This window comes from Gobio gobio (genome assembly GCF_949357685.1).
Source record: "Gobio gobio genome assembly, chromosome: 13".
Taxonomy (NCBI): domain Eukaryota; kingdom Metazoa; phylum Chordata; class Actinopteri; order Cypriniformes; family Gobionidae; genus Gobio; species Gobio gobio.
This window is the reverse complement of record NC_137106.1, coordinates 6,915,474-7,059,652: the sequence shown is the minus strand read 5'-3', so window position 1 is coordinate 7,059,652 and position 144,179 is coordinate 6,915,474. Positions and strand designations below refer to the sequence as shown.

Here is a 144,179-nt window from a genome sequence, read left to right as displayed (position 1 = left end):
TGCCGTTTTATTCAACGAATCTCTTAACTATATCACGTTTTCACTGTTAGTGAAGATGAAAGCATTCGTTAGTGTACAGAAACTGAGTTGCAATGATGAGATCACTGCTTTCATGAGCTCAACATGTGTGTGATCGGCTACAATGATCATCACTGCAAAATTTCATGCTACCATCTAAATATAATGCCATAGATCTAAATATAATGCCATAGATCTAAATGTAATGCAACACTTTTCACGATTAGTTACCCATGAGAGCTATAATAGTAAAAATGCGCTAAAAGAGAGAGTAAAACATAGCTATTTCGAATGAAAAGACGTTAGCCAATCACAGCAGTGGGCGTTTACACTGAACTCTCACAGACGACACGCCCCTTAAAACAGAGCGTTCAGAGCAGAGGGCTAAAATCAGGGTAGGAAAAATGTAATTTATTTATAAATTATGACAATTTTTGATGTAAAAAGCATTTTAACATTATAAGTGCACCCCAGGAAACTAAGCGCTAAGACGCCTCATGCGTCGCTTCAGTCGAGACCAATTGGATTGCCATGGTGAAACGGCCGCTTTTATAGCAGGAGTCTCACCATTGGGATCGCGTGCAGCACCATCATTGGTTCGTTTTCTTTAACTTTACGAACCAATCGACGTGCAGTATTCACTGCGTGATTGTATAAAGGCTTCAGAATCTGAGAAACGTCTTGTCTTATTTATATTAATAAGCTGAATGACGCAGTACTCGTTCTGTACCTAAGGTACCCGAGGTTAGTAACCGAGTACGTTTTTGTGCAGTTTGTCTACCTGTTACAACCTACCCCAGTAGAGAGAACTGGATACAATATGTGTTCTTTTAACAGAAAAGCTCTGATTGGGGGATTTAAATTTCTGATCTCGTCACGACACACAGACACACCATGCGTACTTGAGTTCCTGTTCCCTCGTCTTCTGTTCATGAACTGCCATCCTGGAAACCTGGTTACCTGTTTTACTCACCTGGGGTCCGTTCTTAGTCAGTCGCTTAATACAGTGGTTCCCAACCACGTTCCTGGAGGACCCCCAACAGTGCACATTTTGGATGTGTCCTTTGTCTGACACACCCACATCAGGTCTTGGAGTAGCTACTAATGAGCTGATGACCTGAATCAGGTGTGTTTGATTGAGGAGACATGCAAAATGTGCACTGTTGGGGGTCCTCCAGGAATGTGGTTGGGAACCACTGGCTTAATACATCTGAGATGATTTGACAGATCCCAGATATTTTAACCGTGATAACTGATCTCTGGCTAATTTGGTTCTTCTCCAATTTGCGGATTGGATAAAAATATCTGAATTAAGATTACTGTGCATTCCTGTGTTCCCTGAAGAGGGCAGATGTATCGATACTCAAAACCATGATCAACAATGCAGCGATTGGCTGGCGTCAAGACAGCAACGTAATGACATCATATAATTAAAAAACTTGACAATTAAAAAAAAATTATAAAATCCAACATTTCTGGACCAAACAACACAAAAGTTATAATAGATAAATGAAATGTGCACTTGTTTAAAAAACATGATTCCCATTTATTTATATTCACGATTTCATAGTATTTGTACAGCCTTTACATTTGTATTTCAATGTTGTAATTAGCAATTCATTTAATTTTTAATTCAATTTGAAGCTGATTTGTTTACGTGACAGCATTCATTAAAGTTTCTTAAGGGTCAAGATCAAGTTCTCTGCATCTCTGCTCTGCATCAAGCCTCTCCGTCAGCTAAACTGAGGATCATCCATTCTCAGTCTAGAGATGGGCGTATCGATATGAAGTATCGATATATCGATACCGATGTGATACAAATAAAAATATCGATATTAAGGTGTTTTTTTTCTTGGTAATGTTGTTTATTTAAAGAGATTGTTTTATGCATACAATACGAATAACCTGTGTTACTGAACAGTTGTGTAGTATAGGACTATTTTCCTGCTTATCTGAACCATGATCTGAACGCATGCAAATGCTGCAAGACAGAACCAGTCAATCACAGAGAGAGCGTTCACTCACGGCTTACACTGTATTCAAACAGAGCTGCGTTTCCCAAAACTATCATAAGAAACCATTGATGCTTTTGGAAACGCAGCCCAAAACAATGCTCATCAGAAGACAGAAAACATATGTTATTTCCCAATAAACAAATAGAAAATAGAAATTGTAGCCTACATAGTGCAATTACTCTTTAAATTGAATGTTAAAAGTTGATATTGATCATGTTCTATTCTGTAACTAATGTTAATGAAATCATGTCAGAATAAAAAGGTTGCATTTTATGGGTGCAATGTCCTGTCACCGGCAGTCCCTTATGAAAATGAAAAAAAATTTACTACAGTGACCATAGTTCAACTAGTATTTGTAAATGTCCATAGTTACCACAACAAGTAAACATACTTTAACCATGTGTAAACAAAAATAGGATCTAATAAGTTGCAATTAAGGCATATTGAATGTTAAAATACCTTTCAAATATGATGTTAAGTGGGTATCTTTTTGTAATTTTAATAATTTAATAATTAAACAGTTCAGTTTAGAAGTATCGTATCGGTATCGGTATCGGTGATACTGGCCTTGAAAGTATCGGTATCGTATCGAAAACAAAATAAGTGGTATCGCCCATCCCTACCCTGGTGAAAAAAAAGTATACTTTATTGTATTTCAAGAATTTTCTCTTTTTCAATAGTATATTGTAAATATACTTACAAAAACTTAAAATAACTTTAAAATAATTGTATTTTAGTATATTTTAGAAAAATATATTTTAGAAAAATATACTTAAAATGAAAGTTCTGTGTACTTTTTAAAGGTGTACTTATTTGAACATTACTTAAATATATTTTTTTGTATATTTTAAACTGTGCTAAAATTTGTCATTGTAACAATGCACTGAAAGCACATTTTAAAAATACATATTAAATATCCTTAATTTGTAGTATATTTAAAGTTAAATTTGAGTAATGTTTAAGGTTATTTATTCATGCTTAAGTGTTCAAATTAAGCATGAATAAATAAGTGTTAAAATATGACTAATGCATTAAAAGCCCATTTTTTATGCAGTGTACAAGTCCTACTGTAGTTGTGCTTTAAGTGTAAATATGTTTAATGAGTTTACACTGACAGAGAAGAATCGTGTTACAATCGCACACTAATGCTGCCTTCACGTGCTATCGGAAATTTGGTCATTCCGACTTCTGAAGTCGTGATTACGAGCTCATTGCATACAAGTTTCAAAATGTGAGGGCGTTCATGTGGAATTATTTCCTAGGAAACTCGTATTTACGATAATTCTGAGAGCACGTGAAGGCAGCATAAAATACAACGCAAGAAAATATGAGTCGACTATTATCGGAATTCAAATGTCTCTTCAACTTGTCTGTGACCAATCAGATTGTGTTGTTCACCGCCTGCAGCCAATCAGAGGCAGAGCTGCTGTTTGTCTGTCGGGAGGTTTGCAGCCTGACCTTGATGGCGACGATAAACTGGCTCGGAATAAAATGGCCTAACGTTACGCGATCCCGAAAAGAACAGGAGAAAAAGTCCTGCTGTTTGGAGGTAAGTAATAAGTAAGACTAATGTAACCGTGAATAAAAGTTGTATGAACGCTGTTTGACCTTATGTCTTGTATATTCTGTGTACAGATGTTGTTTCTTCACGAGTTTTTGCTGTCAACAGCCTCTGATGTGCAAGCGGCCATCAGACGCAAGTGTAAAATTGAGCAGCTCATCAGAAAAGTGAATATAATGTGTCATTTATATTTGTGTATAGAGGGTCAGTGGAGTTGGTCCAATAATATATGTTGTTTTTTTAATCTTCCAGTGTTGTTTTAATAAAAAACATAATAAGATGATTTTGTTTAGTTTTGCTGAAACCATAGCCGCGTTTCCACCGAAATTACCCGGAACTATTTGTACCAGGAACTTTTTTCCCAGGAACTTTTTCTCCCCCAGACCTGCTACTATCTGCGTTTCCACCGCGGTCTCTAAAGTACCGGGGAGATTAGGCAAATTAGTCCGGTGACGTGGGAATGCGCGCGACTGCTTCTCCCAGTCACCGACGGACAGTAATCACTTTTGCACGATACTGTCTGCAACAATAACAAGTGGAGGAGATGCAAGCAGCGCTGCTTTTGCTGATCATACACATTACCAACACTGCTTATTTAAACGTGCACTTTCACCTGGTTTGACCATTTTAATGCAAAATGGGATGATGGGCAATCCAAAATCTGAATGTGTTGTAATAGCTCAATTCCAAAACGTCTCGGTTACGTATGTAACCCTCGTTCCCTGAGGAGGGAACGGAGACGTACGTTAGTGACTAACGAATGGGGGTTTCGCTTAGAAGCCAATCATCTTCATCGTATTCAACAGCGCCCAATGGCAGTGCCAATGCCATGGGCATGCGGAATTTGCATGCGTAACTCCGCCCCACCTCGTGGGTATATAAGGAAGTACGCTGCGAACATCGCATTATGTTACTGCTGCAGGAGCCAAGACTGAACTCCGCGTTCCAGGCAGCACAGCTGACGTGGCAAAGGAAACGTACGTCTCCGTTCCCTCCTCAGGGAACGAGGGTTACATACGTAACCGAGACGTTCCCTTTCGTTCAGTCACTACGACGTACGTTAGTGACTAACGAATGGGGGATCCTATTCAACAACGCCACTCGGCTGTCATCCAGTGCCCTGCGTAAGTGTGAGACCTGCCACTTAAGGCCGTAGGACTCCCACTTAACACAGGATTACCAAGGTACACTGGGAAGCATATCCCAGTGAGGGAATGCCAAGATGCCTACCGTAGGGAGGACTTAGAGAATACACATATGACCCGCTGAGGGTTGCATATGGAAGATCTCTAGGGTACCAGCCGAAGGTGGATTTTTAACCCTAGGGGTGGCAGGGACTTGCCAAGGGAAAGACACCTGCTCACTGAGGAGGCTTACGGTGGGAATACTCGTGTGGGGGTCGCCGGAGGGGAACCATGCACACGGAGCACCTGGCCGGACATGAGGGTCTGGGCTCGAAAGGGCAGACTGAACTGATGTCGGCGTCGACAGTGCTGGAGGAGCTCAGGGCTCTCGGGGAGCTCACCTGAGGAAAATATCGCACGTATCCAGTCCTTGGAGTGGAATGGCGAGCAAGCGAAGACACCTGAGCCTGGCCCATTACCGGCCACCCGTAGGGGCGAGTACATAGTCGGACACTGGCTCCACTCGGAGATTGTAGAATCTGGCGAATGTGTTGGGTGTCGCCAAGCCTGCAGCTCTGCAGATGTCTGTTAGCGAGGCGCCATGCGCTAGAGCCCAAGAGGAGGCCACACTCCGGGTGGAGTGTGCCCTCACACCAAGGGGACATGGTCGGCCTTGCTGCTGGTATGCCAAAACAATGGTGTCCACTATCCAGTGAGACAACCTCTGCTTTGAGAGAGCGCTTCCCTTCCGCTCTCCACCATAACAGACAAAGAGCTGGTCTGAGGTCCTGAAACACTGCGTCATGTCTACGTAGGCGCGGAGAGCGCGTACTGGACAGAGCAATGCCAAGGCTGGGTCTGCCTCCTCCAAAGGCAGCGCTTGCAGGTTCACCACCTGATCTCGGAACGGAGTGGTAGGAACCTTGGGCACATATCCGGGCCGGGGTCTCAGGATCACGTGAGAGTTAGCCGGCCCGAACTCAAGGCACGCTTCGTCAACCGAAAATGCTTGCAGGTCCCCGACCCTCTTAAGCGAGGCCAATGCGGTCAGCAGAGCCGTCTTCATAGACAAGAACTTAATCTCGGCCGACCGCAAAGGCTCAAAGGGAGGCCTCTGCAGAGCACTTAAGACTACTGAGAGGTCCCAAGAGGGAACGAGAGGAGAGCGAGGAGGATTCAGTCTCCTCGTCCCCCTCAGGAACCTGATGATCAGGTCGTGCTGACTTACCTTTTTGTCTCCCAGGAGGTCGTGGTAGGCAGATATTGCGGCCACGTACACTTTAAGGGTGGAGGGAGACAGCCTTCGCTCCACCCCCTTCCTGGAGAAACGATAGCACGGACCCGATCGGGCATTTCCAGGGGTCTTCTTGGCGGGAAGAGCACCATGTGACGAAGAGGTTCCACTTCAACGCGTAGAGACGTCGTGTAGACTCAGCTCTAGCGGAAGTGATGGTAGCGACCACCGCAGGTGGAAGGCTACTCAAACCTACCGTGTCCCGTCCAGAAGCCACACGTGGAGCTTCCAGAACGCTGGACGCGGGTGCCAAAAGGTGCCCCGTCTCTGAGTAAGGAGCTCCGGTCTCAGAGGAATAGGCCAGGGAGGGGCTGTCGCAAGGAGTAAGAGTTCTGGGAACCAGGTCTGGCCGTGCCAAAGCGGGGCGACCAAGACGACCTGCTCCTTGTCCTCCCTGATCTTGCACAGTACCCGTGCAAGAAGGCTCACTGGGGGAAACGCATACTTGCGTAGCCCTGACGGCCAGCTGTGCGCCAGTGCATCCGTGCCGAGGGTGCCCTCGGTCAGGGAATAATACAGGGAGCAATGGGAAGAGTCCTGGGAGGCAAACAGATCTACCTGTGCGTCGCCGAACCGTTCCCATATCAGCTGGATCGTCTGGGGGTGGAGTCTCCACTCTCCGGGGAGAGGCTGAAACCGTGAGAGCTCGTCGGCTGCACAGTTCAGGTCTCCAGGGATGTGGACAGCACGAAGGGACCTCAGGCGCTTCTGACTCCACAAAACGAGATGGCGGGCGAGTTGAGACATACGGTGGGAGCGTAGACCGCCCTGGTGGTTGATGTACGCTACTACGGCCGTGTTGTCTGTCCTGACTAGCACATGTTGACCCTTCAGCAACGCTCGGAAGCGGTGCAGGGCGAACCGTACAGCCAGTAACTCGAGGCAATTGACATGCAGAAGGCGCTGGGGTCCTGTCCAGGAGCCCGCGGCTGCTTGTCCATTGCACATGGCACCCCAGCCCGTGGATGATGCATCTGTTGTCACAACAACATGCCGGGAAGCTCATTCTAAGGACACTCCGGTCCGTAGAAACTTGAGGTTCGACCACGGGGTGAGTGTCTGTAAGCAGGCCCGGGTCACTGGGACCCGGAGCGTGCCAGACCGCCATGCCCATCTCGGGACTCGATCGCGTAGCCAGTGCTGAAGCGGTCTCATATGAAGCAATCCGAGCGGCGTCACCGCGGCTGCAGATGCCATATGCCCCAGGAGCCTCTGAAAGTGTTTCAGTGGAACCGCACTCTTGCCCTCGAGTTGTCGAAGGGAAGTCAGCAGAGACTGTGCGCGCTCGCTCGAAAGCTGCGCGCACATGGCGACCGAGTTGATATCCATACCGAGAAAAGAGATCCTCTGCGCGGGGCAAAGTTTGCTCTTCTCCCAGTTGACCCGAAGGCCCAGACGGGCTAGGTGATGGAGCACCAGATCTCTGTGTCCGCAAACCTGCTCTCGAGAGGGACCCAGTATGAGCCAGTCGTCGAGGTACTTCAGGATGCGGACCCCGTGCTGCCGAAGGGGCGCAAGGGCTGCCTCGGCAATCTTCGTAAAGACGCGAGGGGACAGAGATAGCCCGAATGGTAGAACTGCGTACTGATATGCCCGCCCCTCGAAAGCAAACCGTAGGAACGGTCTGTGTCGAGGCAAAATGGAGACATGGAAGTAGGCGTCCTTCAGGTCGATCGCTGCAAACCAATCGTGTGGACGAACGCATTCGAAAAGGCGTTTTGCTGTCAACATCTTGAACGGAAACCGGTGAAGGTAACGGTTCAAGACGCGCAGGTCCAGGATTGGCCGTAGCCCACCGGTCTTTTTGGGTACAATGAAGTACGGGCTGTAAAACCCGCAATTCATCTCGGCTGGAGGGACAGGTTCGATCGCACCCTTCGCCAGTAGGGTGGCAATCTCCGCTCGCATGACGGGGGCGTTGGCCCCGATCATGGTGGAACGGACTCCCCGGAAGCAGGGAGGAACCTGCGCGAACTGAATCGCGTAGCCGCGCCTGACGGTCCGCTCGACCCAGCGGGACAGCCCTGGAAGCTGAAGCCAGACATCCAGAAACTGCACCAGCGGGGTCATACGGTGTACAGACGTACCCGGTGTGGGCTTGCAGCGATGCAGCGTCACCGGCCCGGACATGGGAGGCTGTGGGGCGTCCCGGTGCGGGGGCACGGTTGACAGCTGCGTCCTGACGGAGGAGACCAGGGAAGGACGAGCGTTCCACTGGGGTCTGCTCTGCCAGGAGGCTGGCGACAGAGTGGGATGCGAGTGGCGGGACCCCGTGGGTGGCGCGCACCGTCATCACCGGACTCTGTGGGCTCAGGGATGGGAGTGTTAATTCTTTCTTTGACCAACATAGGGTGCTGCTGACCCGGGGGCCAGCAGCTGAACAAAGGATTCTCCCCCGGCCCTCCACCGGGGGAAGGAGTGGTCCTGCTACCATCTCCTTGAAAGAATTTCCCATCCCTGAGCCGTCCGTCTCAGGAGCGCCGCTTGGCCTGGCGTTTAGCGGGGCGCGGGGCGGCCTGAGGGGACTTGGACGCCTTCCTACGGCTTCCTCCGCGACCCGGCCCGGGTGAAGGCTGCTGCTTGGACCGGGTGGGAGGGGCGGGAGCCTTAGGAGGGCGTCCTCGGCGTGGAGCAGACTGAGGCGACTGTGCCGGCGGCTGGGTGGAGGCAGCAGCTGGCCGCCGGGGCAGTACGTGTTTGATTGCCTCAGTCTGCTTCTGGACGATTGAGAACTGTTGGGCAAAGTCCTCAACCGCCCCGCCGAAGAGGCCGGCCTGGGATATGGGGGCATCGAGGAACCGGGTTCGCTCGGTGTCCCGCATATCGGCCAGGTTCAGCCACAGGTGACGCTCCTGGACCACATTTGTGGACATCACTTGACCCAGGGAGCGTGCGGTCACCTTCGTCGCCCGGAGAGCGAGGTCGGTGGCGGCACGCAGCTCATTTAAGAGCCCCGGATCAACTCCACCCTCGTGCATGTCCTTGAGGATCCTGGCCTGGTAGACCTGGAGGATCGCCATGGCATGCAGCGAAGCGGCAGCCTGCCCCGCGGCTCTGTGCGATTTCGACACCAAGGTTGATGTGAATCGACAGGCTTTGGAGGGGTGCTTAGGATCACCACGCCAGGTTGAAGCGCTCTGAGGACACAGTTGCATCGCAACAGAACGTTCAACTGGAGGGACCCCAGTGTACCCTTTAGCTGCCGCCCCATCGAGGACGGAGAAGGCGGAGGAAGTCAGTGAACGGTCACGGGAAGACAACGGGGACTTCCAGGACCGCGTGAGTTCCTCATGCAGCTCGGGAAAGAAAGGTATTGAGGGCAAGGACTGACGGGTGTCAGCGCGAGCCCCCAAAAACCAATCATCGAGCCTTGAGCGTTCGGGACAGGGTGGAGGGTTCCACTCGATCCCTAAACTCGCGGCTGCCCGAGACAACATGGCTGTCAGCTCTGGATCTGACTCGGGCAATGCTGGCACGCCCGAGGGCGGCAGCACAGCCGAGTCATCATCTCCAGAGGACTCGAGCCCACCTTGTGATGCGGTGATCGACATCGCATCCTCCTCCGGAGCGCCAAATGAGATGCGCGGGGGGGCCGGAGCCGGCCCCGCGATCTGCATCTGAACACTCGCAGGTTGCAATGTGCAAGACGGGGGTGTGGCCCGAGGCATGAGCGTCGGGGCTTTGTTCCACACCGTAACCGTCAAGTCACACTGACCACCAGCCGAAGTACTGGGCCTCTGGGACTCAGTAGATCGGGGTGTGGTAGAGGGGACTCTCACTTCAGTACGAAGGTCATGGAGTCTTGACCGCAACATTGCGATGGTCATGTTCCCGCAGTGAGAACATGACTCATCCGCGAACGCTGTCTGAGCATGCTGAAAGCCCAAACATACCAGACAGTGTTCGTGCCCATCAGAGGAGGAAAGCAACCGACCACACCCAGAAGTACACGGACGAGACATCCTGAAAAGGACGCGTCACGTGTAAGCTCTTTTATGAGAGGAAAGCCTCCAGGGACCACACACCAGCTGTCTAGCGGACCACTGCGCAGATCAGCAGGCAGGCAGTATGATGATCACTGGAACGCGCCGTAACACCAACGCCTCTGGAAAGCTGCTCGTCTCGAAAGCTGTCGATGACTCAGATCAGGCTTGTAGGAGTGAAGAGATCCTCTTGGCTCCAAAGCAGAAACATAATGCGATGTTCGCAGCGTACTTCCTTATATACCCACGAGGTGGGGCGGAGTTACGCATGCAAATTCCGCATGCCCATGGCATTGGCACTGCCATTGGGCGCTGTTGAATACGATGAAGATGATTGGCTTCTAAGCGAAACCCCCATTCGTTAGTCACTAACGTACGTCGTAGTGACTGAACGAAAGGGAACAAAATATTTTCTATAAAAGGATAATGAGGTTTCAGTCATTCATGACAGATGTGTGAAAAGTTAATTCAATGAAAACAATAGACTGAATTAAGCAGTCCCTCCAGAAAAACGCGATTATGCGATCGCGTGATTTAACGCATAATCAGCCAAAGTCCGCATATTCATGCGGGGGCCGCATTTTTTCAAATACGCCGCACTTTCGCCGCATAAATTGCCTATTTCCGCGTGCAAAATATGCGGGGCTATCATGATTTCATAATCCCCGCATTTTCGTTGCAAAAAAAGTCATATATATTAGCAGAAAGTTGAAAAATTTTCATTTACTTCACACAAGAGCCGCCATTTCCGCCGATTGCCATGGGAACGTTTTGAAGTGACGTGATTACCTGACGCGAACGTCATCGAAAAGCTTCAAACCCCGTGGAGAAACCATAGATACCGGTGAAACCATGATGAAGCACAAACTCCCATTGGCCAACAAAAATAACAGCAAAAGAGCAAAGCAGTTTCCCTGTGTGCTGACTGATTTCAAAACACAGCATCATGAAGCTTTGAAGCGTTATGAATCAATGAGTCGATTCAGCGTTTTGAAGCGTTATGAATCAATGAGTTGATTCAGCGGTTTGAAGCGTTATGAATCAATGAGTCGATTCAGCGGGTTGGATCGCCAAAGTCACGTATTTCAGCAGTTTGACACGCGATCCGAATCATGAATCGACTCGATGATTCATAGCATCATGATGCTGTGTTTTGAAATCAGTCATCACTATATAAGTCGTTATTTAGTTTTTTTTGCACACAATAACTATTATCGTCGCTTCATAAAGTTATTGTAGAACCACTGTAGTGAGATGGACTTTGTAACGACGTCTTTAGTAGGCTACCTTTTATGGGTCTTGAGAGTGTACATTGTGCCAATGGAGGCCTTTCTGAGCCATCGGAATTCAACTAAAATATCTTAATTTGTGTCCAACAACATAAAGGGAAGTCATTAATTACAGAATTTTCATTTTTAGGTGAACTAACCCTTTAAGAGATTGCACTTTGTGCATTGGAAGCACTCAAATGTCTGTTTTGTATAGCGACATCTGTAAAACAGGAAGTTATTTATAAAATTTTTCAGAAGTTGTAGCATATTCCTTTTGTAAAGCTACAGAACTTGATTGACTAAATGTTTTGTAAATTTGAGCCATTATTAAGGTCTTCAATAAAACAAGATGAGAACTTAAATATTCCAGCACTTTCTTTGATGTAGTGCTTTTTTTCTCTTTCTCATCAAACCGCAGTTTTTGCAAGTTCCCGCAATTTTATCGCATAAAATTGCATAAATATCCCGCATTTTTCATCGCATTTTTTAAGAAAATGTGCCGCATAATCAAGGATTTTTGCCCGCAACAATCACAAAAAAAAGCCGCATTTTTCTGGAAGGACTGATTAAGGGGTTGAAAGATTAGGTACTAGACTGCAAGTATTTTATTTATCACAATAATATCTCTTAGCATTCACAAAAAAAAAAAATCACATGACTAGTATTACAATATGCTTCATTAAATGCATAATTTTAGAGACTTCCTCAAATTTGAAATGAAGCAGGACCACACTTATGGCTTCACTTAAGTTGTGGTTATAAGTTGTTATACTACATTCACATAGTTATACATTTAAAAATATAATATTTGGGTTTTCTAGATATGTTTATGTGCATATTCAGAAAGACTTGCGAGCAGCAGCCCTTTTATTAGCTTCCAACACTATATGAATACAATTAGAAAGTGGTTATATAGTTAGAATGTGGAAATTAAAAAGACAGTGACATTTTACACATTTGACTTTATTTTAGACAGATTAGTTCTTACAAAATTAAAATAAAAGTGTGCAAAGACAAATAAATTACTAGAACAATAAAATGAAAATATAAAATGTGAAAACAACAATATCTCCTCGGCCTGGCTCTCAAGTAACAGCTGAATATATTGGTCACGCTGTTCTTGTCCATGCTGCAGGACGGCCTGGTTAGCATCCTCCGTGTCCCTCAGTGCGTCAAGAAAAGTCACAGTCCCTTTTCCTTTTCTCTAAGTAGAAAAATTGCACAGAAACGCATGGAAATTAATACACAAGGCAACCATGAAACAATAGAAACCATCAATTAATTATTTAAAGTGTTTTCACTACAAAAAATTAACAATTGTTTGCCCAGCTTGAACAATGCCCAGTGTGCAATTTTTATCATGGGCAATTTAAGTTTACAATTAAAAACAACAAAACTACTCAAAACCATTAAGGATTACACATCAGTTTTTAAATATATACACATTTTTGTCAGCATTATACCTCGGCGTGTGTGTTTCGGCAGGAGACGTACTGGTGACCGCGGGGGAAACACGCTGAAAAAAAAAAAAGTTACTGCAACGTGTTTAAACACTGCAACGAGTTTAATAGATGATACCAAGATGAGATATTTACCTTCAACCCACTCGGATTCCTGGATGGTTTCCAACAACGCACTAGCCGAGTCTTTCGTTACCGCTGCACCAGAAAAGGACGGTCTGTGTCCCAACAACGCGTCCAGGCGGTCAAACCACTTGTTGATACGCCGGTCGGAACCGCTCCGGTTGTTATGATCCTTTAATTTCTTGTAATCTTGTCTTAATTTCTTCAACTTCTCTCTGCACTGTTTTCCAGTGTGACTGGAACCGACTCGATATCTTCAGGTAACGTTATACCTTTTCATTGCGGGTCCATCGGTCGAATTTTTTGTTTAACTCCATTGCTGCAAAGAACATATTTACTGAACGCAGAACCCACGGAACCCACCTCGCAAAAGACTTGTAAATATGGCGGTGGAAAAAAAAATGCTGCGAGAGCTCAACCAATCAGCAGGTTCAGCGCCCAAGTCCCACCCCCGAAAGTTCGCGAACTTTTGAAAAGTACCACCTCGCAAGCAGGGCCGTTTGGAGGGGGAAATATTTACCCGGAACTTCATTTAGACCCTGGTTCCTGCGGTCGAAACACACAGAGTTCCCCCCCAAAGTTCCTAGTTCCGGGGGAAAGTTCCTGCGGTGGAAACGCGGCTCATGTGAAGTTTTTGGGCTTGTTAACCCTCAGAGCCCGACGGCATCGCCCACGACGTCACACGGCACCTCCGATAAATATCTATATTATTTCATGAAACTTTTATCGATTTTCTTACCGTTTTTTCCAGCAGAAAGCTAACGAGCTAGCCATCACGGGGGTGTCTTTGGTGTCTTTGTAGCCTTTACAGAAGGTTTTCTATCCAGCCTGGAACATGTGCATCTTTTTGGAGTTGTTCAGCAATAAATCAAAACGCTTACATCCAAGATATATCCACTTGATGTCCATAATTTATAAATTTTCCGTCATTTTTGCCGCTAGCGCGATGCTAGCTGCCATTTTGGATGAGGGTTTGACCAATGACAGGCTGATCCGTCATCCACGTTGGTGTGCGTCATTACGCATTACCACAGCTCTGTTATTGTGGAGAGAGAGAGGCGCATGGCTAGTGTTGAGGAGAAAGAGAGAGAGACGCGCTGCAGTTTTGTGGAGAAAGTTTGAGGAAAAAGTTTGAGAAGAAAGTTTGTGGAGAAGTTCCTGATAGGAACTGTTTTGAGGCTTGGCACCAGTAAATATCCAAAATCCAAAGAGGCCAAAAGCGCCTGGACTTTTTTTGGAAAAATGTAAATAGTTTTGGTTCTGTATAAGTTATCATGTTTATTCCTGAGTTCCAGGACTCCAAAGACTTGAACAAACTGTTTTCCAGAGGAAATATGCTTAGCTTTTATTTATTTGTGTGTGTTTTCAATAAATATTTGAGTGATTCAATTTCCGTTTTATGTTTTCATTTGTCTTTATGGTCCCCTAAACTTATTTTACATTCAGGTGACATCAATGCAACACAAAAATACTGACAGTGCTACTTGTCTTGAAAAAAAAGAGGTGTGTCAATTGTCTGTGCTCAACAGGGTTGATGTTTTACAAGCTTTTTTAGTAAATAACACCAGGCGGAAAATTAATTGTAAAAATACCCTTAGGTCTTAAAGGGTTAATGGAATGTCTCTTCACAGCCTTGGTAGCATATTTAAACTACTGTATTGTGTGACATTATGTCATTCAAAGTATATTGTACAATGTATAGCCAAGTAATAATACATTATATTGTTATTGACTACAAAGTGTATATTTTTTGTATTTAGGGAAGGTAAAGTAAATAAATAAACCTGAAAAAATAATATATTCATAGTATATTGCTTGTGTGTTCTGAAGACGCTGGTTATTAATTTGTAATGTACTTATAACACAAATAAATATACTTATAATAAAAATAAAGTATACTTATAACACAAATAAAGTATACTTATAACACAAATAAATATACTTATAATAAAAATAAAGTATACTTATAACACAAATAAAATATACTTATAATACAAATAAAGCACATTTAATATCACTAATCAAGCATGTAATTAGTCTCTATACTTAAAGTGTACTAGTTGTTCCAATTTAGTACATCAAAGTACACTAAATACACTTCAAATAATGCTTTAATACAACTTATTTACAACTAAAATATACTTAGTACAAAATTAGTTGTTTCAAAATAGCACACTTCAAGTTAACTAATCATTAACACACTTCAAGTATACTGATAATTAGTCTTGCTGCAAGTATACTTAGCATACTTTTTTTTCACTAGGGTAGCTCTGTCAATAAACTTTTACATATTCACATTCACAGTCTGTTCTCTTCTGTTACATTAATGTCATTTCTATTGAAGCTTGTATGTCTTGTAATTACACATTTGTAGAGATAAAGCAGCAATTTAGTACATTTAAAACATTGGGCCCTAATTTGACGTTCTGAGTGCAGGTGCGTTTAGGGTGTCTGAATCCACGTTTGCTAGTTTAAAAATGAAAAAAACTTCCTTTTAAGTGGCGTTTCATTTAATTAATTTCTTATATTATTTACACTACAAGTCTTTTTTTCTCCAAAATGGATGTACAAATTAAATTAATAAAATAATGTTCAGTGCACCGCAGTACAAAAAGCAAGAGACAGGTCTGCTAACAGGCCAGAACTCTCTCACACTGGGCCCAGACGAGCAGGTCATCCTCATTACTGAGCCCTGACACCTAGCAATGCCCAAACCAGCCAGTACAATCTGGACACTACAGAGCCAACACACTTCTAACACCGCTAACACTTTAGCTCAAGGGTCCAGAACCATGCATTAGTTAAGCAGAAATACACTAGTGATACATGATTCATATCCACTGTTCTTTCAAATGTTTATTAAGCACACACACTTAGGGTGAGCTTTTAGGGTGTCCACAGGGTGACACAGGTTCTGGCTCAGGATCACACGAGGGCTCAGGCGGATCCAATGGGAAATACTTTTTGAAGAAAGCCCTAATTTTCTTCATCTTCTTCATTTTTTCAGGAGACGCATCCATGCCATCCTGATCATCCATGCCATCACTGACGTCAACCTCCTGACCTTCTGCGGACACAGGTTCAGTCTCAGGAACGCTTGCATCTGGGACACTCGAGGGCTCAGGCAGATCCAACTGGAAAAACTTTTTGAAGAAAGCCCTTATTTTCTTCATTTTTCCAGGAGAAGCATCCATGCCATCCTGATCATCCATCTCACCCTGATCCTCCATCTCACCCTGATCCTCCATCTCACCCTGATCCTCCATCTCACCCTGATCCTCCATCTCACCCTGATCCTCCATCTCACCCTGATCCTCCATCTCACCCTGATCCTCCATCTCACCCTGATCCTCCATCTCACCCTGATCCTCCATCTCACCCTGATCCTCCATCTCACCCTGATCCTCCATCTCACCCTGATCATCCATGCCATCACTGAGGTCAACCTCCTGACCTTCTGTGGACACAGGTTCAGTCTCAGGAACGCTTGGATCTGGGACACATGATTCGTTGGGTTCATCCAGATCCAATTCAGGTTCCTTCTCAGGATCACACAAGGGCTCAGCCGGATTGATCGGAAAATTATTTTGAGAGAAAGCACTCATTTTCTTCATCACTTTAGTAAAAAAAGAAGAAAATAATATGTTATTAGAAACATCACTAACTACAGATCAAAAATGAATTATAAGTCCAACTTTAAAGAAATTTCCGTTTGCATCTCATTTGTTCCGCACACACACAGTTCAGTCATTTATGGGAGTGATGATGACCGCATTTACAAAAATTATACGCAGTGTGTGCGGAACCGAACTGAACTAGTGCGACCCTAACCCTAACCTGTCACTCCTGAAGCTTTACAGTGTGTACTTGGCCATTGTAATGTTGCATCTCAAATGTTCTGTTGACATTCACCTCTTTTTGGGCTTTTCTTTTCGATCTCTGGCACTTCTGCTGGCCAGCAGACAGTAACCAGATTCACTTCAGGTTCAGGAACTCCATCCGTTTCAGGTGTTGGCTCTGGAACAGCCGGATCCATCCCAAAAAGCATTTGGATGAATCCACTCATTTTTCTCTTCATCCACTCTGTGGTACTTTCTGAAAACACACAATATGTTATTAGAAACATCTCAAAACACAGATTTCTCTATTGCGAGTTTGCATCCTACAATTCTGACTTTTTTTCCTCAGAACTGCGAGATTTAAACTCACAATTGCAAGTTATAAAGTCAGTGTGAGATAAAAAGTCGCAATTACCTTTTGATCGTTTTTTATTAGACAAAATTGGACATTATAACTCGCAATTGCGCGTTTATGTCTCACAATTCTCAGAAAAGTCAATATTATAGAATTGTTTTTATGATCCCATATCCCTCTTCTTTTGTTCAAATTAAAATGAAATTAATTAATGTAATTTTGCATATTCTGCAAGGGGTATGAAACTTATGAGCAGAACTGTATCTTAGGAAGCTTTCGCACTGTCAGAGTCTGAGAATCACCAATTGCTTATTAATAACCACTAACCGCCCATAGACCCTCCCCTCGAAGAAATCAAGACAGACGTGGTTGAAGTGGACAAAAGAGACGGATTAAAACACCAGGTGTAAACGGGAATGTGTCTCCCTCATTTTGCTTTCCCTATTTGCTCTTTCCCAGAAATTTATAATTATACAATTTGCTTTTTCCTTTACTTCCTTATAATTAAGCAATGAAATATTCAGTTTCCAATATGAGGTAGTTCTATGTAAATTCGTAATATCTGAAAAAGGAATGCTAATTGAGATGCATCTGTGATCGGAGAGAGACGATGGAATAATATCAGAAGATACAGTATTTACATATCGATACGAGACTGGTGTGAAAGAGAATTATTGCTCCATGTAAATATTTTTTGAGAAGGATGAGTTTCTCTCCAGCAGTCAACTAAAGAAAAACGTTGCATAAACATCTTTAAGTACAAATTTGAATTATCAGGTGACTTTGGAGGCCATCTGTCTAAGATGTTATCCAAAGCAACATTAAAATCCCCTCCAAAGACTAAAAAAGAATTTGGGTATTTAGTTAACAATTTCAACACAAGTTCTTCCACTTGATCAAGAAGTTTTTCATTTTCTTTTTGTTGATTAAACCGCACCGCTGTACTGGATAAACAAACCGCGTCAGTTACGTCATCATCATGTCTCGCGTGCCTCTACCAAAAATTCGAATGCACAGTTTTTGCATTCGAATGTGCTTTTTTTTGTACATTCCACGAATATTTGAAATTCGAAAAAAAATTTGACAGCCCTAAAACATAATATAAAATATTATGATACATTACTGATATTAAAATACATTACTGAATACTAAACGCACGTCTACACCGTTTTCAGACGACATTTAAGCACAAACACACATTCAGATGTTCTCAAACTATTCCACAATGGCGGAGCCCTCACTGCAAATCTCCTTTAGTTTTATATCTAGTTCTTGGGACATGCAAAGGCTTGTTAAAAGATGACCTCGGACATTCATAAGCTCTCAGGAGCTCAGTTAAATATACAGTGCCAAACCATTTAAAGCTTTATATGGCAACAATAAAACCTTAAATATACAGAACCAAGTCAATGCACATCAATACAAGAAGAAATAGTGAAATAGTGATTAAAATGATTAGTTATTGTAAGTTGTGCTCATCATAATGACTACAGTAAGTTATATGGAAGAGTTGTGAGTGGTGGATGTTGAGCACCTGTCGGGCTGTTCTCGGGGGTTGTGCAGGTACAGATTGTGCGCTTCACATCAATGTCGATCTGCAGATCCTCTCCATCTAAAGCGGCGTGACTGACTGACATGCACTCATCCGTTTCCACCTCCAGCTGTGCGGTGATGTCGCCCGGTGAGCACCCGAGAAGCTCGTAGATGCGATCGGTCACTATAAAATCCAACTGCACATTTTCCTCATCCGGGACCCAGCAGCTGTCAATGCAGTACAACTCGCCGTTCACGTACACCTCCAGACACACCTCTCTGCTGTCTGAGTCTGAAGCCATTGTGTTTTGTATGCTGATCAACGGAAACGGGTAATATCAGATGTACAAAACTGTGTGTGTGATGCACAAGCACACTGTGTGTGAGTGTATAGTTCGAGTCTATAATCTGTGAGTATGAACGCGCTGGATATAGACTCTGTATGAAATGATGGTGTTTATAAAGTTGTTTCTAAAGTTAGTGTCGGTAGGTTATTGCTGTAAAATATCGGTAGTCAGATGTGTCGCTCAAAATCGCTGTACTGGAGAAACTGCGGGTCAGAGTCTTTATAGTAAGTGCCTTGTGACGTAAGCGCTGTCTGTTTCGCGCGTTCCATGGTTGCCATAGTAACTGATTGATTGGCAGTAGCAGCGTTTCTCAACGGTTTATGTTATCGCTGACCTACTAATGATCTATATATTGTTATAAATATAGAATACATAATTTAACACAATTTCCTGTACTCAGATTACATTTATTGACTCGATTTCAATCGCCAACAATATATTTCAGTCAGTGTTTGCGATGCAGACTCTCTAGAGCCACAATATAAAAAAAACACACACACAAAAAACACCATACCAGATGTAATTTTGAAGGCTGAATTAATGTGGTGATAAAAACATCACGTTAACACTTCTGTTGAGTAGGGTTGGGTATCGTTCACATTTTAACCGGTATCGGTACACAGCAAATTCAGTTTTTTGGAATAAACTCCCTGTTAGTTAAAATCAACTCAATCTGAGTGTACATGCGTGACCATCAAATAAACTCCAGCACAGAGTTAAAATAACTCTGCTCTTGGAGTTGAATTTTTAACACTTTTTCAGAGTTAAAATGTAACTCTTTCTGGAGTTAAAATACTAATCCTACGGAGAGTAACTGTAACTCTGAAATGTAGTTAATTATAATATAAACTCCTTACCAGTGTTAAAAATTAACACTTAAAATATATTTTGTTTAACACTTCTTAGAGTTAAAGGTCCCGTTTTTTTGAAGCTTTGATTGTGTTTACAGTGTGCAATATAACATGCGTTCATGTTTCGCGTGTAAAAAAACACAGTATTTTTCACACAATTTACTTATCTGTATACTGCTGTTTTCACTGTCCTCAAAACGGCTTGAAAGATTTCCCTGTTCTATGAAGTCCCTCCTTCAGAAACACGTAACGAGTTCTGATTGTGCCAGCGGTTCCCGTGTTGTGATTCGACAGCAGCTTAGCGCACGTTACCGGAAAGGTCACGCCTCTCACCATAACGGGGATGCATGCGCTCAATGATCTCTAAGTACAGCGTCCCTGGGAAAGCCAAACAAAGGTGACTTGACTATACAAACGCAACCGAACGCAACACTTCCTCTTATCCACGCGGGAGCAACAAGACCACGCCCCCTTTTTCGCGTACTCTTGTGGGCGGAGGTTAGTCGACTTTTACGTAAGTTACCTCACGACGAAGCACATAAGTCCATTATTTGTGCTGCAGAACCAGGGTCGTGTCGTGACGCACTTCTCAAAATGTAACTCTAGATGTAGTGTTAAAACACGCTCCTGAACACCAATGAATGAACGCCAAAATACAACACAGCCAGGGAGTATCCAATAACACACGGTAGTCAAAATTTACAAAATAACTCCAAAAATGTAACTCATTCACACTTTTTGTCTATCTCATGATTTTTCAACTCCTGAAATTTGCTTTAGGGATTTACATCAATAACTATAAATAACCTGTAAGTCATTTATAGAAGTGTTATTGACATTATGCCAGAGCTGCCCTGGGGCCCGTTCTTCGTACCTCGCTAACTCAGTTAGCTGGATTTGATTGTTGATGATTTGGCATGATCTTGGATTGTTTGGTTCTTCGAAGCTCATCCTGGACTTGCTGTCATAGTAACAGGTCCGTAAGATTAAACCTGCTCGGGAGCAGGCTTATTTCATGTAAACAGGATTAGATTGCATCTTGAGGTGATACTTAAAATCTGTCCCAGCCACTGCTACTTTATTACAAGAGTTCATTACTGAACCAGGGGCAATAATAATAATTTTAAATAATAATATAAAAATGTTATATTGTATATGTATATGAGAATGTATAATGTTGTGTATAATACTATAGACACAGCCACTTGATTGAGCGATTTATTTGTGATGGAATAATTACTTTATATAATTTTGTTTTTATTGGTTTACACACATGTTGTACAGTTACTCTGAGCCGTGCATTAAGTGATCACGGATATTATGGGAGTGGCTTGATGCAGCGCAAGAGAGGATAATTTTATCTTGACCCATAAGAAACTGTCACGTTACAAATCTGCTTCAAATTAAATTAAAAATTAAATTACAACATTGAAATAAAAATGTAAAGGGTGTACAAATACTGTATAAAATCGTGAATATAAATAATTGGTAATCATGTTTAAAAAAAAAAAAACATTTATCATTTATCTATTATAACTTTTATGTTGGTTTGGTCGTTTGGCTGTTTCCTTATAAAGGTTCAGAAATTCGTGGGGGGGTTTTTTGTGTAATTTGTCAATTATTATTATTATTATTATTATTTTTTTTTTTTTATTGAACAGATATAAGAACAAATTTTGTCAAGTTTTTTGCCAGGTGGCTTTTTTAATTATATGATGTCATTACGTTGCTGTCTTGACGCCAGCCAATCGCTGCATTGCTGATCGTGGTTTCGAGTATCGATGCATCTGCCCTCTTCAGGGGAAAAATGAACGCTCAGTAATCTTAGATCATTTAATCCAGATATTTTAATCCAATCCGCAAATTCGTTTGAAGAACCAAATTAGCCAGAGATCAGTTATCACGTTTAAAAGATCTGGGATCTGTCAAATCATCTCAGATGTATTAAGCGAGGTACGAAGAACGGGCCCCTGGTCTCTGTCTGCCATTGTCTGTGATGTTTGTATACTGTAATATTTACTAGATAGTAGGCTACTAGGTACTTCAATTTAATTAATAAAAACGACCATATTATTATTTTTTTTTAAATTTTCATTTCTATTAAAAGATTTCCCACAAATTATGTGCTGTGTATTTTCTGGTATTCAAATGAAGACATAAGACATTAATTTAATTTATCTTTTAATTTAATTAAACTTTTTTGTCAAACAAAGTGCTGCACAACTGAGCTTTATATGGTTAAAATTAAAACATTAAAACAGAATTTTTTTTATTTATTACTTAAAAAAAAGTTTTGATTAATATTATTACATTTTTGTTAGTATTATTAATTAATTTAGACGTATCTAAATTCTATTGTACAACAGTGATGTATTTGTCAAGATAAACCGGACTTTTATTTTGACGGGTTGCCGTTCCTTTGAGTTTCTGTGTTTATGATATGACGGTAGTTATTCTCAAATGAAACGGTAAACTGCTCATAAAGTGACTCTCAGTGGCTCTGGAGATGACGTTCGTGCGTTCATGTCCTCATATGAGACGACAGAGATGGAAATATGCGACCTTCATAGTGATAGTGAGCGCGATAGTGAGTGAGTGATAGTGTGTGTGTGTGTGTGTGTGTGTGTGTGTGTGTGTGTGTGTGTGTGCGCGCGCGTGTTGGTAATGCGAGATGCTTTCTCAGGTAACGTAGACTAACCATGTTCCGTACACTTTTCGCCATTCACCGCACGCCTACGCCCACTCCTCCGTTGTTGAGAGCCAGACAAGCATGTTTGTGTGATCATTCCCTAGGTGAATACCCATTGGACAGTCCACACTTTGATTGATGTCTTTTGGACCAATAATATTTGAGAAAAGTGGGGAAAAGCACCTCCTCCGCTGGTGTACGGAAGATGATGAGCGTTAACGGTGTTCCGTACAGGTTACAATGATGTTCCGTACAGAGCGAATAACTTGATTTCAACTGCGAAAAGTGACATTTATCTGATAAATTGTGAGCTGTGTGTTTATTTTAACTAAAGAAAACATAATTTAAATGAATAATAAAGGTGAATACCTTTTTATTTGTTTAAAATGTAAGTTAATTGCAGGTTCAATAAGAGAACCATGCGAGCTACGCATGATTGTGTCGTGATATTAATTATGGCATGTGAGTTAAGCATGAACCATGTGAAACATTGGGGAATAATATTACCATATATTTCTGAAGACAAAGAAGGGCAAACAATTTGCATTGATTACTTTTTTTTAATGATTAACCAATGTGTAAACTTCAAAACTCTGCCTGTCTCAGCCTGAGTGGCGCCAAGCGGCCATCGCCTGCAATTTAACGTTTAAAAAATCCCATTTAAAAGCATTTATTCAACAAAAGGTCATATATTTAACAATTTGTGATAACATAATATTCATTTAATAAAGACTGTAATACTCTGAGAAGCATGAATTAAATCAAAATGTACATTTTTGCTGCTCTAGTCATCTCCCCACACAAGCTGCAGTCTGACGTGCAGCTTCCCCACCGTCCAATTTCAAGCGCAGTGGGCGCACCATGCAGATTTACTGAAATCTCACTGGAACAAACGGCGGTAGGGGCTCTGTCTTGATCGGATGTGAAAGAGGGAGAAATGACGATGACACAGATATATAGTTTATGTATGACCAGGAAGTATTTACCCAGCGATCAGCGGTAAAAGTTAATCTGTACGGAACATCGTTGTGTACGGAACATGGTTAGTCTACGTTACCGAAATTTGGTACCGATTGATTTAATGTGAATCGGTACTCGGTAGTACCGACGTAATTCGGTCGGTGCCCATAAAAGTACCGAGTTCGGTCCCAACCCTACTGTTGAGTTATCCTGTCCTCGCGAGCTGAATGGCAAATCAAACAACGCAGTCCGATTCATGAGCAAATGACTCCTTTGAGCAGATTATTGTTCCTTGGTCTTGGACATAGCAGTGATTAGCACACATCTGAACTATATAAAAAACTAAACATTTACACTTGCAACAAATACATGTGCAGAATACACATACTGTGTATTAACCTAACACTTAACAAACGCTTAAAATAAGCCTAAAAAATAAAAATGCAAAATAACAAGACCAATTTAAGATTATTTATTTTCAAGCACAAACGTAACAAAACATTTGAAGTAAAACAAAAAAAGTAATTTATACAGTATAAAAAAAAAGAACATGGGTACAACTTCCGGTGAGGCGGTGGAAGTAGTATACCAATGGTATTTTGTGTGCTAGTGAAGAGGCTAGAGCTGTGTCCGAAATCGAATACTTCTCTACTATATTAGTATGTGAAAAACAGTACGCCAACAGAGCAGTGTGTCCGAATTCATAGTATTCAAAAAACAGTGGGTGAAAAGTACCCGGATGACCTACTACTACGAGATTCTGAAGTGCGCATACGATGGACACTTTACTATCCCATGAGGCCACGGGAGACGATTTATGAATGGAGGTGAAGGGACGCAACTGACGCTGGTAGGTCACATGATCATGACAACATGGCGGTTGTAGTACGTCCGGATTACATTCATACTACATTCATTCATACTATATAGAACATACTTTTTTAACGGTCGTGAGGTTCGTTCAAATTCAAATGTAGTACCTACTCACATAGTACGTGATTTCGGACGCAGCCTAAGTGTTTTTGGGATCATTGGCAAGGTTTCAAAATGATCATTTTTACAATTATTTTTTATCAGATGGTGCCACAAGGGTTCTGTGAAGCAACATATGCAACATGAATGACACACACTAGACATTTCAGTTTAGTATAATTAATAATATCACAATACAATAAACAATACTACAATTTTCGTGTCCTTAATTGTCCTTACTTTACTGACCTTCCACAAAAGTGCTGCTGCATGACTACATCAGCGTCCTGGCCCTAATACATGAGCAACCCGCTGTCTGTACTTCACCTGTCACTGATGCACCCATGCCTTGTGATGGGATACGTGTAGGCTCAGGCTCGGCTCAATGTTCTCTTTTAGATCGTTTCCAACAGATACTGATACGCCTCTGAGCTTTTCAAATTGCTCATCGCCTTACCATCATAGGCTACTGAATATAGAAAACAGCTAAAAATGCTACTGTGCGTGATACAAGGCCACTTCTTCATGTCATCCTCCCAACCAACTACCGCGGAGGGTAAAGGTGCTGTTGTTTCACCCTTTTGAAAGTTTGTTGAGGTTGTGTTCCCACATCGTTAGCAAATTTGGATAGTTTGAATGAGTGTCAACTGTTGAATGTCAATATGCTATGTTTCCATCCACCTATTTTAATGCGCATTTTGGGATATCGCATCAAAAAATGCTGAATGGAAACGCCATGATGCGCATGAATTCTATAAATGCGCATAAAAAAATGTATGCGTTCGTTTGAGTCTGATAAATTTTGTATCCGATATGAAAACTTGCGCATAAACTACGATGGAAATGCATAAAGTCCCGCTTGTTTACTTCGAACCGGAAGACGCTCCCACTTTTGACGCAAGGCTTCTTGGGGCATAGGAAACTTGTGGATAAAACGCATGGCTCCCAGCATGCATTGCAGCATTAAGTTTGTCACCATTGTTGAGATTCATATGCTGATTCTTCATATCGTGCCTTAATCCCCCCCCACCCCCAGAACGTATTTAAACATCAGAATTCAGAATGTCTGATCTGTGGCAAAGAAAGTATTATTGGTGAATATTATTTAATGTTTTTAGTCAGTGATGAGTTTAGACAAACATTTTTCTTCATTATAATTTTGATTTGAAAAGATTATGTGTTTTGTTAACACTGTAACAAAAACCACAAACTCGCATAAAAGCCAAGAGTCAAAATGCCCAACTAAAGGAAACACTGATCACCATAATAGTGACCAAACATTTTCATGCTCACCAATGACTTACTATTGACATGAAACAAAGTCTCAGATTTCAAATTACGTCCATTTTATTTTACGAAATTCAAAAACATGAATACCCTGTGGCGTGAGATCGCTCTGGTGCAGCTCAACTTAAGAGAAGCGGCACATGAACGGATCTTCTCTTCCGCTTTAATACAGCGCAAAATAAACATGAATGAGCATCTGAAAGTGTTAAAGGGGTCATGAACTGAGAAATCAAATTTCCCTTGAGCTTTTGACATATAAGAGGTTTTTCAGAACTGAAAACTTCCTTGTTAGTCCAATAAAAGCTTTTATTGACACCAGGCCCAGCAAACGACAGGTTTTTCAAAGTAGGGATCTATGACGTCAAAGGGAGGCAAGCACCGCCTCTGCAGAAGAAGATCAACGCCTACTTCATCACTGCCTGTTTAGCCCCGCCCAGTAAACGTCAATTTGCGTTGTTTCTCTAAGTAGGATGAAGATAATCTGTTATTTAACGGGGATTCAATTCTATAAAGAAAGCGATCAAAGAAAGCTCCCTTGGCAATCGCTGGAGCAGCGCGCTGGAGCTGTCAATCAAACTGCGAGAGTTTTTCAGTGACTCCCGTTTTATTCAACGAATCTCTTAACTATATCACGTTTTCACTGTTAGTGAAGATGAAAGCATTCGTTAGTGTACAGAAACTGAGTTGCAATGAAGAGATCACTGCTTTCATGAGCTCAACATGTGTGTGATCGGCTACAATGATCATCACTGCAACCTTTCATGCCACGATCTAAATATAATGCCATAGATCTAAATATAATGCCATAGATCTAAATATAATGCCATAGATCTAAATATAATGCCATAGAACTAAATGTAATGCAACACTTTTCACGATTAGTTACCCATGAGAGCTATAATTCTAAAAACGCGCTAAAAGAGAGAGTAATACTTAGCTATTTCAAATGGAAAGACGTTAGCCAATCACAGCAGTGGGCGTTTACACTGAACTCTCACAGAAGACACGCCCCTAAAAACAGAGCGTTCAGAGCAGAGGGCTAAAATCAGGGTAGGAAAAATGCCTTTTATTTATAAATTATGACAATTTTTGATGTAAAAAGCATTTTAACATTATAAGTGTACCCCAGGAAACATCATAAAACAATAAAACAATACAGTTCATGACCCCTTTAAAACGGCTCTTAAATCTCATCTGTTCTCTCTGGCTTTTGATTAGATCGATATTGGTAGATTTGATATTATTTATTATTTTAGATTTTATCGGGTTGTTAATTCAGGTGTTTATATTGTGCATCTGCTTTATTTCTTTTTATGCATTCTTTAATATGCACTTTGTCTTATTGTAAAGCACTTTGGTGTAACTCTGTTGCTTTTAAATGTGCTATATAAAGAAAATTAGACTTTTCTTGACTTGACATTTTTTCTGTCATTAATCGCGATAAAATTTTTAAAATATTTTTATATTGTAATAATTTCACAGTTGCTCTCCAAAATTAACGTGGACAACTTAAATACAGTATATTTTAAATATCTGTTGTAATGGCGTCTTTTTATGAATGACAGCCAGTATCACTAATACTAATACTGATGATGAAGCGATCAACTTCAACATTTATTAGGCTTTAAAAAATAACAACTTTTCATTTAAAGGGTAACTCAACCCCAGGTCAGAGCCTAACTCCACCCACTTGCAATATTTGAAAAATGCTGGAAAAGTGGGCAGAGCCCAGCGGAGACGAACCGAGGGCGAACCTGCAGTGCAGGACCAATAAGTTCAAACCTAATAGCTTATTATAAACAGATTTCCTCAAATAAAAGTTACGAGTACTGCGTAATTTGCCGTGCTACGCACTAAGACGCCTCATGCGTCGCTTCAGTCAAGACCAATTGGATTGCCATGGTGAAACGGCCGCTTTTATAGCACGAGTCTCCGCCCCTTTCGGCGGACTCGCTCACCATTGGCTTGTGCGTGCCGCACCGTCATTGGTACGTTTTCTTTAACTTTACAAACTAATCGACGTGCAGTATTCACTGCGTGATTGTATTAAGGCTTCAGAATCGGAGAAACGTCTTGTCTTATTTATATTAATAAGCTGAATAACGCAGTACTCATTCTGTACCTAAGGGAACCGAGGTTACGTTAGTAACCGAGTACGTTTTTGTGCATTTTGTCTACCTGTTACAACTTACCCCAGTATGTGTTACAACCTACCCCAGTAGAGAAAACTGGATAAAATATGTGTTCTTTTAACAGAAAAGCTCTGATTGGGGGATTTAAATTTCTGATCTTGTCACGACACACAGACACATCATGCGTACTTGAGTTCCTGTTCCCTCGTCTTCTGTTCATGAACTGCCATCCTGGAAACCTGGTTACCTGTTTTACTCACCTGGGGTCCGTTCTTAGTCCTTCGCTTAACACATCTGAGATGATTTGACAGATCCCAGATCTTTTAATCTTGATAACTGATCTCTGGCTAATTTGGTTCTTCAAACGAATTTGCGGATTGGATTAAAATATCTGAATTAAGATTACTATGCGTTCCCTGAAGAGGGCAGATGTGTCGATAATCGAAACCACGATCAGCAATCCAGCGATTGGCTGGCGTCAAGACAGCAACGTAATGACATCATATAATTAGAAAACTTGACAAATTTAAAAAAAAAAATAAAATCCACACCTTTCTGGACCAATAAATGAAATGTGCACTTGTTTAAAAAACATGATTCCCATTTATTTATATTCATGATTTCATAGTATGTGTACACCCTTTACATTTTTATTTCAATGTTGTAATTAGCAATTCATTTAATTTTTAATTCAATTTGAAGCTGATTTGTTTACGTGACAGCATTCATTAAAGTTTCTTAAGGGTCAAGATCAAGTTCTCTGCATCTCTGCTCTGCATCAAGCCTCTCCGTCAGCTAAACTGAGGATCATCCATTCTCAGTCTATGGGCGTATCGATATGAAGTATCGACATATATCGATACCGATGTGATAAAAATAAAAATATCGATATTAAGGTGTTTTTTTTCTTGGTAATTTTGTTTATTTAAAGAGATTGTTTTATGCATACAATACGAATAACCTGTGTTACTGAACAGTTGTGTAGTATAGGACTATTTTCCTGCTCATCTGAACCATGATCTGAACGCACGCAAATGCTGCAAGACAGAACCAGTCAATCACAGAGAGAGCATTTGCTCACGGCTTACACTGTATTCAAACAGAGCTGCGTTTCCCAAAACTATCATAAGAAACCATTGATGCTTTTGGAAACGCAGCCCAGAACAATGCTCATCAGAAGACAGAAAACACATGTTATTTCCCAATAAACAAATTGAAAATAGAAATTGTAGCCTACATAGTGCAATTACTCTTTAAATTGAATGTTAAAAGTTGATATTGATCATGTTCTATTCTGTAACTAATGTTAATAAAAATTATGTCAGAATAAAAAGGTTGCATTTTATGGGTGCAATGTCCTGACTAACCAGTCCCTTATGAAAATGAAAATGTATTTTTTACTACAGTGACCATAGTTCAACTAGTATTTGTAAATGTCCATGGTTACCACAACAAGTAAACATACTTTAACCATGTGTAAACAAAAATAGGATCTAATAAGTTGCAATTAAGGCATATTGAATGTTAAAATACTTTTCAAATATGATGTTAAGTGGGTATCTTTTTGTAATTTTAATAATTTAATAAATGTAATAATTAAACAGTTCAGTTTAGAAGTATCGTATCGATATCGGTGATACTGGCCTTGAAAGTGTCGGTATCGTATCGAAAACAAAATAAGTGGTATCGCCCATCCCTAGCTCTGTCAATAAACTTTTACATATTCACATTCACAGTCTGTTCTCTTCTGTTACATTAATGTCATTTCTATTGAAGCTTGTATGTCTTGTAATTGCACATTTGTAGAGATAAAGCAGCAATTTAGTACATTTAAAACATTGGGCCCTAATTTGACGTTCTGAGTGCAGGTGCGTTTAGGGTGTCTGAATCCACGTTTGCTAGTTTAACAACGAAAAAAACTCCCTTTTAAGTGGCGTTTCATTTAATTAATTTCTTATATAATTTACACTACAAGTCTTTTTTTCTCCAAAATGGATGTACAAATTAAATTAATAAAATAATGTTCAGTGCACCGCAGTACAAAAAGCAAGAGACAGGTCTGCTAACAGGCCAGAACTCTCTCACACTGGGCCCAGACGAGCAGGTCATCCTCATTACTGAGCCCTGACACCTAGCAATGCCCAAACCAGCCAGTACAATCTGGACACTACAGAGCCAACACACTTCTAACACCGCTAACACTTTAGCTCAAGGGTCCAGAACCATGCATTAGTTAAGCAGAAATACACTAGTGAGACATGATTCATATCCAGTGTTCTTTCAAATGTTTATTAAGCACACACACTTAGGGTGAGCTTTTAGGGTGTCCACAGGGTGACACAGGTTCTGGCTCAGGATCACACGAGGGCTCAGGCGGATCCAATGGGAAATACTTTTTGAAGAAAGCCTTAATTTTCTTCATTTTCTTCATGTTTCCAGGAGACGCATCCATGCCATCACTGACGTCAACCTCCTGACCTTCTGCGGACACAGGTTCAGTCTCAGGAACGCTTGCATCTGGGACACTCGAGGGCTCAGGCGTATCCAACTGGAAAAACTTTTTGAAGAAAGCCCTTATTTTCTTCATATTTTTAGGAGAAGCATCCATGCCATCCTGATCATCCATGCCACCCTGATCCTCCATCTCACCCTGATCCTCCATCTCACCCTGATCATCCATCTCACCCTGATCCTCCATCTCACCCTGATCCTCCATCTCACCCTGATCCTCCATCTCACCCTGATCCTCCATCTCACCCTGATCCTCCATCTCATCACTGACGTCAACCTCCTGACCTTCTGTGGACACAGGTTCAGTCTCAGGAACGCTTGGATCTGGGACACATGATTCGTTGGGTTCATCCAGATCCAATTCAGGTTCCTTCTCAGGATCACACAAGGGCTCAGCCGGATTGATCGGAAAATTATTTTGAGAGAAAGCACTCATTTTCTTCATCACTTTAGTAAAAAAAGAAGAAAACAAATAATATGTTATTAGAAACATCACTAACCACAGATCAAAAATGAATTATTAGTCCAACTTTAAAGAAATTTCCGTTTGCATCTCATTTATTCCGCACACACACAGTTCAGTCATTTATGGGAGTGATGATGACCGCATTTACAAAAATGATACGCAGTGTGTGCGGGACCGAACTGAACTAGTGCGACCCTAACCCTAACCTGTCACTCCTGAAGCTTTACAGTGTGTACTTGGCCATTGTAATGTTGCATCTCAAATGTTCTGTTGACATTCACCTCTTTTTGGGCTGTTCTTTTCGATCTCTGGCTCTTCTGCTGGCCAGCAGACAGTAACCAGATTCACTTCAGGTTCAGGAACTCCATCCGTTTCAGGTGTTGGCTCTGGAACAGCCGGATCCATCCCAAAAAGCATTTGGATGAATCCACTCATTTTTCTCTTCATCCACTCTGTGGTACTTTCTGAAAACACACAATATGTTATTAGAAACATCTCAAAACACAGATTTCTCTATTGCGAGTTTGCATCCTACAATTCTGACTTTTTTTCCTCAGAACTGCGAGATTTAAACTCACAATTGCAAGTTATAAAGTCAGTGTGAGATAAAAAGTCGCAATTACCTTTTGATAATTTTTTTTGTCTCTTTCCCCTTCAAAATTGGACATTATAACTCGCAATTGCGCGTTTATGTCTCACAATTCTCAGAAAAGTCAATATTATGGAATTGTTTTTATGATCCCATATCCCTCTTCTTTTGTTCAAATTAAAATGAAATTAATTAATGTAATTTTGCATATTCTGCAAGGGGTATGAAACTTATGAGCAGAACTGTATCTTAGGAAGCTTTCGCACTGTCAGAGTCTGAGAATCACCAATTGCTTATTAATAACCACTAACCGCCCATAGACCCTCCCCTCGAAGAAATCAAGACAGACGTGGTTGAAGTGGACAAAAGAGACGGATTAAAACACCAGGTGTAAACGGGAATGTGTCTCCCTCATTTTGTTTTCCCTATTTGCTCTTTCCCAGTAATTTATAATAATACAATTGACTTTTTCCTTTACTTCCTTATAATTAAACAATGAAATATTCAGTTTCCAATATGAGGTAGTTCTATGTAAATTAGTAATATCTGAAAAAGGAATGCTAATTGAGATGCATCTGTGATCGGAGAGAGGCGATGGAATAATATCAGAAGATACAGTATTTACATATCGATACGAGACTGGTGTGAAAGAGAATTATTGCTCCATGTAAATATTTTTTGAGAAGGATGAGTTTCTCTCCAGCAGTCAACTAAAGAAAAACGTTGCATAAACATCTTTAAGTACAAATTTGAATTATCAGGTGACTTTGGAGGCCATCTGTCTAAGATGTTATCCAAAGCAACATTAAAATCCCCTCCAAAGACTAAAAAAGAATTTGGGTATTTAGTTAACAATTTCAACACAAGTTCTTCCACTTGATCAAGAAGTTTTTCATTTTCTTTTTGTTGATTAAACCGCACCGCTGTACTGGATAAACAAACCGCGTCAGTTACGTCATCATCATGTCTCGCGTGCCTCTACCAAAAATTCGAATGCACAGTTTTTGCATTCGAATGTGCTTTTTTTTTGTACATTCCACGAATATTTGAAATTCGAAAAAAAATTTGACAGCCCTAAAACATAATATAAAATATTATGATACATTACTGATATTAAAATACATTACTGAATACTAAACGCACGTCTACACCGTTTTCAGACAAGATTTAAGCACAAACACACATTCAGATGTTCTCAAACTATTCCACAATGGCGGAGCCCTCACTGCAAATCTCCTTTAGTTTTATATCTAGTTCTTGGGACATGCAAAGGCTTGTTAAAAGATGACCTCGGACATTCATAAGCTCTCAGGAGCTCAGTTAAATATTCAGTGCCAAACCATTTAAAGCTTTATATGGCAACAATAAAACCTTAAATATACAGAACCAAGTCAATGCACATCAATACAAGAAGAAATAGTGAAATAGTGATTAAAATGATTAGTTATTGTAAGTTGTGCTCATCATAATGACTACAGTAAGTTATATGGAAGAGTTGTGAGTGGTGGATGTTGAGCACCTGTCGGGCTGTTCTCGGGGGTTGTGCAGGTACAGATTGTGCGCTTCACATCAATGTCGATCTGCAGATCCTCTCCATCTAAAGCGGCGTGACTGACTGACATGCACTCATCCGTTTCCACCTCCAGCTGTGCGGTGATGTCGCCCGGTGAGCACCCGAGAAGCTCGTAGATGCGATCGGTCACTATAAAATCCAACTGCACATTTTCCTCATCCGGGACCCAGCAGCTGTCAATGCAGTACAACTCGCCGTTCACGTACACCTCCAGACACACCTCTCTGCTGGTTGAGTCTGAAGCCATTGTGTTTTGTAAGCTGATCAACGGAAACGGGTAATATCAGATGTACAAAACTGTGTGTGTGATGCACAAGCACACTGTGTGTGAGTGTATAGTTCGAGTCTATAATCTGTGAGTAAGAACGCGCTGGATATAGACTCTGTATGAAATTATGGTGTTTATAAAGTTGTTTCTAAAGTTAGTGTCGGTAGGTTATTGCTGTAAAATATCGGTAGTCAGATGTGTCGCTCAAAATCGCTGTACTGGAGAAACTGCGGGTCAGAGTCTTTATAGTAAGTGCCCTGTGACGTAAGCGCTGTCTGTGCCGCGCGTTCCATGGTTGCCATAGTAACTGATTGATTGGCAGTAGCAGCGTTTCTCAACGGTTTATGTTGTCGCTGACTCACTAATGATCTATATATTATTATTAATATAGAATACATAATTTAACACAATTTCCTGTACTCAGATTACATTTACTGACTCGATTTCAATCGCCTTAGGGTGGGCAACAATATATTTCAGTCAGTGTTTGCGATGCGACTCTCTAGAGCCACAATATAAAAAAAACACACACACAAAAAACACCATACCAGATGTAATTTTGAAGGCTGAATTAATGTGGTGATAAAAACATCACGTTAACACTTCTGTTGAGTAGGGTTGGGTATCGTTCACATTTTAACCGGTATCGGTACACAGCAAATTCAGTTTTTTGGAATAAACTCCCTGTTAGTTAAAATCAACTCAATCTGAGTGTACATGCGTGACCATCAAATAAACTCCAGCGCAGAGTTAAAATAACTGCTCTTGGAGTTGAATTTTTAACACTTTTTCAGAGTTAAAATGTAACTCTTTCTGGAGTTAAAATACTAATCCTACGGAGAGTAACTGTAACTCTGAAATGTAGTTAATTATAATATAAACTCCTTACCAGTGTTAAAAATTAACACTTAAAACATATTTTTTTTACACTTCTTAGAGTTAAAAGTCCCGTTTTTCGTGTTTTTTTGAAGCTTTGATTGTGTTTACAGTGTGCAATATAACATGCGTTCATGTTTCGCGTGTAAAAAAACACAGTATTTTTCACACAATTTACTTATCTGTATACTGCTGTTTTCACAGTCCTCAAAACGGCTTGAAAGATTTCCCTGTTCTATGAAGTCCCTCCTTCAGAAACACGTAACGAGTTCTGATTGTGCCAGCGGTTCCCGTGTTGTGATTCGACAGCAGCTTAGCGCACGTTACCGGAAAGGTCACGCCTCTCACCATAACGGGGATGCATGCGCTCAATGATCTCTAAGTACAGCGTCCCTGGGAAAGCCAAACAAAGGTGACTTGACTCCGGGATGAAAATAACAGCGTCTCGACGACATGGCGACAAACAAACTATACAAACGCAACCGAACGCAACACTTCCTCTTATCCACGCGGGAGCAACAAGACCACGCCCCCTTTTTCGCGTACTCTTGTGGGCGGAGGTTAGTCGACTTTTACCTAAGTTACCTCACGACGAAGCACATAAGTCCATTATTTGTGCTGCAGAACCAGGGTCGTGTCGTGACGCACTTCTCAAAATGTAACTCTAGATGTAGTGTTAAAACACGCTCCTGAACACCAATGAATGAACGCCAAAATACAACACAGCCAGGGAGTATCCAATAACACACACGGTAGTCAAAATTTACAAAATAACTCCAAAAATGTAACTCATTCACACTTTTTGTCTATCTCATGATTTTTCAACTCCTGAAATTTGCTGTGTACCGGTACCCAACGGCACCTTTTTTCGGTACTTTAGGGATTTACATCAATAACTATAAATAACCTGTAAGTAATTTATAGAAGTGTTATTGACATTATGCCAGAGCTGCCCTGGTCTCTGTCTGCCATTGTCTGTGATGTTTGTATACTGTAATATTTACTAGATAGTAGGCTACTAGGTACTTCAATTTAATTAATAAAAACGACCATATTATTTTTATTTTTTTATTTTCATTTCTATTAAAAGATTTCCCACAAATTATGTGCTGTGTATTTTCTGGTAATCAAATGAAGACATAAGACATTAATTTAATTTATCTTTTAATTTAATTAAACTTTTTTGTCAAACAAAGTGCTGCACAACTGAGCTTTATATGGTTAAAATTAAAACATTAAAACAGAATTTTTTTTATATATTACTTAAAAAAAAGTTTTGATTATTATTATTCCATTTTTGTTAGTATTATTAATTGAGACGTAACCAAATTCTATTGTACAACAGTGATGTATTTGTCAAGATAAACCGGACTTTTATTTTGACGGGTTGCCGTTCCTTTGAGTTTCTGTGTTTATGATATGACGGTAGTTATTCTCAAATGAAACGGTAAACTGCTCATAAAGTGACTCTCAGTGGCTCTGGAGATGACGTTCGTGCGTTCATGTCCTCATATGAGACGACAGAGATGGAAACATGCGACCTTCATAGTGATAGTGAGCGCGATAGTGAGTGAGTGATAGTGTGTGTGTGTGTGTGTGTGTGTGTGTGTGTGTGTGTGTTGGTAATGCGAGATGCGTTCTCAGGTACCGAAATTTGGTACCGATTGATTTAATGTGAATCGGTACTCGGTAGTACCGACGTAATTCGGTCGGTGCCCATAAAAGTACCGAGTTCGGTCCCAACCCTACTGTTGAGTTATCCTGTCCTCGCGAGCTGAATGGCAAATCAAACAACGCAGTCCGATTCATGAGCAAATGACTCCTTTGAGCAGATTATTGCTCCTTGGTCTTGGACATAGCAGTGATTAGCACACATCTGAACTATATAAAAAACTAAACATTTACACTTGCAACAAATACATGTGCAGAATACATATGCTTAATGTGTATTAACCTAACACTTAACAAACGCTTAAAATAAGCCTAAAAATGCAAAATAACAAGACCAATTTAAGATTAGTTATTTTCAAGCACAAACGTAACAAAACATTTGAAGTAAAACAAAAAAAGTAATTTATACAGTATAAAAAAAAAGAACATGGGTACAACTTCCGGTGAGGCGGTGGAAGTAGTATACCAATGGTATTTTGTGTGCTAGTGAAGAGGCTAGAGCTGTGTCCGAAATCGAATACTTCTCTACTATATTAGTATGTGAAAAACAGTACGCCAGCAGAGCAGTGTGTCCGAATTCATAGTATTCGAAAAACAGTGGGTGAAAAGTACCCGGATGACCTACTACTTCGGGCGAGATTCTGAAGTGCGCATACGATGGACACTTTACTATCCCATGAGGCCACGGGAGACGATTTATGAATGGAGGTGAAGGGACGCAACTGACGCTGGTAGGTCACATGATCATGACAACATGGCGGTTGTAGTACGTCCGGATTACATTCATACTACATTCATTCATACTATATAGAACATACTTTTTTAACGGTCGTGAGGTTCGTTCAAATTCAAATGTAGTACCTACTCACATAGTACGTGATTTCGGACGCAGCCTAAGTGTTTTTGGGATCATTGGCAAGGTTTCAAAATGATCATTTTTACTATTTTTTTTTATCAGATGGTGCCACAAGGGTTCTGTGAAGCAACATTTGCAACATGAATGACACACACTAGACATTTCAGTTTAGTATAATTAATAATATCACAATACAATAAACAATACTACAATTTTCGTGTCCTTAATTGTCCTTACTTTACTGACCTTCCACAAAAGTGCTGCTGACTACATCAGCGTCCTGGCCCTAATACATGAACAACCCGCTGTCTGTACTTCACCTGTCACTGATGCACCCATGCCTTGTGATGGGATACGTGTAGGCTCAGGCTCGGCTCAATGTTCTCTTTTAGATCGTTTCCAACAGATACTGATACGCCTCTGAGCTTTTCAAATTGCTCATCGCCTTACCATCATAGGCTACTGAATATAGAAAATAGCTAAAAATGCTACTGTGCGTGATACAAGGCCACTTCTTCACGTCATCCTCCCAACCAACTACCGCGGAGGGTAAAGGTGCTGTTGTTTCACCCTTTTGAAAGTTCGTTGAGGTTGTGTTCCCACATCGTTAGCAAATTTGGATAGTTTGAATGAGTGTCAACTGTTGAATGTCAATATGCTATGTTTCCATCCACCTATTTTAATGCGCATTTTGGGATATCGCATCAAAAAATGCTGAATGGAAACGCCATGATGCGCATGAATTCTATAAATGCGCATAAAAAAATGTATGCGTTCGTTTGAGTCTGATAAATTTTGTATCCGATATGAAAACTTGCGCATAAACTACGATGGAAATGCATAAAGTCCCGCTTGTTTACTTCGAACCGGAAGACGCTCCCACTTTTGACGCAAGGCTTCTTGGGGCATAGGAAACTTGTGGATAAAACGCATGGCTCCCAGCATGCATTGCAGCATTAAGTTAGTCAAAAACCACAAACTCGCATAAAAGCCAAGAGTCAAAATGCCCAACTAAAGGAACACTGATTACCATAATGGTGACCAAACATTTTCATGCTCACCAATGACTCACTATTGACATGAAACAAAATCTCAGATTTCAAATGACGTCCATTTTATTTTACGAAATTCAAAAACATGAATACCCTGTGGCGTGAGATCGCTCTGGTGCAGCTCAACTTAAGAGAAGCGGCACATGAACGGATCTTCTCTTGCGCTTTAATACAGCGCAAAATAAACATGAATGAGCATCTGAAAGTGTTAAAGGGTCATGAACTGAGAAATCAAATTTCCCTTGAGCTTTTGACATATAAGAGGTTTTTCAGAACTGAAAACTTCCTTGTTAGTCCAATTAAAAGCTTTTATTGACACCAGGCCCAGCAAACGACAGGTTTTTCAAAGTAGGGATCTATGACGTCAAAGGGAGGCAAGCACCGCCTCTGCAGAAGAAGATCAACGCCTACTTCATCACTGCCTGTTTAGCCCCGCCCAGTAAACGTCAATTTGCGTTGTTTCTCTTAGTAGGATGAAAGTAATCTGTTATTTAATGAGGATTCAATTCTATAAAGAAAGCGATCAAAGAAAGCTCCCTTGGCAATCGCTGGAGCAGCGCGCTGGAGCTGTCAATCAAACTGCGAGAGTTTTTCAGTGACTCCCGTTTTATTCAACGAATCTCTTAACTATATCACATTTGCACTGTTAGTGAAGATGAAAGCATTCGTTAGTGTACAGAAACTGAGTTGCAATGATGAGATCACTGCTTTCATGAGCTCAACATGTGTGTGATCGGCTACAATGATCATCACTGCAACCTTTCATGCCACCATCTGAATATAATGCCATAGATCTAAATATAATGCCATAGATCTAAATATAATGCCATAGATCTAAATATAATGCCATAGAACTAAATGTAATGCAACACTTTTCACGATTAGTTACCCATGAGAGCTATAATTCTAAAAACGCGCTAAAAGAGAGAGTAATACTTAGCTATTTCAAATGGAAAGACGTTAGCCAATCACAGCAGTGGGCGTTTACACTGAACTCTCACAGAAGACACGCCCCTAAAAACAGAGCGTTCAGAGCAGAGGGCTAAAATCAGGGTAGGAAAAATGCCTTTTATTTATAAATTATGACAATTTTTGATGTAAAAAGCATTTTAACATTATAAGTGTACCCCAGGAAACATCATAAAACAATAAAACAACACAGTTCATGACCCCTTTAAAACGGCTCTTAAATCTCATCTGTTCTCTCTGGCTTTTGATTAGATCGATATTGGTAGATTTGATATTATTTATTATTTTAGATTTTATCGGGTTGTTAATTCAGGTGTTTATATTGTGCATCTGCTTTATTTCTTTTTATGCATTCTTTAATATGCACTTTGTCTTATTGTACAGCACTTTGGTGTAACTCTGTTGCTTTTAAATGTGCTATATAAAGAAAATTAGACTTTTCTTGACTTGACATTTTTTCTGTCATTAATCGCGATAAAATTTTTAAAATATTTTTATATTGTAATAATTTCACAGTTGCTCTCCAAAATTAACGTGGACAACTTAAATACAGTATATTTTAAATATCTGTTGTAATGGCGTCTTTTTATGAATGACAGCCAGTATCACTAATACTAATACTGATGATGAAGCGATCAACTTCAACATTTATTAGGCTTTAAAAAATAACAACTTTTCATTTAAAGGGTAACTCAACCCCAGGTCAGAGCCTAACTCCACCCACTTGCAATATTTGAAAAATGCTGGAAAAGTGGGCAGAGCCCAGCGGAGACGAACCGAGGGCGAACCTGCAGTGCAGGACCAATAAGTTCAAACCTAATAGCTTATTATAAACAGATTTCCTCAAATAAAAGTTACGAGTACTGCGTAATTTGCCGTGCTACGCACTAAGACGCCTCATGCGTCGCTTCAGTCAAGACCAATTGGATTGCCATGGTGAAACGGCCGCTTTTATAGCACGAGTCTCCGCCCCTTTCGGCGGACTCGCTCACCATTGGCTTGTGCGTGCCGCACCCTCATTGGTACGTTTTCTTTAACTTTACAAACTAATCGACGTGCAGTATTCACTGCGTGATTGTATTAAGGCTTCAGAATCGGAGAAACGTCTTGTCTTATTTATATTAATAAGCTGAATAACGCAGTACTCATTCTGTACCTAAGGGAACCGAGGTTACGTTAGTAACCGAGTACGTTTTTGTGCATTTTGTCTACCTGTTACAACTTACCCCAGTATGTGTTACAACCTACCCCAGTAGAGAAAACTGGATAAAATATGTGTTCTTTTAACAGAAAAGCTCTGATTGGGGGATTTAACTTTCTGATCTTGTCACGACACACAGACACATCATGCGTACTTGAGTTCCTGTTCCCTCGTCTTCTGTTCATGAACTGCCATCCTGGAAACCTGGTTACCTGTTTTACTCACCTGGGGTCCGTTCTTAGTCCTTCGCTTAACACATCTGAGATGATTTGACAGATCCCAGATCTTTTAATCTTGATAACTGATCTCTGGCTAATTTGGTTCTTCAAACGAATTTGCGGATTGGATTAAAATATCTGAATTAAGATTACTATGCATTCCCTGAAGAGGGCAGATGTGTCGATAATCGAAACCACGATCAGCAATCCAGCGATTGGCTGGCATCAAGACAGCAACGTAATGACATCATATAATTAGAAAACTTGACAAATTTAAAAAAAATTATAAAATCCACACCTTTCTGGACCAATAAATGAAATGTGCACTTGTTTAAAAAACATGATTCCCATTTATTTATATTCATGATTTCATAGTATGTGTACACCCTTTACATTTTTATTTCAATGTTGTAATTAGCAATTAATTTAATTTTTTATTCAATTTGAAGCTGATTTGTTTACGTGACAGCATTCATTAAAGTTTCTTAAGGGTCAAGATCAAGTTCTCTGCATCTCTGCTCTGCATCAAGCCTCTCCATCAGCTAAACTGAGGATCATCCATTCTCAGTCTATGGGCGTATCGATATGAAGTATCGACATATATCGATACCGATGTGATAAAAATAAAAATATCGATATTAAGGTGTTTTTTTTCTTGGTAATTTTGTTTATTTAAAGAGATTGTTTAATGCATACAATACGAATAACCTGTGTTACTGAACAGTTGTGTAGTATAGGACTATTTTCCTGCTTATCTGAACCATGATCTGAACGCACGCAAATGCTGCAAGACAGAACCAGTCAATCACAGAGAGAGCGTTTGCTCACTGATGACACTGTATTCAAACAGAGCTGCGTTTCCCAAAACTATCATAAGAAACCATTGATGCTTTTGGAAACGCAGCCCAGAACAATGCTCATCAGAAGACAGAAAACACATGTTATTTCCCAATAAACAAATTGAAAATAGAAATTGTAGCCTACATAGTGCAATTACTCTTTAAATTGAATGTTAAAAGTTGATATTGATCATGTTCTATTCTGTAACTAATGTTAATAAAAATTATGTCAGAATAAAAAGGTTGCATTTTATGGGTGCAATGTCCTGACTAACCAGTCCCTTATGAAAATGAAAATGTATTTTTTACTACAGTGACCATAGTTCAACTAGTATTTGTAAATGTCCATGGTTACCACAACAAGTAAACATACTTTAACCATGTGTAAACAAAAATAGGATCTAATAAGTTGCAATTAAGGCATATTGAATGTTAAAATACTTTTCAAATATGATGTTAAGTGGGTATCTTTTTGTAATTTTAATAATTTAATAAATGTAATAATTAAACAGTTCAGTTTAGAAGTATCGTATCGATATCGGTGATACTGGCCTTGAAAGTGTCGGTATCGTATCGAAAACAAAATAAGTGGTATCGCCCATCCCTAGCTCTGTCAATAAACTTTTACATATTCACATTCACAGTCTGTTCTCTTCTGTTACATTAATGTCATTTCTATTGAAGCTTGTATGTCTTGTAATTGCACATTTGTAGAGATAAAGCAGCAATTTAGTACATTTAAAACATTGGGCCCTAATTTGACGTTCTGAGTGCAGGTGCGTTTAGGGTGTCTGAATCCACGTTTGCTAGTTTAACAACGAAAAAAACTCCCTTTTAAGTGGCGTTTCATTTAATTAATTTCTTATATAATTTACACTACAAGTCTTTTTTTCTCCAAAATGGATGTACAAATTCAATGAATAAAAAATGTTCAGTGCACCGCAGTACAAAAAGCAAGAGACAGGTCTGCTAACAGGCCAGAACTCTCTCACACTGGGCCCAGACGAGCAGGTCATCCTCATTACTGAGCCCTGACACCTAGCAATGCCCAAACCAGCCAGTACAATCTGGACACTACAGAGCCAACACACTTCTAACACCGCTAACACTTTAGATCAAGGGTCCAGAACCATGCATTAGTTAAGCAGAAATACACTAGTGATACATGATTCATATCCAGTGTTCTTTCAAATGTTTATTAAGCACACACACTTAGGGTGAGCTTTTAGGGTGTCCACAGGGTGACACAGGTTCTGGCTCAGGATCACACGAGGGCTCAGGCGGATCCAATGGGAAATACTTTTTGAAGAAAGCCCTAATTTTCTTCATCTTCTTCATTTTTTCAGGAGACGCATCCATGCCATCACTGACGTCAACCTCCTGACCTTCTGCGGACACAGGTTCAGTCTCAGGAACGCTTGCATATGGGACACTCGAGGGCTCAGGCAGATCCAACTGGAAAAACTTTTTGAAGAAAGCCCTTATTTTCTTCATATTTTTAGGAGAAGCATCCATGCCATCCTGATCATCCATCTCACCCTGATCATCCATCTCACCCTGATCATCCATCTCACCCTGATCATCCATCTCACCCTGATCCTCCATCTCACCCTGATCATCCTCCATCTCACCCTGATCCTCCATCTCACCCTGATCCTCCATCTCACCCTGATCCTCCATCTCACCCTGATCATCCATCTCACCCTGATCATCCATCTCACCCTGATCCTCCATCTCATCCTGATCCTCCATCTCACCCTGATCCTCCATCTCACCCTGATCATCCATGCCATCACTGAGGTCAACCTCCTGACCTTCTGTGGACACAGGTTCAGTCTCAGGAACGCTTGGATCTGGGACACATGATTCGTTGGGTTCATCCAGATCCAATTCAGGTTCCTTCTCAGGATCACACAAGGGCTCAGCCGGATTGATCGGAAAATTATTTTGAGAGAAAGCACTCATTTTCTTCATCACTTTAGTAAAAAAAGAAGAAAATAATATGTTAATAGAAACATCACTAACCACAGATCAAAAATGAATTATTAGTCCAACTTTAAAGAAATTTCCGTTTGCATCTCATTTATTCCGCACACACACAGTTCAGTAATTTATGGGAGTGATGATGACCGCATTTACAAAAATGATACGCAGTGTGTGCGGGACCGAACTGAACTAGTGCGACCCTAACCCTAACCTGTCACTCCTGAAGCTTTACAGTGTGTACTTGGCCATTGTAATGTTGCATCTCAAATGTTCTGTTGACATTCACCTCTTTTTGGGCTGTTCTTTTCGATCTCTGGCTCTTCTGCTGGCCAGCAGACAGTAACCAGATTCACTTCAGGTTCAGGAACTCCATCCGTTTCAGGTGTTGGCTCTGGAACAGCCGGATCCATCCAAAAAAGCATTTGGATGAATCCACTCATTTTTCTCTTCATCCACTCTGTGGTACTTTCTGAAAACACACAATATGTTATTAGAAACATCTCAAAACACAGATTTCTCTATTGCGAGTTTGCATCCTACAATTCTGACTTTTTTTCCTCAGAACTGCGAGATTTAAACTCACAATTGCAAGTTATAAAGTCAATGTGAGATAAAAAGTCGCAATTACCTTTTGATAATTTTTTTTGTCTCTTTCCCCTTCAAAATTGGACATTATAACTCGCAATTGCGCGTTTATGTCTCACAATTCTCAGAAAAGTCAATATTATAGAATTGTTTTTATGATCCCATATCCCTCTTCTTTTGTTCAAATTAAAATGAAATTAATTAATGTAATTTTGCATATTCTGCAAGGGGTATGAAACTTATGAGCAGAACTGTATCTTAGGAAGCTTTCGCACTGTCAGAGTCTGAGAATCACCAATTGCTTATTAATAACCACTAACCGCCCATAGACCCTCCCCTCGAAGAAATCAAGACAGACGTGGTTGAAGTGGACAAAAGAGACGGATTAAAACACCAGGTGTAAACGGGAATGTGTCTCCCTCATTTTTTTTCCCCTATTTGCTCTTTCCCAGAAATTTATAATAATACAATTGACTTTTTCCTTTACTTCCTTATAATTAAGCAATGAAATATTCAGTTTCTAATATGAGGTAGTTCTATGTAAATTAGTAATATCTGAAAAAGGAATGCTAATTGAGATGCATCTGTGATCGGAGAGAGGCGATGGAATAATATCAGAAGATACAGTATTTACATATCGATACGAGACTGGTGTGAAAGAGAATTATTGCTCCATGTAAATATTTTTTGAGAAGGATGAGTTTCTCTCCAGCAGTCAACTAAAGAAAAACGTTGCATAAACATCTTTAAGTACAAATTTGAATTATCAGGTGACTTTGGAGGCCATCTGTCTAAGATGTTATCCAAAGCAACATTAAAATCCCCTCCAAAGACTAAAAAAGAATTTGGGTATTTAGTTAACAATTTCAACACAAGTTCTTCCACTTGATCAAGAAGTTTTTCATTTTCTTTTTGTTGATTAAACCGCACCGCTGTACTGGATAAACAAACCGCGTCAGTTACGTCATCATCATGTCTCGCGTGCCTCTACCAAAAATTCGAATGCACAGTTTTTGCATTCGAATGTGCTTTTTTTTGTACATTCCACGAATATTTGAAATTCGAAAAAAAATTTGACAGCCCTAAAACATAATATAAAATATTATGATACATTACTGATATTAAAATACATTACTGAATATTAAACGCACGTCTACACCGTTTTCAGACGAGATTTAAGCACAAACACACATTCAGATGTTCTCAAACTATTCCACAATGGCGGAGCCCTCACTGCAAATCTCCTTTAGTTTTATATCTAGTTCTTGGGACATGCAAAGGCTTGTTAAAAGATGACCTCGGACATTCATAAGCTCTCAGGAGCTCAGTTAAATATTCAGTGCCAAACCATTTAAAGCTTTATATGGCAACAATAAAACCTTAAATATACAGAACCAAGTCAATGCACATCAATACAAGAAGAAATAGTGAAATAGTGATTAAAATGATTAGTTATTGTAAGTTGTGCTCATCATAATGACTACAGTAAGTTATATGGAAGAGTTGTGAGTGGTGGATGTTGAGCACCTGTCGGGCTGTTCTCGGGGGTTGTGCAGGTACAGATTGTGCGCTTCACATCAATGTCGATCTGCAGATCCTCTCCATCTAAAGCGGCGTGACTGACTGACATGCACTCATCCGTTTCCACCTCCAGCTGTGCGGTGATGTCGCCCGGTGAGCACCCGAGAAGCTCGTAGATGCGATCGGTCACTATAAAATCCAACTGCACATTTTCCTCATCCGGGACCCAGCAGCTGTCAATGCAGTACAACTCGCCGTTCACGTACACCTCCAGACACACCTCTCTGCTGGTTGAGTCTGAAGCCATTGTGTTTTGTATGCTGGTCAACGGAAACGGGTAATATCAGATGTACAAAACTGTGTGTGTGATGCACAAGCACACTGTGTGTGAGTGTATAGTTCGAGTCTATAATCTGTGAGTATGAACGCGCTGGATATAGACTCTGTATGAAATGATGGTGTTTCTAAAGTTAGTGTCGGTAGGTTATTGCTGTAAAATATCGGTAGTCAGATGTGTCGCTCAAAATCGCTGTACTGGAGAAACTGCGGGTCAGAGTCTTTATAGTAAGTGCCCTGTGACGTAAGCGCTGTCTGTTTCGCGCGTTCCATGGTTGCCATAGTAACTGATTGATTGGCAGTAGCAGCGTTTCTCAACGGTTTATGTTATCGCTGACTTACTAATGATCTATATATTATTATTAATATAGAATACACAATTTAACACAATTTCCTGTACTCAGATTACATTTACTGACTCGATTTCAATCGCCTTAGGGTGGGCAACAATATATTTCAGTCAGTGTTTGCGATGCGACTCTCTAGAGCCACAATATTTACAAAAAAAAACAAAACAAACCAGATGTAATTTTGAAGGCTGAATTAAATGTGGTGATAAAAACATTGCGTTAACGCTTCTGTTGAGTTATCCTGTCCTCGCAGGCTGAATAACAAATCAAACAATGCAGTCCAATTCACAAGCAAATGACTCCTTTGAGCAGATTATTGCTCCTTGGTCTTGGACATAGCAGTGATTACCACACATCTGAACTATAAATATAAAAAACCTAAAAAATTACACTTGCAACAAATACATGTGCAGAATACACATACTCAATAAGCCTAAAAATGCTAAATATCAAGACCAATTTAAGATTAGTTATTTTCAAGCACAAACGTAACAAAACATTTGAAGTACAAAAAAAAAAGAAATTTATACAATATAAAAAAAAAGAACGTGGGTACAACTTCCGGTGAGGTGGAAATGCATAAAGTCCCGCTTGATTACTTCGAACCGGAAGACGCTCCCACTTTTGACGCAAGGCTTCTTGGGGCATAGGAAACTTGTGGATAAAACTCATGGCTCCCAGCATGCATTGCAGCATTAAGTTTGTCACCATTGTTGAGATTCATATGCTGATTCTTCTTATCTGTGTGCGTCTAAAAAATTTTTCCCCCTAGAACATATTAAAACATCAGAATTCAGAATGTCTGATCTGTGGCAAAGAAAGTATTGTTGGTGAATATTATGTATTAATGTTTTTAGTCAGTGATGAGTTTAGACAAACATGTTTCTATTGATTTGAACATATTTGTTTTGTTAACAAAAACCACAAACTCACATAAAAGCCAAGAGTCAAACTGCCCAACTAAATGAAACACTGATTATCATAATGGTGACCAAACATTTTCAATAAAACATCAACATCTAAACCTTCGCAATAAGAGCTTCTATAGACGTCTTTCAGGGTTGGAGCCAAACTCTGCAGGACAGCGGCTCACTAGGACCGAACTTACCTACCCCTGCACTAAGTAGAGGAAAACAATGGTATAATTGTACCCTAAAGACTGTGTACCTTTAGGTACAGTTAGACGTTTTGTTCCCAAGGAACAAAATTGTACCTCCACTGTACCTTTTTTTCTGAGAGTGCAGAAAAAAGTGTTTTACCGCAGATTTTTGCTGTTTGAGATTCCATGCATGAGCATAAACATAAAATATGACCATAAACTTCAGACATGGTGTGGATGATAATTTATTCACTTCTCTTTGAATAAATAGTTAGAACATTTATTAAAACGTCTCAAGAAGACTTACCTATTTTAAAGTACATTTTAACATACATATTTGAATCCCTGTCAGTCATACAACATATTAGATAGAGCATCCGATCAACAATTTAATTACCGACACAAAGAGTAAAGCTGTTTATTCTTCATTAAAGTATCGACAATAGTGTAAAGAACTTCAAAGCACAAAAAGTAGCACTAAAATAATAATTCATAAAGTTCTGAATGCCCAAAATAACGAATGCCCCATATCCATGTGAAACGGCAACCAATTAAACATACAATTACAAATAATACATGAGAAATCAGCAATCAGAACGTACATGTACATATTCAACATGATCTGTATTAGAGAATCAAGGCTTTCTGTAATATCATCACTTGAGCCGAGCACTTCTCCACCATAAGTGAGCAAGAGACACTATCCTACTGATTATGAAACATGTACGACGCTTAATTCAACCACTAAAGCAAATACTCCGACAGAACTGACACTGCCATATCGACAAAGACAACGTGAGGATGCACTTCTGAGGCCAATGGCACAAAAATGGTTCAACTGAGCAAAGGCGATGTGTTTTCAATCTAAACCGACAGCGAGATTAGGTCTGAAATAAAGTGCACTCACAAAATCCTGACACTCTACAGCACATAAACACTTTAAACATTTATCATGCATGACAATGCCAGTGACAACACTGAGGTGAACATTAGAAAGAGAACAGCTCTACGGGTCTCACATGCCACACACAAGTACAAACAAAGGTGTACGGTACAGATTTCTTCATGATGGAGTAAAGGGATAGAGAAATGCCTTCCATGAGAGAATTTTCCATATTAATATTGTATATCCTTCTATTTTCTCAAATGCAAGGCAATTGCAATGCAAGTTCCCTCTGAACTTTCCAAGAAACGGCTGATATTTGAGCTAGTATCACTACAGAAATGTTCAACCAGATTGTCACACACACACACACAATACGGTAAGAAATTAATCTAGATATTATGCCACAGTATTTGTCCTGGACGCATCACTTCAGGTCACCGGCATCACCCTGGATGGTCTTCTTGATACGCAGCAACATGGTGGTCTGCCACTGGTCGAGACGGGAGATCGAATCAAACTCCTTCACCTGGAGGAGGTCAGCACATGATTTACAGATCAAAATGAGCAAAAACATATGAGCTGCACCTGATTCACTGCAAAAATGCTTTTCTTACTTAGAATTTTGTCTTGTTTCCAGTCCAAATATCTAAAAAATCTCAAATCAAGATGCATTTACTAAAGTAGTAAAATAATGTAAGTTGTTTTCTGGCACAAAAAAAAAAATCTAAGTGAGTCTTTGCTTGAAGCGGTACTTCACCGCTGGCAAGATGAATGTGTATTTGAATTGGTTAATTTATGTAGTAGAAATGTGAAATTATTTTAGAAGTTGGTGCCTTCTAGACTGAGAAAAGACAGAAAATGTATTTTTGGCTCATGGATGAAAGACAACAACTCCCAGAATGCACTTGCTTCGCTGCCCTACGAAGCCACTCCCACTGGTTACATCGCTTGCCCACCGTGGCACCGCCCCCACCGTTGTTTAGATTTTTATAGTAATATAAAATCATTTAGTTCAGTTAGACAACAGACACTACAATTAAAAACTGAACGTGTCTGCTTAATACAGCGTGAGCCCAATGAGAGTCACAGCACAAACAGATTTCATTCATCACGAGAGCGAAGAGCTGACAGACTAGATGATCGCGGAAGATTTGTTTCAAAGCGAAATGTAATGCTGCATTCACACCAAACGCGAATAGAGCGTCTGGCGCGAGTGATTTCAATGTTAAGTCAATGGAAAGGCGCGTTGACGCGCGTCTGGAGGTCCCGCGGCACAGAAGGCGCGTTTCGCGCCGCGCCAAGGACGCGAATCCGCCTCATTCGGCGCGAATTGGACGCGAATTGAGCGTCTTGCGCGATACGCGCGTTACACGCGAATGGTGCTTTTGTGCATTCACGCGTTTGAAGCGAATTCGCGTCTGACGCCCGAGTTGAAAAATGTGAACTTTGGCGTCAATTCGCGCCGTGTTAACCAATCAGGAGCCTGCTCGCTGCGGTCACGTGGTAAAGTGACGTGATGAGAAACCCTGCATAATTTAAAAATATAACTATTGTGCCACAAAATGTAGTTTTAAGACTTAAATAAAAAAATAATCTTGTGTTTTTGGAGTTGTGAGATCCAGGCAATCACCGGGCAATCACCGCTCATAACCCCGCCGAGAACAGCCTTTCCTCGGCCAGTCCTTCTGACGTTTGCCGCTGGCTCTGATGTCTCTGTAGTGGTTCGTCTTGTGTAGATCTAACTGCCGATCTTTGCTCTCATGAATCTATAATTTGTTGTCTGCCAAATCGTTTTGACTGAGGGCAAAGAGAAGTTTCATAACTTTATATTTTAAGGATATTTAAATATACATGCAGTGAAGATAATGTAGGAGTTGCCTGGACAACATTTGTGTGGCTATTAATGCTTAATATATATGTTTAATGAAAATGAAAAGAGGCAGAGTGGTGTTTTATGACATATTTCTCCTGGAGTGCCTTGAGCGCGCATCAATTTCGCTTCCAGTGCTCGATCTCTATGCGCGTCCAACTCGCTGCGGACGCGCGAATGCATTCAAAATGTTCGCGCGTGAAACTAGACGCGGTAGACGCGATTTTGACGCTCTATTCGCGTTTGGTGTGAACGCAGCATAAAAGCGCCTATTTAAGTGAGTTTGACATTGTACTGTTTTGCTGTTGTGTTTTTCATTAAAGGAACACGCAGAAAAATCTAGAAAATCACAACTTTTCATTTTCCGCCGGTCTTAGTACACAATGTAACTACACACATAGTTATAGAATATGAACGTAACACACAAAGTTTCACGCTAAGTATTTCCCAGTGATATACTGGCATAAAGTTGGCTTGACAATGACATTGGAAGATAGTCGCACATTTAGGGACCATCTCTAAAGTTACATACAACATGCGGGTATACTCGTTTCTAACTTCTTTAATATCAAAAATCCCCATAAAACTCGGAAACCCAATGTGTTTGTGTGCACTTAATATATTTGTAAACATTTTAAGGAACTCTTACTATTGTAATTAATGCCCAATAAAGTCTGTATTAAAGCACTTAATTAATGACATTTTCCATTTTTATGTGACCTAATCTAAAGTGAGAACAATTTATGGTTAATTTAACAAAAACATTATCTAACTCTGTACATATGAGATAATTAAAAAATAACACAGTGCTAATGAATGAAGAATTCACTATTTGTATATAGTCTTTTAACGTATTAAAGGGGCTATATGCGTTTTTCTGAAATTTAAACTCGCGACTGACACCTGTGGCCAAAAAACAGAACTGCTCTCATTTTCTGCTCGCTCTCGCAGCGGTGGTGACGTCACATCCGCAGACAGCGCGGGAAAAGACGACCCGCCAGAAAATAGGAAAAATAGGATACAGGCTTATAGGTGCACCCACTGTGAGCGGACAAGGTGTCAGTATGCTCATCAGGAGATGTTTGAGTCATAAATGGTCAAATAAAAAGGCAATTGTTACGTTTATTTTGGGGAAAAAGTTGCATATAGCCCCTTTAACTACAGTTTATAAACTATTAATTAACTACAAACTAATAGTTTTCAAATAATTTATTAATGCTTTGTTACTGTATACTTATTATAAAGTGTTACTGTCACACCTTTTCTGTCAATTTCTGTATAGACACAAACCTTCAAAGATAGTCTTTTCAGCTAAATTAAATCTATTATGCAAGGCAAAATAATGAACACAATAGCAACAGTGTAAAATATAACATACAAAAATATTACTATCGCCATTTTTTCTTACTTTTTTCTGTGAAGAATATTTGCATATTCTGAAATATCTATCAACAACCGTTTGTGCTTTGTTCCAGAGGTTAAAGGTTCTTCATGGAGCCATCAAAGCAAATAAAGGACCTTTATATGTAAGAGTGTACAGTATGATCACTGCAGATTTGAGATGTTATAAGCTTACGGCTTCAGTGAACGCCTCGCTGTTCTGCTCCTCATGAGCCTCCAATAGTTTCTGTACAGGAAGACAAAACAATAAGTGCAAATACTGCAAAATAAGACAACCACATTATTGCACTCAGTATACATACTGACTGATTGCCTTTTATTATTCTATTTACAATAGAGTGCAGCAGGGATGACATATTTATGTAGGCCAAAACCCGGACAGCAGTACACTCTCAAAAAAAAAAAGAGTACAAAACTGTACCTTTTAAAGTACAAGTGGCCATCTGGGGTGGTACCATTAAGGGTACATTTTTGTACCTCTCAGTCAGGGTAGGCAAGTTCGGTCCTAGAGAGCTGATGGCCTGCAGAGTTTAGCTCCAACCCTACTAAGCCACCACATTATAAAACTCATGGCTCCCAGCATGCATTGCAGCATTAAGTATGTCACCATTGTTGAGATTCATTTGCTTATTCTTGATATCTGTGTGCGTCTGAACTTTTTTCCCTCTTGAATGAATTTAAAAATCAAAATTCAGAATGTCTGATCTGTGGCAAGAAAGTATTGTTGGCGAATATTATTTATTAACAATTTTAGTCAGTGAGTCATGAGTTTAGTCAAGCATTTTTCTTCATGATAATTTTTGTTTATGGGTTCTTTTGATTTGAACATAATTATGTTTTTTGTTAACACTGTAACAAAAACCACAAACTCACATAAAAAGCCAAGATTCAAAATGCCCAACTAAAGGAAACACTGATCACCATAATGGTGATCAAACATTTTCAATAAAACCAACATCTAAACCTTCTCAATAAGAGCTTCTATAGACGTATTTCAGGGTTGGAGTCAAACTCTACAGGACAGCGGCTCATTAGGACCGAACTTGCCCTGCTCTAAGTAGAGGAAAACAATGGTATAATTGTATCCTAAGGACCAATTGTGTACCTTTAAAGGTACAGTTATACGTTTTGTTCCCCAAGGAACAAAATTGTACCTCCACTGAACCTTTTTTTCTGAGTGTAATTAGAACTTCCAGTTCCATCGTCCCAAATTCAGTGGGTTTTGGTTTAATGCCTGAAATAAGAAGTGCATCCAAATTCACATACTTATGCATGATTCTATGCCATTTTATAGTCTAAATAGTGTGAGTAGTGTTTTCACACAGAAACTCCAAAAAAGAAAAAGTGCACTTTAAATACCCGGATGATGCACTTAATTATCCAAAAAAGTGTGGGATGTTGGACACTTCATTTACTCTCAAATAACACTGCTTTAATTGCGTAGCGGAGGGGGAGGGGCTAACAGACTCTGATGTTCAATGACAAAATAACCATTGTAAAATTCATACACTACACAGTTGAGTAAATAGTGTATAAATGCGTAGTGTATAGTGCGCCCTTTGTGACACAACTAAGGTCTGTGTTGAACACAAGCTCAAGATATTTTCATGTTTTATTCTACGATATAAAATATGTCACACACACATCTGTTCTGTGTCTTGCACGATTGGGACTTTTATGTTGAAGGTTATTTGTGACTAGGTTCTGTGTTCTTTTCTGTGTCCTGTTCCTGTGGAGTTTTGTAGTTCTTTGTAGTTTTTCTTGTTGATTAGTTTTCCCAGGTGTTCCCATTCACCACTCCCCTTGTTATCTTGTTAGCCTTGTTCCCTTGTGTGTGTATATATACCCCAGTTATTAGTCCTTAGAAGGCACGTCAGTTGAACCAACTAAGAACTGGCACTAGCTCTGAACTAGCACCTGGTTCATTCTGGTGTAAAAGGGGTATAAACTCGGCCCTCCAGGACCAGATCTGAGGAATCCTGCTATAAACGAACCATGGTTCAAATTAGCAAAACATGTAAGAATCATAAACTTTTGTTCACAGAGCTTTTTTGTTGTTGCAATAATTCAAAAGGCAATGAGAAAATCCTGTTGGGTTTTTGTAGAGAGAATGCTAACTTTTGGGTTGGCCTACAAAAGTATGGCTGCATCCGAAATCACATACTTCCCTACTATATAGTAGGCGAAAAACAGTATGTGACAAAAAAAGTAGGCTATGTCTGAATTCACAGTACTTATAAAAGAGTAGGTAAAAAGTACCCAAATGAGCTCCTACTTCCAGTGAGATTCTGAAGTGTGCATATGATGAACACTTTTCTATCGCATGAGGCCACGGGAGAGGATTTATGAATGACAGTGATGCAACGTAACTGACGCTGGTAGGTCACATGATAATGACAATATGGCAGATGTCCAGATTACATTCATTCATACCTTTTTATTCCAAATAAGTACCTACTCAAGAGAGAATGTGATTTCGGATGCAGCCGGCGTCATCACTGCAGCACTCTTGCTAATTAAATTAAACAATTGTACTTACTTTCAACAGCTTGCATTCTCTTGAATCAGAGAATGCAGGAAACATCCCTTCATACTTTTCAATGGCAAGCTGAAAGAAAACACAGAATATTTACATCAGATGAGCTGTTACATGTCAGGAGCAACAACTGAATTGATCATGGCTGACTGGGAACAGCATATTTCTACAATGGCATTGGTGACTGAAAATGTTTGCTGCATGAATGCCACTAGGTGTCAGTGTAAGACAAGACAACTGTAATATCAGCCAGCTTAAAGGGACAGTTCACCCAAAAAATCATTTACTCACCCTCGAGTTGTTCGAGTTGAATTTCTTGGTTCTGCTGAATACAAAAGAAGATATTTTGTAGAATATGGGTACCCAAATAGGCCCTTCCTAAGTCAATGGGGCCCATCAACCTTTTGGTTACCCATATTCTACAAAATATCTTCTTAAGTGCTCAGCAGAACCAAGAAATTCCTACAGGTTTGGAACAACTCGAGGGTGAGTATATGATGACAGAATTTTCATTTTTGGGTGAACTGTCCCTTTAAGAACAATAATGACACTATAGCCTTCTGCAGAGCTGAATTGAACTCATAATTTGAGTTTCATAATTGATGAACTTGATGAACAATTTATGAAAAATGTACAGTTATTGAACTGAACGACACTGAACTAAACTGAGCTGAATGACACTATTGTCTTCTGCTTTACAGTTGAAATAGTTTCATAATTGATTAATTTTACAACATTAAATTCATTATAATAATAACTACACCGATCAGGCATAACATTATGACAGGTGACATCATGGCACCTGTTAGTGGGTGGGATATATTAGGCAGCAAGTGACTGGTGGCTGTTGCTCTTTCAGCAGATAATGGATAATTCAGGAATGGTTTGAGCAGCACGAGTTTGAGGTGTTGACTCGGCCTCCAAATTCCCTAGATCTCAATCCAATCGAGCATCTGTGGGATGTGCTGAACAAACAAGTCCGATCCATCGAGGCCCCACCTCGCAACATACAGGACTTAAAGGATCTGCTGCTAACATCCTAGTGCCAGATACCACAGCACACGCGTCTAGTGGCGTGTCTGACTTGGCAGCAAAAGGGGGACCAACACAATATTAGGTCATAATGTTAAGCCTGATTGGTGTATATTAGCGTCCACACCAGCGCACAATATCGTTCTGTTTATTGTAAGCACACGCTGCAGTTTTATCATCTGTCACTTTAAATGCTCAAGCTCTTTAAAGCAGGATGGATTCTGATAGGCTGATCAGCTGGACACAAATCATTCAAACAATATTGTTTCTTTGTGTCGTTATCGTTATAGGTGTGGTGTGAACACTCATATTCTTTTATATTTTGTATGATTTGTAGAACTCTATCTTTACAGTCATCATCCTTGATGTGAACAGGCCTTAGCATTGTTATTTTCCTGTTTTTTAACATGAAGCTCAATCATTATTGTATAAAGAGCTAGAGAAATAAATGTGATTACTGAGAAGGACTGTTACTATGAGAGACTACAGTAATTGAATTAAAGAACTAAACAGCCCACACACACTTTATACTGCAAATTAAAAAAGACTGACCTTTGCGTTTAATTCATCCACGATGAAGTGGCACAGAGCAGCTTTCCAGAAGTACTCTTTAGCGTTGTATTTCAGTAGAGGGTTGTCCATTGTGCTGGTTGCAACCTGAATGTGAAGAGACCAGCTTTAACTTTCATTCCCTCTGTGTTCATTTGCAGAGAGGAGAAGGATACGATTAGATTTACAATGCAAACATGAAGGTGCAATGGTATTCAGCATATCCTTCTCTACCTAAACCACCCTTATATTACACACAAGTCTAATCCAATAATGTTAATGCTCCATGGATCTCCATAGATCATAGATCTGATGCTTTCTTGCTTATAGTAAATAGTAGTAGACTAAAAGACAAAAATGCTGATGTTACATGAATGGCTATTTCTGTGATTTAAACTTTCAAACATTTGGTTACTCAACCACTTCTCATATCATCTGTCTAGAAGGAAGTTTACTTAATAACTTTAGTAAATTACTTAATTAATTTACTTAATACTCAATAGTGACCTCGGGAACTGAGTCTGCACAGTAGTGACCTCGAGACCTGAGTCTGCGCAGTAGTGACCTCGAGACCTGAGTCTGCACAGTAGTGACCTCAGGACCTGAGTCTGCGCAGTAGTGACCTCAGGACCTGAGTCTGCGCAGTAGTGACCTCAGGACCTGAGTCTGCGCAGTAGTGACCTCGAGACCTGAGTCTGCGCAGTAGTGACCTCGAGACCAGAGTCTGCGCAGTAGTGACCTCAGGACCCGAGTCTGCACAGTAGTGACCTCAGGACCCGAGTCTGCGCAGTAGTGACCTCGAGACCTGAGTCTGCGCAGTAGTGACCTCAGGACCTGAGTCTGCGCAGTAGTGACCTCGGGACCTGAGTCTGCGCAGTAGTGACCTCGGGACCTGAGTCTGCGCAGTAGTGACCTCGGGACCTGAGTCTGCGCAGTAGTGACCTCAGGACCTGAGTCTGCACAGTAGTGACCTCAGGACCCGAGTCTGCACAGTAGTGACCTCAGGACCCGAGTCTGCACAGTAGTGACCTCAGGACCCGAGTCTGCACAGTAGTGACCTCAGGACCCGAGTCTGCACAGTAGTGACCTCAGGACCCGAGTCTGCACAGTAGTGACCTCAGGACCCGAGTCTGCGCAGTAGTGACCTCAGGACCTGAGTCTGCACAGTAGTGACCTCGAGACCTGAGTCTGCACAGTAGTGACCTCAGGACCTGAGTCTGCACAGTAGAGACCTCAGGACCTGAGTCTGCGCAGTAGTGACCTCGGGACCTGAGTCTGCGCAGTAGTGACCTCGGGACCTGAGTCTGCGCAGTAGTGACCTCGGGACCTGAGTCTGCGCAGTAGTGACCTCAGGACCTGAGTCTGCACAGTAGTGACCTCAGGACCCGAGTCTGCACAGTAGTGACCTCAGGACCCGAGTCTGCACAGTAGTGACCTCAGGACCCGAGTCTGCACAGTAGTGACCTCAGGACCCGAGTCTGCACAGTAGTGACCTCAGGACCCGAGTCTGCACAGTAGTGACCTCAGGACCCGAGTCTGCGCAGTAGTGACCTCAGGACCTGAGTCTGCACAGTAGTGACCTCGAGACCTGAGTCTGCACAGTAGTGACCTCAGGACCTGAGTCTGCACAGTAGAGACCTCAGGACCTGAGTCTGCGCAGTAGTGACCTCAGGACCCGAGTCTGCGCAGTAGTGACCTCGAGACCTGAGTCTGCGCAGTAGTGACCTCAGGACCTGAGTCTGCACAGTAGTGACCTCGGGACCTGAGTCTGCACAGTAGTGACCTTGGGACCTGAGTCTGCACAGTAGTGACCTCGGGACCCGAGTCTGCAAAGTAGTGACCTCAGGACCCGAGTCTGCGCAGTAGTGACCTCAGGACCCGAGTCTGCGCAGTAGTGACCTCAGGACCTGAGTCTGCACAGTAGTGACCTCAGGACCTGAGTCTGCGCAGTAGTGACCTCAGGACCTGAGTCTGCGCAGTAGTGACCTCAGGACCAGAGTCTGCGCAGTAGTGACCTCGGGAACTGAGTCTGCGCAGTAGTGACCTCAGGACCCAAGTCTGCGCAGTAGTGACCTCAGGACCCGAGTCTGCGCAGTAGTGACCTCAGGACCCGAGTCTGCGCAGTAGTGACCTCAGGACCCGAGTCTGCGCAGTAGTGACCTCGGGACCTGAGTCTGCGCAGTAGTGACCTCGGGACCTGAGTCTGCGCAGTAGTGACCTCGGGACCTGAGTCTGCGCAGTAGTGACCTCGGGAACTGAGTCTGCGCAGTAGTGACCTCAGGACCCGAGTCTGCGCAGTAGTGACCTCAGGACCCGAGTCTGCGCAGTAGTGACCTCAGGACCCGAGTCTGCGCAGTAGTGACCTCAGGACCCGAGTCTGCGCAGTAGTGACCTCGGGACCTGAGTCTGCGCAGTAGTGACCTCGGGACCTGAGTCTGCGCAGTAGTGACCTCGGGACCTGAGTCTGCGCAGTAGTGACCTCGGGACCTGAGTCTGCGCAGTAGTGACCTCGGGACCTGAGTCTGCGCAGTAGTGACCTCGGGACCTGAGTCTGCGCAGTAGTGACCTCGGGACCCGAGTCTGCGCAGTAGTGACCTCGGGACCCGAGTCTGCACAGTAGTGACCTCGGGACCCGAGTCTGCACAGTAGTGACCTCGGGACCCGAGTCTGCACAGTAGTGACCTCAGGACCCGAGTCTGCACAGTAGTGACCTCAGGACCCGAGTCTGCACAGTAGTGACCTCAGGACCCGAGTCTGCGCAGTAGTGACCTCAGGACCCGAGTCTGCGCAGTAGTGACCTCAGGACCCGAGTCTGCGCAGTAGTGACCTCAGGACCCGAGTCTGCGCAGTAGTGACCTCGAGACCTGAGTCTGCACAGTAGTGACCTCAGGACCTGAGTCTGCGCAGTAGTGACCTCGGGACCTGAGTCTGCGCAGTAGTGACCTCAGGACCCGAGTCTGCACAGTAGTGACCTCAGGACCCGAGTCTGCACAGTAGTGACCTCGGGACCCGAGTCTGCGCAGTAGTGACCTCGGGACCTGCGTCTGCGCAGTAGTGACCTCGGGACCTGAGTCTGCGCAGTAGTGACCTCAGGACCTGAGTCTGCGCAGTAGTGACCTCGAGACCTGAGTCTGCGCAGTAGTGACCTCAGGACCTGAGTCTGCGCAGTAGTGACCTCAGGACCTGACTCTGCGCAGTAGTGACCTCAGGACCTGAGTCTGCGCAGTAGTGACCTCAGGACCCGAGTCTGCGCAGTAGTGACCTCGAGACCCGAGTCTGCGCAGTAGTGACCTCGAGACCCGAGTCTGCACAATAGTGACCTCGAGACCCGAGTCTGCACAATAGTGACCTCGAGACCTGAGTCTGCACAATAGTGACCTCGAGACCTGAGTCTGCGCAGTAGTGACCTCAGGACCCGAGTCTGCGCAGTAGTGACCTCGAGACCTGAGTCTGCGCAGTAGTGACCTCGAGACCTGAGTCTGCACAATAGTGACCTCGGGAACTGAGTCTGCGCAGTAGTGACCTCAGGACCCGAGTCTGCGCAGTAGTGACCTCAGGACCCGAGTCTGCGCAGTAGTGACCTCGAGACCTGAGTCTGCGCAGTAGTGACCTCAGGACCCGAGTCTGCGCAGTAGTGACCTCGAGACCTGAGTCTGCGCAGTAGTGACCTCGAGACCTGAGTCTGCGCAGTAGTGACCTCAGGACCTGAGTCTGCGCAGTAGTCGAGTCTGAGTCTAGTTAGTCGACCAACCACCTGGGGATAAAGAAGCTTTGGCTTCACTTTTCCGGATGTGTGCGGCACACTTGGTTGCAACGCTTCACTGCTATTCATGAATCCTCTCCCGTGGCCTCATGGGAAAGTGAAGTGTCCATCGTATGAACACTTCAAAGTAAAACATTTTTGGAAAATATTTAGTTTCTATCATGTTACATTATTATGTGTTTTTTGCTTCTCACTACTATACTGTTAGATATACTATTAATGTGTTTAATAATAAGACATTTATTTATTTTTAAATTTTGTAAAAAAAATTATAAATAATATATAACAGGCCTAAATACTGTTATTATATACAGTATAATAAAATAAATAATTGACTAATAATAAAAGAAGGGTTGAGTGTGTGCCACTGACCTGCTCATAGATCTCGATGGCTTTGGGATACTGCTCGAGTTGAGCGCTGTACGAACCCACCTTCAGCAGACACTTATTAGCAGAGCTTAACCGGAAAACATCAAGCAATATAAATGAGCATTTACAAAGAGCATTTAGCTCTGTTTACAACCCACAATGAAAGGAAATGGAAGATAATTATAGATATTGAATGACATTCTAATAGAATTTACACAGAGGAAAACGACATACAATGAAAATACAAACCTGTTTGACTCTTCGCCTTTGTAATAATCTGCGGCCTGCTCGTAGTGTGCAATGGTCTAAAACGACATCACAACATTCAGGCCGGTTACAATGACCTTCAAAAGCATATTTTGGGAAATGATGCACAAGACTGCATGTTTAAACGGCACCTTTTCAATATCCACAAGCTCGGATTCATAGATCTCTGCAATAGTCATGTGATGCTTCGCGGCAATCGTGAACCTTCCCTGTCAATCACACATACAAATGAGAGATTAAATGTTATATAACATCCACATGCTCAGTAAACAGGCACATTCTGGTTAACAAAACACAGAAAATGCATTCATTGTATGCATCAATATAAGTCCCAGTGTCTTACCATGTCTGTATAAATGTCGATGGCTGCGTTTAAACAGTTGATAGCCTCTGTGTGATTCATTCAAACAGAAGAGAACAAAATGAGTCAAATTAAATTCTAACAAATTCATATTCACTCATAATTGCATCCAAGCAATCGTTAAATCAAGCAACATTCATGAGATGTGTTACAACCTTTGGAAATTAGATGTTTATTAAAGGGGACCTATTATGTCCCTTTTTACAAGATGTGATATAAGTCTCAGGTGTCCCCAGAATGTATCACTGAAGTTTCAGCTTAAAAAAACCCATAGGTAATTTATTTTATCATTTTGTAGATGCCCATTTTTGAGTGGAAGGAAAACATGCTGTTTTTGTGCATGTATCTTTAAATGCAAATGAGCTGCTGATCCCCGCCCCCTATCCAGAAGAGGGCGGAGCCTATACAGCTCATGCCTCGGATACTCTGCCAAAAACGAAAGCATCTGTTTGTTTTTGATTATCATCTCTATCACGCTCACGTGACATTGCAGTTCTTCATCATCATGAAAGTTTATGATCTGCATGCGTTTTACAAGTCTAAGTCTAAACTTCTGATATATGGTTTTCTGAGCGCACACACCTGAAGCCCGCGCACAGAAAGCTGTATGTCAGACGGCGCGTCCCTTGAGTATTAAACTAAGTTCACTTTCATGTCTTATTGCGCTTAAACTCTCAAATACACACAAGGTTATGTCAAAAACACACAGTTCACATAATATTAGGGGTGTAACGGTACACGTATTCGTACCGAACCGTTTCGGTACAGGGATTTCGGTTTGGTTTACGTGCGCACGGTTTCCAAATACAATCTTTAGCAGTTAACTGTCGGCTTGTTTTAAGAGCGGAACACACTTCAATCTGAGTTCCCACACGAACATATTAAGTATTCAGTCCATTTTATCATGAAATTCAAACGATAAATTGCCGTTTTGACGCTTTTTAATGTGGCGTGACTGATCATCACTGATCACAGTTCAAGCGGCCGCGATCGCACGCGTGTGAACCCGATCATCTGAACGCACTCGATCATCTCTTCCTAAAGAATAAACATGAATGAACATCTGAAGGTGTGTTGAGAAAACATTACAACTTACTGTCACGTAAGTGGTGTAATCGCTCGATCAGTGTTTCAACGGCGGAAAGACGTCAGTAAAACAGCTTGTAAACTAAACAATGTCATGTAGCATCACATTTACCTCAGGCAGTCCTTCAGTGTTCACAGCTGTGAGTTCACAAGAGAAATCAACTCTTTCACTAAATATATGTACTATATTAGCCTATATATTCAGTATATTCTACTTAACCTGTTAATGATGTCTTGATTATTTCATTTATGTTTAAATAAATCTGTCATGAAAATGACAGTCACTGTGTATAAATGATTATATTTCAACAACGAATTGGAGAAAAAACTATTTTATGATTAGATTTAGAAGTTATTGCAAAAACTGCCTTCAAAAAGAAGTTATTTGAGTGTTGATTATTGTATCTAAAAATAAATAGCAACTGAATTTAGGCTAAGAGTTCGGGCTCTGTTGTTAACCTTTAATATGGTAATGTGCAAGTAAGGGCTCCTATATAGTTTACAGCATTATCTTCAATAAACTTTTAGTTATAATTTAATTCATTTAAGGACAGACACTTTTTTTCACTAAACCACTGTTTAATAAATAAAAAAAAAAGCCATTTTGTAAAACTGCTGTACCGTGACTTCAAAACCGAGGTATGTTCGTGTACCGTTACACCCCTACATAATATGTATATTAGATCTGTGTATTAAAGTGACATCAGTGTAATATACAGTACCTACTGTTAATATGAATCAAACAACAAAAGAAAAACAGAAAATCACTGCTCTTGACTGAATAATTGTAGCTTTAATAAGAGCGATAAACATGGGGAACTGTGTACAGCTCCCTGAGGGGCGGAGTCTATGCTAATAGGGCGGAGTCTGTCAGCAGTCGTGGGCGGGGCCTGAGCATATGGGACGCCAAACTGCTAGAATCTGCAAACGGCTTGTTCTGAGACACTGCTTATGATTTATGGGGATTAAAAAAAAAAGGAGTGGGTGGGTTTGAACCATTATACGGTGGTTGTGTAACACATTTTATGTTCAAACCCCATGTAAAAGTGAATTGTGCATAATAGGTCCGCTTTAAAGGGATAGTTCACCCGAAAACGAAATTTTTATGTTTATCTGCTCACCCCCAGGGCATCCAAGATGTAGCTGTGTTTGTTTCTTCAGTAGAACACAAATGAAGATTTTTAACTCCAACCGTTGCAGTGTGATAGTCGTATAATGCATGTCAATGGGGATATTTTAGAGTATGAGAGCAATGAGAGTAAAAACACATAAACATACGAATCCTTATTAAACCATACAGCTCGTGGCGACACATTGATGTCTTAAGCCACGAAACGATCGGTTTCTGCAAGAAACCCAACAGTATTTATGTAATTTTTTTACCTCTTATCAGACGAACGTCATCTAGTTTTCCCAGCGCCATAACTTCCGGCGAATAAGGTCAAAATACTTGCGCGATCAAAGATATATATATATACGTAGATGCCTCATTCCACCGATCCGCAGGCACTAATGAGGAATCTATGTATATATATCTATGATCGCGCCGGTATTTTGCATGTATTTTGACCTTATTCGCAGGAAGTGATGGCGCGGGGATGGCTGATGCAGAGCCATAGAAAAAAATTAAATACATTTTTAAATATGGATATTTTTCTTACACAAATGCATCGATTCGCTTCAGAAGGCCTTAATTAACACCCCGGAGCCGCGTGGAGCACGTTATTTGACGGACAGGTGCATTTTTTATGGACTTCAAAAACCGAGCAACTATTACTGCCATTATAATGCTTGGATTAGCCAGAACATTTTTGATATAACTCAGATTGTATTCGTCTGAAAGAAGAATGTCATATACACCTAGGATGACTTGAAGGTGAGTAAATCATGGGCTAATTTTCATTTTTGGGTGAACTATCCCTTTAAAACCAGTGCTATAAGCTCTCTCACCTTGAGGATCTGCCTTCTTATAAGCATTTCCAGCGTCAACAAAGCTGGTGGCCGAGTCCAGTTTGTTCTGCATCTGCATGTGAAGTCTTGCAGCTTGGCAGAAAGCACTGCCTGCAGCTACAGCGGCGAAACACATCAATCTTTAGATCACTGACAATAATGACACAACTCTCCTGAAAGCTTAAACACACGCCGGTGTACCGCAGTGAGATCACTTCAGATGAACTAGAGCAGGCAAACGATGCTGTGGAGTGAATCTGTCTAATAATAATAATAATAATAATAATAACCCAACGGCATTAAGCATTTAGTGAGATAATCTACCACTTTACACATAAATGATGAAATGACTTGTGCATACCACTCCAGTTTTTGGCCATCTTGAACATGTTGGCAGCTCTGGCATACATTTCACATGCATCCTCAACCTTATGATTCCCCCTGTGAAAACATCAACATTTCCTTCATGTTTAAAGGCAATTTCAGAATGACTAGTTCAGTGAGAGATGCAGGCCTATAAAATACAAAGCCGTGTGTGCATGTCGCAACATAGAAAATATTTGACATTGGACATGTTGAGAAACGCATGGATGGATACAGCTCATTTTCATACGTGCTACGGTATAACAAGCACAAATAATACGGTATTTTCATTCGGCTAATGCTAGGACATTGGATGTCTTTGAATGTCAGATCGTGACTAGCATCGTTGCTGTCTCACCCGAACATCCCTCCGAGAAATGAACCCGATGATTTGACTTTTTTATCCGCCTCTGCCATCAGCTGCATGGCTTCCTTCTCTTTCCCGGAATTATCCATGATTTAATGTGTGCTGTTCAAGCTGCTGTTGGATCGGCAAAGGCCCGGTGTTTGTTGATATAGAGTGCGGCTTTAATGCAGAATCATGAAGGATGCTCGCCTCCTCCTCCTCCTCCTCCTGCTGATGCTGATGATGCGCGTTCATGAAGGAGGAACTGCGACACTATTTGGCTGAAAGACTTAGCCACGCCCTCTTATTATTATACATGAAGGAAGACGCAGTGAATATTTAAATTCAATTATTTAAATTTTTCTCATACAAAAATAAGAGTTTGGAGCAAAACTTAATAAGTATGGAAAATACCATATAGTACACAAACAGAAATGGACGAATAATAAACCTAGCATAAAATAGAACTTAAACATTATATTGAGGCCATAAAAGATGCAAGAAATAATGTAAGTTTGTAAGTTTTCCCCTGTAAAGTTTATTTTTATTGATTATTTTATTATTTCTGTTGTTTACTTTGATGCTATTATGAGTGTAATATATAATAATACACTGTGATCCTCTGTATGTGTATGTAGTATGTTGTTATTGTTCTTGTTATGCAATAAAAATACATACAAAAATAAATAAATGAATGAAGACGAAGCCACGTCCCCTTATTATAATACACGGATTATCAGTAAATACGGAAATATACAAATTAAAGAATTTAAATATGAGTAAAAAATAATAATAATAATAAACAAATGGGTAAAAACACGTATACACACATTTTAAAATAAACCCTAAAGCGCGGATTTGGTCAAAATAAATGAATAAATGGGATTTGAATGTAGCCTCGAAAGAAAATTAATATAAAAATGAAAAACCGAAAATAAAATACAACACAAAAAACAATGTTCACGGCTCAGCGCATGTCCGGAAGTGGCGTCATGCTTAGCGCCAAACTTGAAGCCTGTGAGGAAGTAAACAAACAGTGGCTGTAAGTACTTCTCTCAGTAATATCTGTTAAAATATAATTCTTTAATAAAATATTTGTCGAATATTTTCCTCAGTTTATATTCTTTCCCCCCACATTCATTCGTATAAAGTGAATTGGAGCCGTTGTAAAGTTAGAAACAACAGTTAAACAGTCCAAACACAGCGATTATGTGTCATTATTTGACTCATTCTAGAACTGAGAATAATTTGACGCTCTATATGTTTGAGAAAAATATTATATACGTGTTCAGTCATTATAATAAATGTTAAAGTGTCAGTAACGCAGCAGGTATGTATTGATTTTATTCTTTGTATCGTTTATATTGTGTATCTTAATTAGGATGATCATGTTTCTGTGGCAGGTTGATAGCTTTATTTGTTGTGGTTTTGCTTTCAGACTTTAGCGGGTGAAGGATGAGCAGTCAGGGCTCTGACCGAGGGTCATGGAGGGGTGGAAACAGCTCAGCGCCTGGAGGAAGAGGAGGATGGAGAGGAGGAAGAGGATGGAATGGTGGTCAGTACAGGGGCTGGAGAGGCCGTCAGTGGAGCAGAGGAGGAGGAGGAGGTAACTATTCCACCAACAATACAGAAAATAGTAAGTGTCTTAACAGTTGGGTTGCTTGTGTTTATTGACAAACATTTTGGTCACACTTTCTTTTGATAGTCCACTTTAAACATTCTACTAACTATAAGTAACTTTGCTACTACATGTCAACTAACTGTCATTAGAGTATTAGTTGACTTTCAGTAGACTGGTAGGTTATGGTTAGGTGTTAGGGTACAGGTTAGTAAAATAAGTTGAATTGTAGTTGCCAAGTTACTTATAGTCAGTAGAATGTCTGTTGGGGGACCAACAAAATAAAGTTTTAGTAAATATTAATCAGACAGTCTACAAATACTCTAATGACAGTTAGTTGACATGTAGTTGCAAAGTTACTTATAGTTAGTAGAATGTCTAAAGTGGACTATCAAAATAAAGTGTTACCAACATTTTATAAATTTATGCATTTTATCCAAAGCATCTTACAATAGAAAAACATGAGCAATTAGTCACAAAGCCAACCGTATTTATACTAGTATACAATGGCAGGTTTATTAAAGGTTAGTTCACCTAAAACTTTAAATTATCCCGTCATTTACTCATCCTCAAGCCATCCTAGGTCTTTCAGCGTCCCGATTCTCCTACTTATACTATGACCTAGGGTTGTGCCGATGTTGTAAAAGGTCTGAAGAGCAGATTTTATCTTCCACTGGGTCAAGACATTTAGGCAATGTTTGATTATTCACTGCCAGAGAAAACGAAACTAAAATCACCGGTGCGTGTGTGAAATGCGCTATTCAAATAAACCAAACTTGACGCGCCTTACCAAGTTTAATAACAAGAATAAACAATACAATTTGAAGTAAAAAGGTATTCGTCCTACAGTGTTTTTTATACTTTCCCACAGTAAAGGATGTGAATAGTTATAATATACTTTATTATAAGCAAAATAAAGGAAGAAACGTTTATAATCCCCTGCGAAAATGGGTGCGACGCGAGTGAAGATTTGGGAAAAGAAACGAGATGTCCATGTCCATTGGGATAGAATGGACTAGGCCTATTGTTAAAATTCACGATAAATCGAGTGACCAGATCTCAAAACAGAATGAAAAAGTGCTATCTGACCATTATTTCCTTTCTAGGCTAAACCTTTGTGCTTCACTCCTGGTAATATTCACGTGAAAAAGCTTTCACATACAAAATACTGGGTTAGTAAAATAACAAAATTATTTTTTAAAAGTAGAAAATAGTATTTATGTAAAGAGATATATTAAAATAAAAAGAGCTCAACTCTTAAGTTGGAAGGAAGCTATTTTTTTCCCCCTCACGTGCAAACTAGCGGATGAGTCATTATTTGGGTTAGTAAAAATAACGTAATTATATTTTTAAGTAGAAAATAGTATTTATGTTAAGAGATATAGTAAATTATCTAGTAATTACCCCCCCCCCCCCACGACGATATTATCGACCATCACAATGTTTTACTGTAAACATCGTCAACTTCCAATTTAGGGGACATCGCCCAACCCCACTACGACCTAGAAGTATGAACTCTTTTTGTGAAGAAAAAGTACATACTTTTGAGTGTGTAGCAGAAGAGCATGCAAGCTTTGGGACATACTACCTCGTCATCTTTAACTGACAGCGCTGTTGCTTAGTTCCCGTCACCGTTTAAACTGCCCTGTCAATCATCGTCACAGTTAAAATCCTCCACGTTTAATTTAATTTCCTACCGTATCGGAGAGAACATTTCAGCCGTTTCTAATTTTAATTTGCTGTAAACATGTTTAGCTAAAAAAAACCTGCCAGTTTAGCGTTTATTGTTGTTTCGGCAGTTAAAAAGAGAAATTTCACAATTCTGGCAAAACTTTCGTTGTTTTAATAATTTATTTATTTTTATTTTATTTATTGATCACTCAGGGCTACTTAATTTAACTGTGGCTTGTGTTTTTTTTATATATATTATGTTCCCCTGCACTTTTGCACACATTTATTATGCTCCCTGTGACTTGATTCTGACTTTATTTCGTTTTTATTTATTTTTTATTATTAGAAATGTATATTCTGTTCTAATTTAATTCTGTAAATTAATGATTTTTATTGTTTTTCGTTGTCTCGATGTTGCGCTGCAGCTGCACTGAAAGCATGCTGGCACAGCAATTTTGCCGATTTAATTTAATTTAGCAAAATGTGAAATGCAATTCCTGTCTGCAGTCAGTGTGTTCTTTTCCTCTCTAGGCAGTTTTTTTTTTGTGGTTTATTTATAAAAATGTGCTTTTATATATTTGTGTGATGTTCTGTATTTCGATCGCGGCTTTAAAATATTATGAGAAAACATTTTATGAATGTTTATCCACCACATTACCTTTTATTTAAACCTAAATAAGAAAGCCATTGTCAGTTCGTCTGCCAGTTGGCAGGCAGTTTTGGTCGCTTTATTAAAAGGTGTTGCTGTGTGGAGTGTGTAAAATAAAATAAAAATAGTTTTACCCCTCCCAACCCATTCACACACACATAGATGATCCAACATGATCTCATGACAATGCGTATCAATAGTACAAGTGTGCAATCTCGTGGAATATACACCAAATTGAGTTTTGGCGTGCATATGCTACGCAGTTTTTCGCGTGCATATGATACGCATTTTATGGCTTGTATATGACACGCTTTTGGGTAGGGTGAGGGTAGGGGGTGGGGGGTTTGCACGCCATAAAGTGCGTATCATATGAACGCGAAAAACGCCGTACCATGCACGCCAAAACTCATTTTGCCGTATACATTCCACGAGATTGCACTTTTATTATTTATACTCATTTTCGTGAGATCGGGCTCGATGATTCGACTATCGGTCGACTATAGAAAGATTCGACAATTCTGATTCGAATATGTAAATCATTAGTCGGGGACACCCTTACTATTTAGTACGGATAGTATGCGAATTGGGACGCACCGGTAATCTGAGTTATATTAAAGCTTTATAATGGGAGTGAATGGTACCATAGATTTTTAACCCCAAAAAAGCACATCCATCCATCATAAAAGTAATCCATACGGCTTCAGAGATTTAATAAAGGCCTTCTGAAGTGAAGCCATGCATTTTCGTGAAATAAATATTTTTTCATATTTATAACTTTATAAACTATCATCACTGGCTTCCGGTAATGAAGCATAAACTTGCTAATTGGGCTGGACAGCAAACTCACTTCTCTTTAAAACTTCTCCTTTTTGACTTCTAAATCGTGACCCGTGTTTTGTTTTGCTCGATCCTCTGCGCCTTCATGTGTTGGGTTAGAAGTCACTCTTCTGCTCGCGTACAACATGATTATAGTTTATAGTTATAAATATGGATTTTTTTTTCTTACAAAAACACATGGCTTCACTTCAGAAGGCCTTTATTAACCCCCTGGAGCCGTGTGGATTACTTTTATGATGGATAGATGCACTTTTTTGGACTCCAAAATCTCGACCCCCCATTCACTGCCATAATAAAGCCCGGAAGAGCCAAGATAAATTTTAATATAACTAAATTGTGTTTGACTGAAAGAAGAAAGTCATACACACCTAGGATGGCTTGAGGGTGAGAAAATTATTGGAAATTTTTGAGTTAACTAACCCTTTAAAGGTGCCCTGCCACACGTATTTCATTACTTTTGTGGTAATGTCCGAAGTTCTACAATGGACTCTGTGGAAAAAATGCCTTGTTTACGTTGTTTCAAGCCATTCTAGCGTGGTATAGAAAGCCTGCAGGAAGACTCGATTTGCGGCAGTTCTCATTAAGAAAGAGATAAGCTAAGCTGCTTGACTCTGATTGGCTAACTGCTAGACGAATTCTGTGGGCGTGGTCTCAACTGGGCAAGCTCATGAATAGTAATGAGCTCAGGCAACATTACCTCAGACTGACCAGCTTTTGTGAATGGCCTGATTTCTCCGCTTATTTCTTTTCAGTGGCTAGAGCTGACAGAGGAGGTAGCAGTTCATTTCCACATTCACGACATAACACTAACACTTATTGACCTAACATATTTAAGAAAATACAAGTAAAAATGTTTTTTTGTGGCAGGGCACCTTTTAAAAGCTACATTAGAAAAACGAAATGTTATGAACAGTGTTGGGGAAAGTTACTTTGAAAAGTAATGCATTACAATATTGCGTTACTCCCTTAAAAAGTAACTAATTGAGTTACTTAGTTACTTTTTAAGAAAAGTAATGCGTTGCGCTACTTTTGCCTTACTTTTTCTCACCTGGGCTGGGCTTGTTTTTGTTTTTTTTTTATAACAAAAAAGTTATATTTTTGTAAAGACCTCTTCATACCAAAATTGAAATAATAAGCCCCAGGCTGAGGTAAAAATGCAGATTCACGCATGAACAGTAGAGGGCGCAGCTCCATTCTGGATAATGGGAGAATAGGATGCAGGAGAAAAAAGTTTTACCAATAAAAACAAAAAATCTAGTAATTTTCATCATCAAAGGTCAGCAGCAAGACATCAGCAGCAAGACATAAAGGTAGATTAAATGCAAAAAAATAGTTGGTTTGCATAGTACTCTGATTTTGCATTTGACTGATTTTAATCATTTTGAGGAGTACAGAATCTTTATTGTGCAAGTGAGATAAATAAATGCTCACATTTAGTCTAGAACTACAATAACCATCATGTTCACACACAACGCCTCTGCACTTATTTTTCTTATCATGGGGGCAGGAGAGCTGTCAGTCAAATTAATGTGAAAAAGTAACTTGCGTTACTTTTTTGAAAAAGTAACTCCAATATTTTGTAAATTTGAAAAGTAATGCGTTAATTTACTAGTTACTTGGAAAAAGTAAAATTATTATGTAACTCAAGTTACTTGTAATGCTTTACCCCCAACACTGGTTATGAATTATATTAATAATGTTGTATTTAAGAAATTATAATGTATTACTATTTTTATGTTGTTTTTGCTCCACAGGATTTACTCCACAAGTTAGTCAGGCTCGTGTAAGTCAAGCAACCCTTGATATCACGTGTCCATACAAAGGATGGCGACTCTATTTTTCTGAAGGTTTTTTATCTTCCCATTTCCATTGATTAAGAATGTATTATTGACATGTGGGATATGTATGTCTTAATATTGTTTTGATGTATGATTGCAGCAGTCTGTGATTTACGTTTGTTCCTTTTCCAGGATTTGTTGAAAGTTCGCCTTATGTTGAGAAGATAAAAGTGTTTGAACGGTACTTCACATCGCAGATGGATCTTTATGATAAGGTATCAGAGGGCATAGTGTGATTTTTCACTATTTCCAGGGTTGGAAAAACAAAATATTCATTTTGGATTTTTTCTCTTCACCCTCAGGATGAGATTGAAAGGAAAGGCAGCATTTTGGTGGACTACAAAGACCTTCTATCCAACAAACAGATTTCACACACTTTACCCGATCTTGCCAAAGATCTTAAAGAAATGCCTGAGAAGATCCTGGACTGCTTGGGTGTGGCAATTCATCAGGTGGCTTTTGTGATATGCATTTACATTTGACTGTTTCCAGTTTAACATCATGCCAAAATCTCTGAAGATCAAGCTGAAATTAATTGAACCTTTCTCCGCAGGTGCTGACTGTGGATCTGGAGAAACATGCAGCAGAACTGCAGGGGCAGGAGGAGCTTCCCGCAGGCGTACGGCCCATAATCAACATCCCGCATATCAGTGCCAGGTGAGACTGTTTACTTGCCTTTATCAATATCAAGTCAAATGTATTTGTATATTTCACAATGCACATTATTTAAAAGGAGCTTAACAGCAAACCATGATGTTATTGTTTTAAATATCTTAATATCTTCATACCTTGCATTTAGCAAATTAGAGCTAAATGGGTTGTTGACGTGATATGGCAAGATAAAAATTTATATAATAAGTATTGTCATCATTTAAAATGCAGTAAATCAGTTAAACATTTCTTACATGGACCTGTTGATATAAAAATATACTTTGTTATTAGATTTTTTACATTTTTGAGTCAAATTGTTTTATGGTCATAGATGCAAACTCCCTCCTTTAGGTGAGAATTCACCTTTTTGAGATCAAAATAGGTCACCTTCGAGATTTGTGTAGATCCGATGAGGGGGGTCCGTTCAGGCTGATCTTTTTTCCCCTTTTCTCTCGTTTTGTGAAGAGTGAAATTACAAGGTAATAAAAATAAATAAATAAATAAAAATAAACCATTTTTTAAAAATGCATCAAGAAAAACGGGCAATGTTGAGACATGCAGCAAAACAAAGGAAGCGGGCCCTTGATATTCTGGTGGCTAAACGTCAGAAGATATAGGGTTTAACTTACGAGGTGGTGTACAAAATATCCCATATTGATGCATTTGTAACCAGTGGGATCTTCAGTTTTCAGTTTTGAGTGTTAATAAAGAAGCAAAGATGATTTCCAACATACATTGTATCTGGTTGTTGTCGTATTGTTTTTTTTTTTTTTATGTATTCAGCTCCCACGTCTATTGAATCCTTTTTTGTGTTTTATAAAGGGTTGTTTTGCCCTATATAAAACAAATTTTTTTTTTTACCTCTTACCTGTTAGAATAGGTTTTCAGGCAGATACAAAGATACTTAATAGTGTCAAGTCAAGTCAACTTTATTTATATAGCGCTTTTAACAATACAGATTGTTTCAAAGCAGCTTTACAGTGTTAAACAGGAAAATAATGCAGCATAATTTTATTCAGCCGTCTAGCCATTCTGGAGAAAAAATGTCATCAGTTCATTTCAATTATTATACAGTGACAGTGTGGGCTTTAGATTAGTAATTGGAGCAGTAATTTAGTTTATTATTAGTATATTATTTCGATATTTAGTTGAAAAATGTAGTGTCCCCAGCTGAGCACGCCAAGCCAGAGGCAACAGTGGCAAGGAAACCAAAACCCCATCAGGTGACCTAATGGAGAAAAATAAACCTTGGGAGAAACCAGGCTCAGTCGGGGTGCCAGTTCTCCTCTGGCCAATTAACAAACAGCGTATGATTATTATTCTGGAAACTTTACAGGTCAGAGGTCATAATAGATCGGAATATTCGAAGGATCGGAGGCAACACGCCGGAGACGGGTTTATTGAGGAAGACATATCGATTTAAGTATTATTAAATTGTAATATTCAAACAATCGGAGTCATCACGCCGGAGACGGGTTTATTGAGGATGCCGTGTCGATGAGGCAGTTGCAGGGGGCGTCTAATTGACACAGTCTCTGCAGACACTTCAGGGTCATGCGTTGGTCTTCTCTGGGCGCAGGTCCACCATCTGATCTGGATACGGCCCGGATCCGGCTGACTGCAGTAAACCTCGGGATAAAACAGAGAGACTATCATTAGCGTAGATGCCATTCTTCTGATGATGTCACGAGTACATCAGGTGTTATGGGAAGTGTTCCCGGCTCCGGCTGACCTAGTTAATGCAGCCTAACAATCATTTCATTGAAAAAGTGTTTTATGTGTATGCCACAGTAAAGAGATGTGTTTTTGGTCTAGATTTAAACTGACAGAGTGTGTCTGCTTCCCGAACAATGTTAGGAAGACTGTTCCAGAGTTTAGGTGCTAAATAGGAAAAGGATCGACCGCCTGCCGTTGATTTGGATATTCTCGGTATTATCTACTGGCCAAAGATTAGAGAGCGCAGTAGACGTGATGGAGTATAATGTGTTAAGAGCTCGCTCAAGTATTGGGGAGCTAAACCATTTAGTGCTTTGTAAGTAATAAGCAAGATTTTAAAATAAATGTATGCGATGTTTAATAGGCAGCCAGTGCAGTGGTGACAGAACTGGGCTAATATGGTCATACTTCCTGGTTCTAGTAAGAACTCGAGCTGCTGCGTTTTGGACCAGCTGGAGTTTGTTTATTAAGCGAGCAGGGCAACCACCCAGTAGAGCATTACAATAATCTAACCTTGAGGTCATGAACGCATGAACTAACTGTTCAGCATTTTGCATTGAGAGCATGTGCCGTAATTTAGATATATTTTTAAGATGGTAGAAAGCAGTTTTACAGATGCTAGAAATGTGGCTTTCAAACAAAAGTGTCTAGACATGAGCATGGTAAGTAAATGTATAAAATAAAAAATTTTTTTTTTTTTTTCGATGGAATCGATTCCATCGAGGGGAATCAACTCCTCTTTAAGAGCCGTTTCAGTTCAACAGAATTTAGCATTAATTTGTCTCTAATAATGATTGGAAGTCAATTTAATTTCTGCAAAAGGTTCTTTTGGACAGTCCATAAAAATGCATCTGTCCGTCTAATAACGTGCTCCATGCGGATAAAGTAAAGTAAGTTATAATGTAAAGTTTCGGCCGACCGCCTTCCGTGTTCCATTTATGGAAAAAGTGTTGAAAGTGCCTCTGCCGATCGATAGACTAACGCTACCAGGTACGCTCGTCATGACGTCTCGCACGCATTTTGAGTTTCACTTTCAACACTTTTCCACGGAAAGCGATCGGCTGGAACATTACTTGATAAAGTTTTAAATATGGATATTATTCTTAAACAAACGCATCGATTCGCTTCAGAAGGCCTTTATTAACACCCCAGAGCCGCGTGGAGCATGTTATTCGATGGACAGGACCATTTTTTATGGACATATCCTGATTTTAAATCGGGCAATTAAATAAAGTTTAAAAGGTCATGTTACTGAAGCACATGGCATGTGCACATGGTACGTTTTTGTCTTAGAATTGTTCAAATATTAAACTTTTTGGTTGTCTTTTGGTGCGACACCCCAATATTCTTAATTGTCACAACATAGGAAACATTTTTCAAAAAACAGTGAAAGAGTTGACAAAATTAGTGACCCCTTATATTTCCTCAAACATCAGAGTTCACACTGCATACAAATATGTATTTTTTTTCTTCAAAAGTGGTGTTTTACAAAAAAAAGCATATTTGTGAACTACCCAAATATAATTTACATTTTGTGACAATAAAAGCAAACAAGCAGTTGAGATTTGATATATAGTATATATAATATAACCCTAGTATACACTACATTGATAAAGTTGTAAATGCTTAAATATCCAACTTTATCCAACTGGGTGATTAATATAGTTAAATTTTGTGCTGAATAAGAAATGTTTTTTAATTTCTTGTTTTGTTTCTCTTTCTCTCTTTTAGGGTGTATAACTATGATCCCCTGACTCCTTTGAAAAGTCTGAGAGCAAATTTATACGGCAAGTTTGTTGCGATCAGAGGAACCGTGGTGAGAGTGAGTAACATTAAACCACTCTGCAGTAAGCTGGCATTCGTCTGTAACAGCTGTGGAGACACACAGAGCGTCACACTGCCTGATGGGAAATACACCATACCCACTAAGGTACAGTGTGCTTTCAGCTTCAGCCGACATTACTTGTGTATAAGGGCCCTTTCACACCTACCTTGTTTGGTCCGGATTTTCAGACTTTTCAGTTTGAGCCGAATCAAAATTACAGGAGTGAAACCTCCGCCAAACAGACGAAATTTGGTCTCGGTCCGGATCAAACTGAACAAAGGTTCGGTTCGTTTCTAGTGTGAAAGCATTTTCTGTATGGTTCCGACTTTCAGAGCATTTACAGGAAGTTCCTGTTTATGTTTAAATATTATAATGTTATTTTTAAATTTCATCTAGGCTATATTGATTATGAAAAGTGAAAAGATGCGCAATATGTCAGAAGACAGAAGGTCAGAAATGATTTTGAGCACTTCATTAAGTTTTGTTTGTAGAAAGCCTTTCTTTAAAGTGAATTTCGTTTTGTATACATTGTATCTTAATTTTAATCAATGTTTCATCAGGATTTAATAAATAAGAAGCAAATAGGCTATAGCAGACAACAATCGTGACATGGAGGCGCCGAAGCGATCACTCGCATTGCTCTTGAACATGTCCCATATATAAACCGAAACTCAGCAGCTACTTGCCTCACAGACATGAGAAATATGTGTGTAGAAAGCTTGAAATGTCCACTTTTAAACGAAACAGTCACGCAACGCGCACTGTTCAATAGTGGCAACGATATGCATCTGTTCATTCATTCTTGTCAAAGACGCTGACGTCAGACGCACGTTCTTGAACAAACCAATCAATGTCAAGATGCAGCCCACATAGATGATGACGACAGGACGCAAGTGTGTCATGTAAAGTTCTTTAGTGCGCTCGCATAATTGCAATGTGAAACCAAACCAAAACTAACCAAATGTATACAATGTGTCAAAACATGAACTTCGTTTCGGACCTTGGTGCGAACTTTCAGGTGTGAAAACGCCCTAAGATGTTTAACAAGTGTTACGACCCCGTCTAGGGTGAGGCCGCAACATAAACTGGTATTGGAAACCTCCTTTGAAGATCCTTTGTACACTTTTATTTACAGGACCACAAAAGAAAGCACAACTTCAGGGATGAGCTAAGGCCAAAATAACAAACAAACACCAGCTAAACTCCTAACAGGAATTTACTAAATTCCCTAACAAAAGAAAACAAATAAAAATACAACAAATTAACCTATCTACCTATCTGATGAAAAACAGGAGAAAACAGTATTTACAAAATAATTGGCACTCACCCCCTACAGCTTCCAAGAGTGGAAAGATATTTACAATAATCTACAAAATATACAAAGAAAGGAAATGAGATTGACAGCCACTTATCAACTCAAAACCAAAATTCACACTGCACACAACAGGCAGGTCAACAGATTAGCTAGCAGTAGCAACACACTGTAGCAAACACACAACAGCACATGTGCAATTGAACAAAGGGAAATCACAGGTTGAGCAGAGCTCCCTCTTCAGGCACTGCAGATCCTTTTATTGCCTCTTGGTCCCATTAGCACCAATCAGATCTGGAGTTCACTTCGATAGGATCCAATCCTGTGAAAGAAAGGGCAGGACAAAAGAGAAAAAGAGCATAGCAACACATATACACAATACGTCTCAGGACGTAACACAAGTTAGAATAGTTTAGTGCCATTCCACCCATATTTGTGTAGTATCTATATTTTATTTCATTCAGTGGAAAGAATACTAATTTCAATATGTCTACAAGGAAAATTACAGAGAAAAGAAAGAATAATCTGTAAACAATACATATAAAATTAGACATTGCACATAGTAAAGTAGCAAATGTCACTGTCGGTGTATTTAATGACGTAACTCATGTTTATTATTTTCTTCTCCAGTGTTTACAGGCTGAATGTCGTGGACGGTCATTCACGCCAAACAGAAGTTCACCTTTCACGCTCACTGTCGACTGGCAAACAATAAAGTATGAAAATGTATAATTGTGCCTGAGCAGAACTTTCTTTTTGAACATGTTTTTTTCTTCTTTTTCATTTTATTGCTTTCAGTGTAAATGCCATGTAAAATATAGTCATCGTCAAATATGTTCAGCTATCCTTTCATCAGAATTAATTTTTTTAATTAATTTCTATTATAAAATAATTCTGATGATTGTTTTCCAGTGTTGTTTTAGTATTACTTGTATAAGTAGTATTCATTAATACTTTGAAATTGGCTTTTTTATTTGTGTATTTCCAGTTATCATTTTAATTTAGTAAAATTTTTAGTCATTTGTTGTAATTTGTATTCGTTTTTTTAAAATATATTTCTATATAGCTTTAATACTTTTTATTTTAGCTTTAGTAATTGTAGTACTTCAACTACAACTTATTTTATTTTTAGTGAGTTTAAAAAAAAAATGTATCTAATATTTATATTTTATTTAGTTTGAGCTTTTATTTCCATTTCTTAATAGTTTTGTTTAAAGGAACACTACACTGTTTTTGAAAATAGGCTCATTTTTCCCATTCCCCTAGAGGTAAACAGTTGTGTTTTACCGTTTTCAAATCCATTCTAGCACTTTTAGCATAGATCATTGAATCTTATTAGACCGTTAGCATCTCGCTCAAAAAATGACCATAAACCTTCAATATTTTTCCTATTTAAAACTTGACTCTCCTGTAGTTACATCGTGTACTAAAACCGACGAGAAATGAAAAGTTGTGATTTTCTAGGCCGATATGTCTAGGAACTATTCTCTCATTCCTGCGTAATAATCAAGGAACTTTGAGCCGCCCCATGAGTGCAGCGGCGCAATGATATTACACAGCGCCTGAAAATAGGCTAACTTCCCTCAACATAACCAACGTGACAACCGGCTTACACGATGTAACCACAAAAGAGTCGAGTTTTAAATAGGAAAAATATCAAAACTCTTTGGTAATTTTTGAGCGAGATGCTAACGGACTAATCAGATTCAATGATCTATGCTAAACGCGTTACCGCCAGACCCAGAGATCGGCTGAATGGATTAAAAAACGGTAAAACTCAACTGTTTAACTCTAGGGGAGTTGGAAAATGAGCCTATTTTCAAAAATAGTGGAGTGTTCCTTTAACAATTGCAACACTTTGGTGTGAGATGTGAAGAGAACGCCATCCCTCATTGCCATGATTTCTCCTTCTGTGCTCTTCGCAGGGTACAGGAAATGATGTCAGGTGACCAGCGTGAGTCCGGTCGAATCCCACGCACCATTGAATGTGAGCTCACGCAGGACCTGGTGGACAGCTGTGTGCCTGGAGACATGGTCACCATCACGGGGGTCATTAAAGTGTCCAGTGCAGAGGGTATGAGACATTGTCCACACTGTCAGTCCAAAGATCTTTACACTCATGTGCATGAAGCTGGTGCTACTTAGATTCTTAAAAGGCAATTTCTTTTTAACAAATGGTTGATTCTCATTCAATTAGAAAGCTCAGAAATTTGTCCATATTACAGTCTGGCAAATATCAGCTGGTGCTATTTTTACATCTGACCTCAGTGGTCTGTGGAAACAGGACAGCCTCGGGTGGCCTTTTGTCTGACTCAGATACTAGATGATGGTCACATTCACTGCTCTTTGTGTTGAGCTGTTATAACCCTCCACATAATACAATTACTTACACTCAAATGTATACATTATATCCATTTATTTACACTATATTGCCAAAAGTATTGGGACGCCCCTCCAAATCATTTAATTCAGGTGTTCAATCACTTGATGGCCACAGGTGTATAAATCAAGCACTAGGCCTGCAGACGCTTCTACACACATTAGTGAGAGAATGGGTCTCTCTCAGGAGCTCAGAGAACTCGAGCGTGATCGGTTGACACCTGTGCAATAAGTCCATTCGGGACATTTCCTCACTACTAAATATTCCTCACTCAACTGTTAGTGGTGTTATAACAAAGTGGAAGCAATTGAAGACAACAGCAACTCAGCCACGAAGTGAAATCACAGAGCGGGGTCAGCGCATGCTGAGGGTCACAGAAGTCGCCAGCTTTCTGCAGAGTCAAGAGCTCAGACCTCCAAACTTCTGTGGCCTTCAGATGAGCTCAAGAACAGTGTGTAGAGCTTCATGGAATGGGTTTCCATGGCCGAGCTGCTCATCCAAGCCTTACATCACCAAGTGCAATGCAAAGCGTGGGATGAAGTGGGGTAAAGCGCGCCGCCACTGGACTCTAGAGCAGTGAGACGTGTTCTCTAGAGTGACCAATCACGCTTCTCTGTCTGGCAATCCCATGGACGAGTCTGGGTTTGGCGGTCGCCAGGAGAACGGGACTTGCCTGACTGCATTGTGCCAAGTGTAAAGTTTGGTGGAGGGGGGATTATGGTGTTGGGTTGTTTTTCAGGGGTTGGGCTTGGCCTCTTAGTTCCAGTGAAAGGAACTCTTAATGCTTCAGCACACCAAGACATTTTGGACAATTTCATGCTCCCAACTTTGTGGGAAGACTTCCTGTTCTAACATGACTGTGAAAAGTCAACATGGCAACAAAACAGACGAATTACACAAGGCCCTTATTAAACCCAGTCCTCAGTTTAGGAAGAGGAAGGTAAAGAAAATGTGGTAACAAGAAAGTTAGGACAACGTTTTAATAAAGTAAATAACGTTTTTATTGTGGCTGACCTGAGTTTGAATCCGCCTTTTCCCGGTCCCATCTTTACTTATTTGGGAAGTAGCTGTGTAATAAGCTTTTATGACCAATATTATTTTGTTCAATAACATTAGGTGAAGGTGATGGACTGCTTTTTAGACCTGTTGTGTCCTATAACAGCACATTATAACTTGCATTATTAATGATCCAGTCCTGGATTAAGCAACATTAAAAGACTGTTGTATTCCATGATTTGTTTGTGTCTTTCTTCAGGAAGTGGCAGAAACAAGAAGGACAAGTGTATGTTCCTGTTGTACATTCAGGCGAATTCGGTCAGCAACTCGAAGGGTCAGAAAAGCAAAGCCACGTCTGAATCTGAGGGCCAGGGACCTTCAGTGGAGTTCTCCATTAAAGATCTCTATGCCATCCAAGAGATTCAAGCGCAAGAGGACCTTTTCAAACTCATAGTGAAGTGAGTAACAAGTAAGGGATAAAGTATAACCAGCCGGTTGCTAACGCAGAATAAACCTTGATAGTGTGATCAGGTCTTGCATCAGCCTGAAGGGGTTTATTCTGTGATAACATCTGGATGGATGTACATTATCCTGCCCATTACACGGCTACTTGCCACTTAAGTAAATAATTTGACTCGAAATATTGACTTAAAGGGATAGTTCACCCAAAAATTAAGATTATCCCATGATTTACTCACCCTCAAGCCATCCTAGGTGTATATGACATTCTTCTTTCAGCCGAACACAATCAGAGTTATATTAATAAATGCCCTGGCTAATCCAAGCTTAATAATGGCAGCCCAAAATTTGAAGCCCAAAATAGTGCATCCATCCATTATAAAAATACTCCACATGGCTCTGGGGTTAATAAAGGCCTTCTGAAGAGAATCGATGGGTTTGTGTCAGAAAAATATCCATATTTATAACTTTATAAAGTATAATATCTTCCAGCGCACCACCTTTCATATTCATATACTTTCGTATTCAACTTCATATACACCTAGGATGGCTTGAGTGTGAGTAAATCATGGGCTAATTTTCATTTTTGGGTGAACTATCCCTTTAAGCAGTTGCTAGCAGGTGGCAAGTTCAAACTAGACGGACATGGGGATAAGAGATATTGATTTGAGATGAAACTAATTTAAAATCTTACCTGTTTGTTATCTTATCCATTACAGTGTACAAAGCAATCATTGCAAAATGGCAGCAGCTGCGTTTGTATGAAACAAGAGAGAGTGAGGCTGCGATACCTGGATGACTTATAATTAAATAACTAGACAAAATAATGATTTGAGTTTTAATATTTTATTAGCAAAACTTCCTAGCAAGCATATAGCGCTGACTTCAGTTACCCGGATGACCCTGTGTTATCAGCTTTTACCATACCATACTTTTAACATACCGCTCGATGGTGCGATTTGACCAATCAGAATCATGTATTCCACAGAGCCGTGTAATAATTAGACTTAAAGGGTCATGAAACCCCCTGTTTCAGCAGCAGTCAGTTCTCACCACAGTTTTGAAAAATGCTATGAAAGTGGGCGTGGTTAAGCGGCGGAGTGGAGGGGGATGAGGGGACACTGACCGCACATCAACGGCTTCTGATTCAGACCATTTACCACTCTCATTAAAAGCATCAAAAGCATCAAAGCTTCCCACAAATGCATGCTGCAAATTACCATTAAGTTACACGCAACACAATATACACATGGATTTGGAAGCTCACCGTTACACAAATACATGAATATCCTGTGACGCCTATAATTCAATGGACAATTAAATGCACAGCCATTCGCAATTTGTTTTCTGCATCGAAAAGCAGTGGAGTTTTTATAAGCCGTTGTGGAGTTTTTATAAGCCGTTTGGCGGTTAATTGGCCGTAAAGAGCGGTTACACTCACAGTGTGGATGAATCGCGTTTGTGTGAAGACTCAGGATCTATTGAAGAGAACGTAGACCACGCAGAAACTCTTACAAAGCGGAAAAAACACTCGTTTTTGATCCATTAATGCATCTTTCACTTACTGCGATCTCACTGTTTGAAGCACCAGTCAGAAGAAAATGCCTATCAACGCATGCTGTCATGAATAATTAAGCGCTTGCTGTCATGGATTAAGCAACGCGTCTTCTCATAGGACAAAGACACGCAGACTCATGAATAATTATGAGTCGTCGCCGTACTATAGTACGAGAAAACGTCACAGCCTATGACGTTGACATGAAGACGAATTTAAACCAGGAAGTTGAAAATTTAGCAAAAAGGTTTCAAATTAGCTAGTTTTCTCCCACATTCAAAACTAACAGATGGTAACATTGTCTTCCATGATGTCCAACACACATTCTGTTAAAATCTCAGAAAATTTTTTTTAGGGTTTCATGACCCTAGAAGGTGCTGTGTGTGATTTTTAGCAGCATCTAGTGGTGAGGTTGTGAATTGCGTGAATCTAAACTGAAGGAGAGTTGTTGTGCTTTTTGTGTGTGTGTGTGTGTGTGTGTGTGTAGTTGTTTGTTTCTGTCATGTGATTGTATTGTCCATATGTCTGTAAATCTGAAAATACTACAATAAATATAATATATATATATATATAAAATAGATCCTCATAAATACTACACTGCACCTTTAACATCTTAATAACATAACATCTTAACTAGTTGCATATACTGTGTATTATCAATGAAGAAGCTAATGTGACTTTGTCCTTTTAATTGCAGCTCTCTTTGTCCTGCCATTTATGGTCATTTGGTGAGTGTCCAAATATTGTGTTCTTATATAACTTGAATTATCATTCCTGTCCCGTTTTTGCAGTTTAGATTTAGTAAATGAAACGGTACAAAAAATGGCATGACTCCTTTAACTTATCTGCTCTCCCTGTGTTTTCTCAGCTTGTTAAAGCAGGATTGGCTCTGGCTCTTTTTGGCGGATGTCAGAAGTATGTTGACGATAAAAATCGTATCCCAATAAGAGGAGACCCACATATGCTTATCGTTGGAGACCCTGGACTTGGTAAAAGTCAGATGTTACAGGTACTGGATAATAATGAGCCTTACTAATGCATTAATCACCCAGTCAGATGATTGTAAGGTAATTTAAATGCATTATGTGTGTCCAGGCTGTGTGTAATGTGGCTCCACGGGGTGTATATGTTTGTGGAAACACGACCACCACCTCAGGACTGACTGTATCTCTGTCCCGGGACAGCGGATCGGGAGACTACGCTCTTGAGGCTGGAGCGCTGGTGCTGGGAGATCAAGGTTTTTAAACTGAAGTCCATATCTTCTGAATTAATTCAGGATACAAATGTGGAAGAGTGTTTCCTGGGTATATTCATCTTAAAAACAGTGAGTTTATTCATTTCTCCAGGCATCTGTTGCATTGATGAGTTTGATAAGATGGGCAGTCAGCATCAGGCTCTTCTGGAGGCCATGGAGCAGCAGAGCATCAGTCTGGCTAAAGCTGGGATTGTCTGCACCCTTCCTGCTCGAACCTCCATCATCGCAGCCGCCAATCCTGCCGGAGGGCATTACAATAAAGCCAAGACTGTCTCTGAGAACCTGAAGTGAGTGAACACCTTCTAATAACACTAATAAAATGTTTGTGGTAAATGATTGAAAACGCTTTGGTTGAAAACATATTGCCTCACATTCACCCATTCACTCACTCATTCATACACCGACGGCGGTGTCAGGTGTCTTGCTCATGGACACCTCGACACTTGGTCAGGTGGAACCGGGGATTGGAACCGGTTTGTAGACAACCTACATGAACCACTGAGCCACTGCCGCCCCTTTGTACATTGATTATAAAGTTTATTGGGTTTAAGATAAAGCGATACGCAACAAGTAGACTTAAGTAAACTAGAGCTGAACGATTCATTGACCTATCGGTAAGCCCCTCCCCCCTTAGTTACTGTTGCTAACTCGGACAAACAAATGGAGTTGCTATATATGACAGCGGTCAGTGTGAAAATCCCAAGATGTTTTTGGACACCGAATGTAGTGTATACCCTGTCCGAATGATCACCAAACTTCACTGATGGTTTATCAAGTTTATTATGTCTTTTTCCACTGAGCCACTGCCGCCCCTTTGTACATTGATTATAAAGTTTATTGGGTTTAAGATAAAGCGATACGCAACAAGTAGACTTAAGTAAACTAGAGCTGAACGATTCATTGACCTATCGGTAAGCCCCTCCCCCCTTAGTTACTGTTGCTATCTCGGACAAACAAACGGAGTTGCTATATATGACAGCGGTCAGTGTGAAAACCTTATCCCAAGATGTTTTTGGACACCGAATGTAGTGTATACCCTGTCCGAATGATCGCCAAACTTCACTGATGGTTTATCAAGTTTATTGTCTTTTTTCACTCCAAAAAAATCATCGTAAGAGCTGAACAAAGAAAGCATAAGAAGTGCGCATTAACGTCTCATTCACAGACTATCTCTCCGTTTCGTTACCATTAACATACACATCAAATTACACAAAAACACTCACAACTAACAGTACACAAACATATACACAGAGCTTATGATTTTCGGGGGTGCAGTTAATAACTGGTCAACTTTGTATCTGCGAAACAACTCCGATAAACTGCGTGCAAGCTCTCCCTTTCACCACCCGTAGACTATAACACCCATCAAAATAGGAGTCCTCCTTAGTAGGACAGATAATGTAGACCATAAACATATCTAAAATTAAATTAATTACATGTAACCAGTTTAATATGGAGAGGCACTGAAATGTAGACCTTCGTGTTTTTGACCTACAGTGTTAACGTTACATGACGTGAGAACAGTTAGTTATTCCGGTTTGTATGTTAGCAGGGACTTTAATTTTAATTTGATCCTCTCAGGATCCCTGGAATCAGTGCAACAGTACCTCAGGCACGACATTTTAGCATTTTTTTAGCCGAAACACCATCAAACCGATGAGAGCTTCGGATTTTCCAATGTTTCTCTATGGCGCTGCTGACACCTAAAGATACGCAACTGATACTCAACTGCTATTGGCTCATCTGCGTTCGAGGGGAGGGGCTTACCGATAGGTCAATTGCATTTGCAATAATATCACGATATGATAACACAATTTTGTAACCGCAAAGGCTGCGATTACAGTCTGGTCACGTGACACGCGAGAGTAAAGCGGTCTGCAGAAGAAGCTTCAACTTGGCACGTTACGCCTATACAAGCCTGTCCTAAAGGAAATAACTGTTTGTGTTTAATCAATCTAATATTGTAGCTATTGGTCATAGGGGAGGGAGAAAAGATCCTCTGTCCAATGATTCTCAATCAATTCTGATCTTAGATTTAAACTGCAGGTGCGTGTGTTTTAGAAACACCCGTATTCTGATTGCTTCCATTATATCTCTCTCTCACATACACAAACACACACAATAATATTTCATAATGTTTGGAAAGGTTGAATCGAATTGCAATGACATTCGCGGGCTTCATTTCACAGGATAGGCTATGCGCTAGGGCTGTACGATTAATCTAAAAATAACCGAAACCGACATTCAGAACCTCTAACCGACGTATTTTTCCCATGTCGGTTATTTCGGTTTTAGTCACGTGACTCCGCCCCGTCAGTCACATCAAGTGCAGTTTGCAGGCACACAGAGAGATGCAGGAGCAGTTATCTGTGTTTATAGATGCCCAGAATCACTATAGTAACTGCATGTTTTACACAGTTTATATACAGGTCAGTTAATTGCTGTTCTTATAGCCTACGCGCTGACACACAGACACAGTAACACACACACACACACACACACACACACACTCAGACGGGGCGCGCAAGCCCCAAAGCCGCTTTCACTTTCGTGCTCATAAAGTTTGTCACGTATGCGTTTAAAGGCTTGCCAGTTTCAACATTTAAAGCGATTGTGCACTATTCAAAAACAACAATACGTATCCGTTCAGTGCTCAGCTTTTTTCTGTGAGACAGAGCCGAGCCGTGTCGCGTCTCTGAAAACGAGCGGGCGCGCTCTGAAGTCAGACCTCTTTCACCTGCGTCCTCACAAAGTTTGTCATTTGTATGTGGTTTAAGCCCTGCCAGTTTCGACCATCAGATGTGTATTATGTTGAACTAATGCCTGATATATTGTGACAAACGAACACTCAGACAGAAGCTCGCACATCACGCGAAGATCGCGTACAGAGAGCAGCGCAGAAACACAGTGTCAACGCTGTCCTGTGACTAAACTAAAGTCACTAAAGTAGCTTAGAAACTCAACCGTTATAGCATATATTTTAATACCTTTGAAGTAGCCTAAGTACAAACCACAGCTTCATAATGAATAGAGACGGTATGAGTAATTCACACACAATCACTCTCTCATTGATGCATTCAGATAAATGTAATGTAGGCCTACTGTGTTAATTTATCTGTATCTGATGTACAACAAACAGAAATCTGCCCCATAGACAATAACTGCTGAAAGTATTTAAAAATCACAAAGAAATGCACTTTTTCATTAGAAAAAAATCCACCTTTAATAGTAGAAAATATTTACAGTACAAACCTTATCAGGAACTTACTCAAAAACCTTACGAGGGCAAAAAACAAAAAAAGCAAAATAATCGTTCCTTAATCGTAATCGAGGTACAATGTTCAATTAATCGATGTTTTTATTTTTGGTCAAATCATTACAGCCCTAGGCTTACAGATAGGTCAATTGCATTTGCAATAATATCGCGATATGATAAAACACGATTTTGTAACCGCAAAGGCTGCGATTACAGTCTGGTCACGTGACACGCGAGAGTAAAGCGGTCTAAAATTCTTAAGCAATTTTTAAATACATTTTTAATGTGTAATTATTTTAAAGAGTACTTATAATTACATATAGAATTTAAACACAAATATTTTACGTTTTATTAATTTTATTAATTATTAATTAAAAAAGTTAAACAAAAAAGGTACTATACAATAAATTGCTCGTCTTTTTTGAATAATCGCATATTAAATCGCAATATTGGTTAAAAAAAATCACAATTAGATTATTTTCCAAAATTTTTCTTAATGTACTGCGATTTATTAACTGGATATATCTGTATTTGTTTTATCATCATTATAACTATTTGCTTCGTAAGATTTTAAATGTTTCTACACACAGTTGTATTAAAGAGGACCTGTTAAGCTTTTCTCCAAAAAAGGAGTCCCTCCAGTGGGAGTTCTTCTCTATATCAGTGTCAGTGTTTCTGAACTCCCTGAAACGCCTCCATTGTAGTCTTGAGTTTTCTACCGGGAACCAACACCTCACAATATTCCACATTTAAATAATTAATATGCAGAATAAAGGGGTGGAGCCTGTTTGATTTAGTTAGTAGTGTGTTGAAACTGGCAGTTATGGTAAGGGGTGGGACATTTCCCAAACACGCTCGAAGCGCTTGACCAATTACAACACACTGCTCCAGCTGACCAATCAGAGCACATTGTGCTTTTCAGAAGGAGGGGCTTCTTAGAGACAGGAACTAAACAGAGCGTTACTGACAGACTGGGAAGAGACGAGCTGCAACAATGACCATTATGGAAAATAAGACTTTGTAAAAGGGCATAATAAGTTAAGTGTTTCCTGTGCCACTCTAGAATGGGAAGTGCCCTGCTGTCCAGGTTTGATCTGGTCTTTATCTTGTTGGACACCCCGAATGAGGACCACGACCACCTGCTGTCCGAGCACGTGATGGCCATGCGAGCAGGGAAGAACGGTGCGGTCAGCAGTGCTGCGGTCACACGCTACAGTACACAGGAGTCCAGCATCTCCATTCTGGAGGTGTCCTCGGAGAAGCCGCTCTCAGACAGACTCAAAGTAACATTCGCATTCTCTTCTCTTCTTAACCTATTCTATTGATACCCCTTCATAGTAACACGTTATAGTAAGGTTACCTACATTACATGAACTAACAATGTATAATACATCTACAGCATTTATTATTCTTAGTTAGTTCATTTCAGCATTCACTAATCATTTTTAAAATTAAACATTGCATCTGTTAAGATTATTGGACAGTAAACTAACATGAACAAACACTAAACAATTTTATATTGTTTATATTTTATATTTAACTAACATTAACAAAGATTAACATGCTGGAAAAAAAAAAACGTTGCTCATGTTAGCTGATGCAATAACTAATGTTAACAATAGAGACTTCATTTTATGTTACCAATTTCTTAATTGCTTTCATTAATAACATTAACTAACATTAGTGGTATTATTTGCAATTGTCACTATTTCTATTTCTCATACATACAGTGGCAAGAAAAAGTATGTGAACCACTTGCAGAATCTTTGAAAATGTGAATAATTTTAACTAAATAAAAGAGATCATACAAAATGCATGTTATTTTTTTATTCAGTACTGTCCTGATTAAGATATTTTACATAATTTTTTTTTACATATAGTCCACAAGACAAAAAAAAATAGGTGAATTTATTAAAATAACCCCATTCAAAAGTTTATGAACCATTGATTCTCATGCATTTTGTATGATCTCTTTTATTTAGTTAAAATTATTCACAGTTTCACAGATTCTGCAAGGGCTTCACATACTTTTTCATGCCACTGTATCTGAATGTACAACAACTACTATCTGTTAAGTGTTGTATGTTTATTTATTATTTATTTTCTGAACCAGTTCTATTGCTAACCCTTCATAGTAACACTTTACAGTAAGGTTTCATTTTTATTAGTAATGATGAACTAACAAGGAACAATACGTCTATAGCTTTTATTAATCTTAATGTTAATGTATTAATACGGTTAATTTCAAATCGAAAGTTGTATCTGTTAACATTAGTTAATGCACTCTCTAACATAAACAATGAACAATTGTATTATTACTAACAAAGATTAATAAATGCTGTATAAAATATTGCTCATTGTTAATTCATGTTAGGTAATACGTAACTAATGTTAAAGGTGCACTATGTAACTTTTCCGTCCGCTAGAGGTCGCCTGTACAAAGGCGTAGTTTGATGACGGCACGTTTGAGCGCAGAATCTTGGGACATGTGGTCTCCAGCTCACAGCCGGTGGGAAAGAATCGGGATAGGACTCGGGCAGAAATCATGTTCATGTGATTATTAACGTTACTGTAGTGAAGCAGAGCAGGAGCGAGTGTTGTGGAGCTGAGGAACCGCTGCAGCGATTGTTAATGAGATGAACGCAACACACACCTCGCGAGCAGCGGGACTTTTATTATGACACAGTCTCCGGCGCCACTTCCGCTCCTCCGTTCATGAGTGTGAGGTAACGCAGCTCTGTTGATCATATTAGACACATCTGAGTGTGTTGATGATGTGATGACGTTACTCTGTGTGTTCTCTCAGCGGCTGCTATGACACTTGTTCACACTGCAGTGAGAGTAAAGCGTCTCTGCAAAATAAAACCGGAAACCGAGGATAACGCAGATATGACGCCATCAACAGGCGACTCCCTCACACGTCCCGGTTCTTCGGGTAAAATAGCAATTTCTCACGATTTACAAATAGTTGGAAACATTTGGGATATTGTAAGTACTCAACTGAACAATATATATATATACAAAACAGTGGCCTAGTGGTTTTTGGATATTTTACTGCAAAAATGTTACATAGTGCACCTTTAACAAATTAGAATATTGTGTTACTAATTCATAATAGCTTTCATTAATAATGTTTCCTTATGCAAGTATCACTATTACTATTGCTTATGCATATTTTAATGCACAACAACTACTGCATCACGTTTCGATTATTGACTCAACTTACAGTATGTACAGTATGTTTTATTAATGCATGCATACTATATATTAGTTGTTACTGTGCTGTATATTACAGCTGTAATAATGTTCATTTGTTTTTTTTCATCCGTAGGTGGTTCCTGGAGAGAACTTTGACCCCATCCCTCACCAGCTCCTGCGGAAGTACGTGGGTTACGCCCGGCACTACGTTCACCCGTCTCTCTCCTCAGAGGCTGCGCAGGTCCTGCAGGACTTTTATCTGGAGCTGCGCAAACAGAACCAGACAGCCGACAGCACGCCCATCACCACCCGCCAGCTGGAGTCCCTCATCCGACTCACAGAGGTGGCAAGCATTGGCAATTTTCATTGTAGTGGGGCTGTTGCCTATATGGAGGCTTGTTTAGAAAATTTTAAAACGTATTTGCGACTTTTTATCTCACAGTTCTGAGTTTATATCGCGCAATTCAGACTATAACTAGCAATTGCAAGTTAATGTCTCGCAATTCTGAGTAAAAAGTCCGAAAATTCTGAATATAAACCAAGGCCGTAACCATGTCTTAAAGGGTTAGTTCACCCAAAAATGAAAATTCTGTCATTAATTACTTACCCTCATGTCGTTGGACACCCGTCAGACCTCCGTTCATCTTCAGAACACAAATGAAGATATTTTAGTTGAAATCCGATCGCTCAGAAAGGCCTCCATTGGCACAATGCACTTTACACTCTCAAGACCCTTAAAAGGTACTAAAGACGTCGTTACAAAGTCCATCTCACTACAGTGGTTCTACAATAACTTTATGGAGTGACGAAAATAGTTTTTGTGCGCAAAAAAAAACCTAAATAACGACTTATATAGTGATGACGATTTCAAAACAACGTTATGAATCAGTGAGTCGAATCATGATTCGGATCGTGTGTCAAACCGCCAAACTGCTGAAATTTGGCGATCCAAACCGCTGAATCGACTCACTGATTCATAACTGATTCAAAAAATACAGTGTCTTATTCTTATTTATTTTATAGATCAAATTTAAGAATATAAAATGAAAGCTGAAGCATAGCCTATATTTAACAAAATTATGGGAAAATTCCCTTCATAAAAGGTAAAAATATCAAAGATATGCAGATTTAAATATCTCAAAGCTGATTGAACACTGGTGAGACTATTGCTTCAGAATAAATTCTATTTACATTACAACGCATTTTGGATTATTAATTTGCCTCTTCCCTGACATCTTTGAAACAGAGAAATGCAAGAATTAATACTATGCACACACACACACATGTTGAATTAAATTAATAAAAAGATTATTATTTATTTATTTATACAAATCCCCACCCAAACCCCTGCTGCCGTCGCCAAAATCTCACTTTGAACTCAGTTCAAAACTTAAGAGCCCTGCCTAACACTATCATAACTAGAGCACATTCGCATCAGTTCGCCCGCTTGATTGCGTGTTACTGTCAGTTACTACAGCCTACAACTTAAAAGACAGTTTACAAAACAAAAACGATGATACAGTATCAAGAAGAGGTGGATTAATTTTGTGAACAGCTACCTTGATGTAGAGCTGAGGATCACCACCAACACCTGCCTCTGCAGTGACTTTACACCGGATAGTTTTACAAACTTTCATCTCCCGCCCGGGCCTTCATCCTCTTGAGCTGTACGTGAGCATTGTCTTGTGTGCTTACAGCAGTTTTCCTGTGAGTGGGCGTGGTTTCGGCGCTGACAGCGGACACGCCCTCAGCGTTTGAGAGCAGAGAATGCTGCATATTTTTTCAAGATTTTGATAAGCTATTTTATTTACTTGGTGGATTTTTTTTTTTTTAATTCAAATTTGGCTGGGTGGTTAAAAACACATTTGTCTGTGGTGTGACAAACTCAGAACACATGTTTAATTTTGACTTTACAGGGACTTTAAAGGATTAAAAGGGATTTAAGGAAATAAAGAAATCGGTAAAAGTTGCAGTTCTATTGTAGTTATGAATTGCAAATAATAAATATTTTTTAAAATATACACACATTCACTCTTATTTTCGTCTGCCTAATATATATAAAAACGCAAAACGTTTCTTGTCACGTCAAATTCAGTTATGATTTACATAAATGATCTCATATTTTCGATTCAAAATGGTGAAATTTCATAAAAAATGTTTAGTAGTTTGCATCACTTGATATTACTGTTGGTCGCTGAACGTTTTTATCGTAAAACAGTTGTCAAATATTAAATGTTTAGCTACTTACATCTTATGACGCACTCTTTCGTTGCTATATTTAAAAGTGTTGCCTTGGAATTGGCACTAACAGTAAGCCCCGCCTTCTTTTATTTGATTGGCCATCTCACTCATTCTGACAGTGACGAGCGCTGTTAGACCGCTGAGGCAGACCAACCTAAAGATGTAACATTTTAATTTTGTCATCCTAGCCACAAACAGAGAAGTGTGTAAGGTAGTACTTCAGAGCAGCATCAAGAATATAAAATATTGGGGGGACAATTTGGCCATTTCTAATTATTCGGGGGGACTTGTCCCCCTCAATGTCTACGGTTGTTACGGCCCTGATATAAACTTTCCTCAGAATTGTGAGATATAAACTCGCAGTTGCGAGTTATATAGTTGAATTGTGAGATAAAGTCGCAATTACCATTTTTTATAATTTTATTTGTTGGCGGAAACGAGCTTTCATACCTATTTGTGTTCTTTCTTAAAATAGCCTTTAGTTTACTTCCCAGCAGTGCTATTTTATTAAAATTTTATTTTTATTATAGTTTTATAGATAGATTATATATAGATTTTTTATTTATATACACAGTATATTTTTAGTTTTTGTGTTAATTTTAGTTAAATTTTCCATCCATCCCTCCATCTTCTTCCGCTTTATCCAGGGCCGGGTCGCGGGGGCAGCAGTCTAAGCAGAGATGCCCAGACTTCCCTCTCCCTTGACACTTCCTCTAGCTCTTCCGGGGGGACACCGAGGTGTTCCCAGGCCAGCCGGAAGACATAGTCCCTCCAGCGTGTCCTAGGTCTTCCCCGGAGCCTCCTCCCGGTTGGACATGCCCGAAACACCTTCCCGGGAAGGCGTTCAGGAGGCATCCGGAACAGATGCCCGAGCCACCTCAGCTGTCCCCTCTCGATGTGGAGGAGCAGCGGCTCTACTCCGAGTTCCTCCCGAGTGACTGAGCTCCTCACCCTATCTCTAAGGGAGCGCCCAGCCACCCTGTGGAGAAAACTCATTTCGGCCGCCTGTATCCGGGATCTTGTCCTTTCGGTCATGACCCAAAGCTCATGACCATAGGTGAGAGTAGGAACGTAGATTGACCGGTAAATCGAGAGCTTCGCCTTACGGCTTAGCTCTTTCTTCACCACAACAGACCAGTACATCGACCGCATTACTGCAGAAGCTGCACCGATCCGTCTGTCAATCTCCCGTTCCATCCTCCCCTCACTCGTGAACAAGACCCCTAGATACTTGAACTCCACTTGAGGCAGGAACTCTCCACCAACCTGAAGAGGGCAAACCACCCTTTTCCGACTGAGAACCATGGCCTCGGACTTGGAGGTGCTGATCCTCATCCCAGCCGCTTCACACTCGGCTGCAAACCGTCCCAGTGCATGCTGAAGGTCCTGGTTAGAAGGGGCCAACACAACAACGTCATCCGCAAAGAGCAGAGACGAAACCGCGTGGTCCCCAAACCTGACACCCTCCGGCCCCTGGCTGCGCCTAGAAATTCTGTCCATGAAAATTATGAACAGAACCGGCGACAAAGGGCAGCCCTGCCGGAGTCCAACATGCACCGGGAACAAGTCTGACTTACTGCCGGCAATGGGGACCAAACTCCTGCTTTGGTCGTACAGGGACCGGACAGCCCTTAGCAAAGGACCCCGGACCCCATACTCCCCGAGCACCCTCCACAGGATGCCGCGAGGGACACAGTCGAATGCCTTCTCCAAATTCACAAAACACATGTGGACTGGTTGGGCAAACTCCCATGAACCCTCCAGCACCCTGTAGAGGGTATAGAGCTGGTCCAGTGTACCACAGCCCGGACGAAAACCAGACTGTTCCTCCTGAATCCGAGGTTCTACTATCGGCCGTATTCTCCTCTCCAGTACCCTGGCATAGACTTTCCCGGGGAGGCTGAGAAGTGTGATCCCCCTGTAGTTGGAACACACCCTCCGGTCCCCCTTCTTAAAAAGAGGGACCACCACCCCGGTCTGCCATCCCAGAGGCACTGTCCCCGACCGCCACGCGATGTTGCAGAGGCGTGTCAGCCAAGACAGCCCCACAACATCCAGAGACTTGAGGTACTCAGGGCGGATCTCATCCACCCCCAGTGCCTTGCCACCGAGGAGTTTCTTGACCACCTCGGTGACTTCAGCTTGGGTGATGGACGAGTCCTCCTCTGAGCCCCCAGCCTCTGCTTCCTCAATGGAAGGCATGATGGCGGGATTGAGGAGATCCTCAAAGTATTCCTTCCACCGTCCGACGACATCCCCAGTTGAGGTCAACAGCCGCCCATCGCCACTGTAAACAGCGTTGGTAAGGCACTGCTTCCCCCTCCTGAGGCGCCGGACGGTTTGCCAGAATCTCTTCGAGGCCAGCCGATAGTCCTTTTCCATGGCCTCACCGAACTCCTCCCAGGCCCGAGTTTTTGCCTCCACAACCACCCGGGCTGCAGTCCGCTTAGCCTGCCGGTACATGTCAGCTGCCTCAGGAGTCCCACAAGCCAACCAGGCCCGATAGGACTCCTTCTTCAGCTTGACGGCATCCCTTACTTCCGGTGTCCACCACCGGGTTCGGGGATTGCCGCCTCGACATGCACCGGAGACCTTACGGCCACAGCTCCGAGCGGCCGCTTTGACAATGGAGGTGGAGAACATGGTCCATTCGGACTCAATATCTCCAGCCTCCCTCGGGATCCGGTCGAAGTTCTGCCGGAGGTGGGAGTTGAAGATCTCTCTGACAGGGGGCTCGGCCAAACGTTCCCAGCAGACCTTTACAGTACGTTTGGGTCTGCCGGGTCTGTCCAGCTTCCTCCCCCGCCATCGGATCCATCTCACTACCAGGTGGTGATCAGTTGACAGCTCTGCCCCTCTCTTCACCCGAGTGTCCAAGACATACGGCTGCAGGTCAGATGAAACGACCACAAAGTCGATCATTGACCTACGACCTAGAGTGTCCTGGTGCCATGTGCACTGATGGACACCCTTATGCTTGAACATGGTGTTCGTTATGGACAAACCGTGACTAGCACAGAAGTCCAATAACTGAACACCGCTCGGGTTCAGATCAGGGGGGCCGTTCCTCCCAATCACGCCCCTCCAGGTGTCACTGTCATTGCCCACGTGGGCGTTGAAGTCCCCCAGTAGAACGACGGAGTCCCCAGTCGGAGCACTTTCCAGCACCCCTCCCAGGGACACCAAAAAGGCCGGGTACTCTGCACTGCCGTTCGGCCCGTAGGCACAAACAACAGTGAGAGACCTATCCCTGAGCCGAAGTCGCAGGGAAACGACCCTTTCGTTCACCGGGGTAAACTCCAACACATGGCGGCAGAGCTGGGGGGCTATAAGCAAACCCACACCAGCCCGCCGCCTCTCACCATGGGCAACTCCGGAGTGGTGAAGAGTCCATCCTCTCTCGAGGAGTGTGGTTCCAGAGCCCAAGCCGTGCGTAGAGGTGATTCCGACTATCTCTAGTCGGAACCTCTCAACCTCACGCACAAGCTCAGGCTCCTTCCCCGCCAGTGAGGTGACATTCCATGTCCCAAAAGCCAGTTTCCGTGTCCAGGGATCGGGTTGTTTAGGCCCCTGCCTTCGACTGCTGCCCGATCTTCTCTGCACCGGCCCCTTACGGTCCCTCCTGTGAGTGGTGGGCCCACGGGAAGGTGTCCCCATGTCGCTCCTTTGGGCTGAGCCTGGCCGGACCCCATGGGGGAAGGCCCGGCCACCAGGCGCTCGCATACGAGCCCCAACCCCAGGCCTGGCTCCAGGGTGGGGCCCCGGCTGTGCCGTACCGGGCGACGTCACGGTCCTCCTTTTTTTGGTCATCATAAGGGTTTTTTGAACTGCTCTTAGTCTGACCCGTCCCCTAGGACCTGTTTGCCTTGGGAGACCCTACCAGGGGCATATAGCCCCGGACAACATAGCTCCTAGGTTCATTCGGGTACTCAAACCCCTCCACCACGTTAAGGTGGCAGTTCAAGGAGGAGTAGTTACATTTTTTTTTTTTAAATTTAAATAGTTACATTTTTTGTAATTATAATATTATTATTATTATTATTAATAAAATATTGCTTTTAGATTTTAAATAGTTTTTAGATTTCATTTATTTTATTTTATTTCAGTTTTAGTTTATTTATTTCCAATTAATAATTTTAGTGCTTCAAATTAATGCCCTTTCTAATTTCCATTAAGTTTAAACTATTATTTCCATTTTATTTTATTTTATTCCAGCTTTATTTAAATGAACACAAATGTTTTAATGGTTTTAGTTATAGTTTTAGTTAACGATAATAACCCTGTTTCACAGACTCAGCCCATCAGTTACTATTTGCATTTTGCAACCCTGCAAACAAGATGAGACAGATTTTTTGTCTGTTTTCATCCGATATGAACTAAAAAGTGCAAAAAATATAAACAAATACAAAAATATATATATTTCTTGAGGTCTAAATATTTAAATTAGGGTCTATACGTGACAATAAAAAGGTATCTCTCTCTCTCTCTCTCTCTCTCTCTCTCTCTTTCGTTCTGTCTCTCTCTTTCTCTCTCTCTCTCTCTCTCTCTCTCTGCAGGCGAGAGCTCGTGTTGAGCTCAGGGAAAAAGCTACACAAAGTGATGCGGAGGATGTTGTGGAGATCATGAAACACAGGTGACTCATAAAAGCTGCATTTGCTCTAGGTTATATACTAGAATATAGTTATGATTGTTACTAAATAATGCAATTTATTTACACCCATATTGGGAAAATTCTAATATTCAAATCACAATTTGCATACTTAACTTTTTAGTTCACTTCAAAATGACAATTTCCTGATCATTTACTCACCCCCATCTCATCCAAGATGTTCATGTTTTTCTTTCTTCAGTCGAAAAGGGGAAAACATTCCAGGATTTTTCTCCACATAATGGACTTCAATGGGAACCAACGGTTGAAGGTCCAAATCAATGCCGTTTCAAAGGAAGGGCTTCAGAGGCTCTGCACGATACCAGACGAGGAATAGAGTCTTATCTAGACAAACCTTTGGCCATTTTCAAGAAAAAAAGATATACTTTTTAACCTAAATCGGTCATCTTGCGCTGCTCTGCGGCTCACCACAGATTGCGTAATCACATCGGAAAGGTCACACTAGACGTAGGCGGAAGTACCGCCACAAGCGAACGTGCGAGGACTAATACTAAGACCCTTTACCAAAAACACTCCATCTTCAACTTCAAAATCGTCCAACATCGTTGTTTAGCCTTTTTTGGCTAAAGGATGTTTGTATTAGTCTTAGCATGTGCACTTTGTAAACACAGGGGCGGTACTTCCACCTACGTCTAGTGTGACCTTTCCAACGTGATTGCGCAATTCGTGGTGGGCCACAGAACAGCACAAGATGAGCAATTTAGGTTAAAAAGTATATAAATGTTTATTTTTGAAAATGGCGATGGTTTGTCTTGATAAGACTCAATTCCTCGTCTGGTATCGTGCAGAGCCTCTGAAGCCCTTCCTTTGAAACTGCATTGATTTGGACCTTCAACCGTTGGTTCCCATTGAAGTCCATTTTGTGGAGAAAAATCCTGAAATGTTTTCCTCAAAAAATTTAATTTCTTTTCCACTGAAGCACTATTGTTAGTATACTTCAGTCCGCATGACGTACATTTTCAGGAGGGTCCGCAGTCGTCCATGCAGCCAAATTTGTGTGCGTTGTGTGTGCAACCGCACGTGCAAGTGCCTTGAGCGCTTGAAAACGAAGTCCACGCGTCGAACACGTCTTTCCACGCTCATGGCCAAAGTCATGTATCCCATAATTTACTCACCCTTAAAGGAACACGCTGACTTTTTGGGACTTTATCTTATTCACCCAATGCCCCAGAGTTAGATAAGTCCACACATACCATTCTCATCTCTGTGCCATAACTCTGTCTGACGTACCACCGCTAGCCTAGCTTAGCACAAAGACTGGAGGTAAATGGTGAAATGCTGTTTCATGCATACTTAGCTTTTTACACTGTTAAAGACTTGGACAAAGTAAAAAAAAAAAAAAAAGCTGGACGTTTGATTTATGTGCCAAAAATACTGCTTCCGGTTTCTCATAAGTTTCGGAAAGTTATTTTCGAGTATGGGTCTGTGTGACAACAGATAGGGCAGAATGTCCTGAATTTCGGCGGCGATGGTCTATAAACAAGGTACAGTTCAACTCCGGATTTGTAGCTCGTGTAATGCTGATAGATGGAGCGGTCCCAGCGATTAAGGTTCACGGTCGTGTGTTTGAAGCAGGCGGTGAGTAAAACTGCTTCAAATGTCTTTTTGTTGTTAGCTATCGATTCCATTGTTTTTCTATGTAAACATGCATAGCTCAACGCTGTGAGTCATTCTTTAGCTCCGCCCACACGACACACCCCCAGCCGCTCTGCTTTTTTCGGAAAGACTCGGTACAGCCTATCTTTTTTTTATAAATATAATAAAACTAAAGACTTTTCGGAGATATGAAAGATGCAATACTACTCTATAGGCACTCAAGATTGACATGAGATTGACTGAAAATGAGTGTTTCACCCCCCCTTTAACTTTCATAGGAATTCATTGAGGACACTCGCTTTGCTCCGACCGCTCCGTTATGAATGCCCGAGCGGCCGAGCACATTTACATTCTGTGTGTGAGATCTCTCCCCTGTGGGCGGGTTGATAACATGCGGAACAGCTCTATCTAGTGGCTGTAGTTTTTAGCCTCTGCCCAAAACATCCTCCGATAACGCAAAATGACGATATTTGCGTCATCTGAGAATTTTTTCCAGAAATAAAACGCATAATTCTCTCATCTCAGGGGGATATGAGGGGGGAAAGTACCATAATTTGAATATACTACCGGGTTTCTACTGATACAAAGCCTAATGCTAAACCACTGAAGTAACCCTTTATGTACCCTGATGATGCACTTATTTAACCCTCTGGGGTTTTTCATTTATGGGTCACACTCAGGACCTTCGGGTCAAAAATGACCCAGAGGGCGGGATTAAGATAAAAAAGATTTGAGTAAAATCAATTAAATATATTTTTGTTCAATAATATTTTTTCTTTTCTTTTTTGGTGTTTTGAGATAATTTTATGATTTATAATTAATATTTATGCAATAATTATGACCCATTTTTTCCCATTGAATATAATAAAAAAAATTATATATATATTTTTTTATTAAAGCTGTATTTCATTTTAGAGTCAATCGGTGCCATCTGGTGGACACATTGAGCATTTTTATCACGCAATAGCACATTTTTACCACTATAGTGGATCTTGCGTTTTATAAAAAAAAATAAATAAATAAATATCGTAGCTTCATTGGAATGGTCCGAAACTTGGTGACTTTATTGGTACTTGGTATATGAACACCCCAAAAAAATTGGGGACAGGATTTGAAAAGTCTAAGTGGTCGTAAAAAAAATAGTCACACTCAGGACCTTCGGGTCAAAAATGACCCCCATTGGAAATGAATGGGAAATTAGTTTTTTTGTGCATACAATCTACAAATCAGCCAGGATGCAGAAAAAAAGGACTCCGTAGTGAAGGGGTGAATCTCTAAAACATCAAGAGTGCAAAACAGACAACTCACACACACACCTATACACCCAAAAAACACGCGCACACAAAGTAACGCGTGCCATTTCAAAAACGAATTGTGTTTTTGTTTGTGTGTGTGTGAGTTTTTTGTCTGTTTTGCACTCTTGATGTTTTAGAGATTCACCCCTTCACTGTTGAGTCCTTTTTTCTGCATCCTGGCTGATTTGTAGATTGTATGCACAAAAAAAATGTGTATTTTCATATTTTTGCCAATTTCCCATTCATTTCCAAGGTCCTGAGTGTGACTATTTTTTGTATGACCACTTAGACTTTTCAAATCCTGTCCCCAATTTTTTTGGGTGTTCATATACCAAGTACCAATAAAATTGGACTCGTATGCACTCATATAGCACTTCATTTTGGACACAACTTGCAAGACTCTGAAACGTGTCTTCATTGATATCTCTGTGTTTTAACTCCCTATACATCTTCAAATTTAATAACATTTGTATAACATTCTTGATTATATTTCCATGCTTTTAACATATGCTGAGCTGCATCCTTCATGTTCTTCTGCGTTTAGTCTAATCGACACATACTCGGATGAATTTGGCCGTCTGGATTTCGACCGTTCTCAGCTCGGCTCTGGCATGAGCAACCGCTCCAAAGTCAAGAATTTTGTCACGGCACTGAACAAACTCGCTGAGCGCACCAGCAAAAGCATGTTTGAGCTCCAGGAGCTGCGACAGCTCGCCAAAGATCTGCAGATACAGGTGAGCATAGCGCACGTTGAATACTCTTTTACCATTCAGTCCTGTTTGATTTATCATCTTCGTTTCTCAGGTTGTGGATTTTGAGGGTTTCATCGGTGCCCTCAATGAACAGGGTTACCTTCTGAAGAAAGGCCACAGGATCTACCAGCTTCAGACCATATGAAGGAACCAGCTCTTATGATTTGGGTCTGTTTTTTAATGCAACAAATATTATATTTATATCACACAGTGTAATGTATGTTTACATTAAACGCTTGCGTTATACATTGTTTTCATGTACATAGTTCTCTTTAAATAGTATGTACCTGTAAATACTGTGTACAAAACCAAAACATAACCATATTTCTGAACATTAAAACAGAAGTTTGTATTATTTTGTATTTGATATGATTGGTAGCGATTAGGGATGCACCGATATGAACATTTTGGCCGATACCGATAACCGATAATTCTTAATATTTGAAAGCCGATAACCGATATATTGGCCGATAAATCTAAATACAAATTTTAATAAACTCTGAGAGCCTGATTACAAAAACAAAAGGCTCACCATTAAAAGCCATGTCCAAAAACACTTCAACATAAATCAAACCTATACACTACAGTAGCCTATTTGAACCAGTGTGAGATTCCTTACCTTTTCAAATTAATTTTACACTCCTATGGCCAAATTTTTTTTTTTAACACTTTACAATAAGGTTTAATTTTTGTTAGTATTAGTTAACCAACAATGAATGAACAATACTTCAACAGGATTTATTAATTTTATTTCATGTTAATCTCAACATATTCAGACCCAAAGTTGTGTCTTTTAACATTAGGTATGAACTGTGAATGGACTGTTACAAAACACAAACATTTTATTACTAAAAGAAACAAAGGTTATTGCTCTCTGTTTGTTCATGATAGTTAATGCATTAATAAAATGAGACCTTATTTGTAAAATGTTACCAAAAATTATATTGTCTAAAAAATAAAAATAATATACCTAAATAATGCAAACAAGTAATTGAACAGCATAATAAAGAATCAGAATGCAAGTGCATGAAATAACCTCCGCACAGACGATAAAGAAATGGTTTTAATCAAACCATATTGTTGATGGAAATGATACGAGAACAATAAAAGTGCTAATTATAAAAAATAATGCCTCTGTGTTTTTGAAAAAAAAAATATGTTTAATATTACAGTAATAGTAAACATCTGTAATATTAGTCTAGTCTATTAGGAATAATGTTGCTGTTTGAGAGCGCGCTGAAGCTGGAGAGAATGAACGAACAACCATAAACTGAAGCGCTTAGAAGTTTAATTAACAACTAAACGCATCATATATGAGAACAATCAGATATTTATACAAAATAAATATAATATTACAACTTATATTAGCACAAAATCACGCATAGGTGAAGGGTTATAACTCCTGTGGATGCTCTTCCCCTGTTTGAGAGCGTGCTGAAACTTAAGATGATCACCGGTACAGTGAAGCGCTGCGGGTTATTGACTTAACGAAACACATCCTATATGACTTTAATCAGATGTTTATACTACAAAAACGTAATATTACGACTTACATATGCTTAAAATGACGCGAATGCACAAGCGAACTTGACTGTGCTGGTCAGAATGCGTTGTTGACGCTTCCCACAACAGCGCGCTGAAAAACAACTAAACCCAGAGAATTCACTAAGTTTTATAACAGAAATATTCTCATTGCAGTGTTATGTATAGGACAGTCCCAGTAGTTATTAATGCTGTGCATTTCTGTTTGAAATGCGCGCGCCGGTACAATGAAGTGCTTTACTGCATCGTTAATTAACTCAACCAAACGCATCCTATATGATATTACATACACAGAATAATAATAAATATAATATTACAACTTACAATGGCACAAAAGGCTGTGAATGCACAAGCAAACTTGACTGTGCTCGTCATGAAGGTGTAACTCCGTGGGCGCGCTCTTCCCTCAACAAACGCGCTGAAACACAACGCTCTTTTACAGCCTACTCTATTCTCATTATCATTTTATGTAGATTATAGAAGACTTGCGCTGCACATGTTGCACATAACTGTATTTTCCTTTTCGAAGTGATTCCAAACATATTTAGAGCAATTCAAACCCATCATGGTGGACAGCGCGTCCGTCTCAGCTGAAGGAAATAATACATTATCTATCGGCTTGACTATATCGGTCAAATTTTCTTATTGGACCGATAACGATAACATCAAAAATAATCATTTATCGGCCGATAACGATATGTTGCCGATATATCGTGCATCCCTAGTAGCGATGTTAGCGGTTCAGCAGACGCTCCTGTGTTTAATACTGAATGCTGTTTTTACCATTTTAGGTAACCGGAAAATAACCCACACATTATACATTTCCCTGCAATAGATTAAAAAATAAAAGAATATGCTATATGAATTCATTAACGAGTTGTAAAATGTCATCAAAAATAAACAAATCACACAAAATTAAAGGAGTTCCTATGTTGATTATGATTATGACACTAAATTATGATATTTGATTTTTAATTTATTATATTATTTATGATTATTTTATATATTAATATGTCGACCACAGAAGCTTGTTTCCACCACTGAATCAAAATGAAAAAAATAAATAAAAATGTCACCTTCTAAAAGTTTCTGACACCCTTTCAAGGAGTTCCTGTGTTAATTATGATTGACATTTTATTTGACATTTGTTATATCATTTATAATTATTTTATATATTATTATATATAGAACTATGGGAGCTTGTTTTGGCCACTGAATAAAAAATAAAAACAAATGTGAGTTCCTATGTTTATTATGATTATGACACTAAATTGACATTTTATTATACATAATTATTTTGTTTATATATATATATATAACCATGGAAGATTGTTTGGCCAGTGAATAAAAACAAAAAAAATTCACATTCAAAGTTTTTAACTCTATTTCAAGGAGTTCCTATGTTGATTATGTTTATGACGTTTTATATTTATTATATTATTTATGATTATTTTATTGTATTTAGAACTATGGAAGCTTGTTTTGCCCACTGAATAAAAACAAAACAAAAAAATGAAATAAAAATGTCATATTCTTAAAGTTTTTAACTCTATATCAAGGAGTTCCTATGTTAATTATGATTATGACACTAAATTATGACATTTTATTTGAAATGTATTATATTGTTTATAATTATTTTATGTATTGTTATATATAGAACTATGGAAGCTTATTTTGGCCATTGAATAAAAAACAAAAAAAGTCACATTATAAAATTAGTTTAACTCTATTTCAAGGAGTTCCTAGTTATGATTATGACATTTTATTTGACATTTATTATATTATTTATAATTATTTTATATATTGTTATATATAGAACTATGGAAGCTTATTTTGGCCACTGAATAAAAAACAAAAGAAAAGTCACATTATAAAATGAGTTTAACTCAATATAATAAATGTAAAATAAAATGTCATAATCATAACTAACATAGGAACTCCTTGAAATAATTTATAATTATTTAATATATGTTATATATAAAACTATAGAATATTGTTTCTGCCAATGAATAAAAACAAAACACAAAATGTAAAGTTTTTACTTTTCAAGGAGTTCCTGTGTTAATTATGATTATGACACTATATATATATATATATATATATATATATATATATATATATATATATATATATATATATATATATATATATATATATGTATATATATATATATATATATATATATATATATATATATATATATGGCCCAATGACGTGACGTGCAATTTTGATGTCCAAACCCCTTTATGAAGTCAAAATAAGGAAATGTTTAATAAAAAGCACATTTATTGAATCTATTGATCTCTGTTTATCAAATTATATGAACATATATTGAGGGTATTACAAAGTATAAGAAGTATTAGACATTATAGTCACATAATGTCATACCGGATAACTGTCCGGACCTTAGAGTGACATACAAAAAAGCCAAACAAACTGTAAAAAATCTTATAAACCCTAACATCTCTGCCACAGGCATTATTGTATGAGTCTTGACAACAATATATTTAAATATTACAAAGAATATGACATCCAGTTGATTGTTATGCTTTGGAGCATTCTGTCCCAAAACTGGCTGTCAGCCAATGTCATTTGGGATAACCAGCAAACTGGAGCAATTTTATTGTGAATTTTATTTTGACACGATGTGAGACAGCATGTTACACAATCAGGAAGACCCTGACGGACCCCCAAACAATGGTGAAATTTAAGTATGTCTTTCAAAAAATGTGTTTAACTTACCCTTTTTCCTCACTAGCACACTATGTAGTAAAATCTTGTGTCATATGGGATAACGCTAAAACAACATATATAATGTGGATTTTATGTAAATATGTTTATTTAGCATTAATTTACATATTTAGAAGTTGAAGGTAAAGGTTGCAGATTTGTATAGGTAGCCAAAAATACTGCCTGATTAAGATTTAAACTGAGTTTTGTCATACCGGATAACAATTTTGTTATATAGGATAAGTTATTTTCTGTTAGCCCATAATATAATTCATTATCTTGGATGACATGTGTTTGACAATATATTCTTATACAGTTTTCAGCTTTAATTTGTATAATTTCCATTCAAATTGTGATATTAACATATCATTAACATTGTTTAGTTGAATATTAGAAAATTATATAATTCATAATAATATTCAATTGCAATTACATTTAATTATTGTCCAACCTGTCATATTGGGGAATCTGCCCCTTAAAGAACCATAAATAAGATTGTTCTTTATAAATATGTTGTTCAATTACATGCTTTTGTAAATTTGTTGTTCAAATAAATGCTGTTCAGTGAAATGAGTGAAGGTCGCCTACTTTAACCCTTTACATTATTTATGAATATAAATGATGTAGATAAATACTATGATAATCAATAAAATGGTTCAAGGTACTTTTCAGTACTAAATTAAACCTAATGTTGAAAAGTTGTGCTGTTTTGATATTCATAAACATGAAACAATTGTTTAAATCTGGGAAGAAACCACACTGAGTTTGTGTGTAACAGTTTACACACTGAAAACCACATCAGTATTTCTTTACAGTGGAGCCTACTTAATTTCCTTGGAAAAACATTGCATAACATAAACATTAATTATTTATGAACATTATTATGTGTAAGTGTTGTAAAAATGGCAGTTCACGTGTTAACTCATATGGTGTCATACCGAGTAACAAATTAAGTCAGACGGGATAACTCTGTTTTTTTCCATTGAAATGCATAATTTCACTTCATGGAGTTGAGGAAACAATAATAACATGATACCAAGTCCTGTAAAACATTTTCAGACATTTTGCATTTTAAATCACATTGCAGTGTTAAAATGTGAGTAAAGAACTTGAACAAGTAGGGTCAAGTTTAAAGAAATCACAATATAATGAGAAAAAATTGTTGTGCAAATTTTCTTTTTCTGAGCTCTACATATTGTTTACTGCATCACTTTATATATTCATTAAGTATTATTGATTTGAAAAGTTTTAATATCATAATATTTAGAAAATGCATTAACGTTATCCCGTATGACATTTTGACTGGTGTCGTCACATGATTCTCAGTTAAACTGCTTAAAATACATTGTTTAAATTTTAGATTTTAGTAATAAGTAAAAAAAACCTCCCATAAATATAATAACTACTTTGATGTGCAGTTTTAACCTATTTGAATTTTTTGTCAGTTGAAAACCTTATTTGTCACTGGCCCATATATATATATATATATATATATATATATATATATATATATATATATATATATATATATATATATATATATATATATATATATATATATATATATATATATTACATTTATTATCCCCTTAAACCCGAAGTGTCCCAGCCCCAAAAATTCGCGGGGGGGTTACTAAGCAACCACTGAATGTAATAACATAAAATAGGTATCATTTTAAAGCCTAGAATCTCAGCTTTCAATGCATCTATCCATGTTGGGATACTCAAAACGAGCGCTGAGTTATTAATCTAAAACGGAGTGTACCGCCCGAGGGCGCCACCTAGCTGTGAAAAAAATTAATTGTCATATTTTTCAAAACTACTGCATTGATCAACACAAAATAGGTGTCATTTGAAAGCTTAGAGTCTAAACTTTACAATGAATGTAGCCATTATGATTATCTCCAAAGTAGTGATGAGTTATTTGCTGATAAAATGAAAAAAAAAAAATCATAATTTATGGAGGGTGGGGGGGGGGATTATTATGTTCTGCCATGTGTCAATCACATCATACAGCTCAGATCGTCATGTGTCATTTGTCATTTGAAAGGTCTCGTGGAGCAGAATACAACAAGCCTAATTGTTTTGGGCTTTGACTAAACTTTTTGCGAGTTTTTGTAAGTTAAGTCCTGCAAGACCCATATGTAATATACTGATGCAGCATTCATGTGGCGTTTTTCGCTTGTAACTTCATGAAACGTGGAAAATGGCACATCATTATTTACAGCAGATTCTCACGATTAAAAAGAGCCCAACGTCACCATAATCTGTCTTTTAGATCTCTAGATATCCCTCGTTGAGATATGGCACACAGAAAACCTCACAGGAGCACATGAGCGGAGTACAAAAAAGCAGTTGCTTAGACTTGGCGATTTTGCTGGTGACTTCATGAAACAAGCTCCGATCGTTAAAAATGGCACACCCTTATTTACAGCAGATTCACACGATTAAAAAGAGACCAAGAACACAACAATCCGTCACTCTCATCCAAAGTTCTCACTCATTGAATTATAACCTCACAGGCGCAAATATGCTAAATATGCTAACGTTGTGCTAAAGTCGCGTTTATGCTTGTAACTTCATGAAACAAGCTCCGATCGTTAAAAATTCCCAGATTCCCACGACTAAAAAAAGACCAAGGACACCATAATCGGCCACTCAGATCAGAAGTTATGATTTATTGAATTATGTACATGAAACCTGACAGGAGCACATGCTATTTTTGCACAAAAGTCACGTTTATGCTTGCAACTTCATGAAACTTTCTCCGTTAAACATGGCACAACATTATTTACAGAAGATTCCAACGATTAAAAAGAGACCAAGGACATCATAATCCGTCACTCGGATCAGAAAATATGACTCATGGAATTATTACACATTAAAACCTAACAGGCGCACATACTCTTAAATAAGCTATTGTTGCACTAACATCGCGTTTATCATTGTAACTTCGTGAAACGTTCTCTGATCGTTGAAAATGGCACATCCTTATTTACAGCAGATTCTCACGATTATAAAAAGACCAAGAACACCACAATCCGTCACTCGAATCAGAAAATATCACTCATTGAATTATTACACATTATAGCCTGACAGGAGCACATACGCTAATAAACAGTAGCTTTAAAGTCGCGTTTACGCTTGTAGCTTCATGAAACGTTCTCCGATCGTTAAACATGGCACAACCTTCTTTGCAGGAGATTCCCGCGATTAAAAAGAGACCAAGGACACCATAATCCATTGCGTCGATCACGAGATATTCCTCACAGATGATGTGGTGATCAGTGCAGTTTGGCAGAAAATGGCCATTTACGTTATATAGCAGCTAGAGGGCGCCCGCGGGATGTACACTCCGGTTTAGAGGAATCACTCAGCGCTCGTCAAGAGCATATCAAAAATGACAGATTCACTGGAAAGCTGAGATTCTAAGCTTTAAAATGATACCCATTATGTGTTATTATATAATATATATAATATAATATACATAATATTGTAATAATATAATGTTTTATCAGCAGTTTCTCAGCATTAGATTGTCCAAATGTAATAATAATTTATATTTTCTAAAAATATTAAGTGTTTTAACAAATAATACATACTTTTTGACTCTCCTTGCTATAATTTGAGTTATGAGTCTTTAAATTTGTGTATTTCTCTCAGAAAACAAAGTTTTGTAAATGTCACAAACACTGAACAAAAAGGCTACCTTTGTTCTAAATGCTGTAACTTTTGATTACTTTATGATATCGCCACAAAATTTGATCCAGATGCAGACCGCATATAGGAGAACATCACCAAAAAAGATTTTTTTTCTGCCCTATTTCCTTCCTGAGTTATTGAATGTTAAATAAGAAATATTTATAAAATTATTTTAAAAATATTTAAAAATATTCCCTTTTATCAGCAGTTTCTCAGCAATATATTGTCCAAATATAATAAAATTTTTTCCAAAAATATAAAATGTTTGCTAACAAATGATACCTACCATTTGACTCTCCTTACTATAGTTTTGGAGTTGTGAGTCTTTAAAGTTGTATATGTCACTCAGAAAACAACAGTTTTCTAGATTTTTTCAGGGTGTCAAGGATTGAACAAAAAGGCTACTTTTGTTCTAAATGCTGTAACTTTGATTACTTTATGCAATCGCCACAAAATTTGATCCAGATGCAGGCCACATATAGTGGAACATCACCAAAAAAGAATTATACTGCTGGCCTATTTCCTTCCTGAGTTACTGAATGTTACATAAGAAATATTTGTAAAATTATTTAAAATATATTTTTAAAAAATGCCTTTTATCAGAGTTTCTCAGCAATATATTGTCCAAATATAATAAATATAATAAATCCAAAAATATAAAATGTTTGCTAACAAATGATACCTACCATTTGACTCTCCTTACTATAGTTTTGGAGTTATGAGTCTTTAAAGTTGTATATGTCACTCAGACAAAAAAAACTCAAAAAATACCTTCAGGGCTTAAGGGGTTATATTACATTTATTATATTATTTAAGATTACTTTATTATTTTATATAGAACTATGGAAGATTGTTTTGCCCACTGAATAAAAACAAAACAAAAAATAAATAAAAATGTCACATTCTAAAGTTTTTAACTCTATTTGAAGGAGTTCCTATATTAATTATGATTATGACATTTTATTTTAAATATTATATACAATATATTTATTATATTATTTATAATTATTTTATATATTGCTATATATAGACCTATGGAAGATTGTTACTGCCACTGAATAAAATATAAAAAGGTATTTGCGTCACGTTCCTATGTTAATTATGATTATGGCATTTTACATTTATTATATTATTTATAATTATTTTATATATTAATATATGTAGACCTACGGAAGCTTGTTTTGGCCTGTGAATAAAAACAAAACAAAAAAATGTCATATTCTAAAAGTTTTAACTCTATTTGAAGGAGTTCCTATGTTAATTATGATTATGACACTAAATTATGAGATTTTATTTTATATTTATTATATTATTTATAGTTATTTTATTTATGAATATACCTATTGAAGCTTGTTTTGCCACTGAATAAAAAATAAAAAGGTAATTGCGTCACGTTCTAATCGTTTTTTCAATGAGTTCCTATGTTAATTATGATTATGACGTTTTACATTTATTATATTATTTATAATTATTTTATATATTAATATATGTAGACCTACGGAAGCTTGTTTTGGCCACTGAATAAAAACCAACAAAAAAAATGTCACATTCTAAAGTTTTTAACTGTATTTGAAGGAGTTCCTATGTTAATTATGATTGAACTTTTATTTTACATTTATTATATTATTTATAATTATTTTATTATAGAACTATGGGAGCTTGTTTTGGCCACTGAATAAAAACAAAACAAAATGTCACATTCTAAAGTTTTTAACTCTATTTGAAGGAGTTCATATGTTAATTGTGATTATGACACTAAATTGACATTTTATTTTACATTTATTATATTATTTTTAATTATCTTATATATTGTTGTAGACCTACTGAGAGCAAATGTTAGATTATGGCACAGTGATGCACTTTTATGAACGAACAAACAGTACTAAAGTAAAATCGTGGTAAATATCCGCTACCATCAGAATCAAGTTATATTATAGTACCACTTTGCATCTAATAGACTGCGATAGTTTATTTTTATTAAAAATGCATATTAGAGCGCGGTCCCTTTAATACACGCCCTTTCTTGACAACTGTCGTAAACATTCGCAGGCGGGTCGGAACACGGCAGGGCAAAAACATGTGGGTCGCTGGTGAATGTCTTAAATATACAATACTATGAATGCATTAATGTCTAAATATGCCGCTGGATGCTCGGTTAAACAGACCGCGGATATATACATCATCTACTTGCACTGAGATAAAGCAGCTGACATGTTTCTGGCAGCTTGTTTGGCTAAGAGCTGGTTCGGCTGTGCTAAAGGACACATCCACAGACTGAGCGCCAGCACAGCTGCCACCTGCCACTACAGAAGACCTGCAAACAACACTACAGCAGGGCTCAGGTGGCTCCAGAGACTGAAGAGCAGCTGCTGGAGCTCCGCTGGACCAGACCCGGACCTTCATCAGAGATCAGAGCCTCTGGCCTCTGTTATATGTAGAGCTAAACTACAGAAGCTGCCAGGGTCGAGCAGGGGCTTCAGTGCTGCTGTCAGTCTGTGTGGGTCACGTGGGTTCTGCACTGACGCCTCGAGAAAGCCAGTTTTGGAGGAAAAATGTTCCAAGAGGGATTTGAGGGAAAAGGAGGAAGTTCATGGACAAGAAGGCTCATCAGTTCCAGCTAAAGAGGGACATTTCCAGTTTAAAGAGCTGGTGAGTGACTCTTGACACTGAGTAAATGGCGGTTTTCACATTGGGGTCAGGGGAACTAAACTATTAGTAAAAAATATTTAAATAATTTTATATATATATATTTTTTGAATTTAGTATTTTTTTCATGTCATTACATTGTAAAGAGCATAAGAAACAAATGGAGAAAAAAAACTTTATTCATGTTATGTCCTCTGTAGTTGACACCAGGACTCGGTTGTTAAAAAAAATTAAATTACATGTATAGGCAAAAACAATGGGATTTATTTTTAATTCACCAATACATTTTTAGGTTTCAGGATTTTTTTTAAACAAACTTTGTTTAAATATGATTCTGAATTATGTTATGAAAGATAATGAAATGCGTTGATATCCCATTTTACTTTATGAAATATGTGGGTAAAATGGCCATACTTGGATTTTCCCATTCAATACAATGTATCTGTACACCGCATCTAATTAGCATATTAATGTGTTCTTGGTGCAACATGTAATGAAATAATAAGTGTAATAATGATATTTCATAGGAATATTGATATGTAATTTCATTCCCTATTCACTTGTTATGTCTCCAAAATGCCTGATAAACATGATTTAAGTCTTGGCGTCCACTAGAGTGGACATTTATGAAATCAATGCCCTGTTTTTCAGTCATATTTTGATTAGAAACCCCATAACATTTTCCTGAGATGTTGATTTTTAACAAACAATTTGAAAATTAAATTAAAAAATATTATCATATTTCCATAAGATTGATAAACATTAATGTCAACCATTTTTAAAGAAATATTGAAAGTGTCTTTGGTCATTTTTTTGAATGAGATGCTAATGGACTGATCAGAATCAATGATGTATGCTAAGCTATGCTAAAAGTGCTACCGCCAGATACAAAGATCGGCTGATGGATTCAAAAACGGTAAAACTCAACTATTTAACTCTAGGGGACTTGTAAAATGAGCCTATTTAAAAAAAAAAAGTGGAGTGTTCCTTTAATCCAGCCACTCTTCTTTAAAACATGATGGCGTCATGTCTTTGCGTTTCTCGTTGCCTCTCATACTGAGAATTGGACCGCAAACACGACTCACTGATGCTCACACGCGACATAATTCTCTCATATTTAAGTTAGTTTCTGCAAAATAAAACAAGAGGAACGCAAATATGACGCCATTGACAGGCGACTCCCTCACACGTCCCGGTTCCTCGGGTAAAATAGCCAATTTCTCACAATTTACAAATAGTCGGAAACATTTGTGATATTGTAAGTACTCAACTGAACAAAATATATAACACTGGCCTAGTGGTTTTTGGATATTTTACTGAAAAAAAAATGTACATATTGCACCTTTAATAATATATGCAATATTTTATTGTACTGTCCCGCCTTTAATAAAGTATTTATAAAGTAACATATTATGAAGTAAGCTCACTTAAGGCTTTGGTTAGTACGATTATACCAGAAACGGTTTTAGTATTTTTGTCATATTTTAATGTTAAGGATGTTGTATAATATTAATTGCTGTATTATTTTTTATTGTGTATATATGTAACTTTATTTTTGCGATGAAGATAGCCATAGGTGCTGACATGGCATTAAATAAAACTATACTGATACTGCTTTAATATCTACAGCATGCATTTTTAAGTGTGTTTAATATCTTTTGTTCATGCATATCCATAATTTAATGCGATGTCATTTATTCACAGTATGAGAATCCATGGACGATCCCTAATTACCTCTGTATAGCGCGGATTGTTCTGTCTCCTCTCGTGGGATATTTAATCATAGAACAGTACTTCCACGTCTCTCTGGGGCTTTTTGCATTGGCTGGAGCAACAGACTTGGCAAGTTGAAGAAAATGTTATGATCTGTAATTCTTAGTGATTTTATTTTTACTGATATTGTTGTGTTGACCAATGGTTTCACTTTCAGTTGGACGGCTACATCGCTCGTAACTGGCCCAATCAGAAGTCGGCTCTGGGCAGCGCTCTGGATCCATTGGCTGATAAGATTCTCATTAGCGTTCTTTACGTCAGTCTGACATACGCACAACTCATCCCAGGTGAGATGATATGTATTGTGTAATGTTGCTGTTTGAGCATGAAAGAGCTCTGCAAAGTGCGTGTTCTTCTCTATATCAGTGTCAGTGTTTCGGAACTCCCTGAAATGCCTCTATTGTCGTATTGAGTTTTCTTCCGGGAACCAACACCTCACAATCAAGCTGCAACCTTCCGGTCTCTCCTGAATCCAGCACGGAAGTGACTTGAACTGCAATTCATTGACTGGCCTCTAGAGACAGGCTCCAAAAAGGGAGTCAATCCCATAGACCCCCCATGTTAAAATGCCCAACTTTACAGCAGAAGAACAAATGTTTACAGTCTGGTACAAATTGTGGTTTTGGTGATTTATTTATTTTTTATAACTCAATGGTTTAAAGGTCCCATGGCATGAAATTTTCATTTTATGAGGTATTTCAACATTAATATGAGTTCCCCTAGCCTGAATATTGTCCCCAAGTGGATAGAAATGTTGATCGGTGTAAAACCCGAGTTCTGGCTGTCTCTCTCTGCCTTTGAGAAAATGACAGGCCAGACGAGCCAATCCTGAAGTCTCCTGGTTTGACGTCCAAGCAGGAGCGGTTTCCTCCCTTTCCTCCGCCCAGAGAATCTGCCACGCCCATGCAAACACTCGAGATCATTAACGTTACTTGTGAACGAGTGAACACTGGCAGTTTCTCAGTGTTTGGATGTACAAATGAAAACAGAAGTCTTTCTTCAGTTCTTTCTGATCTGTGATCATTGATTTCTTATGTGTAGCTTATTATTTATTATTTGTGGACACGCAGCGGCTTCTCTCTCTCCCGACAGAACGGTGTTTTCATGTTTTCTATCTTGTGAGTCAGTGTTTTTGTACGTCCTTGTCGCGTCTATCTGTTCTAAAATGTGCATACAGTCTTTTCTGTTTAACATCAGCAGTCACATCTTTAGAGATAAACTTCACGCACGCCGAAGCTCGGCCTCCAACATCCCCGACCCCCAGTACTGAATCTGGCCCACAGCGGAGGAGCCAAACGCGGCGTGAGATTAAGCAGAAGGGGGGTAAGCGTGAGGGTATCCGGCTAGGCTAGCCAGCTTTCCCCACAATAAACTGGATTACATTCGATTACTGCTGTTGTGTCTTTGTTTGCGCTGTGTAACGTTACTCAATGCGCGTCAATGACGCTATTCATATGATTGGAACATATCTAGAAATAATGCAATACTCAACACTTACTAACTCGTTCATCTCGCTGTAATGGTACATTGCATGTGTTACAAAGTTGGTAGAATAATGATGAAGAGGACTCGGTGTGACTGGGACTCGTGTTTATTCAGAACTCTCAGATACAAACACAATAAACTCGCGCTGACTGACAGCGCTCTCATAACTCAGTAGTTACTATAAATAACTTTGTTAGCAATCGCTTCATCTCCGTGATGTCCGGTTCGCGAACGAATCATTCTTTTGAATCGGTTCTTTTTAGTGAACCGAACCAGTTCACCAAATCGGACTGAATCGTTCTAAACGGTTCGCGTCTCGAGTCAGCGCTGATCCATAATTTACTAAAGTTACTAACTTTCTGACATGAGTGACAGCCCCTCCGACTAGAAATAAACTAATAACCTGAAGTATATGCTAGTAACTACAACAGTTCACCCTGAACTGAGACATGCTGAGAGAACTGATGAGAAGTGAACACAGGTCCATCCGTCTCTCTGGCAGACTCGTGCCTCGTTAAACCACGCCCCCACCGCTCATTTAAAATGCAAAGATGTCAGCCAATCACAACAGTGGGCGTTTTTACTGAAGTCTCACAGCAGACACGCCTCTTGAAACAGGGCATTCAGCCACAGGGCAAACAGCAGTATAGAAAAAATGCCTTTTATTTCTAAATTATGACATTTTATGATGTAAAAATCATACTAATAATATAAGTACACCTCAGAAAACACTAAAATAATAGAAAAATGCCATGCCATGGGACCTTTAAAGGGTACGGTGACGCATTGCTGCCACATACATATAATTTTTTTTCACTCAATTATGTCGTAATAACGAGATGTTGTCGTTTTAACGACATCATTTTCTCGTAATAACGAGATCGTATGACGTTAAAACAACATATTTTTCTCTTTAAAACGACATATTTTCTCCTAATAAGGGCATGTGTTGTATAGTGATGTGTGTATATATATGTCTGTATTCACATTAGAGAATGTATTTAGCCCATGCTTTTGTCACACTTGTTTGAAAAGCAGAAGCAAGCTCAGTGTAAAATAGACTCATCCGCTGCCTGTATCAGTGCCAGTGCCCATAGCACGAAATTGTTGTAATTTATTGATGTAGCCTATAGTTCTTAACAGCCATGGGTAGCAGGTGCCATGGACCGCTCATGATTAGCCTCAGTGGCGTAACTTTAACCTAGTAATGACGGACCCCGGTGCAGCCACAAATATCATAACTATCTATAAGGCCTACTGTAATTAAGACATCTATTCAAGAAATGTATTAAAAACAGAAAGAGGCTATTTCTACTCAAAGGCCATTCCTGGCATTCTTGGTTTGCTTCTTATTTATTAAATATACAGGCAATTAGATGAAACCTTGATCAAAATTAAAATACAATTTATAGAAAACAGACTTCACTTTAAAGAAAGACTTTCTACAAAACACAACTCAATAAAAATCATGTCTGACCCCACTCCATGTCTCCAGACATATTGTGCGTCTTACTCATGCTGCTCACTTTCCATAATCAACATATGAAATCAAAAAAATAATATAATGGGCTAATATTTAAACATAGCCTAACTATGAAACTAAATATAGGCTACATTTTCTTTAACCCTCTGTCCGACGAAAGCGCCAACATTTTTTCCTTTATGACAATGGAATAATATCACAATACTCCGTCATTTTTAGCCATACAGATAAGTTCAAGACATAATTATAAACTATAAACGGTCTACTTTTATTTGTGTAAACTCACAATAACAACAAATGCCGTGGATTCAGGGAACAGATTGTTTGGCATGCACTCCCATCCAAATGCTGTTTATTAAACGCAAAGTTTTTCATTTCAAAAGCATTTCAAAATTCAGGTCATATTTTTAACAAACGAAATTCCAAGCCAAAATAGTGGTAAAAAAAAAAAACGTGTAAATTGTTTAAGCTGTCATAAAAGAAAAAATGCGCAGGCGCTTTCGTCGGCATGAGTAAGATATAGGCTATAAGACACGCAATATGTCTGGACATGGAGTGGGGTCAGACATGATTTTTATTGAGTTGTGTTTTGTAGAAAGTCTTTCTTTAAAGTGAATTTCGTTTTCTATAAATTGTATTTTAATTTTGATCAAGGTTTCATCTAATTGCCTGTATATTTAATAAATAAAAGCAAACCAAGAATGCCGGGAATGGATTGGCGTGCGTAACGAACCCACTGGCCATCTTTCCGCGGCCTTTCAATAAGGCTGAAACTATAGCGTCTTTCTGTTTTTAATACATTTCTTGAATATATGTCTTAATTACAGTAGGCCTTATAGATAGTTATGATATTTGTGGCTGCACCGGGGTCCGTCATTACTAGGTTAAAGTTACGCCACTGAGGCTAATCATGAGCGGTCCATGGCACCTGCTACCCATGGCTGTTAAGAACTATAGGCTACATCAATAAATTACAACAATTTCGTGCTATGGGCACTGGCACTGATACAGGCAGCGGATGAGTCTATTTTACACTGAGCTTGCTTCTGCTTTTCAAACAAGTGTGACAAAAGCATGGGCTAAATACATTCTCTAATGTGAATACAGACATATATATACACACATCACTATACAACACATGCCCTTATTAGGAGAAAAAATGTCGTTTTAATGAGATGATGATGTTTTAACGACATAATTGAGTGGAAAAAATGATATGTATGTGGCAGCAATGCGTCACCGTAAAAGGGGTCATGAACTGGCTTTTTAAAATGTTTTATTTATACTGTTTTCTGAGGTCACCTTATGACGTTTGTGTGGTTTTTACATTTAGAATCATAATGAATAAGTGATCAACACTCTGTTTCTATGGGCGTGCCGCACTAAAGACTTGAAAGTAAACGCCCACGGCTAGGATTGGATAAGATTTGCATATTTAATGAGCTTCAGCTCCCCTCAATACATGTGGGAATCGCCTGGGGAAACGCTCACAGGACTTGCAAAATATCTTTATCAAACAAACAAATTTATCTCTCATCCACCCATGATTGATTGAAATGCTATTTTTTATTACTTGGCCCGCCCGATCAGGGAATATAACTGCGAACTGTGTACACACAACACACACATGCACATGCACAAGAAAGGAATGTTATTTCACTATTTAAGATGGCCCGTCGGCAGGCCGGGCTTACGTTTTGGTAGCCCGTCTGAAAAACACATAGCCCCATAACGTTACAAGTCCGAGTATGATCACGAATGAACCAATAACACCTTCTCCAGCCTGTGACCGTGTGCTAAGGTATGTCATCAATAGATATCAAACGATCTGCAACAATGCAATACTAACACATATAAAAACACGTTTTACTCACATTAGTGTGTTGCACTAGCCTGACGTCGTCATACTCAATTCTAGTCAGAATATGAGTCTGATTCTGCTCCGTTGGGCTGTGATTATGGGGCGTGTTTCAACCGAACCAGGAAAGACCTCAATTGGATAGACCTACAACCAATCAGAGCAACGGAGCGACGCATAACGTTAGTTGTCAAATGTCAACAGAACTCAACTGCACTGTGTTGCCATGTCCGCGGGTTGAAGCGACCCCAATTATGTGATATACAGACCCAGGAATGCGATTTTTAGCTGCCAGCCCTGCCAAAATAACACATATTTTACCCCCCAAATGCCTTTTTTCCTGGAGAACCCCCCCCTGGAAAGCTATTGGGCTTGTTTTTGGCTAGTTTTGAGGAACGTTAGCAATTGGGCGGGTTTTGTTGTAAAAACTTGGCAACCCTGTGCTGCACGCACGCTGGAATAAGTAGCCTAACGTTAGAAGATAAATATGAGTGTAAACGATCTTTGCTGGTGTTGTAAAAAAAAGGATACACAGAGTTTACTTACCAACACGATCATCATTTCTGAGAGAAATAGTAAAGGTGAACGCATATACGAACAAGTTCTCCGTTTAGGATTAGAACAAACTCAACCCAAGCGCCTTTGATGACGTAGATGATTACGTTACTGTTGATCATCTGTCCATCATCGTCTAAAGCCCGCCCTGACAATTTCATTGGTCCGAACAGTTTCTGTTCGGGCATAATTACTTCTCTACCGATCAAGTCCAGACCGAACTGCCCGAGTAAAAATGTTGTGGGCGGGGCTAAGTTCGGCTGGCGTCCAGGCTAGTGTTGCACCATTCCTATCGGATCCAGTATAGAAGGCACAGCATTGTGTTTTAATCTCAATATGTCTGCACTCAGTCTCGAGCTGTAGCTGGTTTACAAGCGATTCCGCTGTGAAATGAGCGAACAAACGCAATGTCTTACGCATGTGAGCTGGGACCGGCATCGTTTAGCCTCACAAGTCGGTGGGCGGGCTTGAGGCGGTGCTTCTGCATCCTTTGACGTCAATGGTCGACATATTCTGAGATCTTTCGTTTTCTGGGCCTGGTGTCTATAAAAGCTTTTCTTTGATTAAAAAGGACGTTTTCAGCTCTGAAACTTACAGGATATTCTTATATCACGATGAACTTTTATATATCAAAGGCTCAATTGAAAGTTGATTTCTCAATTCATAACCCCTTTAAATTATATTGCAAGGTAACTTTTTTTAGTTAATGATCTGCAAGACTGGGGCTTTATTATTGCTGTTCATTGATTCGAGTAAATGTTTTGACATTTGGGTATAAAGTGTTTTATTTCTACAATATATGGTGTAAAACTGTCTGAGTGCTGCCCTCTTAAAGTTGAACGGTGGCTACTGCAGTTGAATTTTCCTATTGGACATAGTAGGTCATCGTGACGTATGATGGCTCTTCCAACGGCTCACTATCCACGCCCCTGACACGAGCTCACCACGCCCTCAGAAATGTTTTCCAATTCTCCACACCACAAACCGACACACACATCTCAACGACCATCACACACATGCTCCCCTCCTTCTCTCTGCTCTCCGAGGCAGATGTCTCCAAACTCATCCTTTCCAATCATCCCACTACTTGTCCGCTTGATCCTATCCCCACTCACCTCCTTCAGGCCATTTCTTCTTCTGTTACTCCTGCACTCACTCACATTGTCAACACCTCTCTTCACACCGGGACTTTCCCCAAAGCATTTAAGCTGGCTCGGGTAACCCCACTGCTTAAAAAACCCTCTCTAAACCCAGCACTTTTAGAAAACTACAGACCGGTATCCCTTCTACCTTTCATTGCAAAGACACTTGAGCGGGCTGTGTTTAATCAGCTCTCTACGTTTCTTGAACGGAACAATCTCCTGGACATCAACCAATCCGGTTTCAAAAGCGGCCACTCAACTGAAACTGCCCTGCTCTCAGTTACGGAGGCACTGAGACAGGCAAGAGCAGCTTCCAAATCCACAGTACTTATCTTACTGGATTTGTCTGCTGCTTTTGACACAGTTAATCACCAGATCTTCCTGGCAACTCTCATGAAGATGGGCATCTCAGGAACCGCTCTCCAGTGGCTCAAGTCTTACCTCTCAGGTAGGTCCTTCAGGGTGTCATGGAGAGGTGAAGTGTCTAAGTCACATCATCTAGCCACTGGCGTTCCCCAGGGCTCAGTGCTTGGACCACTTCTCTTCTCCATCTACATGTCATCGTTGGGATCGGTCATTCAGAAACATGGCTTTTCCTATCACTGCTATGCCGACGACACTCAACTCTACTTCTCATTTCAACCTGATGATCCATCGGTTGGTGTTCGTATCGCTGCCTGCCTAACAGACATTTCAGCCTGGATGAAGGAACATCACCTGCAACTCAACCTTGCAAAGACAGAACTGCTTGTGGTCTCAGCCAAACCAGCACTGCATCACAATCTCTCCATTCAGCTAGGATCATCAACCATAACTCCGTCCAGGACAGCCAGGATCCTTGGGGTTATGATTGATGATCAGCTAAAATTCACTGACCACATTACTGCAACAACCCGGTCCTGCAGATTTGCACTATTCAACATTAGGAAGATTAGACCCTTCCTATCAGATCATGCCACACAACTACTGGTACAAGCTCTTGTTCTCTCCAGACTGGACTACTGCAATGCTCTTCTAGTGGGCCTTCCGGCATGCACTATCAAACCCTTGCAACTGATCCAGAATGCAGCGGCGAGGTTGGTCTTTAGTGAGCCGAAGAGAGCGCACGTCACGCCTCTCCTCATCAGTCTGCACTGGCTACCAATAGCCTCTCGTATTAAATTCAAGGCACTGGTGCTCGCCTTCAAAACATCCACTGGCTCTGCACCAATATACCTAAACTCGCTCGTTCAGACTTAAACACCCTCCAGGAACTTGCCAGTTCTGCCAGTGAACGACGCCTTGTGGTGCCATACCAGAGAGGCATGAAATCGCTGTCACAGACCTTTTCCTGGACCGTTCCCACCTGGTGGAATGACCTGCCTATCTCAATTCGTGCGGCCGAGTCTGTAGCCATTTTCAAAAAACGTCTAAAGACACATCTTTTCCAGCAACACCTGACCGATCGAGAATAGCACTTATCATTCTATTCATTGTCTGTCTGTCTAATTTATTTATTTAAAAAAAAAAAAATTCTGTTCTGTGCTAGATTAACTGAGACTTGTTACAGCACTTGCATATTGTTGATATCGTTGCCCTTGGACTGCTCTAGCTGCTTCTATTGCCCTCATTTTTAAGTCGCTTTGGATAAAAGCGTCTGCTAAATGACTAAATGTACATGTAATGTTTTCCCCAATCACATGATGAGAACGGCTTCACTCCAGTATGAACTGTCATGTTGCATGAAGTAGAAACATTAGGAATGAAACTCACTTGACACTTGCTTTAACATTGTAATGAAGAAAATGTGGTTAAATAACGCAGTTGTCAGTACAGGTCAGGCTTTTCTTGCAATATTTTTGCCACCCGTCAATCATGTGTAGATACTTTATATTCATTCAACACACTTTCAAACCCTGACACGCAAGGTAACGAACAACAATACTGTAACGTGCTGGCGTATATAGTCAAACTTTAATTTGAGGAAATCTGTTTATAATAGGCTATTAGGTCCTGCGCGGCATATTGATTCAGTTCATTTTAATGAAAATACATTGCATGTATCTGATCTATTTTTAGTGGCCTTCAATATAATGCTGTGTTCACACCAAACACGAATAGAGTCTAAAAATCGCGTCTACCGCGTCTAGTTGGGCGCTTGAACATTTTCAATCCATTCACGCGTCCATAGTGAATTGGACTCGCGTATAAATTGAGCGTTTGAAGCGAAATAGACGCGCGTTCAAGGCACTCCAGGAGAAATATGTCATAAAACACCACTCTGCCTCTTTTCATTTTCATTAAAAAAATATATTAAGCATTAATAGCCACACAAATGTGGTCCAGGCAACACCTACATTATCTTCACTGCATTTATATTTAAAAATCCTAAAAAATAAAGTTATGAAACTTCTCTTTGCCCTCAGTCAAAACGATTTGGCAGACAACAAATGATAGATTCATGACACCAAAGATCACCCGTTAGATCCACACAAGACGAACCCCTACAGGACATCAGAGCCAGCGGCAGACGTCAAAAGGACTGGCCGAGGAAAGGCTGCTCTCGCCGGGGTTAATAAACGCCCAGTGATCGCCTGGATCTCACAACTCAAAAAACGCAAGATTCTCTTTTTAAATAGGCTCAGATTTGAGCTTTAAACAACTACACTCTCACCTGAAAAAGTCTTAACTACATTTGTGACACAATAGTAGTATTTTTAAGTCATGCAGGGTTTCTCATCACGTCACTTTACCACGTGACAGCAGCAAGCAGGCTCCTGATTGGTTAACGTGTGCTTTTCAGAAGGAACAATGGAGAATATGGGGAAATTATGTTTTTGAACATTCAAGCTTGAAAACCTGTTCTAGTAGAGCCCAAAAACAACATCAAGACTTTGTAAAGGGGCATATGTCCTCTTTAATAACTCATTTGTAATTTATCAAGACTGACTCCGTTCACTTCACACAGTGTTGGTTTACTGTATTAATGTTCTTTTGAAATCCTTTATGTGGTTTGAACAAACACTTACCAGCTTAGAACCGCTATGCTTCATCACCCCATATTTGCATACGATTTCAGGAAGCACATTGTCCAGGCTAGTGTTTGCTAGCACATTGCATTATAGCAGTTATATCATAGATTATGAACTCATTCAGATCTCTAAACTCATGTTGTTTTTCCTCAAAGCTCCACTGACAGCACTGATCATATCCAGAGATGTAGCGCTGATCGCTGCTGTTTTCTATGTGCGCTTCAAAACAGTTCCTCCTCCAGTAAGTGAAGAACTTTCTGCTGCTTTCTATCATATTGTACACAGGAACTTATGAGTAATGCAGTAGTCAGATTAATGAGTCATCATTGCACTTAGTTCACTCAAAAATTAAACTTGTCATCATTTACTCACTCTCATGTTGTTCCAAATGTGTATGAGTTTCTGTTGAACACAAAAGAAGATATTTTGAAGAATGTTGGTGGACAGTTGACGGCACCCATAGTAGGAAAAAAATACTGTGAAAGTCAATGGCTGCCGTTAACCGTCTGGTTACTGACATTCTTCACAATATCTTCTCTTGAGTTCAACAGAACAAATCTCATACAGGTTTGGAACAACAAGAGGGTGAAATAAATGATTTTCATTTTTGGGTGAACTATCCCTTTGATCTGTGTCCTCGGACATAAGTGTGTTTTACAGTCACAATATTTGACATTTTGTCTTCATTTTCTGCGCAGGTAACCCTCAGTAAATTCTTCAACCCCTGTTACACCACTGCCCGACTCAGACCAACACTCATCAGCAAGGTGGACCGATACACAAAGATTTCACTCTTCATAAAACCATAAAACACATGCATTTTCTTTCTCAACTGTTTACGTTCACATTTTGACATTATTTAGTGTGTATTTGACTGTTTAAGCGCAATAAGCAGCGAAAAATAACTCAATTTAATGCTGAGAGGCGGCTTTATGTATGTGTGAGCACAAAATCTGCGGGAATGAATGAAATTATGCGCAATACGCCGCAATCCCACGGCGAAATTCAAGCCCTGTAAGCAAAATATATTCATCCGGAGCAAATGAAGCGAGTGAGTGAGAGGAGGCGGGTTTGTGAGTCACTCGCTGTCAGAGAGAGAGAGACGCTGGTATCTGTGTGTCTATTCGGAGGATAATGAGTATTGGAAGGGTTTCAGATATTTCAATGTCGATGCGCATAGAAAAATCTACATTTTTGACACTACTACATTGCACAAGTTTATTATTTCAGATGCCTTTTTAAAAAACTACTATTGAAAAATATATTTATTATATATAAAATTCAATCCGCCAAAGAGGCTATTCGCAATGACTGCGTTACACGCATAGGCTTAAATCCTGGGGGGCCCATCTGAGGGTGCCCCCCCCCCCCTAAAAATATAATAAAAAATGACATTTTCTATTGTAAATAATGTAATTATATATACTTAAAATAATTGTGTAAGTAGTAAAACAATATAAATGCAAATGGGGCAAAAATGCGTTTTAAGTTTAGAAACATTTTGAGTCCCCTCTCTCTTGCCTCCTAGTGGTTTGGTCCACCGTGCACCTCACCGACACACAAGTATGGGTAACTGTAGCTTGGAGAAATGGGCGTGCCAAGCGGTTTATCATTGATCGCGAAAGCTGCCTGTTCCTGTCACTTTTGGCCTATAGATTAAAAGGAAACAATAAATCAAACATAATCCTATAACGTAAAAACAACGTTAATGATATTAAGAACATTCGATTAAAAAAAAAATGTACCTTCAGAACCTCTGCATGGCGCGGATTACCGACATCATCAGCGCGAGCTTAGGTCTGAATCCGAAATCTGCCCCTATACCCTTAAATAGGGCACTATTTGAGGGAACAGCCATTTGTAGTGGTGTCCGAAACCATAGTGGCCGTTATTGAGTGTACTCATTCTATCCCACATTGCACCACAATAACGAGTGTACAACCGATGAACACACAACTTCACGCACTCGTTTTCATTCACTCCTTCAGGTGAACTGTTTTACTGGACTAAAGGGAATAGTGAATGAGGGTTTAGGGGGCGATTTCAGATTTAGCCAAAGTTTATCAACCATCAAAATGAATGATCAAAAATTATTTCTTTGTTAACGTTAATTTCAACATTTACTAATACACATTCAAATCTAAATCATTTACTCTGAACACGAACAGCTGTATTTTTATTACCTAATACTAACAAAAATGAATAAATACGGTATCACGTATTGCTTATAGTGAATTAATGCATTCATGTTAAATGAAAAACCCTTAAAAACAATGTTTTGCCTGATAGAGACTAAATATATGGTTGATAAATTAAAATAAAAAAATAGATAATTGTCTAGTAACCTTCTGTTGGGTGACATTAACCAATTTAGCAAACAGACAAAGCTTTATCCACTAAAACATTTATTCAGTTTTCAATTTAATTTGTCAAGGCCTTGGGTTCACAAGTCAAAATAAAAAGAAGAGAAAAACCCACACAAATCGCTTTTCATTCATTCATTCAGTCAGTCATTGTTACGTTTCACAGTAACGTGTTTAATATTCAATACTGAATGCTGTTTTTACCATTTTAGGTAACCGGAAAATAACCCACACATTATACATTTACCTGCAATAGATTAAAAATAAAAGAATATGCAATATGAATTCATTAACGAGTTGTAAAATGTCATCAAAAATAAACAAATCAAACAAAATTAAAGGAGTTCCTATGTTGATTATGACACTAAATTATGACATTTTATATTTATTACATTATTTATAATTATGTAGACCTACGGAAGCTTGTTTCCACCACTGAATCCAAACAAAACAAAAATAAAAATGTCACTTTCTAAAAGTTTGACACCCTTTCAAGGAGTTCCTGTGTTAATTATGATTGACATTTTATTATATTATTTATAATTATTTTATATATTATTATATATAGAACAATGGGAGCTTGTTTTGGCCACTGAATAAAAACAAAATAAATGTCACATTACAAAAGTTTTTAACTCTATTTCAAGGAGTTCTTATGTTGATTATGATTATAAGATATAACCGCAAAGGAAATAAATGATGATTGTATTTTAACAAGCTATTGTAATAAAGGAAACGTTTGGCGTCCAAGCTGCAGTTACCCCCGTCTCCAGACACACACAAGTCCGGTCACGGTGGGAGAGAGAACACCGTTCTTCAGTAGTTGTTGATCTCCAGTAAGGGCTGTTTTATTCACTTTAAACATTGATGAAGTGATTATCTTCTCTTTAATACAGACGCTGCTGAGTTATTAATAAATTAGCAATGACAAAAAAATGATGACGTCTGATATTTTAGCGCTTGTTGTTTTGGTAGCTTGTTGTAAATCACCCACTACAACTAACACGGCAATAAGCCTGTGTGTGTGAACTGATATTAGGCTAATAGTGTAGATCTACCAATGTGTGGCTCAATGCTATGTGGAAGAAGCAAGATCATTGAATAATTATATTACCGCGTAGTGAACCTGTGATAACTCATATTCAAACAATTATTATGTGTTGTTGGCCAGATAAAATGACACAGAAAAGAAAAACAGACATGAGATCCAGAATGCCACAAATATACAATTACAATTTTTGCTGTATTATTTGTCCCCTTCAAAAATTGCCCTTGAGAAATGTTTTGTTTATTGTCCCCGCCCCCATACACCCACCAAACTGTTAGATGACCTTTACCCCCATGGTTACACACCGCTGCTGAAATAGTCAAGTCAACTTTATTTATATAGCGCTTTTAACATTGTAGATTGTTTCAAAGCAGCTTTACAGTGTTAAACAGGAAAATAATGCAGCATAATTTTATTCAGCTGTATAGCCACACACATTTTGCGGGTTGGCGGCTGTTACTGTCAAGCCCTGATGGTCAGTATTATGTATCTAAATGACTTTGTCTTGTGTTTGTAAAAATGTGTGTGTGTGTGTGTGTGTTTCAGATCAACACGGCGGTGCAGTTGTTCCTGGTGGCGGCGTCTCTGGCGGCTCCTGTGTTTCACTACACTGACAGTGTTTTCCTGCAGTCGCTGTGGTGAGCTTTCACTCCTGATATCAAACATTTATCATCACTCTCATTATCCAATCAAATAAAATGAATGTGTTTTCTGTTGGCAGGTACATAACCGCACTGACGACCACAGTGTCTGCGTACAGCTACTATCATTACGGTAAAAAGACCGTTGAGGTTCTGAACAAAACCAAGTAGTCGTGCAGTCGTCGGGACGGCTGGATTTGACCTTTGACAGAGACATGTGGGAATCTTGGGAAAAATCTTGGGTCTTTGTGCATAATGAGAAGGAATCTTGTAGCTGAGGCACTTTAGTCTGTATAGAGTCAAATTATTTTGATTACAATATTAAATTCATGTGGTGGCACTTCTGATCATGTGATTTTCAACTTTCAACACAGGAAACCTTTTTAAAAAAAATCACTTTTAATGAACTTTGGGTCGATTTTGAAAATAAAAAATGGACATCAAATACACAGTTGTGTTTATAATGTGACCGTATTGTAGTGTGACTGTAGGTTTTCACTGAAACCGTTAACAGACATTAGAATCACAGTGTACAACTTTGTTTCCTTCAAGGAGAAATAAGGCTATAGATAAATGGTTTAAAAAATAGAAAACATTATGAATGGATGATTAGGGATTTACATGAATATTAGTGAGGAGGGAAAAGTCGAAATTGCACAAGACTGAACTGCAAAGAATAATCTGCTTTCATATTGTTCATGTTTTTAGTTGTCATTAAATATTTCTATGTAATAATTAAATCCATTAAATAGAACATTTCGTCCATACTGTACTATAGTTTTAACTAAGGGACAAAAATATAGGTTTCTATGCAATTCGATTATTTTTGTACGTTTTGGGAGCTCATTTTAGTCCATCCTAAAGTCCGTTTTGCAGAGATGGACTAAAAATGAACTCCCAAAACGTACTGCCAGATTCTGGAAGATGAATTCTTCAAACAGTGGTACTAGAGGATGTGGTGCTGGTCCTTCAAGAGTCACTCTCAACCTATAAAACCTATAAAGCCTATAAAAAAACCTTCTTCATGTATTTTACAACACTTCAGCTTGTGATTCTTATCTAGTGGGGGTCATTTTTTAGGATTCTTTACCTAACTGAAGTCTCTGAGATCCTGACACCTTGCACTTCTGGAGACTCCAGGTAGGTTCAGCTCTGGAAAATGGTGGCGCTGGAGACTAAAGGGTTCCTGATGGTTTCACCCTTAATTCTTCACCTTAATTCTTAATTCTTTTGCAGTTAACAGGTGTCTTTTCTTCACCACCTGTTTTTGTCAGATCCTGCTGACCCAACGAGCATTTCACTGTCCAATGGTCACGCCTTAACTGCAATGTCTAGTATTGCATTAGTATTGCATCCTTCTCATGGGCATTTAATACTTTTTGACTTTTCAGTCTGAGTTAAATCTCTTTTTTGGCTCAATTTATCTGTAAAAGAAAACATGCCTAATAATTCTGCACACCTGAATATAAGGTGATTTTCATTTCCAGCCTTCATGAACAATTATATATCACTTATACATTATTAAATACTAAATCAATAGTAGTTATTAGGATTACTGTGGTTTGGAATTGGTCAAATGTGCCTGGAAAAAAAATATGATCAGAAAATCAAAGTGCCTAATAATTCTGCAGTGTGTGTGTGTGTGTGTGTGTGTGTGTGTGTGTGTGTGTGTGTGTGTGTGTGTGTGTGTGTGTGTGTGTGTGTGTGTGTGTGTGTGTGTGTGTGTGTGTGTGTGTGTGTGTGTGTGTGTGTGTGTGTGTGTGTGTGTTTTAAATCACCTCGTTATTCTGTGTTCTTTCAATTACGGATTTCAATTAATGGGCCATATCCAAACGTGTAGTTCATATTTATTGATATTTTAATCTGGTCATGGTTGAGCACACTTATGCTTAAAATCAATAATCAATTTTGCAAATGCACAAATATAGCTCTTTGAATAGCGGAGCTTCACATCCAGCTGTTGTGCAGGCAAGGTTTTGGAATATACAATGAAATTATTTAGCAATATTATGTGGGAAAAATAGCTTTAGCTGAATAAATACAAAATGAACGTCCGCTCACAGCAGCGCCTACTGTCCGCCAGGCCTCGTGCGGCTGAGAAAGGTACGGGTAACACTTTAGAATAATGGTCATTAGTTAACATTAACTAATAAAGAACTGCACTTTTCACACCATTCTTTGTAAACCCTAGAAATGTTTGTGCGTGAAAATCCCAGTAACTGAGCAGATTGTGAAATACTCAGACCGGCCCGTCTGGCACCAACAACCATGCCATGCTCAAAATTGCTTAAATCACCTTTCTTTCCCATTCTGACATTCAGTTTGGAGTTCAGGAGATTGTCTTGACCAGGACCACACCCCTAAATGCATTGAAGCAACTGCCATGTGATTGGTTGATTAGATAATTGCATTAATGAGAAATTGAACAGGTGTTCCTAATAATGCTTTAGGTGAGTGGATTCCTGTGATCAAAACTGAATTGATCATCATTACTCCAGTCTTCAGTGTCACGTGATCCTTCAGAAATCATTCTAATATGATGATTTACTGCTGAAGAAACATTTATGATTATTATTAATGCTAAAACAGTTCATATTTCTGTGGAAAGAATCTTTTTTTCAGGATGTTTTGATGAATATAAAGTTCAAAATAACAGCATTTATTATACAGGTAAATAGAACACTTTAGAATAATGGTCATTAGTTAACATTAACTAATAATGAACTGCACTTATAAAGCGTTTATTAATCTTTGTTAATGTTAATTTCGACATTTACTAACGCATTATTAAAATCTTGTTAACAATGGTTAATGCACTGTGAACTAACATGAACAAACCATGAACAGCTGGATTTATATTAACTAACGTTAACAAAGATTAACAAATACAGTAACAAATGTACTGCTCATGGTTAGTTAATACATTAACCAATGTTAACCAATGACCATTATTCTAAAGTGTTACCAAGGTACGTTCCTCCACTCTTTATGTTCTTTCCTATGGGTTGGAGAATGCTGGATTGGGGACTGAGATTAGCCTGGTTAGATGTAGGTTCTCCGCTGGTTGTTTCTTACACTGTTTATACAGGCAGACGCTCAGTGTTGCCATAATCACCATCTGGACGCCGCACACCACTAACAGATACACCTCTGTGTCTAAACCCATCCAGAAAGAGAGGCAGTTCGTAGATTCAGGCGCGTTTCGTCTGGCTTCATGGTTTTTATGCGCGGTTTCAGCCACTATCACGGGCTTCTGTGTTGGAGTTTCGGCCGTGAACTTCGTCTCGTCTGGTGAATGTGGAGATGGATGGACTCTAGGTGTGATTGTTGCTGGTGCCGCTGTATTTGAGTCCACAGTTGTAGACGTTGGATCGGTGACTGTGGTAAAGACGGTAGTGGGATCTGATTCAGTAACTGCACTCGATGACAATGGGGTGGTGTCATCTACAGATGAATCTGTGTGTGTAAACACAGTTCATTTGTTCTTAATACTTCTATACAGAATTAAAAATACTTGTGTTTTGAATTGTAATGAGTCGTTAATAGGGATATACACCGATCAGGCATAACATTATGACTAATGCTGCCAAAACAGCCCTGACCCGTCAGGACATGGACTCCACTAGACCCCTGAAGGTGTGCTGTGGTATCTGGCACCAAGATGTTAGCAGCAGATCCTTTAAGTCCTGTAAGTTGCGTGGTGGGGCCTCCATGGATCGGACTTGTTTGTTCAGCACATCCCACAGATGCTCGATTGGATTGAGATCTGGGGAATTTGGAGGCCAAGTCAACGTCTCAAACTCGTTGTTGTGCTCCTCAAACCATTCCTGAAGCATTTGTGCTTTGTGGCGGTGCATTATCTGCTGAAAGAGCCACAGCCACCAGGGAATACCGTTTCCATGAAAGGGTGAAAATGGTCTCAACAATGCTTAGGTAGGTGGGACGTGTCAAAGTAACATCCACATGGATGGAGGACCCAAGGTTTCCCAGCAGAACATTGCCCAAAGCTTCACTGCCTCCGCCGCCACGCCTTCTTCCCATAGTGCACCTGGTGCCATGTGTTCCCCAGGTAAGCCACGCACACACACCCGGCCATCCACGAGATTCATCAGACCAGGCCACCTTCTTCCATTGCTCCGTGGTCCAGTTCTGATGCTCAGGTGCCACTGTTGGCTCTTCCGGTGGTGGACAGGGGTCAGCATGGGCACCCTGAGTGGTCTGACTGGACACCTTTCTATCAGAACCAGAACGTCTTGAGCAGTTTGAGCTCCAGTAGCTCGTCTGTTTGATCGGACCACACGGGCCAGCCTTCGCTCCCCACGTGCATCAATGAGCCTCGGCCGCCCATGACCCTGTCGCCGGTTCTCCACTGTTCCTTCCTTGGAGCACTTTTGATAGAGACTGACCACTGCAGACCAGGAACACCCCACAAGAGCTGCAGTTTTGGAGATGCTCTGACCCAGTCGTCTAGCCGTCACAATTTGGCCCTTGTCAAACTCGCTCAAATCCTTACGCTTGCCCATTTTTCCTGCTTCTAACACATCAACTTTGTGGACAAAATGTTCACTTGCCGCCGAATATATCCCACCCACTAACAGGAGATGAAGAGATCATCAGTGTTATTCACCTCTAATATAATGTTATACCTGATCGGTGTGTGTGTGTATATACATATATATGGATATATGAAAAAAAAGTATTGTGTATGTATAGTATTAAAAACGTATAACCGATGCATTTCCTTACCGCATTTAAGGAATGGGACATCTCCAATCTGAATGAAGCATTGTGGTGATGCTGTGTTAGCGTCGCTGCTGGACTTCAGTGACGAAGGGTCCTGCGGTCTCACACAGACAGCACTCCAGAAAAACATCACAACGTACTGTGACACCGGTCGCATGGTCTGTCGATCAGAACACTAGTTCACTGTAGACATTTGAATGAGTAAAACACAAGCATTTCTTTAATAAGATGACATGATATTTGAACAGATTTTCTCCTCAGGAATCAGGATGCAGTGGTCATTCATCATCGTCTTTCAAATATGACTCAGATGTGAAATTCAAGGTCAGTGAATCAGACCAGAAATGCTTGGAATGTCTTCATTAATATTTCAAGCAGAGCTAAAAGCTGTTTGAGATTTTCATAACACTAGGGTGACCAAGCGTCCTGTTTTCCCAGGACAAGTCCTGTCCTGGCCCTAATATAACAATTGTCTATCCAAACAGAGGGGGCATACTTTAAATGTATTGAAATTAATACAGAATCTTTGAGTAAAATTTGAGTATCTCATTGCCGGGCTGAGTGTCCTGGTTTTCGGTAATCAAAATATGGTCACCCTATATAACACTTAACCCTTTAACTGCCCCCCCCCCCCCCCCCCATTTTTTTTGGAGAATGGACCATTGAGAATGGATTTTTTGAAAATGCACTATCCAAACTAAATGGTTGTAACTCAAGAATGTTTTGGACCTAAGATCTAAGTTTGGTCCTGTTTTAAAGACACTCAGCAGATTATAAAAAAAAAAATGAAAGTATGAAAAAGTTATGCAAGTTTAAATGTACTGTACTAAATATTTTTTTTATTTTTAAAATATATATTTTACAAAAATGTTTTTACTATAAAATCAAACCCATATGTCTAATCAAGTTGTGTTTCAAATTTGTAGTTGATATCACAAAAATTAAAGTTCCCATGAGATTTTATTAATGCGCTGTACCAAAATGTCTGTCCAAATATCACTTCTATCATAAAATATGGAACCTTGAGACTCAGACCTTTTGCAACGATGGGTTTTGTCGAGATTTAAAAAGATTTTGATTATAAATGATGAAACGTGACGACGGCCAATAGGGAAGGTGCCCGCTAAAAGAATTTAGAGTACAGTTTCTATGGTTACACAATATTCAATTTCAAAATGGTTTTCACAGGATGAATTTTGAGTTTGTAAGCTTTCGAATGATACCTAATTTATGATAACACTAAAATATGTGATATAAAAAGCAAGCGGCAAAATCTCGCAGTTTCTCTTGAAGCCAATACGGAAGTGACTTTAACTGCAATTCATGGACTGACCACTAGAGACTCCAGAAGGAGCAGAATCTCATTGAGCTCATGTTAAAATGCCCAACTTTACAGCAGAAGAACACATGTTTACAGTCTGGGACAAATTGTGGTTTTGGTCTATACGGCTAATTTTGCTCTTCATGACGACTGTGAGGGGGGTGAATTTTTTTATGACTCATTTGTTTACATTATATAAAGCCTTAAAGTTCTACATAATTAAGGGCGTGGCCACTTTGAGTGACAGGTGGATTGCCGTTTGTCTGCTGTCTGTTAGTGATCGCGTCACTTCAGCTCCGCCCACGTCCCGCCTCTTTGCCCATTTTCTTTTATCCGGGTGTGACGCGCGATGATGCGCTGCCAAGATGGGGACGACCAGCTCGACGCTACTTTACAGTTCAAAACTGCTCTTCAGAATCCTATGGGTGACGTCACGGACACTACGTCCATATTTTTTTACAGTCTATGCCAGGGGTGTCCAATCCTTCTCCTGGAGGGCCACTGTCCTGCAGAGTTTAGCTCCAACCCCAATTAAACACACCTGAACCAGTTTAATCAAGGTCTTACTAGGCATACTAGAAACATAGATAGCCTATACAGAATAAAGGCTAGATGTCTTACAGCGGAGTCTCTAACGTCATCACCGGCGGCCATCTTGTCACAGGCAAGCTTTCTGGCGGGTACCTGATGTAAGGCGAGTGATCTGCATGAACACAAATACTCTTATCTCGCTGAAATCTTGACGGATTTACAAATGGTTTGGTTTCTTACAAACGTTATTAACGTGGCTATAATTATGTATGCTTGAACAAATTATGAATAATTATTCATAAGTATGCAGTGTCATAACTACATCTCTGATGTTTATAACTAACCAAACAGTTTGAAAATTGGTAGAAAATTGAGCAAGTTATGATTATTTAAAAAGTACACGCACCATTAAAACACAATGTTACGAGTGAGCGAGCTGACTGTGACAAGATGGCCGCCAGATGCGGACGTCGACCTCCATTGGCCAGCAGCGCAGACGAGACATCTAGCCTTTATTATGTATAACTATGACTAGAAACTAGAAAGGCAGGTGTGTTGAAGCAAGTCGGAGCTAAACTCTGCAGGACAGTGGCCCTCCAGGACTGACTTTGGACACCCCTGGTCTATGCACACGCCTCGGGACTTTTATTATGCCACAGTCGCCGGCGCCACTTCCTCTTTTCCGGTCATGAGTGTGAGGTAACGCAGCTCTGTTGATCATATTAGACACATCTGAGTGTGTTAATGATGTTATGACGTTACTCTGTGTGTTCTCTCAGCGGCTGCTATGACACTTGTTCACACTGCAGTGAGAGTAAAGCGTTTCTGCAAAATAAAACCAGAAACCGAGAGGAACGTAGATATGACGCCATTAACAGGCGACTCCCTCACACGTCCCGGTTCCTTGGAGAAAATAGCAATTTCTCACGATTTACAAATAGTCAGAAACATTTGGGATATTGTAAGTACTCAACTGAACAGAATATATAACACTGGCCTAGTGGTTTTTGGATATTTTACTGGAAAAAAAAAAAAGTTACATAGCGCAGCTTTAATTGTGATATAGTGAAGTAGGCGTCCCATGGAGGATGCATAAATGCATTATGGAGCATAAACAAACTTTTGAACATACTTTTGAAAGAAACATGAATTGTTTGTAGAAATCAAACAACTTTCTGACTATTTCTACATTTCAAGTGACCGAGTTACAGATGTCGGCATCATACAATGTCATATAGCAGGGGTTTTCAAACTGGGGTCCGGGGACCCCCAGGGGTCCTCCCGATGGTGCTAAGGTGTCTCCAGAAAATTTCAGAGAATAAAAAGACAAAGCAAAAATGGATAAAGTCTACCGAATATTCTAACGGTTTAATTTCTAAATGTTTCTCTCCTTTCTTGCCGTATACATTCCTGAATTGTAGTATATGTTTGCTTTGTATCTTAGTTTAGTTTAGTTTAGTTTTTCTCACTATAGTCCCCTTTATCTCGCTCACTGGGGTTGAAAGCATAGTTGCCAAGTCCGCGTATAACACGCGACTTTGGGCTTCTTTTTTGGCAAGTCGCGTCAAAATATCACGAGTCGCGGGTTGCTGTTTTTTGGGCTTATTTTAAAAAATGTGGTTGCTTGTTAGGAAAATATAACAAACAACTTCGTTTCTTTACATTTATGGTCACTGTTGTGTCCAATACATTGACTAACACTGTCTTCTCACAGCTAATAGCCATTCCGTCCTCATATAATCCCGCCTCCTTCTCCCCCTCACTGAAGAAAAATCACGTTCAACATGCAGGTATGTGACGTTATAAATGCACGTAATGATAGTTAGTAGACTTAAATAGACGTATACATTTTTACAAACAATGGCACCAGAAGAGATGTACAGAGATGGAGAGGAAACAGGGAGGAGAGGCACCTAATTTAATTTAAAAAATATTTTTGTAATGTATTTAAAATGACAGGCTATTATAAAAAAAAAAAAAAGTATACTAATAATAACAGTAGGTATGGTTCGAATTTATTTTATTATAAATATGTGGCTATATAGTATAATATATATGTGTGTGTACTCTGTTAATTATTATTTATATATAAATACACACACAAGCATGCATATATTTAAGAAATATTTGCATGTATATACTGTATATACATTTATATAATCTATAATATATATATAAATATAAATGTTTTATATATAAAAATAATATTTTTTTCTTAAATATATACATGATTGTGTGTGTATTTATATATAAATAATAATTAACAGAGTACACACACATATATTATGTAAACACAAACTTTTATTTTGGATGCGATTAATCGCGATTAATCTTTTGACAGCCCTAATATTAATATTGGGCTTGTTTTTGAAGCTGCGGTTGCTTATTTGTCTCGCGAGAGTTGGCAACACTGGTTGTAAGGCAGTTTTCTTAACACAGTATAAGCTGCTTGCATACATTTATTGTGAAAGTTGCTTATACAAATACTTTTTAACTGAAAATGTTCTTCTTTGGGTTTATACATCCAACATTAATAGCCAATTTAAGGTGGGAAACAATATGTTGATTTTATAATGTCACACTTACTATTTATTAACAGTTTAAATGTTTCTTTGTACATAAAATAGAAGGAATTTGAGGAAGAGGGTCTCTCATAAAGGTTCATCATATTTGGGGGTCCTTGGCATCATAAAGTTTGAAAACCCCTGTCATACAGAATACAATGAGCAGTTCAGACACATTGCTTCGCATTATAGATACAGTAAATCTGTCCAAGGAGCTCAACACAATGAAGAATGTAAAGTCGGATCTACTCACACAGATGATCTTCTTCCGTCTCACGGGTTGAGGAGTGTGAGGAAGTTAACGAGGTTTCTCACATTCGACCAGCCGTCTCTCACTCGTGCTCGTCCCGCTCGCCGTCTGCAAATGGGCTGTTTGGTTAAAACACATGATTGAACGAGTGTAAGTCCGTTGTTTGTCTGCTGGACGTGATCATAAGTCATGTGTGTGAGGGAGTGACCCGGGACCATGCTCACCCCGCACCGACTGCCTTCCTCCTGCATTCTCACCTGACAGCTCCTTGATAACGCTTGACGGATGAGTCCTGGGATGGAGGATTCTCTTCTCCACTGTAGGGAACTCTAAATGTTAAAACAACTGTTTTGTGCTGGATAGTTAAAGGGTTAGTTCACCCAAAAATGAAAATTCTGTCATTAATTACTCACCCTCATGTCGTTGGACACCCGTCAGACCTCCGTTCATATTCGGAACACAAATGAAGATATTTTAGTTGAAAGCTGATGCTGAGAAAGGCTTCAGACAGGCCTCCATTGGCATTCAGTACATTTACACTTCCAAGATCCATAAAAGGCACTTAAAACGTCGTTACAAAGTCCATCTCACCACAGTGGCTCTACAATAATCTTACGATGCGACGACAATAGTTTTTGTGCGCAAAAAAAATGAAAATAACACCTTTATCCAACTTGTTCTTGTCTTCCGTGTGTGTCTCCACGACGCATGCGCGAGAATATGACGCAGATCCGCCGTTCGGACACATGACCCAGAAGCGATTTGTTTACGAGCAGAGGAAGACACGCGTGTCTAAGCTGTTGAATTCTACATTGATCGTGCTTTAGGTCTCGGCGTAGTGCTCAAAATGGGGTTAAAGTGAGCATTTCATGGATTCCCGAACGCTGGATCTGCGTCATATTCTCACGCATGCGTCGTGGAGGCACACACGGAAGACAAGAACAAGTTGGATAAAGGTGTTATTTAGATTTTTTTTTGCGCACAAAAACTATTGTCGTCGCATCGTAAAATTATTGTAGAGCCACTGTGGTGAGATGGACTTTGTAACGACGTTTTAAGTGCCTTTTATGGGTCTTGTGAGTGTAAATGTACTGAATGCCAATGGAGGCCTGTCTGAAGCCTTTCTCAGCATCAGCTTTACACTAAAATATCTTCATTTGTGTTCTGAAGATGAACGGAGGTCTTACGGGTGTCCAACGACATGAGGGTGAGTAATTAATGACAGAATTTTCATTTTTGGGTGAACTAACCCTTTAAATTGATTTAGTCATGTCAAAAATATGATGTTGATAGAATTTAATGTTACCACCAACGTTTTAGGTTTACAGATGCAGTATTTTCACAGTAGGCAATTGTAACATTTTTAACATTCAGGGTTTGACTTTGAATTTCAGGAGTTTTCTGCGTTTTGGAGGCTCATGTTTTATGTGGTGTAGTATTTTTAGATTGGTTGGAGCTGTTGGTGTTTCTGTGGATGTCTTGCATTGGCGGTGTAGGGTTCGCCCACTCATAAACCGTTTTAAAGACACTTAAGATTCACTTACATCGCAAGAATTTCGATAGAGAAATCATGTGGTGGATGCATATTGTTGAAACATTTAGCATCGACATATACATCAAACAAACCATCCATCCCTCTCTCCCTCCATCTCTCACTCCATCCATCCCTCTCCATCCATCCACCCTCTTTCCATCCCTCTCTCTCTCCATCCATCCCTTTTTCCTTCCCTCCATCCATCCAATCAATCCTCTTTCCTTCCCTCCCTCCCTCCATCCATCCATCCAGCCCTCTCTCCACCTATCCCTCCTTCTTTCCTTCCTTCCCTCCAACCATCCATCAATCCTTCTCTCCATCTATCAATCCCTCCCTCCCTCTTTCCTTCCCTCCAACCTTTCACACCTCTCTTCCTCCCTCCCTCCATCCAGCCCTCTCTCCACCTATCCCTCCTTCTTTCCTTCCCTCCAACCATCCACCCATCCCTCCTTCCCTCTTTCTTTCCTTCCTCCAACCATCCAACCCTCTCTCCATCTATCCCTCCATGTTTCCTTCCCTCCATCCATCCAATCCTCTTTCTTTCCCCCTCCAACCTTTCATCCCTCCCTCCATCCGTCCAGCCCTCTCTCCACCTATCCCTCCTTCTTTCCTTCCCTCCAACCATCCACCCATCCCTCCTTCCCTCTTTTTTTCCTTCCCTCCATCCATACAAACCTCTTTCCTTCCCTCCAACCTTTCATCCCTCTCTCCCTCCCTCCATCCAGCCCTCTCTCCACCTATCCCTCCTTCTTTTCTTCCCTCCAACCATTCACCCATCCCTCCTTCCCTCTTTCTTTCCTTCCCTCCATCCATACAAACCTTTCCTTCCCTCCAAACATCCACCCATCCCTCCTTCCCTCTTTCTTTCCTTCCCTCCAACCATCCATCCCTCTTTCCTTCCGTCCCTCTCTCCCTTCCTCCAACATCCATCCATCAATCCCTCTCTCCATCTATCCCTCCCTTTTTCCTTCCCTCCATCCATCCAATCCTCTTTCATCCCTCCCTTCCTCCCTCCATCCAGCCCTCTCTCCACCTATCCCTCCTTCCTTTCTTCCCTCCAACCATCTACCCATCCCTCCTTCCCTCTTTTTTCCTCCCCTCCATCCATCAATCCCTCTCTCCCTCTCCATCTATCCCTCCATCCATCCCTCCCTCCATCATCCATCAATCCCTCTCTCCCTCTCAATCTATCCCTCCATCCCTCCTTCCATCCATTCATCATCCATCAATCCCCCTCTCCATTCATCCATCCCTCTCTCTCTCTCCCTCCATTCATCCATCAATCCCTCTCTCCCTCTCCATCCATCCATCCCTCTCCCTCCCTCTCTCCCTCCCTCCATCCATCCAGCCATCTCTCCACCTATCCCTCCTTTCCTTCCCTCCAAACATCCACCCATCCCTCCTTCCCTCTTTCTTCCCTTCCCTCCAACCATCAATCCCTCTTTCCTTCCGTCCCTCTCTCCCTTCCTCCAACATCCATCCATCAATCCCTCTCTCCATCTATCCCTCCCTTTTTCCTTCCCTCCATCCAATCCTCTTTCATCCCTCCCTTCCTCCCTCCATCCAGCCCTCTCTCCACCTATCCCTCCTTCTTTCCTTCCCTCCAACCATCCACCCATCCCTCCTTCCCTCTTTTTTTCCTTCCCTCCATCCATACAAACCTCTTTCCTTCCCTCCAACCTTTCATCCCTCTCTCCCTCCCTCCATCCAGCCCTCTCTCCACCTATCCCTCCTTCTTTCCTTCCCTCCAACCATCCACCCATCCCTCCTTCCCTCTTTTTTTCCTTCCCTCCATCCATACAAACCTCTTTCCTTCCCTCCAACCTTTCATCCCTCTCTCCCTCCCTCCATCCAGCCCTCTCTCCACCTATCCCTCCTTCTTTTCTTCCCTCCAACCATTCACCCATCCCTCCTTCCCTCTTTCTTTCCTTCCCTCCATCCATACAAACCTTTCCTTCCCTCCAACCTTTCATCCCTCTCTCCCTCCCTCCATCCATCCAGCCATCTCTCCACCTATCCCTCCTTTCCTTCCCTCCAAACATCCACCCATCCCTCCTTCCCTCTTTCTTTCCTTCCCTCCAACCATCCATCCCTCTTTCCTTCCGTCCCTCTCTCCCTTCCTCCAACATCCATCCATCAATCCCTCTCTCCATCTATCCCTCCCTTTTTCCTTCCCTCCATCCAATCCTCTTTCATCCCTCCCTTCCTCCCTCCATCCAGCCCTCTCTCCACCTATCCCTCCTTCTTTTCTTCCCTCCAACCATCTACCCATCCCTCCTTCCCTCTTTTTTTCCTTCCCTCCATCCATCAATCCCTCTCTCCCTCTCCATCTATCCCTCCATCCATCCCTCCCTCCATCCATCCATCATCCATCAATCCCTCTCAATCTATCCCTCCATCCCTCCTTCCATCCATTCATCATCCATCAATCCCCCTCTCCATTCATCCATCCCTCTCTCTCTCCCTCCATTCATCCATCATCCATCAATCCCTCTCTCCCTCTCCCTCCCGCTCTCCCTCCCTCCCTCCATCCTCCTTCTGAAGGTCAACACATTCTTACTGAGTATACAGTTTGATACCGAGAAGTATTTATTCAAGTAGTAGGTCATGCATAATTTGTATCTGACATTCAAACATATTCAAGTCCAATTAACCTTTTGAATAGACAAATATAACCTAATATATTTTTTTTATATATACATGTCAGTTGTTTGTATTGGAGGACTCTGCATGATCAGTGTATTGTTTTCTTTACTCAACAGAGGGCAGCGTTGCTTCATTTTGGTCCATCTCAGCAGCAGCAGCAGCTTCTCTTCATTTACCTCCCTGTACGGTAGTACTGGATGTGCAGAATATTTAAACATATTATTATTCTTGAAATAGGGTGATTTTCATTTGTAATGCAGAAAATACTGTGCTGTAGATTTGTAGGTTCCAGCAAGCATCACAATATCAGAATCAAATATGTATCGAGTTTATATGGTGGTAGTAAAAACAGTTAACCATAATTATCCAACATACTTTTTGTTGTTTCAGTGACTAAATTTGCGGTTTTGCAATAAAACAATACTGTAAAATAAAATAAAACTGTAGTAACTATGATGTTTTGGCGGTAGCTATGGTTACCATGGTCTTTTTTTGTAAAGCTCACTCATTGGACACATGCTTAATCATGACCACATCCACAAACATCTACATGCCCACTCACACGCTCCCAACACACGGTCACCTCATGACCTGAGCCTGAGTTCACAATGAACCACCCTCAACCTCAACTACAATGATGCTCTTTAATATTATATTAGTCAGCTATTTAGTGCTTTTTATCTAGGTCAGTTACTGATGTCACATCTGATGAGTCTTCTCACGCTATATTTAAATACGTTTGAATGTGAATGAGATTTTTAAACTACTGGGGAAAGCATTTCATCAAATAAGGACTTAAATTTGGGTCTTTTTCTCACATAAAGCTATCATACGACTTCATATGAACTGCTTTCATGCTGCTTTTTTGTCATTTTAGGAGCTCGGCAACATCTTTTCCTGTTCATTTTTGTTGTGTGGAGAAGAAAAGTGTGATCGGTCTTGAAAAGGATCCACAGAAGAAAGAAAATCAGAGATTTGGAACGACGTGATGGTGAGTAAATGAGTATAAATCACTTTATTAATTTTGTCTTTCTTTAATGAATCCTACTAAATATATACATTACTGTTCAAAAGTTTGGGGTCAGTGAGATGTTTTACAATTTTACATGGGTTTCATATGAAATTACAGGTTTACATGGGGTGCATATGCTTAACATAGATTTGTTGATGGGTTTCACATGGGATTATACGTGTTTCACATGTGATGATCTCATAGGTTTCACATGGGAATTTATCTGCATTTCTCATGTGATCTCGTGTTTCACGTGTGATCTTATGGGTGTCACATGGGAATTTTACGTTTCATATCATGTGATCGTATGTGTTTTACATGTGATGTCATGTTTCACATTAGAATTGTACATGTTTTGGATGGAAATTTACGTTTAACATGTGATCACATCGGTTTTACTTGGGAATTTATATGTTTTTTATATGTTTATATGTGATATCGTGTTTAAACACGAAATCTCTTGTTTCACATGGAAATTTACAAGTGTTTCACATCATGTGATCGTAGGTGTTTTACATGTGATTTCATGTGTTTTGCATGGGAATGCACCTGTTTCACATGTGATCTTATGTTTCACATGGGAATTTACATGTGTTTATCATCATGTGGTCATAGTGTTTTACATGTGATCTCATGTGTTTCACATGGGAATTTACATGTGTTTCTCATGTGATCTCATGTTTCACATGGGAATTTACAAGTTTTTCTCATGTGATCACATGGCTTTTACTTGGGAATTTACGTTTTACATGTGATCTCATGTTTCACATGGGAATTTACATGTGTTTCTCATGTGATCTCATGTTTCACATGGGAATTTATCATGTGTTTCTCATGTGATCTCATATGTTTCGCATGGGAATTTACATGTGTTTCTCATGTGATCTCATATGTTTCGCATGGGAATTTACATGTGTTTCTCATGTGATCTGATGTTTCACATGGCAATTTACATGTGTTTCTCATGTGATCTGATGTTTCACATGGGAATTTACATGTGTTTCTCATGTGATCTCATGTTTCACATGGCAATTTACATGTGTTTCTCATGTGATCTGATGTTTCACATGGGAATTTACATGTGTTTCTCATGTGATCTGATGTTTCACATGGGAATTTACATGTGTTTCTCATGTGATCTCATGTTTCACATGGCAATTTACATGTGTTTCTCATGTGATCTGATGTTTCACATGGGAATTTACATGTGTTTCTCATGTGATCTCATGTTTCACATGGCAATTTACATGTGTTTCTCATGTGATCTCATGTTTCACATGGCAATTTACATGTGTTTCTCATGTGATCTGATGTTTCACATGGCAATTTACATGTGTTTCTCATGTGATCTGATGTTTCACATGGCAATTTACATGTGTTTCTCATGTGATCTCATGTTTCACATGGCAATTTACATGTGTTTCTCATGTGATCTGATGTTTCACATGGGAATTTACATGTGTTTCTAATGTGATCTCATGTTTCACATGGCAATTTACATGTGTTTCTCATGTGATCTGATGTTTCACATGGGAATTTACATGTGTTTCTCATGTGATCTGATGTTTCACATGGGAATTTACGTGTTTCTCATGTGATCTCATGTTTCACATGGCAATTTACATGTGTTTCTCATGTGATCTGATGTTTCACATGGGAATTTACATGTGTTTCTCATGTGATCTGATGTTTCACATGGGAATTTACATGTGTTTCTCATGTGATCTCATGTTTCACATGGCAATTTACATGTGTTTCTCATGTGATCTGATGTTTCACATGGGAATTTACATGTGTTTCTCATGTGATCTCATGTTTCACATGGCAATTTACATGTGTTTCTCATATGATCTTGTGTTTCACATGGGAATTTACATGTGTTTCTCATGTGATCTCATGTTTCACATGGGAATTTACATGTGTTTCTCATGTGATCTGATGTTTCACATGGGAATTTACATGTGTTTATCATGTGATCTCATGGAGTGCATAAGGGAATTTACATGTGTTTCTCATATGATCTTGTGTTTCACATGGGAATTTACATGTGTTTCTCATGTGATCTCATGTTTCACATGGGAATTTACATGTGTTTCTCATGTGATCTGATGTTTCACATGGGAATTTACATGTGTTTCTCATGTGATCTGATGTTTCACATGGGAATTTACATGTGTTTCTCATGTGATCTCATATGTTTCGCATGGGAATTTACATGTGTTTCTCATGTGATCTGATGTTTCACATGGCAATTTACATGTGTTTCTCATGTGATCTGATGTTTCACATGGGAATTTACATGTGTTTCTCATGTGATCTGATGTTTCACATGGGAATTTACATGTGTTTCTCATGTGATCTCATATGTTTCACACGGGAATTTACATGTGTTTTCATTGTGATCTCATGGAGTGCATAAGGGAATTTACATGTGTTTCTCATATGATCTTGTGTTTCACATGGGAATTTACATGTGTTTCTCATGTGATCTCATGTTTCACATGGGAATTTACATGTGTTTCTCATGTGATCTCATGTTTCACATGGGAATTTACATGTGTTTCTCATGTGATCTCATGTTTCACATGGGAATTTACATGTGTTTCTCATGTGATCTCATGGAGTGCATAAGGGAATTTACATGTGTTTCTCATATGATCTTGTGTTTCACATGGGAATTTACATGTGTTTCTCATGTGATCTCATGTTTCGCATGGGAATTTACATGTGTTTCTCATGTGATCTCATGGAGTGCATAAGGGAATTTACATGTGTTTCTCATATGATCTTGTGTTTCACATGGGAATTTACATGTGTTTCTCATGTGATCTCATATGTTTCACACGGGAATTTACATGTGTTTTCATTGTGATCTCATGGAGTGCATAAGGGAATTTACATGTGTTTCTCATATGATCTTGTGTTTCACATGGGAATTTACATGTGTTTCTCATGTGATCTCATGTTTCACATGGGAATTTACATGTGTTTCTCATGTGATCTCATATGTTTCGCATGGGAATTTACATGTGTTTCTCATGTGATCTGATGTTTCACATGGGAATCGTCTCAGGTTATGACTATAACCATAGTTCCCTGAGAAGGGAACGAAACACTGCGTCCACTAGGGACAGCTTTGGGAACGCCCACAGCGTGATAGCGTCTGATGCACGTATGTCAACTCAGCCAATGGCGAGAGTGAGCGTCACGGGCGGGTGACGTCACGTCCAGGAAAGGATAAATATACATCCGGTCCGATCGCACTTCAGCTAAACTGCCGAAGCAAGGGATCACAGGGATGCAGGGAGTATGGCAAAGGGACGCAGTGTTTCGTTCCCTTCTCAGGGAACTATGGTTATAGTCATAACCTGAGACGTTCCCTTTCGAGGGAACTTCACACTGCGTCCACTAGGGACAGCTTTGGGAACGAAATACCAAAACGCCATAATACCAAATGCCTGTCGTGTGAAACTGTGGCACATTCAAGACAGGAGCACTGAAGAACCTGGAGCACATTCCAGGTCAAGATCATAGTATCTCACAAACGTAAGAGGCGAGGACCAACCGGCCGCATCGCAGACTTCTTTGAGGGAAACCCCCGATACTAAGGCCTTAGAGGCCGCCATACTCCTAGTAGAGTGGGCTTTGACAGCTAAGGGACACTGCTGATCAGAAGACCCATAAGCCAGTGAGATAGCCTCGACTATCCACTTGCTCATTGTATGTTTGGACGCAGGGAGACCCCTGTTCTGAGGTCCAAAACAAACAAACAATTGATCCGCTTTCCTCCACAGGGCAGCTCTGTGGACATAAGCATCCAGTGCTCGCACTGGACATATAAGGTTCAATCTTTCCTGGTCTGGATTAACAAATGGAGGAGGACAGAGAGCCTGCAGCACTATAGGCCGTGGAACATTGGTTAACACCTTCGGAACATACCCTAATCTAGGGTAAAGGAAAGCTTTAACCATCCCTGGTGCAAACTCCAAGCACGAAGGGGATATTGATAAGGCCTGAAGGTCTCCTACTCTCTTAATAGAAGAGATGGCAAGAAGGAAGATGGTTTTCAGAGTGAGAAACTTTTCTGAGATGATGTTAAGTGGCTCGAACGGAGCCGAAGATAAACCTTCCAACACTATAGCCAAATCCCAAGTAGGAACTCTAGTGCGCACCGCAGGCCTCAGCCTCTTAGTGCCACGAAGGAAACGAGTTACCAACGGGTCTCTCCCCACAGTAATACCATCCACATGGGCATGGTAAGCAGAAATAGA

General features: G+C 39.8%; 3 protein-coding genes and 1 long non-coding RNA gene across 6 annotated transcripts; 2 read left to right on the top strand and 2 right to left on the bottom strand.

Moving 5' to 3' along the window:
* Positions 1-47,003: 47,003 nt before the first annotated feature.
* Positions 47,004-63,857, bottom strand: napba (N-ethylmaleimide-sensitive factor attachment protein, beta a). 2 transcript variants are annotated; one of them, XM_079832244.1, is made up of 11 exons: positions 63,572-63,857; positions 63,212-63,291; positions 62,851-62,967; positions 59,797-59,843; positions 59,585-59,662; positions 59,436-59,491; positions 59,190-59,274; positions 55,058-55,162; positions 53,477-53,545; positions 51,113-51,163; positions 47,004-48,192 (listed from the first exon to the last, which is right to left on the bottom strand). In XM_079832244.1, the coding sequence occupies exons 1-11, from the start codon at positions 63,667-63,669 to the stop codon at positions 48,091-48,093; spliced, it is 888 nt and encodes a 295-aa protein (XP_079688370.1). In that variant the 5' UTR covers positions 63,670-63,857; the 3' UTR covers positions 47,004-48,090. The 2 variants fall into 2 exon arrangements, with proteins under 2 accessions (XP_079688370.1, XP_079688371.1); XM_079832245.1 differs by having other exon boundaries at positions 47,008-48,192; positions 62,851-62,961; positions 63,572-63,792.
* Positions 63,858-65,014: 1,157 nt separating this feature from the next.
* On the top strand, positions 65,015-101,756 carry mcm8 (minichromosome maintenance 8 homologous recombination repair factor; the record flags this gene model as incomplete). The annotated part of the gene is made up of 18 exons (XM_079832669.1): positions 65,015-65,195; positions 70,089-70,181; positions 70,305-70,387; positions 70,475-70,624; positions 70,726-70,829; positions 74,271-74,469; positions 76,307-76,392; positions 77,602-77,750; positions 79,312-79,510; positions 81,764-81,794; positions 81,935-82,075; positions 82,162-82,303; positions 82,413-82,608; positions 86,641-86,860; positions 88,909-89,118; positions 95,573-95,649; positions 99,121-99,310; positions 99,381-101,756. 18 exons carry the CDS (start codon positions 65,015-65,017, stop codon positions 99,471-99,473), a joined length of 2,544 nt encoding a protein of 847 aa, XP_079688795.1. The 3' UTR covers positions 99,474-101,756.
* Positions 101,757-109,317: 7,561 nt separating this feature from the next.
* Positions 109,318-126,316, top strand: crls1 (cardiolipin synthase 1). Of its 2 annotated transcripts, XM_079832690.1 has the most exons (8): positions 109,318-109,951; positions 111,653-111,790; positions 111,879-112,008; positions 121,411-121,496; positions 121,954-122,022; positions 124,351-124,454; positions 125,213-125,304; positions 125,388-126,070. In XM_079832690.1, the coding sequence occupies exons 1-8, from the start codon at positions 109,514-109,516 to the stop codon at positions 125,393-125,395; spliced, it is 1,065 nt and encodes a 354-aa protein (XP_079688816.1). In that variant the 5' UTR covers positions 109,318-109,513; the 3' UTR covers positions 125,396-126,070. The 2 variants fall into 2 exon arrangements, with proteins under 2 accessions (XP_079688816.1, XP_079688817.1); XM_079832691.1 differs by lacking the exon at positions 124,351-124,454 and having other exon boundaries at positions 109,335-109,951; positions 125,388-126,316.
* An 827-nt stretch (positions 126,317-127,143) lies between these two features.
* LOC307135960 lies at positions 127,144-134,874 on the bottom strand. The gene is made up of 3 exons (XR_013817729.1): positions 134,720-134,874; positions 130,054-130,233; positions 127,144-128,763 (listed from the first exon to the last, which is right to left on the bottom strand). It is a non-coding gene; the product is annotated as an uncharacterized lncRNA (long non-coding RNA).
* Between the last annotated feature and the right edge of the window lie 9,305 nt (positions 134,875-144,179).

What these genes read in the sequence shown, in the direction of transcription:
- napba (XM_079832244.1), bottom strand. Translation starts at nt 63,669, where the DNA reads ATGGATAATTCCGGGAAAGAGAAGGAAGCCATGCAGCTGATGGCAGAG. An exon ending in TCGACATTTATACAGACATG is followed by an intron (nt 59,663 to 59,796) that starts GTAAGACACTGG and finishes TGTGATTGACAG; the next exon opens with GGAAGGTTCACGATTGCCGC. An exon ending in GCGAGGCGTTCACTGAAGCC is followed by an intron (nt 48,193 to 51,112) that starts GTAAGCTTATAA and finishes GACCTCCTCCAG; the next exon opens with GTGAAGGAGTTTGATTCGAT.
- crls1 (XM_079832690.1), top strand. Translation starts at nt 109,514, where the DNA reads ATGTTTCTGGCAGCTTGTTTGGCTAAGAGCTGGTTCGGCTGTGCTAAA. An exon ending in ATTTCCAGTTTAAAGAGCTG is followed by an intron (nt 109,952 to 111,652) that starts GTGAGTGACTCT and finishes ATTTATTCACAG; the next exon opens with TATGAGAATCCATGGACGAT. An exon ending in TGGCTGGAGCAACAGACTTG is followed by an intron (nt 111,791 to 111,878) that starts GCAAGTTGAAGA and finishes TTTCACTTTCAG; the next exon opens with TTGGACGGCTACATCGCTCG.